Source organism: Capricornis sumatraensis, chromosome 10 (assembly GCF_032405125.1).
Source record: "Capricornis sumatraensis isolate serow.1 chromosome 10, serow.2, whole genome shotgun sequence".
Classification (NCBI taxonomy): domain Eukaryota; kingdom Metazoa; phylum Chordata; class Mammalia; order Artiodactyla; family Bovidae; genus Capricornis; species Capricornis sumatraensis.
The window spans coordinates 38,390,327-38,534,505 of record NC_091078.1 but is presented as its reverse complement, the minus strand read 5'-3'; the positions used below and the strand labels follow the sequence as shown (position 1 = coordinate 38,534,505).

At 42.3% G+C, this 144,179-nt stretch overlaps 1 protein-coding gene across 1 annotated transcript; it reads left to right on the top strand.

The window, feature by feature from the left end:
• Positions 1–38,054: 38,054 nt before the first annotated feature.
• KCNK1 (potassium two pore domain channel subfamily K member 1) lies at positions 38,055–108,868 on the top strand. The gene is made up of 3 exons (XM_068982408.1): positions 38,055–38,439; positions 103,403–103,798; positions 107,996–108,868. The coding sequence occupies exons 1-3, from the start codon at positions 38,085–38,087 to the stop codon at positions 108,253–108,255; spliced, it is 1,011 nt and encodes a 336-aa protein (XP_068838509.1). The 5' UTR covers positions 38,055–38,084; the 3' UTR covers positions 108,256–108,868.
• Positions 108,869–144,179: the final 35,311 nt, after the last annotated feature.

Here is a 144,179-nt window from a genome sequence, read left to right as displayed (position 1 = left end):
GTTTTCCACATCTGGTGACATATTGAGTGCAGCACTTTCACAGCATCATCCTTTAGGATTTGAAATAGCTCCACTGGAATTCCATTACCTCCACTAGCTTTGTTCGTAGTGATACTTCCTAAGGCCCACTTGACTTCACATTCCAGGATGTCTGGCTCTAGGTGAGTGATCACCTATCATGATTATCTGAGTCGTGAAGATCTTTTTTGTATAGTTCTCCTTGTATTCTTGCCACCTCTTCTTAATATCTTCTGCTTCTGTTAGGTCCATACCATTTCTGTCCTTTATTGAGCCATCTTTGCACGAAATGTTCCCTTGATATCTCTAATTTTCTTGAAGAGATCTCTATTCTTCCTATTCTATTGTTTTCCTCTATTTCTTTGCATTGATACCTGAGGAAGGCTTTCTTATCTCTCCTTGCCATTCTTTGGAACTCTGAATTCAAATGGGTATATCTTTCCTTTTCTGCTTTGCTTTTTGCTTTTCTTTTCACAGCTATTTGAAAGGCCTCCTAAGACAGCCATTTTGCTTTTTTGCATTTTTTTTCTTGGGGTTAGTCTTGATCCCTTCCTCCTGTACAATGTCACGAACCTCCATAGTTCATCAGGCACTCTGTCTATCAGATCTAGTCCCTTAAATCTATTTCTTACTTCCACTGTATAATCATAATGGATCTGATTTAGGTCATACCTGAATGGTCTAGTGGTTTTCCCTACTTTCTTCAATCTCAGTTTGGATTTGGCAATAAGGAGTTCATGATCTGGGCTATAGTCAGCACCTGGTCTCGTTTTTGCTGACTGTATAGAGCTTCTCTGTCTTTGGCTGCAAATAATATAATCAATCCGATTTCAGTGTTGACCATTCGGTGATGTCCATGTGTAGAGTCTTCTCTTGTGTTGTTGGCAAAGGGTGTTTGCTATGACCAGTGTGTTCTCTTGGCAAAACTCTATTAGCCTTTGCCCAGCTTCATTCTGTACTCCAAGGCCAAATTTGCCTGTTACTCCAGGTGTTTCTTGACTTCCTACTTTTGCATTCCAGTCCCCTATAATGAAAAGGACATCTTTTTTGGGTGTTAGTTCTAAAAGGTCTTGGTCTTCATAGAACCGTTCAACTTCAGCTTCTTCAGTGTTACTGGCCAGGGCATAGCCTTGGATTACAGTGATACTGAACAGTTTGCCTTGGAAATGAAGAGAGATCATTTTGTCGTTTTTGAGATTGCATCCAAGTACTGCATTTCGGACTCTTTTGTTGACTATGATGGCTAATCCATTTCTTCTAAGGGATTCCTGCCCACAATAGTAGATAAAATGGTAATCTGAGATAAATTCACCTGTTTCAGTCCATCTTAGTTTGCTGATTCCTAGAATGTAGACATTCACTCTTGCCATCTCCTGTTTGACCACTTCCAATTTGCTTTGATTCATTGAACTGACATTCCAGGTTCCTATGCAATATTGCTCTTTAAAGCATCAGACCTTGCTTCTATCACCAGTCACATCCATAACTGGGTGCTGTTTTTGCTTTGGCTCCACTCATTGCATTGAACCCACTCTTCACCAAACTGCCTCTTTGACCTTCCCCAACTGCCTCTTTGGAGCAGTTGCTTTCTCCCAAGCTGCAGTCCTCATTTTACCCCAAATAAGACATAACTCACAACTTTCACATTGCACATCTTTTTAGTTGACACCTCTCAGCCACTCAGAAGGAGCCAAGAATGGAAAAAGGCTTATTTCAGAAATATTTGTGTGAGTGGAATGAATTCCCATGAAATCAGTACAAGACACAAAATTCTTAAGAAAATTTTTTCAACAGAAATACTGCCAGTCTGAACAAAAAGGAGCAGAGAAAATATAAAATGAAAGAAGGGTGTAGGACCTTTAAAACTGGACTGACAGGAAACAGGCTGATAAAATGACTCAACTGTGAACACATTTCATGGATAAGGAAGGATGACTCAGTGGGAGGAGAAACATTTTTCTAGAGGACAGTGGGGAAATGAGAGGAAAGGTCCATGAATGAGCTCAGGAAGCAGAATTGAACCACCATATGACAGAGAAATGCAATTTTTTTGCTTAAGTCACTATGTAAATTGCACTATATGCAACCACAGGGACATCCTTGTCATACAGATTAGCTTTCACTTTTATGAAGGCAATGGCTGAGCACAAGTGGTTTACCTGAACTGTTGTCCCCAGTAGCAAGTCTTATGGAGAGATGGAACAAAATAAGGAGTGAAAACTGAGCCTTCCAGTGTAGATGGATGATGTCGGTTCTCCAAGTGAATTTTCTCCTGGCTGATTCCCTGTCTTCTTGCCCGCAAAGGAAACCAGTTGTTCTTTATAGCCAGGTGTAGTTCCCAGTCAATATTTTCCATCAAGGGAGAGACAGACTGGTGAACCTTGCTTACACAGCTTACAGTAGCTATCCCAGGTTTGTTTCCTTTCTCTAAGTAGATAACCAATGGACATCAAACATAAAGGAAGAGAATGAAGCATGAAAGAGAAAGAACAAGTAGGGATTAAAACAGATAATGCAGGGGGACACAAAAGCTCTTGTTTTGATACTTCAGTTCAGTTCAGTTCAGTCGCTCAGTCGTGTCGCACTCTTTGTGACCCCATGAATCGCAGCATGCCAGGCCTCTCTGTCCATCACCAACTCCCGGAGTTTACTCAAACTCACAGCCATCGCGTCAGTGATGCCATCCAGCCATCTCATCCTCTGATGTCACCTTCTCCTCCTGCCTCCAATCCCTCCAAGCATCAGAATCTTTCCCAGTGAGTCAACTCTTCGCATGAGGTGGCCAAAGTACTGGAGTTTCAGCTTTAACATCATTCCTTCCAAAGAAATCCCAGGGCTGATCTCCTTCAGAATGGACTGGTTGGATCTCCTTGCAGTCCAAGGGACTCTCAAGAGTCTACTCCAACACCACTGTTCAAAAGCATCAATTCTTCTGCACTCAGCCTTCTTCACAGTCCAACTCTCACATCCATACATGACCACAGGAAAAACCATAGCCTTGACTAGATGGACCTTAGTTAGCAAAGTAATGTCTCTGCTTTTGAATATTCTGTCTAGGTTGGTCATAACTTTTCTTCCAAGGAGTAAGCATCTTTTAATTTCCTGGCTGCAATCACCATCTGCAGTGATTTTGGAGCCCAGAAAAATAAAGTCTGACACTGTTTCCACTGTTTCCCCATCTATTTCCCATGAAGTGATGGGACCGGATGCCATGATCTTCATTTTCTGAATGTTGAGATTTAAGCCAACTTTTTCACTCTCCTCTTTCTCTTTCATCAAGAGGCTTTTTAGTTCCTCTTCACTTTCTGCCATAAGGGTGGTGTCATCTGCATATCTGAGGTGATTGATATTTCTCCTGGCAATCTTGATTCCAGCTTGTGTTTCTTTCAGTCCAGCGTTTCTCATGATGTACTCTGCATAGAAGTTAAATAAGCAGGGTGACAATATACAGCCTTGACGAACCAGTCTGTTGTTACATGTCCAGTTCTAACTGTGGCTTCCTGACCTGCATACAGATTTCTCAAGAGGCAGGTTAGGTGGTCTGGTATTCCCATCTCTTTCAGAATTTTCCACAGTTTATTGTGATCTACACAGTCAAAGGCTTTGGCATAGTCAAGAAAGCAGAAATAGATGTTTTTCTGGAACTCTCTTGCTTTTTCCATGATCCAGAGGATATTGGCAATTTGATCTCTTGTTCCTCTGCCTTTTCTAAAACCACCTTGAATGTCTGGAAGTTCATGGTTCACGTATTGCTGAAGCCTGGCTTGGAGAATTTTGTGCATTACTTTACTAGCATGTGAGATGAGTGCAATTGTGCGGTAGTTTGAGCATTCTTTGGCATTGTCTTTCTTTGCGATTGGAATGAAAACTGACCTATTCCAGTCCTGTGGCCACTGCCGAGTTTTCCAAATTTGCTGACATATTGAGTGCAGCACTTTCACACATTATCTTTCAGGATTTGAAATAGCTCAACTGGAATTCCATCACCTCCACTAGCTTTGTTTGTAGTGATGCTTTCTAAGGCCCACTTGACTTAACAGTCCAGGATGTCTGGCTCTAGATGAGTGATCACACCATCATGATTATCTGGGTTGTGAAGATCTTTTTTGTACAGTTCTTCCATGTATTCTTGCCCTCTCTTCTTAATATCTTCTGCTTCTGTTAGGTCCATACCATTTCGGTCCTTTATCGAGCCCATCTTTGCATGAAATGTTCCCTTGGTATCTCTAATTTTCTTGAAGACATCTCTAGTCTTTCCCATTCTGTTGTTTTCCTCTATTTCTTTGCATTGATCGCTGAAGAAGGCTTTCTTATCTCTTCTTGCTATTCTTTGGTACTCTGCATTCAAATGCTTATATCTTTCCTTTTTTCCTTAGCTTTTTGCCTCTCTTCTTTTCACAGCTATTTGTAAGGCCTCCCCAGACAGCCATTTTGCTTTTTTGCATTTCTTTTCGATGAGGATGGTTTGATCCCTGTCTCCTGTACAATGTCACGAACCTCATTCCATAGTTCATCAGGCACTCTATCTATCAGATCTAGGCCCTTAAATCTATTTCTCACTTCCACTGTATAATCATAAGGGATTTGATTTATGTCATACCTGAATGGTCTAGCAGTTTTCCCTACTTTCTTCAATTTGAGTCTGAATTTGGTAATAAGGAGTTCATGATCTGAGCCACAGTCAGCTCCTGGTCTTGTTTTTGTTGACTGTATAGAGCTTCTCCATCTTTGGCCGCAAAGAATATAATCAGTCTGATTTCGGTGTTGACCATCTGGTGATGTCCATGTGTAGAGTCTTCTCTTGTGTTGTTGGAAGAGGGTGTTTGCTATGACCAGTGCATTTTTTTGGCAAAACTCTATTAGTCTTTGCCCTGCTTCATTCTGCATTCCAAGGCCAAATTTGCCTGTTACTCCAGGTGTTTCTTGCCTTCCTACTTTTGCATTCCAGTCCTTCTCAATCCTTGCATCTCCTCATATCTAGAGAAGCCCTAAATCCCTTTGTGGTGATGTTAGATCTTCATGACTAACAAAAACCCTTTTTAAAAATGAGTGCTTCATGGTATTGACTCCCTCTTCACCAAAACCTTATATATTGACCTTCCCCTACTGCCTCTTTGGAGCAGTCTTTCAGAGCTATCTGAGATGCTGCTTCCTGGGCTACAGTCCTCATTTTGCCCCAAATAAAACTTAACTCATAACTCTCAAGCTGTACATCTTTTTTAGTCAACACAATAAATAAGTAAAAAAGAGCCAGAAGGAAAGCAATGTAAAATACTGAGTAAAAAGTAAAGAGCCCTAGATGACCAGTCCAGGAAACCCTGTATTTGATTATTAGGATTTCCAGGGATAATTTAGATAATGAAGAAGGAAATGATGATAGAAATCAAATAACTTTTATCAAAACTGAGGGGAAAAAAAACCTACTTCAAACAGATCCTATTAAGTGCCTAACAAGATGATTTATTTAAAAGGTATAAATATTGAGGACAAGAAGAAAATCTTGAAACTTCTCCAAAAGGAAAATAAGCCACTCAGAAGGACCAAGAATGAGCCCTAACATCACATTTCTGATCAATTTCACTGAGTACTGGAGAAGTGGAACAAGGCCTTCAAGTTGTGGGTGAAAATGGTTTTATCCAGTGGTGTATTTTTTAGCCAAACTATGAACTATGGTATGGACCTAACAGAAGCATAAGATATTAAGAAGAAGTGCCAAGAATACACAGAAGAACTGTACAAAAAGAGCTTCACGACCCAGATAATCATGATGGTGTGATCACTCACCAAAAGCCAGAAATCCTGGAATGCGAAGTCAAGTGGGCCTTAGAAAGCATCACTACAAACAAAGCTAGTGAAAGTGAGGGAATTCCAGTTGAGCTATTTCAAATCCTCAAGATGACGCTGTGAAAGTGCTGCACTCAATATGTCAGCAAATTTGGAAAACTCAGCAGTGGCCACAGGACTGGAAAAGGTCAGTTTCCATTCCAATTTCAAAGAAAGGCAATGCCAAAGAATGCTCAAACTACCTCTCAATTGCAATCATCTCACACGCTAGTAAAGTAATGCTCAAAATTCTCCAAGCCAGGCTTCAGCAACATGTGAACCATGAACTTCCAGACATTCAAGGTGGTTTTAGAAAAGGCAGAAGGACCAGAGATCAAATTGCCAACATCCTCTGGATCATGGAAAAAGCAAGAGAGTTCCAGAAAAACATCTATTTCTGCTTTATTGACTATGCCAAAGCCTTTGACTGTGTGGATCACAATAAACTGTGGAAAATTCTGAAAGAGATGGGGATACCAGACCACCTGACCTGCCTCTTAAGAAACCTGTATGCAGGTCAGGAAGCCACAGTTAGAACTAGACATGGAACAACAGACTGGTTCCAAATAGAAAAGGAGTACGTCAAGGCTGTATATTGTCACCTTGCTTATTTAACTTCTATGCACAGTACATCATGAGAAATGCTGGGCTGGATGAAGCACAAGCTGGAATCAAGATTGCTGGGAGAAACATCAATAACCTCAGATATGCAGATAACACCACCCTATGGCAGAAAGTAAAGAAGAACTAAAGAGCCTCTTGATGAAAGTGAAAGAGAGGGGTGAAAAAGTTGGCTTAAAGCTCAACATTCAGAAAACTAAGACTATGGATCTGGTCCCATGACTTCATGGCAAATAGATGGGGAAAGAGTGGAAACAGTTTCAGACTTTAATTTTTGGGCACCAAAATTACTGCAGATGGTGATTGCAGCCAGAAAATTAAAAGATGCTTACTCCTTAGAAGGAAAGTTACAACCAACCTAGATAGCATATTAAGAAGCAGAGACATTACTTTGTCAGTGAAGGTCCATCTAGTGAAGGCTATGGTTTTTCCAGTAGTCATGTATGGATGTGAGAGTTGGACTATGAAGAAAGCTGAGTGCAGAAGAATTGATGCTTTTTGAATTGTGGTGTTGGAGAAGACTCTGGAGAGTCCTTGGACTGTTCATCCTAAAGGAGGTTAGTCCTGGGTGTTCATTGGAAGGACTGATGTTGAAGCTGAAACTCCAATAGTTTGGCCACCTCATGTGAAGAGCTGACTCACTGGGAAAGACTCTCAAGCTAGGAGGGATTGGGGGCAGGAGAAGAGGATGACAGAAGGCTGGATGGCATCACCGACTTGATGGACATGAGTCTGAGTAGATTCCGGGAGTTCATGATGGACAGGGAAGCCTGGCGTGCTACAATTCATGGGGTTGCAAAGAGTCAGACATGACTGAGCGACTGAACTGAACTGAACTGAACTGAACTGATGAACTATGAGGCTAAACTAAGGATCTTTTTACTCAGATGAGTTTACTTCCCACCCTTTTCTCTCCAAGCTACTTGAAGGTATATTCCAGAGCCCAGGGAAATAAACCCCAAAAGTAGAAGATCTGGAGAACCAAAAGCAGTGGTTTCTGCCCAGGAGAGCAGTGAAATCTCAGAGTGAGTGCTATGCTGCAGAGCTAAAGATTAACCAGCCCAGTATGGAGTAAGAGAACCAGAGCTGAAGAAATACATTATTGCCAAAACAACATATAATTGAAAGAATGAGGAAACTCTTATAAAAAAATAATCTGATGCAAGAGACAAGGGCAATTTAAAGCTCCAAAATAAACTATAACCATAGGAGAAAAAAAAATCTTGGTCCATACAGAAAGCCAACCAAAGTGTGGCATGATTTTAAGCAGTCAATGGAGCATAAGAAAAGAAAACCCACTGTAAGAGTTGACATCCTTAACCCTCATGTTGTTCAGGGGCCAATGGTACAGACCAATCCTGTAAAAAAGTCTTCTTTAAAATATGAATAAATTGAATCCGGTATCATCAACAAATATCTTTCCCCACGAAGACAAAGACATTTCAGCATTAGAAAATCTATTAATGTAACTCACATTTTTAACAGATTAAAACTCTAGCTTTCATCTTAAAAGTTAGGAAGAAAAGATGACATTCTAACTTGAGAAACACTATCTAGCAAAATTTAAAAGTCATACTTGACACGTGAGAAAAATACTCTCATTTATGCCTAGAGCAAGTCAAAGTTTCCTGCTCTGCACCACTGTGTTAAAAGTTAACAACTGCAACCACAAAAGTATCAGAAATAAGAAGGATTCTGGTGAAAAAAGAATTGACAATCGCTGATTATAGATGGAATAATTATCACCTAAGATAAAGAAGATCTTCACGACCCAGATAATCACGATGGTGTGATCACTCACCTAAAGCCAAACATCCTGGAATGCAAAGTCAAGTGGGCCTTAGGAAGCATCACTATGAACATAGCTTGTGGAGGTGATGGAATTCCAGTTGAGCTATTTCAAATCCTCGAAGCCCTTGCTGTTAAAGTGCTGCACTCAATATGCCAGAAAATTTGGAAAACTCAGCAGTGGCCACAGGACTGGAAAAGGTCAGTTTCCATTCCAATCTCAAAGAAAGGCAATGCCAAAGAATGCTCAAATTACCACACAATTGCACTCATCTCACACGCTAGGACAGTAATGCTTAAAATTCTCCAAGCCAGGCCTCAGCAACACATGAACCGTGAACTTCCAGATGTTCACGCTGGTTTTAGAAAAGGCAGAGGAAGCAGAGATCAAATTGCCAACATCCACTGGATCATCAAAAAAGCAAGAGAGTTCCAGAAAAACATCTATTTCTACTGTATTGACTATGCCAAAACCTTCGACTGTGTGGAGCACAATAAACTATAGAATATTCTGAAAGAGATGGGGATACCATACCACCTGACCTGCCTCTTGAGAAACCTGTATGTAGGTCAGGAAGCCACAGTTAGAACTGTGCATGGATCAACAGACTGGTTCCAAATAGGAAAAGGAGTACATCAAGGCTGTATATTGTCACCCTGCTTATTTAACTTCTATGCAGAGGACATCATGAGAAACGCTGGGCTGGAAGAAGCACAAGCTGGAATCAAGATTGCCGGGAGAAATATCAATAACCTCAGATATGCAGATGACACCACCCTTATGGCAGAAAGTGAAGAGGAACTAAAAAGCCTCTTGATGAAATTAAAAGAGGAGAGTGAAAAAGTTGGCTTAAAGCTCAACATTCAGAAAATTAAGATCATGGTATCTGGTTCCATCACTTCATGGGAAATAGATGGAAAAACAGTGGAAACAGTGGCTGACTTTATTTTTCTGGGCTCCAAAATCACTGCAGATGGTGACTACAGCCATGAAATTAAAAGACGCTTACTCCTTGGAAGGAAAGTTATGACCAACCTAGACAGAATATTAAAAAGCAGAGACATTACTTTGTCAACAAAGGTCCATCTAGGCAAGGCTATGTTTTTTCCAGTGGTCATGTATGGATGTGAGAGTTGGACTATAAAGAAAGCTGAGCAGTGAAGAATTGATGCTTTTGAACTGTAGTGTTGGAGTAGACTCTTGAGGGTCCCTTGGACTGCTAGGAGATCCAACCAGACCATTCTAAAGGAGATCAGTCCTGGGTGTTCATTGGAAGGACTGATGCTAAAGCTGAAACTCCAGTACTTTGGCCATCTGATGCGAAGAGCTGACTCATTGGAAAAGACCCTGATTCTGGGAAAGATTGAGGGCAGGAGGAGAAGGGGACGACAGTGGATGAGATGGCCAGATGGCATCACTGACTCAATGGATATGGGTTTGGATGGACTCTGGGAGTTGGTGTTAGACAGGGAGGCCTGGTGTGCTGCAGTCCATGGGGTCACAAAGAGTCAGACACAACTGAGCAGCTGAACTGAACTGAAAATAAAATCCATTAAAACCCAAAATGAGAAAATGTGAGAACAAAGAATCGTAAGGAGACTGGATACAAAATCAACACTCAAAATTTTAGAACTGAGTAGGACCCTGTGGGGTTCCTGGGCAAGGCAGCCATTCCATGTCTCCCATTTCTTGTTTGTATGGAACAGACTCCTGCTTCTATGACCTTCCTGAGGGTGGATTGAGACAGTTGTTGATCAGAGAAAAGAGGGGATGCAGTGATAAGTGAAAAGCAGCCAAGAAACAATAGTGCAGCCTTGGGGCAGGATCCTGGTTCTGCCTCAATATGCATAGCAATATGTCTGAGCTCTTCTGCAGAACTAAAATCCCCCCAAAATGGAAAATGTTAGCATTCTTCATTCCAGTTTAAAGAAACTGGAGAAGCTCATTAGGAGACCACCTGGTGCCAAATTAAAGAAACCACAGAACTTCATTAGATCACCTGAGGCCAGATTAAAGGAGTGCAGGCCCTAACACACCCTAAACCTTGAACCTTGCTATGAAACTTCTCACCAAATTCCTCTAGATTGGGAACATATGGTTTTGAGAGGAATGAGCTTGTGCTCCCCTTTGCCTAGCAAAGCAATAAAGCAGTTCTTTTCCATTTCTTCCAATATCCTGTCTCCAAGATTCGATTTGGCAGATGCAAAGAGGCTGAGTTTCCAGCCTCACTGCTGCTGCTGCTAAGCCGCTTCAGTCATGTCCAACTCTGTGTGACCCCATAGACGGCAGCCCACCAGGCTCCCCTGTCCCTGGGATTCTCCAGGCAAGAACACTGGAGTGGGTTGCCATTTCCTTCTCCAATGCATGAAAGTGAAAAGTGAAAGTGAATTCACTCAGTCATGTTTGACTCTTCGTGACTCCATGGACTGCAGCTTACCAGGCTCCCCCGCCCATGGGATTTTCCAGGCACGAGTACTGGAGTGGGGTGCCATTGCCTTCTCCACCAGCCTCACTATGTATCAACAAAAACCTAACTGAAAGTACTATTGAAACAAGCTTCAATTCTTATTATCAATAAAAAGTGTTACAAACCTAAAGATGAATGGAATATCCATATGAAGAAAATCATAAAGTTTTAGAGAAGAATATTTTTTTAAATAGCCAAATAAATGGGAATGTATTTCATATCTCCAATGAGAAGAATGAATAGTACAAAGATATCACTTGTGAATATTACTGCTGCATTGACAGCCATGACTGATGTGGACACAACTTAAAGAGTCCTCAATAGAAGGATGGTTTGAATAAAAAGATTAACGTTAGGGTTGGTGTTTGGAATTGAGAGATAGCAAAATTACAAATGAAATGCAGGGAATGATATACACTAATTTCAAAATAGTGGTCAATTCTGAGGGAAGGCAAAGAAGGGACTATAGCTAACAGGGTACCTTGCCAGAGGAGTCAGTGCTCTTGTGAATGTTTTAGTTTTTAAGGTGGGTGGTCAGAACTGTTCTTCTGTGTCTAAAATAGAATAAGGAGGGAGAAATCAAGAGCCAGATGTAAGACCCATCTCCTACCACAGACACAATAAAACTACAGCTATATATGGAATAATTCCCTTGGACAGGGACCTGAAAACCAGATGAATAGAGCCTCTACGACAAAGTGTAAAAGGACAGAACTGATATAGCAGGAGAGGCAGAGATATAGTCTCACCAAGGAAAAACCCACCCCAGCCATGGTGACCCAAGATTGAGAGGGGTTACAAAGGTATGGATCTTTTCCCTGAGAAATAGAGTATTGCAATTCTACATTAGATACCTCAGCCCCTAGACCTACACAGGAGAAACAAATCCCCCAAACACCTAACTCTGTAAACCAGTGAGGAATATAACCTGAAAATCTATAGATAAAAAGGGAATGGAAAGCCCACTGATAAAAGGTCCCTGCACAGACTCTCCCAACCTCAAAACCAATGCAAAAGCACCATTATTACAGAATGAATTAAAATCATAGTTAGCCTGCATGGACTTTAATGCAATAGGTTGTGGTTGGTTGGCAAAAGTAATTCAGAAAAAGTAATCTGGGGGACTTCCTTGGTGGTCCAGTGGCTAAGGCTCTGAGCTGCCAATGCAGGAAGCCTGGGTTCAATCTCCAGTCACAGAACTAGATCCCACATGCCACAACTAAGAGTTTGCATGCCACAACTAAAGATCCCGTATAGTGTGACTAAGACCTGGTGTAGCCAAATTAAAAAAAAAATATATATATATACATATATATGTGTGTGTGTGTGTGTTTTGTCAATGTAATATAAAGGGACTTATCCCTTTATACACATATATTTTAAATTTATTTGTTATATGTATAGTCTGTAGATATAAAATTATCTTATGGAAAAAACTATAAATTATGTTAATAATATTTCTGTTATTGTTAATAATGCTAAAACATGTGGGGAAAATATTCTTATGATGTATCCTATTTAAGCTTCTTATAACAGAAGTAAAGTCTCTGTCAATAGGTTGGTTTGAAAGCCTGGCGTGTGAATGTCTGTAATAGTCAGCAGTGCTGATTAGAACATGGGGTGGTAAGATTTCTGCTTCAGATCTCTTCTCCTCGTTTCTTCACATCTCCAGTTAACTTTTATTAGAGAAAATCCCTAATCCATTATTAAAAGCTGAATGCCAAAACCTGACAGAAATCTTGAATATGCATTTTTTGGAGATGAAAGATGACTAAATACAACTACTGAAAGCATTATAAACACACTGAAGTCATGGTGATTTGCCAAATATTCGTGTTTCTGTATAAATTATCTCTGTTAACTCTGTAGGGAAATATACACATTGGGATGATTGCTATTGTCTCTTTATCGGCAATTAAAAATAGTATGTCAGCTCTAACTTATTATATTGATTTACTGAAAAAATTTTCCAGGGTTCACTACTTTTTCCCTTAGAAAATCTCTTGTAAGTGAAGCCAATGCATGTAGCAATGTGAATTTTAAGTATTTTCAATGATGCCTTGTTGGAATATGCCTAGGTTTGTTACACTGGCATAAAAAAAAAAAAAAAAAAAGGAGACTCACTGACAGTTGAAACTAATACTCAACACAGTTGATTCCTAAAAAGGGAAGATAATTCCTTGCTTTTGATGAAACTGTCTAACTTCATGTACAAAATGTTTTGCAACTATAATTTCACAAATGACAAATTTCCCCTTATAAACTCAACATCAAGTTTCCATGGCAATATTTCCTTGTATAATCACTAGTATAATCATTCTTCATTACATGGTCTAGCTGACCACAGGGTATATTCATAGCATTTCAAATTGTGCAAAAGGAATTCCCAAACTGGATATAATATAAAGAAAATGTGGGGGAATACTATCTTTGTTCTCCTTTAACTCTAGAAAGAGCTGCACCCAGCTTATTTAACTTATATGCAGAGTACATCACGAGAAACGCTGGGCTGGAAGAAGCACAAGCTGGAATCAAGATTGCCAGGAGAAATATCAATAACCTCAGATATGCAGATAACACCACCCTTATGGCAGAAAGTAAAGAAGAACTAAAGAGCCTCTTGATAAAAGTGAAAGAGGAGAGTGAAAAAGTTGGCTTAAATCTCAACATTCAGAAAACGAAGATCATGACATCCGGTCCCATCACTTCATGGCAAATAGATGGGGAAACAGTGGAAAACAGTTTCAGACTTTATTTATGGGGGCTCCAAAATCACTGCAGATGGTGATTGCAGCCATGAAATTAAAAGACGCTTACTCCTTGCAAGAAAAGTTATGACCAACCTAGATAGCATATTCAAAAGCAGAGACATTACTTTGTCACCAAAGGTCCGTCTAGTCAAGGCTATGGTTTTTCCAGTAGTCATGTATGGATGTGAGAGTTGGACTATGAAGAAAGCTGAGTGCAGAAGAATTGATGCTTTTTGAATTGTGGTGTTGGAGAAGACTCTTGAGAGTCCTTGAACTGCAAGGTGGTTCAATCAGTTCATCCTAAAGGAGGTTAGTCCTGGGTGTTCATTGGAAGGACTGATGTTGAAGCTGAAACTCCAATAGTTTGGCCACCTCATGTGAAGAGCTGACTCATTGGGAAAGACTTTGATGCTGTGAGGGATTGGGGGCAGGAGAAGAAGGGGACGACAGATGGCTGGATGGCATCACCAACTCAATATCCGACTCGATGGACATGAGTTTGAGTAAACTCTGGGAGTTGGTGATAGACAGGGAGGCCTGGCATGCTGCGATTCATGGGGTCGCAAAGAGTCAGATATGACTGAGCGACTGAACTGAACTGAACTGAAATGATGAACTATGAGGCTAAACTAAGGATCTTTTTACTCAGATGAGTTTACCTCCCACCCTTTTCTCTGAAAGCTACTTGAAGGTATATTCCAGAGCCCAGGGAAATAAGCCCCAAATGTAGAAGATCTGGAGAACCAAAAGCAGTGGTTTCTGCCCAGGAGAGCAGTGAAATCTCAGAGTGAGTGCTATGCTGCAGAGCTAAAGATTAACCAGCCCATTATAGAGTAAGAGCACCAGAGCTGAAGAAATACATTATTGCCAAAACAACATATAATTGAAAGAATGAGGAAGCTCTTATAAAAAAATAATAATCTGATGTGCTGGGGTCGAGCCCTGGTGGATCCAGGGAATCCAAAGAGGAGATGGAGTCAGCATCTTAGAAAAGAATTATTTAATTAGAAACATAAGATTAGATTAGGAAAGAATAGTGTAGTAGGAAAATTAGTGGAGAAAAGATGCTAAATAACTTGGTTTACGCAGAAAGCTAATAAAACCTCGAGACAAGAGGTTTACACCATCTACGTAGGCCACTGGCACCCACTTGAATAGTGGAGGGTGCCCTGCCTTGGGCTCCCTCTCGCGTGGGTCTTAGAAGCCCAGGCAAGTAAGTAGACGTGGTGAGCCTCCACGGTCCAGATGGGAATTCAGCCTGAAAAGGAGAGGGAGGGAGAGGGAGAAAGAGAGAGAGAGAGTCGACATGAGGGAAACCAGTCTTCCCAGAAACTGGCCCATCCTTTATTGTTCAGGAAAGCTTTTTATACTTTTGGTTGTACATGGAGATCAATGGATAATACAAAATTATGCAGTGTCAGCAGCCCTGACTCTTATCGAGACCAGGCTTTCTCTCTGCATACCTAGCTGTATACTCAAGTCTTCGGTGATTTACATCATCTTATGGCCAGAAGGCCTATTAGCATTTTACGGCCCTTTTCTGATAAGGGTCTGTCAACCAGAAAACTTATTTGCCTTAATAGTGTTGTTCTTTTCCAAAATCTGGTGCCACTCTCAGAAAGCACTAAATAAAGTTACATTCTTACATAGCAAGGACACAACAATTTATAACAAAGAAAGAGGAGTACAGTGATTTATAACAAAGAGAAAGTTTTACTAACTCAAAAGTCTAGTGTTGCTAACATCAAAACTACTATATTCCTTTTTGTATATCCCAATTACATTGATTAATATCCTTCAGGTGCCTAAAAGATAAAGAATATGGAGGCCTGGCAGCAGTCATTGACTCAACAGTGAAACCCATTACCAATATAATTTTTCTGCTTTTTAGAAAAGGGCTCTATATCTTTAAGATGCTTTAAGCTTTGTGCCTCTCGTGGTTGAGGGGCCGTAAACAATCACAAGTGTAGTTAAACCTGTCAGGCAAGTTAGAGAGCCATCAAAGGGGATTGAGCTGAAACACTCCTTTGATATGCAGGAGACTGTCAATTGGAGCTCTAGGTTAACTTTTTCCAGAGAAAGGTGGTGGGGAATAACCCCCTGTTAATGTCAGAAGCATAAGCAAAAAGCATGATGCAGTATGGCAGGCAAACTCTGGTTTTGGGGGTAGATGCTCGAGAAAATTCAGCGAGGCTCCCTTAAGGCCCGACTTGCCTTTGCCTGTTGGACCCCTTAACCTCATGACCTTTGCAATGGATAGGACTCCTCGTGCTGGCTCCCAGAATCGATTCAAGAGACAAGGGCAATTTAAAGATAAACTATAACCATAGGAAAAAAAAATCTTGGTCCATACAGAAAGCCAACCAAAGTGTGGCATGATTTTAGGCAGTCAATGGGGCATAAGAAAAGAAAATCTACTGTAAGTGTTGACATCCTTAACCCTCATATTGTTCAGGGGCCAACTGTACAGACTAATCCTGTAAAAAAATCTTCTATAAAATATGAATAAATTGAATCCGGTATCATCAACAAATATCTTTCCCCATGAAGACAAAGACATTTCAGCATTAGAAATATAGAAATATCTATTAGAAAATAGAAAATCTATTAATGTAACTCACACTTTTAACAGATTAAAACTCTAGCTTTCATCTTAAAAGTTAGGAAGAAAAGATGACATTCTAACTTGATAAACACTATCTAGCAAAATTTAAAAGTCATACTTGACACGTGAGAAAAATACTCTCATTTATGCCTAGAGCAAGTGAAGTTTTCCTGCTCTGCACCACTGTGTTAAAAGTTAACAACTGCAACCACAAAAGTATCAGAAATAAGAAGGATTCTGGTGAAAAAAGAATTGACAATCGCTGATTATAGATGGAATAATTATCACCTAAGATAAAGAAGATCTTCATGACCCAGATAATCACGATGGTGTGATCACTCACCTAAAGCCAAACATCCTGGAATGCAAAGTCAAGTGGGCCTTAGGAAGCATCACTACGAACAAAGCTAGTGGACATGATGGAATTCCAGTTGAGCTATTTCAAATCCTCGAAGCCCTTGCTGTTAAAGTGCTGCACTCAATATGCCAGAAAATTTGGAAAACTCAGCAGTGGCCACAAGACTGGAAAAGGTCAGTTTTCATTCCAATCCCAAAGAAAGGCAATGCCAAGAATGCTCAAATTACCACACAATTGCACTCATCTCACACGCTAGGACAGTAATGCTTAAAATTCTCCAAGCCAGGCTTTAGCAACATGTGAACCGGGAACTTCTACATGTTCAAGGTGGTTTTAGAAAATGCAGAGGAAGCAGAGATCAAATTGCCAACATTCACTGGATTATCAAAAAGCAAGAGAGTTCCAGAAAAACATCTATTTCTACTGTATTGACTAGGCCAAAACCTTTGACTGTGTAGATCACAATAAACTGTGGAAAATTCTGAAAGAGATGGGAATACCAGACCACCTGATCTGCCTCTTGAGAAACCTGTATGCAGGTCAGGAAGCCACATGGAACAACAGACTGGTTCCAAATAGGAAACGGAGTACGTCAAGCCTGTATATTGTCACCCTACTTATTTAACTTCTATGAAGAGTACATCATGAGAAACGCTGGGCTGGAGGAAGCACAAGCTGGAATCAAGATTCCCAGGAGAAATATCAGTAACCTCAGATATGCAGATGACACCACCCTTATGGCAGAAAGTGAAGAACTAAAGAGCCTCTTGATGCAAGTGAAAGAGGAGAGTGAAAAAGTTGGCTTAAAGCTCAACATTCAGAAAATGAAGATCACGGCATCTGGTCCCATCACTTCATGGGAAATCGATGGGGAAACAGTGGAAACAGTGTCAGACTTTTATTTTTTTTGAGCTCCAAAATCACTGCAGATGGTGACTGCAGCCGTGAAATTAAAAGACGCTTACTCCTTGGAAGGAAAGTTATGACCAACCAAGATAGCATATTCAAAAGCAGAGACATTACTTTGCCGACTAAGGTTCGTCTAGTCAAGGCTACGGTTTTTCCAGTGGTCATATATGGATGTGAGAGTTGGACTTTGAAGAAAGCTGAGCACTGAAGAATTGATGCTTTTGAACTGTGGTGTTGGAGAAGACTCCTGACAGTCCCTTGGACTGCAAGGAGATCCAACCAGTCCATTCTAAAGGAGATCAGTCCTGGGTGTTCTTTGGAAGGAATGATGCTGAAGCTGAAACTCCAGTACTTTGGCCACCTCATGGGAAGAGTTGACTCATTGGAAAAGACTCTGATGCTGGGAGGGATTGGGGTCAGGAGCAGAAGGAGACGACAGAGTATGAGATGGCTGGATGGCATCATCGACTCGATGGACGTGAGTTTGTGTGAACTGCGGGAGTTGGTGATGGACAGGGAGGCCTGGCTTGCTGCAATTCATAGGGTCACAAAGAGTTGGACAGGACTGAGCGAACTGAACTGAACTCTAGAAAAGCAAAGAAAGGAAAGGACTTAATATTTTTAAGTGAAATATAGTTGATTTACAATGTTTTGTTAATTTTTGCTACATTTTAAAATATATATTCTTTTCCATGGTTCATTATAAGATATTGAATGTACTTTATGCTACATGATAGGACCTTGTTGGTTATCCACATAATATATAAAAGCTTACATCCCCAAACTCCTGCTCCATCTCTACCCTCCCCACCTGCCCCCTGCAACCACAAGTCTGTTCTCTATGGAGAGGACAAAGTTTTTCATGCTTATTTACCTCTTAAATCACTATGGGTGATTAGCTGATACAGAACAATAAGGTATAAGTTAATCATAGTTGGGTCAAGAATTTCTTCAGGGAGGGACTTTGGCGTTTTAGGGTCATCTTTTCACTTCTGTCGCAGTCTCTTTCCTCTTGGAAACAGCTCAGATAGCATGAGCTGGGTGGGGATGAGTATCAGCCTGAAAAATTAAGAGCTGAAGTGCAGAGAAAGCTCTTGGGTTTTAGCGGTTACCTGCTTCAAAGAACGAAGAGACTGACCAAGGAGAAAAACCGAAGCTTTTATTTTTTTAAGGTTTCCGTAGGAGAGTGTGAATCACAATGTAGGTTCCAACCATCTGATATTTTAGATAAATATTACTTTGAACCATATAAAATTGCTTACATTTAACCATCATCTTATGCATAAAAACTGCAGTTTCCTATGATTCAATTGAATATCTTAAAGTGTAAAAAGCTTACCAGAAAACCCAAGTAAATATTTGGGGTCATTACATGTTTATAAGGATCTATATACCAAATTCTTCATCTTAACCTGTTTTGCTTGAAGGCATGGACATTTGGGGCATTTTTACTTCTTATCATTCTGGCCAAGTTTGTTTGCATAAGACTGAAAATCAGTTCAAAAACCTCTCCTTCCCTGATCTTCAAACACTTCAGTGTGGCATCCATTCTAAGAGTTGCTCATTCAGGAAGGTTTTGCCATTCTGAAATCTGGATTGAAAGGCAGTCTGTCAGAATGATAAAAATCTTAGAAGCACTGAGGTCTATCAATGCTTATTTTTTTCCCAGTGACTATTTTGTGCTAAGGAGACACCAAAACATGCTCATTGTTTCCAATGCAGCCACCGCCATTAATCATTCTCATTATTGATTATCTGTCACTTTCATCTGCATTTATGTGTTTTTCAGCAAAGAATAAATATATTTCTCAGCAATTTAAAAAGTCCTTGAAAGATGACAAAGTATAGTGACAGGAAACTATTATTACCAAGTCCTTGGGTTCCATTTTTAAATATATCACAAAGCACATCACCATCATTTTATAGGCATGTTTCGAGCAACCTTATAAACCATGCTCTATGGCATTGCAATTCAAAGGACAGGGCTCCTCTAGGACACTGCAAGAGCATTGACCAAAGATGCTCTTGAAAAAGCATTTTCCCTTATTCTTTATTTACTCATCAGTAAAAATTGGATAATAATGCCTTACGTACTTTTACAGATATTGTAATGAAATTCCTGTAATGAATGTATCTGATGAATGATCCATATGGAAATGATCTACAAACTTTATTTATTTATTTGCTCTTTGGCCATACCATGACATATGTGGAATCTCCCCTGACCAGGGATCGAACCCATGCCCCTTGCATTGGAAGTGTGGAGTCGACCACTGGACCACCAGGGAAAACTCTATCTACAAACTTTAAAGCAGGAAATAAAAGTGAAGTTATTTAGGGAAAAGTAAAAGTGAAAGGTGTTTAGAAACAAAAGTGCTCTGAAATTAAGTTAATGGCCAAGCGAGAATGAAAACACGTACTCTATTTTCAGAGAGTAGAACAAAGATGGGGCAAGGCTGGTGCTGGTTTCCTGTGACAATGTTTTCCAAGTTGACAGTGACAGACTTCCCTGGTGGTCCAGTGGTTAAGACTCCAAGAGGGCATAGGTTTGATTCCTGATCAGGGAACTAAGATCCCACATGCCCCTCAGCACAGCCAAAAACATTTTTTTAATATTAATAGTAATAAAAGAGTTGGACACGACTGAGCGACTTCACTTTCACTTTTCACTTGCATGCATTGGAGAAGGAAATGGCAACCCACTCCAGTGTTCTTGCCTGGAGAATCCCAGGGATGAGGGAGCCTGGTGGGCTGCCATCTATGGGGTTGCACAGAGTCAGACACGACTGAAGCGACTTAGCAGCAGCAGCAGTAGCAGCAGTAATAATAGAAAGTGACTGTGTTCGTGCATCGGCGAGCAGTGGGGGAGGGGCAGAGGGTAATGGGAAGGTGAGCAGAAGCAGAAAGCATTGCCTGGTGGCCAGGGTGACCACCAGCACAACCAGCCAACCTCTGAGATTCAGTTGCACCTTCCCCTGGGCTTCTTGGCACTAGTTTGGAAACCTTGAGATCAGTTAGTTCTCCTCTAACTGATTCTGTCAGGTGGAATAGATAGAATCCTCTAACTAGTTCTGTCAGATGCGGTTCTCTATCTTCTTCGTCACCTTGCCAGATGTAGGCTCCTCTGTGTGTCCTTCCTCTGTGCTGCTCTTACCTGCAGGAAGGCCTTCTTGCTGCGGGGAAGTCTGGACTTCCTCTCCTGTAACTGTGGTGTGCATTGCTACTCTCCGGTGCAAAGTCCCCCACCTGTCTTTTGGGATTTTCACTAAAGCCACGTTCCCTACTTCCTTATTCCAATCAGAGAACACCCTCTGCCTTCTTCCCTTCCTGAAGCCCGGAACTCTTGGTATATTCTTGACAGTCCGTGGCAGATGCTGCACGTTCTACTACATCTCAGGGCTGGAGATGGGATCGGTGTCATTCTTAAGTTCTTCAATCAATTTGTCTCTTCAGAAAGAGGAATGGCAGTTGGGGAGTCAGTCTTTATGGTGGTGCTTCTTCCTTTAATCATCATCTCTGCTATCTACTAACCTCCCACTCACTCCTGAAACTGAAGATTTCTGCTACTGGCACCCACTCTCTTTCTTGACCCCTGTCCTGGCATTGTCTTGTTTGTCTTCAATGTCAGCATACACAATCCTAGACTCAAGGCTCATCAGTGACTAAAAAAATTCTTTTTGGTCACACTGAATGGCATGTAGGATATTAGATTCCTAAGTAAAGACTGAACTTTTGCCCCCTGTATTGGAAGCATGGAATCTTAACCATTGGACCACCAGGGAAGTCCCTACTCCAGTGACTTTCTTCCCTTCACTTTATCAATGGCCCTTGGACAGCAAGAAGATCAACCAAGAAACCCTAAAGGAAATCAACCCTGTATATTCATTGAAAGGACTGATGCTAAATCTCCAATACTTTGGCCAGCTGATGCCAAGAGCCCACTCACTGAAAAACACCCTGATGCTGGGAAAGATTGAGGGCAATAGAAGAAGGGGGTGATAGGGAATGAGACGGTTGGTGGCATCATTGATTCTATGGGAATGAGTTTGAGCTAACTCCAGGAGTTAGTGAGGGACAGGGAGGCCTGGTATGCTGCAGTCCATGGGGTCACAGAGATTTGGACATGACTTAGCAACTAAAAAAACAAGTTCTACAAATTGTCATCACTCAGAGCTTACTGCACCCTTCTGAAATAAATACCCTTCTCTGTAATGACAATGTCCCCCTCCTTTCATTCCTCATCACCATGTTTCAACTATTTTCAGCGTTTTATCTTATGGAGACCACTAGTTGCTCAATTCTTCCATTTACATCGGATTTTTAGCACTCTAATACCTTCATTTCCTTCCCTGTGAAAGTAAAAGCAGCTCAGTCATGTCCAACTCTTTGCAACCCCATAGACTATACAGTCCATGGACGTCTCCAGGCCAGAATATTGGAGTGGGTAGCCTTTCTCTTCTCCAGGGTATCTTCCCATCCCAGGGATTGAACCCAGGTCTCCCACATTGCAGGTGGATTTTTTACCAGCTGAGCCACAAGGGAAGCCCATTTCCTTCCCACAGCAGCCTAGATTTCATGGTTCATCTTTTAAACTGATCTACTTATGATTCTACTTTTGATCCTCTTGTTTCTTTACCCTTTCCTACAACTGGCAAAATCCTACTTCCACATCACTCAGGAAACTGACTGTAGAAAAACACTGCTGTAAACAATGGCAAAACTGAGTGGATCACTGCCATTACTAACGAAAAATCTCTAATCTCAGTGGTATTCAAAAAAGGTCCAAATAGTCTCCTTGGCTGCTTCTTTTTTTTTTTTTTCCTTTTATGGATTTGAGACTTGTTTAATCATTATTTTGAAGGGCTTCTATAATTGATTGGCATGTCTTTATTTCTTCACATTCATTTTGTATTGGGGTATAGTTGATTAACAATGTTGTGTTAGTTCTGCTGTCATATACATTTATCTATTCTTTTTCTAATTCTTTCTTCCTTGGCTTCTGTAATCTGTTTTCCTTCCTGCTTATCTTTCCCCAAACTCACTGCTCATCATCTTCCAAATCACACATAACAAACTATCTCGCCTTCTATATGGCAGATAAAATAGAAGTCTCCTTCCACTTCCACTAGCTCTTTATGGTGGACATCACTTATCTTTGCTGCCTAGTATCCGTTTTTTATTCTTTTCATGAAAATATCTTGCCAGAGATCCTCAGCCATGGGGAAGGGACCAAGAGACAAAAAGGTTCTATACGAGGTAAGAATCACAGTGCTGAATGAATGACTGCCCAGAGCATTATATTATTCAGGGCAGAAACTTTAGACACCTAGAGATGCCCTCCTGCAGGAGCTTGTCCTTAGACGGGGGATGAGAGATGGGAAGGACAGTCGTTTCAGGTAGAGGGACGGATCTGAATTAAAAGAGGAAGAGTGGAAATGTGTGTGATGCTCCTGAAGGTAGTGAAACCATAGACAGGAAGAACTTGGCCAGGGGAAGAAAGGTGTCACAGCCAGAGGGGAAGACAAAGCAAAGTCAGCGTTCCCATTGATCAACCCAGCTCTGCCTTCCCTACCCATGGCCTCCTCCTGGAACCTCCACTCACTCATCCCACAAATGTTTCACACCTACTCCCTGACAGGCACTACGTAAAGTATGATTTTCAGGCCTTCAGCAGTGAAAGTGCAGAGTTCTAACAACTGGATCGCCAGGGAATTCCCTTTTTTAAATACCCAGAATATTGCCTTCTATCTGGAACAGGATAGATATTTAATACAGCTTTTTCTGTCACTTTTGAAAATCATTGCTGTGGCATAATTTACATTTCACCATTCATATTTTTTAAGTGAACAGATTATAACTTTTGCAGAGTACACACTTGTGTAACCACCAATCCAATCAGGACATCAAATATTTCCCTCTCCCCAGAAAATTTTTCTTGACACTTTTCAGTCAATCTGTCTCCTACCACAGGCCACTACCAAGCTGATTACTACTTTAGATTACTTTTGCCTGCTAGAATTTCATATTTATGAAATCATATGGTACATGGTATTTTGTGTCTGACTTCTCCACAGAACACATTGCTGTTAGATTCATCCCTATTGTGTGCATCAGGAATTGATTTATTTTCATTACTTTTATACATACATTGTATGAGTTTATACAATTTAAACAAGCTGAATAATGGATAAAGCTACAATAAACATTTGAAAACAAACATTGTGGTAATTGTTTTCTTTTTCTCCTTTTTGAAGCTCTTTCTTGTTTTTTTTTCAGTTTTATTAAGCTCTAATCAACATACATATTATAAGATTTAAGGTGTATAATATATGATTTGATAAACAAATATATTGTGAATGGCTTCCCCCATCCAGTTAATTAACACATTCATCAATCACCTCACATATTTACCCTTTTTCAGGGGAAAACATTTAAGTTCTGGTGTCTTAGAAAATTTCAACAATACAGTACAGTGTTATCAACTATAGCTGATGACCATTTTCATCTCTCTTAGATACACTTAGAAAATGAATTGCTAGGTCACATGATAATTTACACGATTAACTTAATGAGAAAATACCGTACTTTTGTCCAGCTATAAAGTTGTTTAGGTTAGGAAGGCTAGTCTGGTAGTTATGACATCAGGGCTGGAAGTAGAATAGACTTACTACATCTTTGTGAATAAATTAATGAGTGAGTAAAATAAAGGGAGGGTCTAAGAAAAGATAAGTCTCTTTTTTACAAGTTACCATATAGACACACAAGTAAGGTGAGTGTTGATGAGTTTTGGAGGAAGGTTATAGATATTCTGAGCATATAGTTAACAAAACTTTAATTTCTTCATTTTATATGTGAGAAAAATCAAGACCGAGAAGTTGAGCAATTTTTTCAGGTATTCAACGACCTGAGTCAATTAAGTCCAATTAGGCAGAGTAAGGACTGACACCTAGGATGATGGCGTTTTAGACCAGGTCTACTTCTGTACTAAGCTGTACTCAACTGTGAATGAGTCCTTTAACAGGTGGGACCTTCTGGAACACTGGGAGTCACTTTTATTTCAGTCTTAGCCCACTGGTTTGAAGTTCTGGAATATTACCAGTCACGATACGACTGAAAAGATTTTATAGCTCTCAGTGACACAAGCACCCTCAACGCCCACACTGTGAGCTGTTCAGAACATTTCCTGGGCAGTCTCTTCTTCCTGCCTAGATGTTCCAAATTGGAACTGTCTCAGCCAAACTGAGATATCCAGTCATTTATCTGATTCAAACTTGGTGGCTGTGCCTTGAATATAATATATAGAACAGGAATATATTCTATCAGGAAGCTGAAGAGTTCCTTAATATTGTATTTTGTTAGAAGTTCTGAGTTAGGTCTTGTGAAAGATACAAAGATTGGAAAGTTACCTTTTCTGCCAACCAGGAACTTGACAGTCAAAAAGAAGACAAATCGTAAAATCAGACTGAAGCCTACAAAACCACAAAATGTCGAAGTAATGTAATCAACTGTCCTTTAAAAACCAATACAAAATTAAGAACAGAAAGCAAAGAGTCCTTTGGATGAACACAATCAATACAAATATACCTTAGCTTTATGTTATAGCCTGTAAAGAGAAAGATCAGAGAGGAAAGAGGAGAGGGAAAATAGGTTGGAGAAGAATTAAACAGAAAATGTGAAAGAAAGAGGCACTAAGGGGAAAAAAAAATCTGTGTGTCTGGCTACACATAGTTGTGTGGGATTTTGTTTGTTTGTTTGGTTGGTTTTTGGCTGTGCTGGGTCTTCATGGGGGCACAGGGGTTCTCTAATTGCTGCGATGCATGTGGCATCTTGGGGCTTCCCAGGTGGTGCCAGTGGTAAAGAATCCCCCGGCTAGTGCAAGAGACGCAAGAGACACAGGGGTGTGGAAGATCCCCTGGAGTAGGAAATGGCAACCCACTCCAGTATTCTTGCCTGGAGAATCCCATGGACAGAGGAGCCTAGCTGAGCACGCACGCACACAAAAGGCATCTTAGTTCCCCAGCCAGGGATCAGATCAACCTTCCCTGCATTGACAGGCAGATTGTTAACAACTGGACCACCAGAGAAGTCCGTCCATTTGTTAAATAAAGCAATAGATCTCTTTTCCTGTGTCCAGCTTCTACGCTATTGATCATAGTCATGCATGCTTCCTCTGGAACCATTATTTATCAGTTGTCTCCCCTCTTTCCTCGTTTCTAATCCAGCTTCTCCACCAGTTCCTTCCCTGCCGTAAACAATCATGTTCAAGTCTCAAACACACATGTCCACACCCATAACCACACACCCACACACACCCCTTCTACTCTATATGCCCATCAGTGGCATATAGAGTCACAGAGTCACTTGAACGAATGTTCTGGGCTTATGGATTTCACATCTGTCTCTTCTCCTTAACTGGGCTAAATCTTGCACCCTTCAAAACTGCACTAGGTAAGGTTCTCAGCAGCTTCTTGGTTAAAACTCTTTAAATTTTACTGAAGAATAGTTGATTATAATGTTTCAGGTATACAATAAAGTGATTGTTTTATATGTATATATACATATATGTGTGTGTGTATATGTCTGTGTATACTTTTTCAGATTCTTTTCCTTAGCACAGTCTTGCTTTTTCTAGAATATGTAAAACGGTATTTTGCTTTGTTTTTCAAGGTTATGGGAGCAGAGAACTTTACTCAATATTTTGTAATAATCTATATAGAAAAAGAATTTGAAAAAGAATTGATATATGTATACATATGACTGAATCACTTTGCTGTATGCCTGAAACTAACACAATATTGCTTTGTTGATTTGCAAACAAAATATACCCCAATATAAAATTAAAAACTTAAGCTTAAAAAAATGATTAACTTGATGGGTAGGACAGATATTCAAAATTAAAAGTCTAGTAGAGTATCTTTGCCTTCCATGGTAAAATAGCACCTGAAAAGTCTTCTTTATATAAGGAAAAATCCTAGAATCCAATAGAACAAATTTACTCTCAAATAAATCACTGTCTAGGGCCCCTGGGGCAGGTCCTTGTGCTGAGAACCAGTTTCCTCACATTGAAAGCAATAACAGATATTTATTGTATAAACAAAGGGTGGTTGACCATCATTCTAAAAATATTTCACTCTAAATAATTTGCTGCCACCTGGGGAAAGTATAATCACTGAATTTATTCATTAATCAAACAATCAAAGATGTTTACTGTACATATATCATGTGAGAGAATAATCCTGAGTACTAGCGAGGGTACAAAGAAGTAAGAGACACAGGGATCCCTCCAAGAAGGTACAGTCCTGCAGGGAGACAGAGTGTACTCATAAAATGAATGACACTAGGGGGTAAACATTAGGAACCAGTGACTCATACAGCTAATGTCTGCAGCGTGAATTCAGAGAGAGAGGGAGAGATAGGCTTTTGTGTGTTTTGTTAAGGAAAGAGACCTGAAAGGAGGATTTGCATGAGGTGTTGAAATAGAGGAAGGTTTATGAGGAAGTGGCCTGTGATATGCAGGAAACTAAAGATTCTAGGATCTAGGGGAGGTCTGGACACAGCAAACTCAGCAGTGTACCAGGTGAACATTTGTAGACTTCACCTGGAGTCCTAGCCCTAGCTTTCAGTGGGAGTAGGCAGGGAATCTCAGTGTGCCCAGACCTGAAATTTTTCTGAGTAGATGAGTTCTTGAAAAGGTAAAGCATGAAGCTTCAGCATGAAGCCACTCTGTGTGGGGAGCTTCCTGGATGCCAGTTGGCATCTGTGTCTCTGATGCTGACTTGCTGATTTGTGTCACATGTGAACACAATGGTTTATGAGGGTATTGCCCTGGGCTATCAAGGAGCTTGCAGTTCGAGTGTCTCACCTTGGTAGAAATGGGACACAGCAGCCCCAGTGATGGCCAGCAACCTGGCCTGGACACTCCAGGAGGCAAAAAAGTTATTGTCCTGCTCTTTTTTCTCTCTCTTTCTTACACTAGGGCCATAACCCCCACATGGTGTAAAGGTCTGAAATCATGGACTAACTCAGCTTAAGGGAGTCCATTTCAAGCTGCTGAGACAAATGACCTGATTTTGGGAGGAGTGAATGAGGTGGCTACAGGCTATTTCCAGCTCACCTGCATGTGTGCACTCTGGGACCCTGGGTGGAAAGTAAGGGGAGTCACTGCCTTCCATGCAGGTGGGACCCGCTTCCAACCTCATTTGGCAGCCAGATTCTTGGACGTCATTAGAATTTTTGTGTTGCTCTGTTCATTTTTAAAATTTTTCAAACTTCACCTTCACCTTGTTTTACTTTCTTACTTTTAAGAAAGTTCTTTCTTCTGGTCCTTTCCCTACTTATCTTTTGTACTTCTGGAAATGAAGTGAAAGTGCTAGTTGCAACCGGCCTTTGGTGACCCCATGGACTGTAGCCAGTCAAGCTCTTATGTCCATGGAATTCTCTAGCCAAGTATACCAGAGTGGGTTGCCAGTCCCTTCTCAAGGGGATCATCCAGACCCAGGGATCAAACCTGGGTCTCTTGCATTGCAGGTGGATTCTTTACTCTCTAAGCCACTAGGAAAGCCCTGTACTCCTGTAGTGCATGTTGAATAAGAGGTGAGCAGAGAACCACTCCAGGGTTCTTGCCTGGAGAATCCCAGGGACTGGGGAGCCTGGTGAGCTGCCGTCTATGGGGTCACACAGAGTCGGACATGACTGAAGTGACTTAGCAGCAGCAGCAGAGATTTGGAGGCACTGTTAGAAGACTGAGGGGAGGGCAGGAAAATTAGGAGCATCCCCTCACCACAGGTGGACAGACTCTCACAGGCTTGTGTGACCAGAAGGACCCTAACAGGAGTCATCTGTCACTTGCTACCCTTCCAGCAGATGCTGAGCCCTATCTGCTCTCTTCTCAGGATGGACGTCTCCACCACAATGGGGGAGGGTGCAGGGAATGGCAATACCTTTTGCCAAAGATGACAGAGAAGCTCCCTGACACCTGGGCATGGCCCCACCTGGAGTTAGGTGCTCCAGGGTTGGAGTACTGTGGGCATCCCTGGTTAGGAATCCAGCAATTTTCAAGCTGCTCCTCAGGGCATCTTTGTGCTTCATTCGCTTCACCACTTTCTCCCCATGCCCTTGACCTTATAAATGCTGCAACCATAAATCTCAAACTTGGAAAGTGCCTTAAATGATACAAGGCTCCCCATTTTTCCTTTCAAATCTGTAACTGTTTGCTTTCTGCTTGAACAGTCATGGCAGGGACATTTCTAGAAGTGTCTCATACCATTGATAGTCTCGTTATATGATTAGAATGTTCTCTCTTGCAGATGACATTACCGTTATGGCAGAAAGTGAAGAGGAACTAAAAAGCCTCTTGATGAAAGTGAAAGAGGAGAGTGAAAAAGTTGGCTTAAAGCTCAACTGCCAGGGTCCAGCCCCGGTGGATCCAGGAAATTTGAAGGGTGGACGGAGACAGCAAGGAAAAAGTTACTTATTTAGAAATATAAAGAGAGATTAGGAAAGAATAGTATAGTAGGAAAATTAGTGGAGAAAAGATGCTGAATAACTTGGTTTACGTGGAAAGCTAATAAAACCTCAAGACAAGAGGTTTGCACCGTCTACATTAGGCCACAGGCACCCGCTTGAATAGCGGAGGGTGCCCTGCCTTGGGCTCCCTCTCACATGAGTCTTAGAAGCCCGGGCAAGTAAGTAGACTCGGAGAGCCTCTGCGCTCCAAGGGATCAGCCTGAAAAGGAGAGGGAGGGAAAGGGAGAAAGAGAGAGAGAGAGTCGACACGGGGGAACCAGTCTTCCCAGAAACTGGCCCATTCTTTATTGTTCAGGAAAGCTTTTTATACTTTTGGTTGTACATGGAGATCAATGGATAATACAAAATTATGCAGTGTCAGCAGCCTTGACTCTTATCGAGACCAGGCTTTCTCTCTGCACACCTAGCTGTATACACAAGTCTTAGGTGATTTACATCATCTTATGGCCAGAAGGCCTATTAGCATTTTACGGCCCTTTTCTGATAAGGGTCTGTCAACCAGAAAACTTATTTGCCTGAATAGTGTTGTTCTTTTCCAAAATCTGGTGCCACTCTCAGAAAGCACTAAATAAAGTTACATTTTTACATAGCAAGGACACTACAATTTATAACAAAGAAAGAGGAGTACAGTGATTTATAACAAAGAGAAAGTTAATTAACTGAAAAGTCTAGTGTTGCTAACATCAAAACCATTATATTTCTTTTTCTATATCCCAATTACATTGATTAATATCCTTCAGGTGCCTAAAAGATAAAGAATATGGAGGCTGGGCAGCAAACATTAACTCAACAATGAAACCCTTCACCAAACTAATTCTTAGCTCTAAAAGGCTCTATATCTTTAAGATGTTTTAAGCTTCATGCCTCTCTTGGTTGGGGGGCTGTAAACAATCACAAGTTGTAAAAGTCTCCAACTCTCAGGCAAGTTAGAGAGCCATCAGAGGGATTTGAGCTGAGACACTCCTTTCATATGCAGGAGACCAGTTGGAGCTCTGTTAACTTTTTCCAGAGAAAGGTGGTCGGGGATAGCCCCCTGTGATGTCAGAAGAGTATAGTGTAGCAGACAGTAAACAGACAGATTTTGGTTTCTGGGTAGATGCTCAGGCAGAGGACCCCTTGAGACCTAACTCGCCTTGCCCCGTCAGGTCTCTCCACATGACCTTGTCATGGGTGGGATCTCCCGTGCTGGTTCGCAGCACTCAACACTCAGAAAACTAAGATCATGGCATCTGGTCCCATCACTTCATGGCAAATAGGTGGGGAAACAGTGGAAACAGTGTCAGACTTTATTTTGGGGGACTCCAAAATCACTGCAGATGCTGATTGCAGCCATGAAATTAAAAGACGCTTACTCCTTGGAAGGAAAGTTACAACCAACCTGGACAGCATATTCAAAAGCAGAGACATTACTTTGCCAACAAAGGTCTGTCTAGTCAAGACTATGGTTTTTCCAGTGGTCATGTATGGATGTGAGAGTTGGACTGTGAAGAAAGCTGAGTGCCAAAGAATTGATGCGTTTGAACTGTGGTGATGGAGAAGACTGTTGAGAGTCCCTTGGACTGCAAGGAGATCCAACCAGTCCATCCTAAAGGAGATCAGCCCTGGGATTTCTTTGGAAGGACTGATGCTAAAGCTGAAACTCCAATATTTTGGCCACCTCATGTGAAGAGTTGACTCATTGGAAAAGACTCTGATGCTGGGAGGGATTGGGGGCAGGAGGAGAAGGGGACAACAGAGGATGAGATGACTGGATAGCATCACCGACTTGTTGGACGTGGGTTTGGGTGAACGTCGGGAGTTGGTGATGGACAGGGAAGCCTGGTGTGCTGTGGTTCATGGGGTCGCAATGAGTCGGACACAACTGAGTGACTGAACTGAACCGAACTCTTGCAATGATTTTTAAATCTTATGCCCTAAATCTTCCACCTGGTAGTCCTAGCTCTGCCCTGTGAAGATTTACAAAATAAATTCACATACTGTTTTTTCTCTGCAGGCAGCTATCAGATCATCTTCAATTGTCTTTCCTCTGGGCAAATGCCTGGAATATTCCTGCCATTTCTCCAAGCTGAGTTTCCAAACCTGTCACTAGTCAGGCAGTCTCACCTGTCTATGTGCCAGGTCACTGAGGTCCTTGTCCTTTGTCCCACCTGGACTGTCCAACACCCTCCAGAAGTGAAGGATGTCTACTTCTTCAAGGGCCCACATCAGCAATACAGCCTGGAGCTGGTTGGAGGATGGGGAAGCTTCAACTCATTCTTAAGGCCTGTACCCGGCTGTCAACTCAAATGGGGATTTTTTTTTTTTTTTTAATTGTGATAAAATACACATAACACAAAATTGACCATCTTAGCCAATTTTTTTTTTGGCTGCACCAGAAGGCATGCAAGATCCTAGTTCCCCATCAGGGATCACACCTGCACCCCCTGCATTTGGAAGTGCGGAGTCTTAACCATTGGACTGCCAGGATAGTTCCCATCTTAGCCATTTTTGAGTGCAGAGTTCAGTGGCATTAAGTACATTCATATGGCTGTGCAACCGTCACCACCAGCCATCTCCAGAACTTTTTCATCTTGCAAAACTGAGACTCTGAACACATCAAACAATAACTCTCCATTTCCCTCTCCCACCCCACCTCCCTCCAGGCCCTGACAACTATGAGATTCATCCTGCTTTCTGTCTCTATGAATTTAACTAGCCTAGGTACCTCATGTAAGTGGGATCATATGTTATTTGCCCTTGTGTGATTGATTTATTCTTTTGTATTATACTGTGTGTATAATATAAAGAATTTCATCCCTTTTTAAGGCTGAAAAATATTCTGTTGCCTGTACATACTATATTTTGCTTATCTGTTCATTCATTGATGAATTCTGGAGTTGCTTTCATCCCTTGGCTATTGTTGACAATGCTAGGAACATGGGTGTACCTCTTTGAGTTTCTGCTTTTAACTCTTTTGGGTATAAACCCAAAGGTGGAATTGCAAATATTAACATTTTGTGTTTTTTGCTACTGATTTATTGGTTTTTCCCAACCCTGTGTTTGTGAATTTCACTTTTTGATCCCCTGGTGAAAGACTTTCCTATAGAACTCCTGTCTCTACAAATGGTTCACATCATCTCAACCTGCTGAGATAATTAAATCCATTTACATGAACTATTTGCCACTTATACCTAATTATCATACAGTACAATGATCTTTTGCATCATTTGCTCCTTGTAAGATTGACTTGCAAGCTCTGTGCCAAGTGCCAAGTCAAGTTGGTCTCTCACAAAGCTTGGTCACCTGTTTCAAAATTATGTCAATTAATGAGAACACTGATGTAGAAAGCAACCTTGATATTGTGAGATACTGCCTCTCTCATTTCCCACCCACTTCACCCTGCCCCCCTGCCCACTTCCCTTTCTACTTTTGCTTCCTTCTTGGGAATCTGCACTCTTTTCTGATGTTTCTTCCACATTCCCCCCACCTCCCTCTTTTTTCCTGAGAAATACTTGGGAGGGCCTCTGGCAGGCTGGGTGAGGGTAGCTCCAGCTTGTATGGTCCCAGGAGGCCAGAAGGGAAAAGGCTTCTCAGCAGTGTGGTACTTAGAAATCATGTGGAGTAGAGGTTTAACAGAAGGAAAAATCCTAACATCACTAAGATCATTAACTAGCTCATCCCCTCCCCCACCCCCAGTTCCAGGCTCCACCCAACAGATCTCATCCTTCAGGGAAGGTGTCAGACCACATGTATGGCAATTTCATTTCTATATGTAGTGTGAAGGCAACAGGTAATTTTATTTTTTTGGTTTTTTAATTTAACACTTATGTTATTTTAGAATATAGTGGATTTACAATGGGGAGAAGGCAATGGCAACCCACTCCAGTACTCTTGCCTGCAAAATCCTATGGACAGAGGAGGCTGGTAGGCTGCAGTCCATGGGGTCACTAAGAGTCTGACACGACTGAGCAACTTCACTTTCACTTTTCACTTTCATGCATTGGAGAAGGAAATGGCAACCCACTCCCATGTTCTTGCCTGGAGAATCCCAGGGACGGGGGAGCCTGGTGGGCTGCCATCTCTGGGGTCGCACAGAATCGGACATGACTGAAGTGACTTAGCAGTAGAGAAGACTCTTGAGAGTCTCTTGGGCTGCAAGAAGATCAAACCAGTCAATCCTAAAGGAAATCAACCCTGAATGTTCATTGGAAGGACTGATGCTGAAACTGAAGCTCCAATACTTTGGCCACCTGATGCAAAGAGCCAACTCATTGGAAAAGACCTTGATACTGGGAAAGATTGAGGGCAGGAGAAGGGGGCAACAGAGAATGAGATGGTTGGATAGCATCACTGATTTAATGAACATAAGTTTGAGCAAACTTCAGGAGATAGTGAAGGACAGGGAAGCCTGGTGTGCTGCAGTCCATGAGGTTGCAAAGAGTCTGACATTACTTAGCAATTGAGCAATTCTTTTTCAGATTCTTTTCCCACATATGTTATTACATAATGTTAAGTAGAGTTCTCTGTGCAGTAAGTCCTTGCTCTTTATCTGTTTTATATATGTAATAGTGTGTATCTGTTAACCCCTAAACTCCAGAAAAAAACATAATCTGAAAAGATACATGCACCCCAGTGTTCACTGCAGTGAAGACATGGAAGCAATCTAAATGTTCATCGATGGAGAAAAGGATAAAGAAGATGTACATATATACAATGGAATATTAATCATAAAACAGGTGGCTTTAAAAATTTTTTGTTGTTGCTGAAGATTTCTTTTTGATATAGATCATTTTTAAAGTCTTTATTGCATTTGTTACAACATCGCTTCTGTTTCATGCTTTGCTTTTTGGCCACAGGGATGTCGGATCTTAGCTCCTGGACCAGGGATTGCACCCACACCCCATGCACTGGAAGGAGAAGTCCCCACCACTGGACGGCCAGGGAAGTCCCCAAAGAGATGATTTTAAAGTATCAATATTTGGTATCCCTGGTCTGGTTGTTATATGAAACTGGCAAGAGTCTCAGCCAGATTAGTGAAATATGTGAAAAGAACAGCCAACACATTGGAAGAAAACATCTCATGACAAGTTTTAAAGTTTGGTATAGTCCAGATGCATGCTGTCCAGGGTTTTCTATCATTACCTGAAAAGCTCCCCCAAAACTTCATGGCTGAAAACAACACCCACTTCATTACAGCTCATGATTGAAACCAAGTTCAGCTGGGGGATTTTTCTGTTGGGGGGGGGCGCTGACTCCCTGGGTGGTGTTCAGGCAGATGACCAGATCTGGAGGGCTGAGCCTGGCTGCACTCATGTCCCACGCCTCAGTGAGGATGGTGGAAAAGCTCGTTTAGCTCCAACTGTCTCCTGGAACACCTCCATGTGGCTTCTCCAGCTTGGCAGTTTACCTTGACTAACCTCAAGGAAACAAGAGACCTTAAGTGGTGGCTTCAGGCTCTGAGAGAGGAGTGTTCCAGTGAATGATGCCCGAAGCTGGGGGCTTTTATGTGCCAACCTTGAAATCACCGAGCGTCATCTTTGTTGACTGAGTCACAAGCCCACGCAATTTCAAGAGTAGGAAACATAAAACCCTACCCTTTGATGAGAAAAGGGTCCAAGAATTTGCAACCATGTGTCAAAGCAGGCATACATGCGTACGTATATTGGAGTGTGCAGTGATCAAACCACACTTGTGTTATGCAATTGTTAACCCCATGTATGCCACAAAATGTGGTGTTCAAAGGGTCCTAGGGACTTCCCTGGTGGTCCAGCTGCCCAGAAACTCCCAATGCAGGGGGCCTGGGTTCAATCCTTGGTCAGGGAACTAGATCCCACATGCCGCAACTAGGAGTTTGCATGCTGCAACTAAAGATCCCACATGTTGAAAGTAGGACTGAAGATCCCATGCACAGCAACTAAGACCTGGTGTGGCCAAATAAATATTTAACAACAAAAAAAGGATTCTGTGGATTGAGTTGTTGTTCACTCAGTTGTGTCCAACTCTTTGTGACCCCATGGATTGAGGCACACCAGGCTTCGCTGTCCATCACCATCCCCTAGAACTTGCTCAAACTCACATCCATTGAGTCAGTGATGCCATGCAACCATCTCATCCTCTGTTGTCCCCTTCTCCACCTGCTTTCCGTCTTTCCCAGCGTCAGGGGCTTTTCTAATGAGTCAGCTCTTCACATAAGGTGGCCAAAGTATTGAAGCTTTAGCTTTAGCATCAGGCCTTCCAATGAATATTCAGAATTGATTTCCTTTAGGAGTGACTGGTTTGACTTCCTTGCCGTCCAAGGGACTCTCAAAAGTCTTCTCCAACACCACAATTCAAAAGCATGAATTCTCTGGTGCTCAGCCTTCTTTATGAGCAGGAAGAAATCACATCCCCTCAGGGCACTGGCAGTGTTGAGGATGAGGTATGGCATTTAAGCTGGGCACTGAAGGACAGGTACATGCAGTACGTTACAGGTTGGGGCAGGGACTGTCTGAAATACATGATCAGAGACATCGAGGCCAAACAAGACAAAGAAACAAAAACCAAGAAAATAATGACACTGGGAGAAAAGCCATCATGATACACAGAAGGACAACAAGTGTGCTGCAGGAGAAGGTGACCTCAGGAGCAAGGAGGTCCCCTGATATGTCACACTGGCAGTGATCAAGAAGAATGGGGCAGGAAGAGCAAGCATTGCAAAGCAAGTTGGAAAGCATGTTGCAAGATAGTGTAGGCTGGAGGTGATATTTTGCAGAGAAAGGAGCTAGTAGACCAGGAGGGAATCAGGTTCTAAAAGAGCAGGGGACTGACCGGGGAGATCACGGTTCCTGGAGACTGAGGAGCTCAGAGTGGTGGGTTAAAGACGTCACCTTGAAAATAAGCAGGAGCTGTTTTCCTCAGGGGTAAGAGGACAGAGGAGCCTGGAGGGCTACACTCCATGGGGCCACGAAGAGTCAGACATGACTTAGTTTTCAAACAAGAGGAAAGAAAAGAAGTGGATTACTGATTAAGACATTTTGAAGTGCAAAGAAGTAAAGGGGAGAGATCTTTTCAATCCTCTGAGTAAAGTAGGAGGTAAAGCTCATTTATTGAAAGCAAAAAAACAACAATAATAACAATTTAAAAAAACTGACGAGGATGTTAAAGATTTCCATGAAAATTTCTAAGTAAGTGAACACAAAGTGTTTTTCATTTTTTCATTTTTTAAAATTTCTTAAAATAGGCAGATAGGAATTCTAAATTATTTTGTTTATTTTTAATGTTTCTTTGAATTATAAAAATAGGTCCACTGTCAGGAATTCCCTGGTGGTCCAGTGGTTAGGACTCTGTGCTTTCATTGTTAAGGATGCAAGTTCAATCCCTGGTCAAGGAACTAAGATCCCAAAAGTCACGTAGCACATAGCTTAAAAAAAAAAAAAAAAGTTCATTCTAGAAAATTTGAAAAATAAAAAAATGTCAAAGAAATAAATATCACCTATATACTCCACTGTCATACAAAGACAACTATTAGGGGATGGTTTGATTTATCTATTATACAGATAGTTCTGTTTCATAATATAAAATATAACTATTTTACATATTTGATATTCTATACGTAAGACTGTATACACTCTCTATATGAGATTGTTTACGTTTCAATAATCTTCATGCTGTAGAGATACCATAATTTATTTACTTTATTTTATTGAAGTATAGCTGACTTACAACGTTGTGTTAGTTCCTGGTATAGTAAAGTGATTCAGTTATGCGTATATATACTCTTTTTCATATTCTTTTCCACTATGGTTTAAGCACAGGATATTGAATGGAGTTCCCTGTGCCACACAGTAGGACCTTATTTGTCCGTCCTATATATAACAGTTTGCATCTGCTAATCCCAAACTCAGAGTCTAACCCTCCCTCACACCCTCTCCTCCCTGGCAACCACAAGTCTGTTCTCTGTGAGTCTGTTTCTGTTTCTAGATAAATTCATTGGTGCCATATTTTAGATTCCACATGTACGGGATATCACATGGTATTTGTCTTTCTCTGACACGTCATTTAGTATGATAATCTCTAGTTGCATCCATGTCGCTGCAAAGAGCATTACTTCATTCTTTTTTTAGAGACACCATAATGTATTTAACCATTCCTCTATTTTGGAATAGTTCAATTGTTCCCGACTCTTCATTATTTCATATATAATATAGATACACATTGTTTATATATCTATATGTAGCCTTGTCTATAAATCTTTGCCTGCCAGGTTATTGTTTTCTTAGGACACATCATGGAGTCAGAGCACAGAAACTCTTTCAAAGCTCCTGAAACCTATCTTCAAAGGGCGTTTGTCAAAACGATACGCGGACTTTGACTCTCACCCACAGTAAGGGCGTTCCCGTGAAAAGAAATGCCACTTGGGAAAGCTCGGTTGCTTCTGGTAGTTGGCATACTGGGACCTTTCTTCACTCTTCATGTTTTAAAGAATTAGGATTCAGAAGTGTGACGTCCAAAAGTCTGACTTAACTCTTCAGGTTCAAGGTGCCTGCCAACCTTGAGATTCCAGGATTCCGGTATTTTCACCGTCATCAGATTGCTCAATCCTTAGGCCAGTAAAAGAAGATGGAAAGTATCCCAGCACTTGCTTTGTTGTAACTGTGGCTTTGGTTAAGAATAGGTGGGAAACTGTGTAGCTGGGGACAAGGGGCTTGGGTCCACAGCGCACAGCCCAGAGGTGTACACGCACCCACACACACACCCACACACACACCCACACTGGCCTTCAGCGCATAGCCTATGAATGTACCCCACGCACACTCCCTCCCTTCGTTGCTCCCACCCCGCCGGGTGCACTCTGGTGCCCCGGGTGGGTGAACCCCGGCGGGTAGCTGGAGGAGCCCGGGGGCGGGGCGAGAAAGGGCGGGGCTCCTAGAGGCCCGGGGGGCGGAGCCCAGGGCGGACGCTGCCAGGCAGCGCGCGCAGCCCCCAGCTCAGCCTCCAAGTTTGCCCGGCGGTTTGGGGCGACTCTGGTTACCTGAGCCAGTCACCACGTCAGCGCCACATCATCTGGGCCCTTTCTGTTAGAAAGGAAACAGGAAAAGAAGGGAGCAAAACCTCTCCGGAGCGGCAAGCCAATCGCAGGCAGCAGGCGCTGCGGGCGGAGCGCGCGCGCGGGCAGCGAGGCGGGCCCGAGGGGGCGGCGGGCATCCGGCGAGCGGCGGGCCGGTGTGCGGCGCGGGCCTTGCGGCCGGGCGGCGGGGAAGATGCTGCAGTCCCTGGCCGGCAGCTCGTGCGTGCGCCTGGTGGAGCGGCACCGCTCGGCCTGGTGCTTCGGCTTCCTGGTGCTCGGCTACCTGCTGTACCTGGTCTTCGGCGCCGTGGTCTTCTCGTCGGTAGAGCTGCCCTATGAGGACCTGCTGCGCCAGGAGCTGCGCAAGCTGAAGCGGCGCTTCTTGGAGGAGCACGAGTGCCTGTCGGAGCCGCAGCTCGAGCAGTTCCTGGGCCGGGTGCTGGAGGCCAGCAACTACGGCGTGTCGGTGCTCAGCAACGCCTCGGGGAACTGGAACTGGGACTTCACCTCCGCGCTCTTCTTCGCCAGCACCGTGCTCTCCACCACAGGTAGGAGGCCCGCCCCGCGCCCTCGACCCCCTATCGGCCTTTCGATCCGCCCGCCCCCTTCCGCCCTCTGTCCCTGTGCCCCTCCGGCGCTGCTCGCGAGGGACCGGCTCCGCGGCGCAGGAAGCCGGCGAGGTGGCCTTAGAGCTTGGGAGTGGCCTCCCGGAGCTCTTGGATCGTGGTCCCTAAACCTTCGGCCTGGGCAGCAGCAGGGGTCCCCCTCCCTGGGCTGCCTTCTTTGGTTCGCGACACTCTACCTCGAACTGCCCTCTTGGAGTCGTGCAGTCCTGGCGGCCGCGCGGTGAGGCCCGGGCTGATGGAAACTCTCGGGTGCTCCGAGGGCGCTCACCTTCCTCCCGCTCGCGTCTTGGCGGGGGAGGGCTGCCGAACCTTTAACGCACTGAAGGGTCACTTTCCGGAGGGAGCCTGTCTTTTCATGATACGGTGGTGTTTCGGCTCTTTTCTATGTGGGGGACCTTTCGGGGTAAGCCGAGTGACATCATTATGCTCTTCGCAGGTGACCTTTGAGCGCAAAGGCGGATCCGATTGCTTTTCGGAGCGGGAGGAGGGGTGAGGGAAAGGAGCATCCGATCGCCCGTGAGCAGGCAAAATGGGGGCACCCTGATTCAGCAGTTTTTGGTTTTCGCAACTTTTCGTGTCCGAGGCCACCCTTCAGCTTCCAAGCACCACTTGGCTCGCACGGCTCACCTGGCAGCACATTCGCTAAAGGCGGGTGTCCTGGGGGCGGGCGAAGGCCGTCCCTGCGCCTCAGGGCGTCGTAACTGTGCCACGTTGGGTGGCGAAGGCTGAGTTGTCCCAGCCATGGCTAACTGGTGCACAGACACCTGAGGGGAGTTGTTATCCATTGGAATTTGGACCCCGGAAAGTGGCCTCGAGCATCCAGCGCAGATCAGTTCTCTGAACAGTCCGTCTCGGCTTCCACAAGGTCACCGGCTTCCTAGTTGCCAGCGACGTCCTGGAACCTAAGCCTTGTGATTTCCCTGCCAGGGGCGTGTGGCACCCCACCCCCACCTTTACAGGTGAATCAGCTTTCTGTTTCTCGGACTCTTCCTTCTCCCCACCCCCTCTCTGCCTCTCGCGGTTTATTTCTTTATAATCCCCTTGGGCTAAACCCAGTTGATTGTTCTGGTAATTATTTGGTAATGAGTAATGGTAAGCCATCCAGGTATCCTGTGAAACAGTGATTCGCAAGTGTGGGGTGAATTACTAAACTGACTTGAATTTGCCCTGCAATAAAAAGAAGTAGAATTCTAGTTTGCATTGAGACACTTTTTAAAAGTAGCCTTAAGGCAGACCTGTTATTTTACTTTTTAACTTTTCCAACACTCCTCTTGAGCTTTTTTTTCTCCCTCCGCTCCTCGACCAGTTCTGCTTTCTTTGTCTTTCCTGGCTCTGTTCCCCAGAACTCAGGGTGCCTTTCCTTGGAGTATGTGCTAAATTGGGAATCGTTTTTTTTTCCTGCAAAAGCAAGTGGTTTCACAGAGCTGCAGAAGATCCACAACTGGGTCACAATGTTGGGTAAATATTATGGAGAATGATGGTAACTTTTAGTACTTTCTAAGTAACAGAGTAAGGACAGTGTTATGAGGGAAAGGACAGGTTTGCTGCTCCTGGGCAGCACACTTCCATCACTGACAGCCCATATACAATCTCAACATCACGGGCACGTAGTTAAATGTCAAATATATTAGTTTACATCTTGAACAGACTATTATTCCCCAGATTCCCTGCTGTCCCTTTTTGCAGTTACAAAAATCCACAGTTCTTGTTAAAAAAAAAAAAAGATGGGGAAAGATGTCTTATTATATTGGTATTCAAATTGCATTGTAGTTCCTAAGAAAGTGTGTATTCAGGCAAAACAAGAGTTCATTTAGGAAATCAGTGCAAGGAGCACTTAAGGATAAACTAGATGAAAAAGGATTGCCTCTTGGTTTGTAAAATTAGCAAAGCAATGAATTCTTGTTACTGATAAAATAGAAATGATTGATTCAAATAGAATTCTATTACAATGTAGAACTGTATTCTGAATCAAGGATACTCTTCTCTTGGTTTTGTATTGACCCATCCCCTGGTTTTGTATTGACTCATCCTCTGCCATGTTTGCTGTTCCATGTGTTTATTGGTTTTGTAGCAGAGGATCAGGTGATTTTTGGTCAATACATTATACTTCCTTACCAGCAAAGTGTTATCCAGAAAAGTACCAGGCAACTCAAATCAACTGGAATTGTGGTTTATGCTTTTCTTCAGGTAGATTTTTTTTAATTTTAATTTTAAAAATTTATTTTTTATTTTTGCTGTGCTAGGTCTTTTTTAAGGCACTTGGGCTTGGTTGCCTCATGCCGTGTGGGATCTTAGTTCCCTAACCAGGGATTGAACCTGCATCCCCTGCGTTGGAAGGCAGATTCTTAATGACTTGTCCATCCACTAGACATGCTGTAATTTTTTTTTTTTTAACTCTTCCACCATAGTGGATGGCAACTCACAGAGATTATCATTGCCCAGTCAATCAGTGTGGTCAGCTCTTGGCCTGGCCAGAATGATAACAATTCCTGTTACAAAAATGTGGGTCTTGGTAGTCATCGTCATAATATGGAACATGAACATTTTATGGCAGAACCTTCTCATCCCAGAAAGCACAAACTTGCATTTATGGAAATAAGTGGGTAAAGTCTTCATGGTCTGTTTATAAGAAGCCTTGAATTGATAATTCAGTCATATTCTTTTCATTCTCTCCTCTGCCAAAGACTCTGAATAATTTCCAGAAAATCATGTCACATCTCTTTACTTTTTGATTAAAAAAAAAAAAAAGATATAGCAACGTCCACATAGAAATCATGAGGATGGAAGAAAGTACAGTTTCACTTTTTCAAAGGGAAAGAGATGTGGGCTTAAGAAATATTCACAATCCAAAAGTTGAGACTTATGTTTCACTTGGTGGGAATTTTTAAGACTTCAAGCCCAGGAGACGGCATCTCAAGCGACTGTGAGAGAACTGCTCTGAGGAGGCGAGAGGGGGAGCCAGGTTATGTAGAAGTTTTGCAACCAAGGGCCTTGAACATCAAAAGATTAACGCTGAGAATTAAAGGAAACCCAGATGATATCTCAGGTTAAAGAATTTAGTGCTTGTCTAGGTATGGGAAGATGGAAGAGTCTGGGCTCACGGAAATCATTGCTTTGATATGTGCCTCATCTGTCTCGGGCCAGTACCCTGTACCCCCGTCCTGAGTTTCCTCATCAGCTCACGCTCCATGGCGGCTGCAGTGGCTGATGATGTCCTTGTTTACTGTTATGGCAGGAAAAATTCCATTTCTCACAGGTTATTTTAGACTCAGCTATTTCCCACTTAGAACTTCCCAGGTGGTACAGCGTTAAAGAATCTGCCTGCCAGTGGAGGAGATGCAACAGACAGAGGTTCCATTCTTGGGTCAGGAAGATCCCCAGGAATAGGAAATGGCAGTATTCTTGCCTGGGAAATTCCATGGACAGAGGAGCCTGGCAAGCTACAGTCCATGGGATCGCAAAGAGTTTAACATGACTGAGTGTGTGCATGCATGTGTTGAGGTGCACACACCTTGAGGTGATGCTTGGAGAGTGAGAAGTCACTTTATTAAAGTTGTCTTTAGTAGCCAGATAAAATGATGATTGATCTTATTCATTCTTAAGAAGAGTTTGTCATGTCAGTTACTATGATTTGCTTCTTTTTCTAAAAATTTTATTTGTCTGTTTATTTATTTGGATAATAGGGTCTTAGCAGCACGTGTGATCTTCTTTTCATCATGCAGGATCTTTCCCTGCTTCCCATGGACTCTCTAGTTGTGGCACGTGGGCTCAGTAGTGTGGTATTTGGGTTTAGTTGCTCCTCATGTGGAATCTTAGTTCTTTGACCAGGGATCGAACCCCAGTCTCCTGCAATGCAAGGCAACTTCTTACCCACTGGACCATCAGGGAAGTCCCACATTTGTTTCTTTATTCATTCCCCTAAACAGGGGTCTATCATGATGGTGGGTGATGCAAATGCAGTTTACGACCTTTGCTGCTTTGTGAGCATGAGGCTCACACGATTGCTGAGTCCCCCTTTCTGCCATTGGGAGCATGCTGCCTTATCAGTGTTTATGAAGAGATGTTTTGAAACTTGTATTTAAAGAACTCAGAAAAGGAACTTAATTTACCTTGTTTTACAGTGGCCTTTGTTTTAGCCAGGTTGGTAGCATTGGTATTTTTCAAAAAGAGAAAGAGGGAAAAGGAAATAGGAGATACCTGACGGATCCTTAGTCTTCAGATTATTTTCAGAAGGAGAAATGTATTATCACTAACAGCAAATACTTAGTTGAGCTTTTAGAATAGAATCAGTTCAGTTCAGTTCAGTCACTCAGTCGTGTCCGACTCTTTGCGACCCCATGATGCTGGGGTCTTTGATGCTGGGAGGGATTGGGGGCAGGCGGAGAAGGGGACGACAGAGGATGAGATGGCTGGATGGCATCACCGACTCGATGGAGGTGAGCCTGAGTGAGCTCCGGGAGTTGGTGATGGACAGGGAGGCCTGGCGTGCTGCGATTCATGGGGTCACAAAGAGTCAGACAAGACTGAGCGACTGAACTGAAGAATGGTTTTTACATTTTCAAATAGCTTTCTAAAAAGTCAAAAGGAAAAAAGTACTTCCTGATCTGTTAAAGTTCTATGAAAACCACATCTCAGCATCCATAAGCAAATTTTATTGATGCACAGACACACACCTGTTTTCTTCTGAATTACAGTTGTTTTCCACCATGAGTAGTTGTGACAGAAACCAGAGGGCTGCGGGACCTGAAATATTTACTGTCCAACCTTTTGTAGAAAGTTTGCTGCTGCTGCTAAGTCGCTTCAGTCATGTCTGACTCTGTGCGACCCCATAAGACAGCAGCCCACCAGGCTCCCCTGTCCCTGGGATTCTCCAGGCAAGAACACTGGAGTGGGCTGCCATTTCCTTCTCCAATGCATGGAAGTGAAAAGTGGAAGTGGAGTCGCTCAGTCGTGTCTGACTCTTAGCGACCCCATGGACTGCAGCCCACTAGGCTCCTCCGTCCATGGGATTTCCCAGGCAAGAGTGCTGGAGTGAGGTGCCATTGCCGAAAGTTTGCTAATATCTGCTTAAGATAATGCTTGGAAGAAACCGTTCAGTCAGAGGAGTTCTAAGTGCCTGACTAATTTTTAGAAAACTTTCTAGAAGACAGTTTAGCTCTTCAGGTTTCTTTGTGGTTTTTTAAAGTGGTTTGCAACATTTAAATTAGGTACTGCCACCCACAGCTGCTTCTAGAACACATGATTATTATAGGATGTCTCTAGTTTTGGTCAAATTTGTGACACTTTTTTTTAATGGTAACAAAGTTACACTTCACATTGGGATTACTTTATTTAAAATGTGTTCAGTTCAGTTCAGTTCAGTTGCTCAGTAGTGTCTGACTCTTTGCAACCCCATGAATCGCAGCACGCCAGGCCTCCTTGTCCATCATCAAATCCCGGAGTTCACTCAGACTCACCTCCATCGAGTCGGTGATGCCATCCAGCCATCTCATCCTCTGTCGTCCCCTTCTCCTCCTGCCCCCAATCCCTCCCAGCATCAGAGTCTTTTCCAATGAGTCAACTCTTCACATGAGGTGGCCAAAGTACTGGAGTTTCAGCTTCAGCATCATTCCCTCCAAAGAATACCCAGGGCTGATCTCCTTCAGAATGGACTGGTTGGATCTCCTTGCAGTGGTGAATCCATATATTGTGTCTAGAGAAGGAATGACAACAATGAAGGGAATTCCACCAGAAACAAGCAAGTAAACTCGTCAGAAGAGAGATCCGACATCCCACACGCAGAAGTTTCCATTCTTTCTTTGCAGGAAAGGCTTTGGCCTTGCTTCTGAGCCTTTATACTAATTCTAACAAATTAAATGATCTGGTTTTCAAGCCTATAACAGCTAAAGAAAGGAAAGGCACAGCTCTAGGCAAACCTAAGTGAAAGGTCATGAAAAGGCATATACCTTAAAAACCAGGAAAATAAAAGGATCCTATGTGCCAGGCAGTGTTTCCACGTATTACCTTCTGTGTGCTGTCAGGAAGTGATGAGGTGTAGTCATTATCCTCACTTTACAGAGGCTGAGGCAGAAGTTTTGCTTGAGTGACTTCTCTAACTAGATCACAGAGCTAGAAGTGATTGGCCTTGATTTGAATCTAGTGTCCCACTCTTTGGACCCCATGGACTGTAGCCCACCAAGCTCCTCTGTCCATGGAATTCTCTAGGCAAGAATAAAGCTCACATTGCAGGCAGATTCTTTATCATCTGAGCCACCAGGGAGGCCCGTTGAATCCAGACATGTCTGAATTAAGAACTTGAGTTGCACCTAGTATCTGAGCATAGGAGGTTGTTTCTAGATGCATCTGATTTCCCCAGATTTGGAAGTCGAAGTCATCACTGCCATAGTTCAATATGTATGTTTAGAGGTAGGGCCTTTAAAGAGGTAATGAAGTTAAAATGAGGAGCCAGTGAGAAGATGGCTGTCTATAAGCCGAGGGAAGAGGCCTCAGAAGAAACCAACTTTGTAGACCCTTTGATCTTGCACTTCCAGCCCCCAGAAAAAGTGAAAGTGAAGTCGCTCAGTCGTGTCCTACTCTTAGCGACAACCCGATGGACGGTAGCCTACCAGGCTCCGCGGTCCATGGGATTTTCCAGGCAAGAATACTGGAGTGGGCTGCCATTTCCTTCTCCAGGGGATCTTCCCAACCCAGGGATTGAACCCAGGTCTCCTGCATTGCAGATAGACGATTTACCGTCTGAGACACTAGGGACAGAACCGGGAGCAAATACATTTCTTGGTTTAAATCACCCTGTCTGTGGTACTTTGTTGTGGAGGCCTGAGCAAACTAATATAGAATTACTCAGGTAATTATTGTTTAGTTGCATAAACAGAAATAACACCCCTCCCATGAGGAAATCAACCTTGAATATTCGCTGGGAGGACTAAAGGTGAAGCTCCAATACTTTGGCCACCTGTTGTGAAGAGCTGACTCATTGGAAAAGACCCTGATGCTGGGAAAGGTCAAGGGCAGGAGGAGAAGGGGACGACAGAGGATGAGATGGTTGGATCACATCACCAGCTCAATGGACATGAGTTTGAGCAAACTCTGGGAGATAGTGAAGGACAGGGAAGCCTGCAGTGCTACAGTCTATGGGATTGCAATGTGTTGGACATGACTTAGTGACTGAACAGTACATATACATGAGTACAAAGATAATTTTTTTTAACTTATTTTTTTATTGAAGGATAATTGCTCTACAGAATTTTGTTGTTTTCTGTCAAACCTCAACATGAATCAGCCATAGGTATACATACACCCACTCCCTTTTGAACTTCCCTCCCAATCCTACTCCTCTAGCTTGATACAGAGCCCCTGTTTGAGTTTCCTGAGCCATACAGCAAATTCCCGTTGGCTCTCTATTTTCCAGATGGTAATGTAAATTTCCAGGTTACTTTTTCCATACATCTCACACTCTCCTCCCCTCTCCCCAAGTCCACAAGTCTATTCTCTTTGTCTGTTTCTCCACTGCTGCCCTGTAAGTTAATTCTTTAGAACCATTTTTCTAGATTCTGTATATATGCATTAGAATATGATATTTATCTTTCTCTTTCTGACTCACTTCACTCTGTATAATAGGTTCTATGTTCATCCACCTCACTAGAACTGACTCAAATGTGTTTCTTAAATGTACCACAACTTTTTTACCCATTCATCTGTTGATGGACATCTAGGTTGCTTCCATGTTCTAGCTGTTGGAAATAGTGCTGCAATGAATAGTGGGATACATGTGTCTTTTTCAATTTTGGTTTCCTCAGGGTATATGCCTAGGAGTGGGATTGCTGGGTCATACGGTGGTTTTATCCCTAGTTTTTTAAGGAATCTCTATAACGTCTTCCATAGTGGCTGTATCAATTTTCACTCCCACCAACAGTGCAAGAGCTTTCCCTTTTCTCCACACCCTGTCCAGTATTTACTGTTTGTAGACTTTTTGATGAGGGCCATGCTGACCAGGGTGAGGTGATATCACATTGTGGTTTTGATTTGCATTTCTCTAATAATGAGCAGTGTTGAGCATCTTTTCATGTGTTTGTTAGCCATCTGTGTGTCTTCTTTGGAGAAGTGTCTGTTTAGGTCTTTTTCCCACTTTGTGATTGGGTTGTTTGTTTTTCTGTCATTGAGTTGTATAAACTGCTTGTATATTTTGGAAATTAATCCTTTGTCAGCTGTTTCATTTGCTATTATTTTCTCCCATTCTGAGGGTTATTTCGCCTTGCATATAGTTCCCTTTGTTATGCAAAAGCTTTTAGTTTAATCAGGTCCCACTTGTTTACTTTTGTTTTTATTTACATTACTCTAGGAGGTGGATCTTAGAGGATCTTGCTTTGATTTGTGTCAGCGAGTGTTCTGCCTGTGTATTCCTCTGAGAGTTTTATAGTTTCTGGTCTTACATTTAGGTCTTTAATCCATTTTGAGTTTATCTTTGTGTATGGTGTTAGGAAGTGTTCTAATTTCATTCTTTTACATGTAGCTGTTCAGTTTTTCCAGCACCATTTATTGAAGAGGCTGTCTTTGCCCAAGAGGTTGCTCTTGCCTCCTTTGTCAAAAATAAGGTACCCATAGGTGCATGGGTTTATTTCTGGGCTTTCTATCTTGTTCCATTGGTCTATGTTTCTGTTTTTGTGCCAGTACCATACTGTCTTGATGACTGTAGCTTTGTAGTATAATCTGAAATCAGGAAGGATGATTCCTCCAGCTCCATTCTTTTTTCTCAATACTGCTTTGGCTATTCAGGGTCTTCTGTGTTTCCATATGAATTGTGAAATTTTTTGTTCTAGTTCTGTGAAAAATGTCATTGGTAATTTGATAGGTGTCACATTGAATCTATAGATTGTGTTTGGTAGTATAGTCATTTTCACCATATTGATTCTTTCTACCCAGGGATGTGGAATATGTCTCCATCTGTTTATGTTGTCTTAGATTTTTTTTTTCATTAGCATCTTATAATTTTCTGTGTACAGTTCTTTTGTCTCCGGAGGTAAGTTTATTCCTATATATTTAATTATTTTCGTTGCAGTGGTGAATGGGATTGAGTCTTTAATTTTCTTAAAATCTTTCTGGTATTTCTTTCTTAGTATATAGAAATGCAAGTGATTTCTGTGTATTGATTTTGCATCCTGTAACTTTTTAAAATTCACTGATTAGCTCTAGTAATTTCCTGATACTATCTTTAGGGTTTTCTATGTACAGTATCATGTCATCTGCAAATACTGAGAGCTTTACTTCTTCTTGTCCAATCTGGATTCCTTTTATTTCTTTTTCTTCTCTGATTGCTGTAGCTAGGACTTCCAGAACTATGTTGAATAATAGTAATAAAATAATAATAAAAGTGGAAACCTTTGTCTTCTTCCTGATCTTAGGGGGAATGTGTTCAGTTTTTCACCATTGAGAATAATTGCTGTAGGCTTATCATCTGTGGCTTTTATTATGTTGAGGTAGATTCCTTCTATGCCCATTTTTTTTGAAGAGTTTTAATCATAAATGGGTGCTGAATTTTGTCAAAGGCTTTTTCTGCATCTGTTGAGATGATCATATGGTTTTTATCTTTCAATTTGTTAATATGGTGTATCACATTGATCGATTTGCATATGTTGAATAATCCTTGCATCCCTGGAATAAACCCAACTTGATCATGATGTATGAGCTTTTTGAAGTGTTGCTGAATTCTGTTTGCTAAAATTTTATTCAGGATTTTTGCATCTATGTTCAACATTGATATTGGCCTGCAGTTTTCTTTGCTTGTGTTGTCTTTGGTTTTGGTATCAGGGTGATGGTGGCCTCGTAGAATGAGTTTGGAAATGTTCCTTCCTCTGTAATTTTTTGAAAGAGTTTTAGAAGGATAGGCATTCGCTCTTCTCTGAATCTTTGATATAATTCTCCTGTGAAGCCATCTGATCCTGGGCTTTTGCTCTTTGGGAGATTTTTTAAAATCACAGCTTCAATTTCAGTGCTTGTAATTAGGTTTTTCATAGTTTCTGTTTCTTCCTGATTCAGCCTTGGAAGATTGAATTTTTCTAAGCATCTGTCCATTTCTTCCAGGTTATCTGTTTTATTGCCATACAGTTGTCCATAACAGTCTCTCATCATCCTTTGTATTTCTGCATTGTCTGTTGTAACCTCGCCTTTTTCATTTCTAATTTTGTTGATTTGGTTCTTCTCTCTTTTGTTCCTGATGACTCTGGTTAAAGGTTTGCCAATTTTGTTTATCTTCTTAAAGAACCAGCTCTTAGTTTTATTAATCTTTACTATTGTTTCTTTCATTTCTTTTCCTTTTATTTCTGCTAGGATCTTCATGATTTCTTTCCTTCTACTAATTTTGGGGCTTTCTGTTCTTCCAGTTGTTTTAGGTGTAAAGTTAGGTTGTCTGTTCAATGTTTTTCTTGTTTCTTGAGGTAGGATTGTATTGCTGTAAACTTCCTAGAACTGCTTTTGCTGCATCCCATAGGTTTTGAGTTATCGTGTTTTCTTTGTCATTTGTTTCTAGAAATTTTTTGATTCCCCTTTTGATTTCTTCAGTAACCTGTTGGTTATTTAGAAACGTATTGTTTAATCTCCATGAGTTTGTGTTTCTTACAGTCTTTTCTTGTAATTGATATCTAGTCTCAAAGCGTTGTGGTTGGAGAAGATGCTTGATATGATTTCAACTTTCTTAAATTTACTGAGGTTTGATTTGTGATCTAGGATGTGGTCTTTGAGAAAGTTCCATGTGCATTTGAGAAGGTGTATTCTGCATTTGGGAGGAATGTCCTGAAGATATCAATGAGATCCATCTCATCTAATGTATCATTTAAGACTTGTGTTTCCTTATTCATTTTCTGTTTTGATGATCTGTCCGTTAGTGTGAGTGGGGTGTTAATGTCACCTACTATTTTTGTGTTACTTTCAATTTCTCCCTTTATATCTCTTAGTGTTTGTCTTATGTATTGAGGTGCTCCTGTGTTGGGTGCATAGATATTTACAATTGTTATGCCTTCCTCTTGGATTGATCCCTTGACCATTATGTAGTGTCCTTCCTTATCTCTGGTAATCTTTTTTAAGGTCTATTTTGTCTGATACAAGGATTGCTACTCCAACTTTCTTTTGCTTCCCATTTGCATGGAATATATTTTTCCATCCTCTCACTTTCAGTCTATATGTATCTTTAGGTCTGAAGTGGGTTTCTTGTAGACAGCATATATATGGATCTTTTTTGTTTGTATCCATTCAGCCAGTCTGTGTCTTTTGGTTGGTGCATTTAATCCATTTACATTTAAAGTAATTATTGATATATGTGTTCCTGTTGCCGTTTTCTAATTGTTTGGGGTTGATTTTGTAGATCTTTTTCCTTCTCTTGTATTTCTTGGCTATATAAGTCCCTTTAACATTTGTTGTAAAGCTGGTTTAGTGGTACTGAGTTCTCTTAACGTTTGCTTGTCTGGCAAGCTTTTGATTTCTCCATCAATTTCGAATGAGATCCTTGACGGGTACAGTAATCTTAGTTGTAGATTATTCTCTTTCAGTGCTTTAAATATATCCTGCCATTCCCTTCTGGCCTGCAGTGTTTCTGCTGAAAGATCAGCTGTTACACGTATGGAGTTTCCCTTATATGTTACTTGTTGCTTTTCCCTTCTGCCTTTAGTATTCTTTCTTTGTATTTAGTCTTTGTTAGTTTGATTAGTATGTACCTTGGCGTGTTTCTCCTTGTTCTTACCCTGTATGGGAGCTTTTGCACCTCTTGGACTTGATTGGGGAAATTTTCAACTATAATCTAATACCCTTTTTTTTTTCTCATACCCTTTTCTCATACCCCAGAATTTTCTCATATGTAATTCGAAGGTTGGTGCATTTGATATTGTCCCAGAGGTCTCTGAGACTATCCTCAGTTCTTTTCATTCTTTTTACTTTATTCTGCTCTTCAGAAGTTATTTCCACCATTTTATTTCCAGATCACTGATTTGTTTTTCTGCTTCAGATATTCTGCTATTAATTCCTTCCAGAGTATTTTTAATTTCAGTAATTGTGTTGTTTGTCCCTGTATGTTTATTCTTTAATTCTTCTTGGTCTTTGTTAATTGATTCTTGTATATTCTCCATTTTGTTTTTGATCATCTTTAGTACCATGATTCTGAATTCTTTTTCAGGTAATTTCCCTATTTCCTCTTCATTTATTTGGACTTCTGTGTTTCTAGTTTGTTCCTTCATTTGTGTAATATTTCTCTGCCTTTTCATTATATATATATATATATATTTTTTTTTTTTTTTTAACTTATTGTGTTTGAGGTCTCCTTTTCCCGGGCTTCTAGGTTGAATTCTTACTTTCTTTTGGTTTTTGCCCTCCTAAAGTTGGTCCAGTGGTTTATGTAAGCTTCCTATAACGTGAGATTTGTGCTGAGTTTGTTTGTTTGCTTTTCCTCTGTGGGCAAGGCTGAGTGAGGTGGTAATCCTGTCTGCTGATGGTTGGGTCTGTATTTTTGTTTTGTTTGTTGTTTAGATGAGGCATCCTGCCTGGGTGCTACTGGTGGTTGGGTGATGCTGGGTCTCGTATTCACGTGGTTTCCTTTGTCTGAGTTCTCACTATTTGATACTCCCTAGGGTTAGTTCTCTGGCAGTCTAGGATCTTGGAGTCAGTGCTCCCAGTCCAAAGGCTCAGGACTTGATCTCTGGTCAGGATTGAAGATTCCACAAGTGGTTTATTATGGCATTAAGTGAGATTAAAACAAATACCCCAAAATGAGAAACTAAAGATGAATCTCAGACAAATGGCAGTTACAAAATCAGGCAAATAGTAATTAAAATAATGGAATATACGCATATACACCCATAAGCAAAGTCAAAACAGTCCAACAAAAATAAAGTACAGTAGATTGATGCATCGAACAGAGAAATCAAAAATTAAATCTACCAGTTAAGAACAAAACTAACTAAAGCACAAATCAGAAAACAAAAATAAACCAAAGTGCCAAGTGGGGAATAAAGCAGTGAAAACAAAACTAACAAATATGTTGAGAGGAAAGGAAAGAATGAAAAGAGAGAAAGAATACATATGCAAAGTTAAATAGAGGTAGAAGAAGATTTATATACATTAAAGGTTAACTGCAAGGGGAAAAGTACAGTAGGAAAGGTAAACAAAGGAATAAATGTAGAAAAAATATAATAGACTTTTAAAAATTAAAAATTAAAATTAAAAAATGGAAAACTCCACAGAACTGCAAAAGCCCAACACAGAGGCAGATGTTTATAACAACAATAAAAACTGTATCTGAATATACACATATACATGTACACCCATAAGCAAAATCAAAACAGTCCAACAAAAATAAAGTATAATAGATTGACCCAGCAAACAAGGGAAACCAAAAATTATATCTACCAGTTAAGAACAAAACTAACTAAAGCACAAAGTGGAAAACAAAACTAAAGCAAGGTGCCAAGTGGGGAATAAAATCATGAAAATAAAACTGACAAATATGTTAAGAGGAAAGCAAAGAAAGAAAAGAAAGAATATATGTGCACAGTTAAACAGAAGTAGATAAAGAAAGTTTATATACATTAAATGTTAACTGCAAGTGGAAAAGAATAGTAGGAAAAGCAAACAAAGGAATAACTATAGAAAAAATAATAAGAGGTTTAAAACTTAAGAAAAGAGAAAGAAAAGAAAAAAAAAAATAGGAAAACTCCACAGAGCTGCAAAAGCCCAACACAGAGGCAGAGTTTTATAACTACAATAAAAAGATGTGGGGGGAAAAAAAGCGCAAAAGTTTAATTAGATTTCATAGTGCCAAGAAAATTGACAACTACAACAGAGGGGGAAAAAAGGAGAAAAAAAAAGAAAAAATCCAAAAGAATCTGCAGAGCAAGTACAAACATAAGAATAATAAATATTTTTCTTGAGTCACTGCTATCAGGGTCCTTCGCCTCGCTGGGAGTCACAGTCCACCTCACCTCCCTAGGATGCCCTCCAAAACTGCTGATCTCTGGACTTGCTGTGGGGGCAGCTCAGATTCTAGTCTTGTCCTACTCCTGCGTGTTCTTGCCTCCAATGTCCACAGCTATCAGAACTAGTGCATTTTCTTTTGTGGGAGCTCTCAATGGCCTTTTATATATTCCATAGACACAGAGTCTGCCTAGTTGATTGTGTGGATTTAATCTGCAGCTTGTACAGCTGGTGGGAGGGTTTTGGGTCTTCTTCCTTAGCCACACTGCGCCTGGGTTTCAATTGTGGTTTCATTTCCACCTCTACATGTGGGTCATCCACTGGAGTTTGTGCTTGAGGCTGCCTTGGAGGGCTTGGATTTGCCCCTGTGAGGGCCAGGTGTGGAGGTGGCGCAGCTGCTTGGGTTGCAGGGGTTCTGGCAGCACCAGGTACTCAGGGGTGTTGGCAGCTATGGCAGCAGGAAATAATAGTGTTCTAGAAGGGTATGGCAACAAGTATTGGCCAATGCACTCCAGTATTCTTGCCTGGAGAAAACCCCTGACAGAGAAGCCTGGCAGGCCACAGTCTACAGGGTTGGAAAGAGTTGGACACGACTGTAGCAACCCTGGGAGCATAGACACAAGGTTTTTCTTTGTTGCCTGTGGCAGCTCTGCATGAAGGTGGTGCAGCTGCTTGGCCTGCAGGGACCCTGGCGGTGCGAAGTGTGCAGGGACATGGACTGCCTCCGCCGCAGGAGTTATGACCCTTTTTTTGATCCTCTTGTAGCTGGCGATCAGAAGGCCTCTTTGGCCAGTCTTTCTCTGTAGCTCCCCCCTATTCAGACACTTAGGGGGCTCCCTTGCCTGAGGTCCTTCTCTGTTGTTCGGCGCATCAGGCACTTAAAGGGGCAGCCTGGGTGGGGTCCTACTTTGCAGTTCAGTGCTGGCATGTGGTGAGAGAGAGGCTATGGTGGTAGCTCGTGACTCAGCAGTATCGCCTGGCTTCCATGGCTGCCTGGCTTTCCTCCACAGGCATTTCCCACCACAGTCTCCTCCCTCACATCCCCTCCATCCGTCTCTCTGCAGTCAACAGCAGCGCTCGCCCTGGGATTGCTCCACAATCCCTAAACTCCAGCTCCCAGCCCTTGTGCCTTCCAGGGGACCTGCATCCCTGTCCGGTATATGTATGGCTGCGGAGGACTGTATGATTCTCATTCCACTTAGGTTGCCACAGATCAGCTGTTTCACTCTCAGCCTTAAATGTTCCTCCTCTGACTCAGACAGTTGCCCCGCTGTGGGGGTCAGACCCCTGCTTCCGTTCCCCCACCCGCCGAGGGCAGGTCCGGTCCTCCTAACACTCCTGTTTCTCCCCCAGTTCCTTCCTCCTACTGAGTTTTGCGTGGTTCTATATATTCTTTCCTCTGGTCAGGTACTCCTGTCCGCTCTCAGCTGGTGTTCTGCATGCACTTCTGTGTCTGAAGGTGTCTTCCTGATGTTTCCGTGGAGATAGATGTATTCCACATCCACCTACTCCGCCACCATCTTGTTCTCCCTCAGAAATAACTTTTAGTGTCCTTAGTATTATGGCCAACATTTTCATATGCTTGGTTTGGACATCCTTGTTGTACTATAGAACACAGTCTCGTAATTGATAGAACTGAAATATATTGAATTGATTATTGAAATCTCAAGAGCAATACTACAACGTGCTTAAGAAAGCAGAGATGCGTGTGATAAATTTTAGAAATATTTCCCAGTGATGATCAAAGAGTAGATACTAGTGTTTAATGTGTAAACTCAGACCTGTCTATAAAACATCAGTCCTTTAGTATTTTTTTTCAAGACTATAAATATGCTGTTATCTGTACCTATTTTATGACACCTGTGACATACTGTTATGGTTATAAATGACAGTATCTTCAAAGAAATGATGTGTTGCTTTTATGACATAACTGTATATCTTGTGAAGAATACAATCTTCAGTTTTCTCAGGAGCCTCAGCAGAAGTCTGATGCATGTTAGGGCAAGTAGTTTTATGGAGCCACTTTTCAAATGACAGCTGGGGCAGTGTGCCTGTTGTGTGTGGAGGAGGAGTGTGCTGGAAGGTTGAAGCAAGTGGAGTTGCTGATGCTGAACTGTTTGGACCCATAACAACTTCCACTTCACATAGGTCGACTCACTACAATGTGGTTTCAAGCATAGAAACGAATTATCCACGCTGTACTCTCCCCTTGGCTGAGTGTCTCTCCCCGAGTGTCCCAGGCTAGATTTTGTCCTCAAGAGACATCATCTGATCCCAGCTGTGGCCAAATCCATGAAATACTGAGCCGCTTTGCTTCTCCGTTGACTGCTGTGTCATCACACTGCCTGTTACTGGCGGGAGACAAAGGCTCTCTCTCTTTTGGAAAGCAGGCAACTGTGAAGGTGTCTTCTTCACCCTATGATGTTTCTTTTCCTCTCTGGGACTCAGCTGGTGCTCTGACTTTCTTTGTTTCTTTGGGATGGACTCCTTGTCCTTAGAGTTGGTGGCTACTCTGTGTCAGGGCAGGGCTATCTATGCTCCTAACCTGAGGTTAAAATGGAGAAGGGGGGGAGGTTGTCAGATTACCTGTTCCACATTTTCAACAAATAAAAACTGTAGTTTTCCAAAAAGATGCCATATTTTTGCTTTACTCTCCTGGGTTTCTACTTGCTCTTTTCCGATAAATTTCTTTAATCATTTAAGTCAGGATCAGTTCAGTTCAGTTGCTCAGCCGTGTCCGACTCATTGCGACCCCATGAATCTCAGCACGCCAGGCCTCCCTGTCCATCACCAACTCCCGGAGTTCACTCAGACTCACGTCCATCGAGTCAGTGATGCCATCCAGCCATCTCATCCTCTGTCGTCCCCTTCTCCTTCTGTCCCCAATCCCTCCCAGCATCAGAGTCTTTTCCAATGAGTCAACTCTTCTCATGAGGTGGCCAAAGTACTGAAGTTTCAGCTTTAGGAACATTCCTTCCAAAGAAATCCCAGGGCTGATCTCCTTCAGAATGGACTGGTTGGATCTCCTTGCAGTCCAAGGGACCCTCAAGAGTCTTCTCCAACACCACAGTTCAAAAGCATCAATTCTTCGGTGCTCAGCCTTCTTCACAGTCCAACTCTCACATCCATACATGACCACAGGAAAAACCATAGCCTTGACTAGACGGACCTTAGTCGGCAAAGTAATGTCTCTGCTTTTGAATATGCTATCTAGGTTAGTGGAGGTATAATTTACATATGGGAAAATATATCCTTTTTTAAAAACTGGAGTATAACTGCCTTACAATGTTGTGTTAATTTCTGCTGTACAGCCAAGTGAATCAGCTGTATGTATACATATATCCCCTCCCCCTTGGACCTCCATGCTGTCCCCTTAGGTCATCACAGAGCACCCAGCTGAGCTTCCTGCGCTGCATATATATAGCAGCTTCCCGCTAGCTATCTGAACCTTCCATTCTTCTATTACAGCGCTTACCACCTGGTACTGACATCATTTGTTTTCCTATCTGACCTCCCCCAAGAGCCGTCTTGAGGATAAGCACATTCTCAGTCTTCTTTGCATCCGAGCCTCAGTAGGTCCTGAGAAGCCTGCTCCAGTATTTTTGCCTGGGGACTCCCATGGACAGAGGAGCCTGGCAGGCTACAGTGACTTAGCAGAAGCATGCGCAATTTAAGGCACACTTCCTCACGCATCAGACCCTGTTTCCTCTTCTGGAAAATGAGGAAGGTTCTGAAGATGTTTTAAGAGACCTTAGATATAATCTTGTTGCCTTAATGGGGAAACAGAGTCCCAAAGTGCTTTAATAACTTTTGAAGTTATTCATATTGTTGACTGAAAAGTTTTACACCATCTAAAAATTGAGAGTTGTGTTTTATTCTACGGTCATATTGAGGACTTCAAACCTGGGGCAAACATCTCAGATAACTTTGAGAGACCACCCTGAAGGAGGAAGAATATAAGGGAGTTTTTGGAACAAAGACCAGGTGGTCAGCACATCAAGAAGTTGCCATTAATTAAGGAAAACCAGACATCTCAGGTTAAGGAATTTAGCGCTTTTCTATGTATGGGAAGATGCGCAAGTCTGGGCTCATTGAAATCATTCCTTTGATTATGATCTCAGTTCTCTGGGGCCAGCATCCTGTGCTTCTTTCAAATCCTGAATAACCTCCAGGGTGCACGGTTGGGCGGCTGTAATTGATGGCTTGATGGCTGCAACAACCTTGTTTATTGATATATAGCAGGCAACATTTTTTACCCACAATATAAAAGCAGTTGTATTATAATACTGTACCTATTATAATACTGTATCTTATGTCTACTCAGTGCCCTGCGGAGGGCCTTAGCTTATCTATAGGAAAGACAAGGGGATTCTTCACCCAGAGTCTTTTGTTTCTTGGGTTTTTTTGTTTTTTTGTTTTTTTGTTTTTTTTTTTGGCTGTGCTAGGTCTTTGTTGCAGCTCTCAAGCTTACTCTAGTTGGAACACGGGCTTAGTTGCCCCGCTGCGTGTGGGATCTTAGTTCTCCGACCAGGGATCAAATCCACATCTCCTGCATTGGGGAACTTACCTTCCTAGATGTGTCTGTCTAGCAGGGGGAGAAATGCAGGAAACAAGATAACTAAAATACATAGCACTTCCTGTGGGGAAATCCGAGGAGAGCCACCCTGCCGCAGAGGAGACCAGGGTGCAGGGAGAGTGCATTAGTGCATGCTCGAGGCGGACTGGGGTCTAGGAAAGGGGGTCTTGTTTGTGAGGAAGCCAAACAAAGCCTTACTGAGGAGATAGCATTTGAGTAAAGAGCTGAAGGAGGTGGGAGGGCATTATACAGCTATTTGGCGAACTGTGTTCCAGGACCAGGTCCCCATGTTGGAGACTACTGTGACTGGAGCCCAGCGCGCAGGGAGTGATGGGCACATGGTGAAGGATGTCATGTTAATGTTTAATTGCCAAGTTGTGTCCAACTCTTCTGTGTCCCCAGGGACTGTAGTCTGCCAGGCTCCTCTGTCCGTGGGATTTCCCAGGCAAGAATACTGGAGTGAGTTGCCATTTCCTTCTCCAGGGGATCTTCCCAACCCAGGAATCGGAACCATGCCTTCTGCATTGGCAGGTGGATTCTTGACCCCTGAGCCACCACGGCAGCCCTGCAGGATGTCACAGGCCACTGCCCAGCCTTGGGCTGTTCTCTCAGCGAGGTGGAGAGCCCTGGGAGGTTTTGAGCGAAGGACAGTGGAAGTTGGTGGTGAGACTGGTTGGATTTCGTGTACCTATTGATAATAGAACCAAGAGGATTTGCTGATGGATTGGACATGATTTGTGAGATAGAGTAGTCAAGAGGGACCCTAGGGTTTTTGGTCTTAGCCGCTGACCATATGGAGATGGAAGGAAAGCTGGGGAAGGATCAGGTGTTGGGTAGAGCTCAGATGTTGGCCTGCTGAACTTGAAATCTCTCCTGGGTGTCCAGGGGTCCCCAGGAAGCATGCTCCCACCCTAGCGTGGTGGTCCTGGGGAGACTGTAACTGTGTTTGCTCAGTGGGCCGAGATTTTAAGTTACGTCGATTTATCTGATGGCAAGAGGTTGTAGACTTGCATGGGGCGATATCTGAACTTGTCCTCGAAGGAGAGAGTATCCTTAAACAGGAAAGAGGGAAAATAACTCAGATTGAAAATGTGAATTCTTTGGGCTGAGTTGTCCTTTGATGATTGCATTTAACCTTAGTTTAAACTCTGTACTTCAACCTCCAGGTTAGGAAAGAGCATCTAAATTATCATATTGTTTTCTTTTTTTTAAAATTTATTTATTTCCTACTTTAGTATTGCATGTGGAAAACTGAGGGGGAAAGGGCAGAAGGATTTGCTTCATATTTTCTTAAGTTTAACAATAGTATATTTAGTACTTGATAATAGTTCAATGTAAAATTTATGTTATATATTTTCAAAGAAACAACACATACAATGTACAATCTTTAGTACATTTTTTTTTCTTTTAGGAGCAGCTAACATCAAAGTTAGATGATGTTAACTAACAGTGAGCTCCCGGTCTTGTTTTTGCTAGTCAAGGCAATGGTTTTTCCAGTAGTCATGTATGGATGTGAGAGTTGGACTATAAAGAAAGCTGAGCATCAAAGAATTGATGCTTTTGAACTGTGGTGTTGGAGAAGACTCTTGAGAGTCCCTTGGACTGCAAGAAGACCCAACCAGTCCATCCTAAAGGAAATCAGTCCTGAATATTCATTGGAAGAACTGATGTTGAAGCTGAAACTCCAATACTTTGGCCACCTGATGCAAAGAGCTGCTCATTTGAAAAGACCCTGATGCTGGGAAAGATTGAAGGCAGGAGGAGAAGGGGACAACAGAGGATGAGATGGTTGGATAGCATCACCGACTCAATGGACATGAATTTGAGTAAACTCCAGGAGTTGGTTATGGGCAGGGAGGCCTGGAGTGCTGCAGTCCATGGGGTCACAAAGAGTCCGACACGACTGAGCTGAACTGAACTGAACATCAAAATTACTGTTCTGCCAAAGTTACTAGGTCATTTCTGTTTTTAGGAAGTAAATTAAAAAACGTGAGGTTTTTTTTCCCCCACAAGGGATATAGACATTTTAGGAGTCTATCAGCTTCAAATAAACACATTTACAGTTTGTAACAAATGGGAAAATTATCATGTGACTCTGAAAACCACTTAAGTAATTTTCACTTCTTGAGAGTATTTTGTTTTTTATGTTTACTGAATTACCACTCAAAATGATCAAGTATCCTTTTCTTTTTCTAAAAAAAAAAAAAAAAAAAAAAATTTTTTTTTGGATGTCTCCTTCACTTGTGCATAGCAGGAAGGGAAGTGGAAAGTTTGAAACTAGAATTAAAAGGTGAAAACAGTCTTGTAACTAAAATTCTTCAAATATTTGAATACCAGTTGCCAAGGCATTCAATTATTTAAAGACTGGTTAGGTGGATTACGTTAATTAAAGCAGCAGGAGAGGGCTGCCTGGGTGTCTGACGCCCCACTGAGAAGTTCTGGAGCCACCAGTCACAACCTACCTGCCCCTAGTGCTGTGACATGAGTCACAGCCGGTGACTCATGCAGTGCCCAGCGGGGTATGTAGAGCCCGACCTCACCCACACCAAGGGGACCGGCAGTCTGCCACCTCCTGTGCTCCACCTCCATGATGCATCTCGTGTTTAAAGATGGAGAAAAAGGACAAAACTGAAATTAACAACAGCGACAAAAATGCAAACTCCTGTTAGTAGTTTATGGAACACAATCTAAATCTGCATTTGTTCTCGCGGCTCTGGCTAAACACCTGTGACTTGAAAAAATCATCTGAAAGAGGCTAAAAAGACACATTTGCCACCTGAATTTCCTCTCTTACTTCAGTCACAACTGTGTTTTGTGTGTTGATCGTTGCTGGCCATCCCCTGCCCTCTCAGGGCTGTTTCATGCCACGTAGGGCTGGTGGCGGGAGTATGTGTCCAGGAGTTTTTCTTGCTGACCCTGTGTGGCCCTCTGCAGTGTCCACATGGCCAGCTGAGGGCGGGGGCACCTCTGGGCAGGGTGATGAACAGCCTGGTCTGCAGACTGGCTTACAATGCGGGAAGCTAGATGTGGGGACCATGGCTCTGAGGCTTCTGCAGACATTCAGACACAGGTAGGTTGCACTAAAGCAGAGACAGAAGTGTCCAAAGGACCACCAGAGCATGGAGAGTTGCAGGCATGTGGTATCTTCCTGGACCACGGATCGAACTGATGTCCCCTGCATTGGCAGGTGAATTGTGAACCCCTGGACCACTGTGGAAGTCCGCTCATAAATGCTTGGAGGCAAATGCACCCCTTAGTATACGACTTTAAATTCATGATCTTACTCTGTTTTCTTCCTCATCAGATGTGATATATATACATATGTGATACATATATTTTTTAACCACACACATGATCACATTTGCTGAATCTGCTTTTCCTTACTGCTGCCTTATTGGAAAGCTGTGAACTCAAGAAATGAGTTCCATGTTGAACTCACAGTTGTTCTTGTAGCCAAGATACTTCCACAGTTCCTAGGTGAGTCTGAGAGAGATTTCCATACATGGAAATGTTAAAAAGTAAAGCAAAGTTTATCACATTTTTTTATTCTCTTAAAAGTCTGCCAAGACAAAGTTATGGTTACTAAGGGGGAAAGGGATGGATGGGGGGAGGATAAACTGAGAGTCTGGGATCAACCTATGCATGCTACTACATATAAAATAGATAAACAGCAAGGACCTACTGTCTAGCACAGGGACTTCTACTCAGCACTCTGTAATGACCTATATGGGAACAGAATCTAAAAAAGAGAGGACATATGTATATGTATAAACAATTCACTTTGTCATACAGCAGAAGCTAATACAACATTGTAAACCAACTATACTCCAATAAAAATTAATTTTAAAAAACAATCTGCCATTTAACCCCTGAGGATCCACTCTGTGCATTTCAGGGTTAGACACCACTTCAGCTGCACCTCCCCACCCCACCCCACCCCCAGCCCCACCAGCTCTCCTTTCTCAGATGTGCTCTCAGGGCAGTAAGAGCCCAATAGGAAGTCCATAGAGAGCTCTCCTGGGACTTCTTTGGTGGTCCAGTGGCTACAACTCCATGCTGCCAACACAGAGGGTTCGGGTTGGATCCCTGGTTGAGGAACTAAGATCCCACATGCCACACAGCGTGGCCAAAGCACACACACAGAAATAAAAGTCCAGAGCTCTCGTGCAGCAAGTGAGAGGCAGGGCTTGCTCGTTTCCAGGAGACTAAATTAGCATAGGTTAAATATTATTCTTACAATGATGTCACCCTTACTTCCATTCTAATATGCTTTTTTTTTACCATAATCATTTTTATTTCCATATAAAGTTTCTTATATTTAAAGAAAAGAAAACTAGGATTGCAAAGACAAGGCCTTATGGGAGGGGGGTTCAGGACTGAATAGGAAAAAAAAAAGTGTTACCTCTGGCCCGGAGAATTTGCACCACCCGCAGTCTGTTTTGTTTATACCAGTGTTGAGAATTCGAAATTCTAAAAGACACAATGGTTACTGTTTCCTTCCCTGTGTCACCAATTGGATATCACGTCAGGATGTATGCCCATGAGAGTATGCTGCTCATTGGGTAGCTGATGTCTGTTTAGCTGTAGGGGGAAAGGAGAAGAATCATTGCTGGAAGACATGCAGTTTAATTAGCCCCACCTCATTATGTTTCTTCTTAATGCATAGGCTTTTAAACCCAAAAGGTATCAGCTCAAAAGCCGAAAATATTAACTCTAGCTTGTGCCCTGTTACCTTAAAGAGGGTATGCAATGTGTTAACTCAGTGTGAATGTAATTGAATTCCCCCTTGCTTGTACACATGATGGTTTTCAGAGCTACTTTCTCTTTTACCAAAAAGTGCAATAAAGCCACCCATCTCCATCTACCCACTTGGCATGTTTTAGAAGGTGAGCACATTCAGGAACCCAGTGAGACGATTCCTTTGTTTTTGAGTATTTCCAGCCTCCTGTCTTTCCCGCTCACCTGTGCAATGAGTCTGGGCTGGGATCTAGTGATGTGTTCCTACAGAAGCATCCTCACCCTTCTCACACAGCGTGCTCATTCCTATGTGTGGTCTCATCAAAGGCTGATGTTGTTCAGTTGCTAAGTTGTGTCCAACTCTTTGTGAGCCCATGGACTGCAGCACACCAGGCTCCTCATCCTCCACTGTCTCCTAGAGTTTGTTCGAATTCATGTCCATTGAGTCGGTGATACCATCCAACCACCTCATCCTCTGCCACCCCCTTCTCCTGCCCTCAAACTTTCCCAGCATCAGGGTCTTTTCCAACGAGCTGGCTCTTTGCATCAAGTGGCCAAAGTGTTGGACCTTCAGCTTTAGCATCAGTCCTTCCAGTGAATATTCAGGGTTGATTTCTTTTAGGATGACTGATTTGATCTCCCTACAGTCCAAGGGACTCTCGAGTCTTTTCCAGCACCACAGTTTGAAAGCATCACTTCTTTGGCATGCAGCCTTTATGGTCCAACTCTTATATCCATACATGACTACAGGAAAAACCATGGCTTGGACTACACAGGTTTCATAAAAGGCTGATAGGTTCAGCCTTTTCCCTAGCAGGTAATCTGCATTTCCCCTTCAATGCAGAGGTAGTGAGAGTGTGTCTTCCAGAAGCTTCAGTGACTAGTACTGTTTTCTGGTTTGATGATCCCCTCAGATTCAGGCAGAGCCCTGTCCTGGACCCTGGAGAGGGATTGTAGCTCAGCTTGGCTCTGCACCTGAAGCCCACTCTGACTTCCAGTCCCATAGACCAGTGTCTGCCCAAGATGCCAGGACCCTCGAATCCTGGCTCTGTTTGTGTGCTGCTGAGCTCATTGCAGGAGGAAAGTATAGCTTTGTGGACTAAGTAGGAACCAGACATTTTGCTGACAAACTTGAAACAGTTGACATGTGTTTTGTCTCCTTAGTTCAGGCAAGGTTCTTTTCATTCCCGTCAGGCCTCCTGCCAAAGTTAATGATTCCTCTCATGATATGTTCTGCATGAAGTCACTTTTACATGGACATACTTGACCTGTTTCCTACTTTTTTCCCCTAAAAATACTAACTCTAACTTGAAGCTAATGAGTTTTGACATGCATACAACCCAATCAGGATGATATTAGGAGAATGTTTTATTAGTGCTATTGACCATGTAGGATGAGAAGGTCAATTCATAGACGAGAAGCCTGAAGGGTCCATTTTTTCATAATCCTACAGTACTGGCACTCATCTTTTTTTTTCTTTTAATTGCCTGTAGTCCCTGTTGAGATCCATCGGCGACATTGCTGTGGGCCCTCCTGGCAATGATTTGTCCTCTGTTTGCTGCTTGGACTTCACCAGCGGATCTGGTTTGATGGTCCCAGTAACTACTACTGCTTGTTGACCACATTCTGCAGACCGTACACAGAATGTGGCTTGTCTTACCCTTAATTGGGTCCTTCTGCTGTTCTACTTGGTGGTCTTGGTCACCTTTCCTGATTATCCTGGGTTTGTACCTCATCCCAGAAGCAACTCACTGTTTCACTGTCCTGACCTGCCTGCCAGCTGCTCTCACTGTCCTCCAGGTTTTCTTCCATATCAGGTTCTTTTGCAGTTCAGCTCTCAGAACTTAGCTTTTGAAAGCTTCTCATCTCTTAAAGGCAGTGGCACCCCACTCCAGTACTCTTGCCTGGGAAATCCCATGGATGGAGGAGCCTGGTATGCTGCAGTCCATGGGATCGCTAAGACTCAGACACGACTGAGCGACTTCTCTTTCACTTTTCACTTTCATGCATTGGAGAAGGAAATGGCAACCCACTCCAGTGTTCTTGCCTGGAGAATCCCAGGGATGGGGGAGCCTGATGGGCTGCCGTCTATGGGGTCGCACAGAGTTGGACGTGACTGAAGCGACTTAGCAGCAGCAGCAGCATCTCTTAAAACAGTCTTTGCATTTGAAGATAAGAGCTGGGAGACCATACTGTCTATTCTTAGAGATATTTTGAAACCTATCTTTCCAGGGTCCAGTGTCTGCCTGTAGCTCAGTGTCAGAGCTTCCTCCTTGACCTTTACAGAGTTAGCTCTTTCTAACTTTGGTTTAATTCCATGTGTCATTTCAGTGGAAACTCTGTTCCTTGCCAGTGAGTGAATTGTATGAAAATAGTTGTGGGATCCTTGAGACACGGGGGTGCAGGGTTAGGGGGTGGGAGGTAGAGAGAAGGTTGTAAGCAATTCAGGTTCATTTTGTGACTCTTAGAAATCTGCCCTGTGGTAGAGGGACTTGTCATTTGCATCCTCTGTCAAGTATGAAACAGTAAAAGTACTGTAATGAAAATTAACATTTTAAGAGGAAAACTCCATTTAGAGTATGTATTTTAGAGCTCTTCCCCAGGGCATTCTCATGTAGGTCAGTACATTTTAAAAAACCAGATTAACATAATGTACTTGGGAAATGTTGATGGCTCATTAAACCTACTGTTTGGTTTTCTGAGGAATTCAGAAATATTCTTGAATCTAAGAATATTTACTGCTTTCCTTAAGCTGCCAATTTTATAAGACAGTTTGGATGCCCATTTGATCCTTCTCTATAGAAGAACAAAAGTGTGCTGCCAATTTGTCTAAAATCTTGAATAATACCCAGTAAAATATTAAATTTACTTAGTGTTTAGGGACAGTCTGAGAAGGAGACACATTTTGGTAGTTTCTAGTGTCTAAAATTCTGTGTTTTGTTTTTTGGGGCATACATTTTTTGTTTGTTTTCGTTTGAGAGTGGGAAAGACGATTTGAAATGAGATGATATCAGATGCACACAATTTACAAAGAAAACACCCAGCCTCATTAATGGTAGGTGCCAAGGGAGAATCATTATAGCTTTTTGTACCCAGAAGGAGTTTTAGAATAGTCCAGTACACAGCAAAACAATAGTTCCCTTTATTCATTCATTTACTGAGTGTTTGCTGGTACAAGAAATTGTAAAGACCAGTGTTCAGCAGTGACAATGAATTAAATCTGGAGACAGCAAGAAACACAAACACTCAATAAGGATATTTACATTTTTTCCTTTGCAATTTGTATATCGTTTTGCAGTTTTTAGAATTGTTCTCACTGTGTTGCCTCCTTAAGCCCGGGTCCTGTAGACTTAAAGATGTGAATGTAAATATCCTGTTTAACTGGAAGCAGTTGGGAATGGAGTATGGGACTCAAAACCCAGTGCCCAGACAGTCCTGGGGGCTCTTTGAGAGAGTGAGGTGTGAGCGCCTGAGTGTCCAGAAGCAGGACTCATGGGATTGTTACGGCCATGCAGTACCTTGCGTATAGTGACTTTAAGTTCCTCCAGTTCTTCTTAGGAAACTTCTGCTAAAGATCCCGTGTTTACCCTTCCTTCAAATCACAGGCTTCCCTAGTGGCTCAGCTGGTAAAGAATCCACCTGCAGTGCAGGGGACCCCGGTTCAGTTCTTGGGTTGGGAAAATCTTCTGGAGAAGGGAAGGGCTACCCACTCCAGTATTCTTGGGCTTCCTTGATGGCTCAGCTGATAAAGAATTCGTCCGTAATTCGGGAGACCTGGGTTCGATGCCTGGGTTGGGAAGATCCCCTGGAGAAGGGAAAGGCTACCCACTCCATTATTCTGGCCTGGAGAATTCCATGGGCTGTATAGTCCCTGGAGTCACAAAGAGTTGGACACAACTGAGCAACTTTCACTTTCACGCTTTCACTTTGGAATCACTTAATGCAAAGCTGAAAGAAAATCCAGACCATCTCTTGAGCATCTGAGTCTGAAGTGGTCACTTTGTCCAGATGGGACACTTTAAATATTGATAGAGAGAAAGAATTGTTTCTTCCCAAAGTTAAATTGATGTTTCATAACCCTTATTAGTACTTAAAGCTTCTACCCTTTGTTCTAATGCCGAAGGAAGAATGTTTAAATGGAAATGGTTCTCCGGTTCAACCTATCCATTGTTTAGGCCAAGTCTTTAGAATGGAACTGTCTTTTGGTAGGGGGAGGGGTGAATGCAGCAAAGCACAGAGGCTTTTTAGGACAAGTAAACTACTCTGTGTGGCCCTCTAATGATGGACGCGTGCCCACAGAATGTACAGCGCCAAGAGTGAGCCCTAGCGTAAACCGTGGGCCCGGGGTGGTGGTTTTATGTGAGGGATGATGATGCTTGGGGGGGGGCTGTGCATGTGTGTCAGGGCAGGGGGCATGTGAGAATCTTTGTACCTTATGCTCAATGTTTGCTGTGAATCAGAAGCGAACAGCTTTTTCTAAAAATTTTTTTTAAAAAATGGAATTCTCAACATCTGAAGTAAGTAAACACCCATATTTTATTATTTTTCAGGGACCACTTTAATATTCTGTTAATAGCAGTTATCAATTTGTGAATGGAAAAATAATCACCTTTTTCATATAAATGGTTTGCATATATACCTACTGGGGTGAGAGTACCCCTGAGGTTGTATTCACCCTGACAGAGCTCAATAAATAATGACACTGTATTGTAAAATAAAAGCCTTAATTATTGTTCATCCAGGCCACAGATACCTTTTGAGTTCCTGCTGTGAGCCATCCTCTTCTAGGCTTGAAATATGGGGGAGAAACAGAGTAAATACAATCCTTGCCCAAAGGGAACCCGGAGTCTGTCTCCAGGACCGTTACATTTTGTTGCTGTTCATATTTTTGAGTGGTTGAATAAAAATGGAAAATCTAAGCCAGTAGAACATCACAGCTATGTGTTTTTTACTTGACATTTTGAAACGTCACATATGATCTAGTTAATAACGAACTAAGGAGCCAACAAAACCAGTACTTTGGGTTTTTGTTAAAGATTAATCTATAAATTTGCTTCTGCCAAGTGAAGTATTATTTCATTCACTCATTTATTCATATTGAATAAATTATTCATATTGAGCGAAATACCTTTTGGTACCTGCCATGTCCCAGGAACATTTTTAGGTGCTGAAGGAACGTCAGGGAACAATGTAGACTGAAATTCCTACTGTAGGGTGTACAGTCCAGAGAGGAATGATAATAATTAATATAAGTGACTTACAAAATTATAAGATATTTTACATAAAATAAGTAAGAAGCAAAAATAGAGCAGAGAAGGATGATACAAGGTTTTCATTGAGGAGAAGATTGATATTTTATTTTTTAAATATTCATTTAATTTATTTATTATGGCTGCACTGGGTGTTGGTTGCGGCCTGCAGGATCTGGTTCCTTAACCAGGGATTGAACTCAGGCCCCCTACATTGGAAACATGGAGTCTTAGCTACTGGACCACCAGAGAATTCCCAGCATTATTTTATATATGGTGCTTTGCTGAGGGTCCTCGAATAGGCCACTTTTGAATAAAGACCTGAAGTTGGTGACCACGCCAGCCAAATGGATACTAGAGGAAAGACCATCCAGGCAGCCGGGACAGCATATGCAAAAGCCCTGAGCCCGGACTGAGCCTGTCATGGAGCTAGGCGGCTGGTCTGGCTGGAGCTAAGTAAAAGTAGCAGATGAAATTGGAGCGATATGGGAGTCATATCAGGCAGGACCATATGGGCCACAATAAAGACTTGGGTTTTATTGTGAGAGAATGAGGCAAAGCACTGCTGGAGGATTGGAAGCAGGAAAAAACACCATGTGACTCGTTTCCCAGGGTCACTGTACTGCTGTTTGAAGAGCAGAGTGTATGAGGCTGGACAGAGCAGGGAGTCCAGTTGGTGGACCATTACTGTGATCATCAGGAAGATTTTGGTGACTTGGACCATAGTAGTAGAGTGGAGAATGGTGAGACGTGGTCCAGTATGGACATGCTTTAATGAAGAGACATATGTAAGATTTGCTGTTAGATTGGATGCATGTGAAAGGGAACAAGAAGAGATGAGCATGACTGTAGGGCTTTTGGCCTGGAGACAGGGAAGTAGAGTTGCAGCTGCCACCAACAGAGGGGGTAAACCCATGTAGAAGCAAGATGGAGCTCAGCTATGGAAGTGTTAAGTTTGGTTGCCTGTGTAATGGCCAAGTGGAGATAATGAGTAGGTGGCTGGATGTATGAGTCTGGGCTGTTCCACATGAGAGGTCAGAAAGAGGAGGAATCGAATGAAAGACTCAGAGGTGGTCAGTGATGTCATAGGTGATTGCCATGGCCTGGAGGTCAAGTGATCAGTGATAGAGTTGTTGTGAGGAGGTGAAGGCTGAGACTGGCTGTCATATTTAGCAATGGCAAGGTCAGTGAGTCAGTGTGGAGCCCAACCTGAGTAAGATTGGAAAGAAAGTGAAAGCGTGTCCTTCAGTGGGTGAATGGATAAATCGTGGAACCTCCAGACAATGGAACATGGTTCAGTACTAAGAAGAAATGAGCTATCGAGGCATGGAGAGACATAGAAGAACCTTAACTACATATTGCTGAGTGAAAGAAGCTAATCTGAAAAGGCTACATACTGTATGATTCCAGCTATAGGACATTCTGGAAAAGATGAAACTATGGAGACAGCAAAAAGTAGTGTCCAGGGGATGGGAAAGAGGTGAATAGGTGAAACACAGGAGTTTTAGGGCAAGGAGCAGCTATTCTGTATGGTACTATAATGATGGATACATTTGTCAAACCCATAGAATGCACAACACCAAGAGTGAACCCCAAGGTAAACTGTGGACGTCTGGTCATAATGATATGTTGGCGTAGGTCCATCAGTTGTAATAAATACATCACTCTGATAAGGGATGCTGATCACGGGGGAGCTGTGTGGAGTCAGGGCGTCTATGGGGACTCTCTGTACCTTCTGCTCAAATTTGCTGTGAATGGTCCTGCTCTACAAAGTAAAGTCTATTAAACAGAGAGAGAGGATAGGAATTGGAGGTAGGCGGTGGATAACGGTTTATGGTTTTGCTACAGAGAGGAGCAGGAAACTGAGCAGTAGCTGGCAGGGAGGTGGAGAATCAGGGGAATGGTTACCTGCTTCTTTAAGATGAGAGAGCAGCACTGTCTGTGGAAAGAAGGTAAACCTGCTGCGGTGGGTACTGGTAGGTGCATGGGGCTGCGACCTCCTACCTGGGTGCAAAGCTAGCCTCAAAAACAGAAACGTTGGCAGTCATTTTCCAGGTGGGGAAATATGCTTCTGGGTTTTTGTGGGAAGTCTTTTCTGTTGGCTTATGTTTGCTCAGTGGGATGAAAATGTAAGGAGAATATGAAACAAAAGAACTTAAAAACCCATACTTAACCAGTGTTTCTGCCTATCAGTTTTCACCAAGCTAGCCCCCTCAGGTCATTCAAATTAAAATTTCCATTTGGCATTGTTTGTTTATCTTTTCATAAGCACAGAATTACCAAGCTTGCAACGGGACCTCTGTGACTGTGGTGTATCCCAGGGCTGACCAGCGATGAGATTTCACCTTTACAAAACCTGCACAGTAGGAATTCTGCTGTATTAGTTAGTTAGGAATAGTTAGAATGTAATATTGCTTTGGGAAAATCTGGATTAAAAGTAAATCAACTCAGGACTTCCTTGGTGGTCCAGTGGTTAAGACTCCTCCTGCCAATGCAGAGGACATGGGTTCAATCCCTGCTTCAGGAAGATTCCACATGCTGTGGGACAACCAAGCCCATGTGCCACAACTGCAGAGCCTGTGCTGTACAGCCCGTGAGCCGCAACTACTAAAGCTCATGAGCCCTTGAGCTGGTGCTCTGCAAGAAGAGAAGTAACCGCAGTGAAAAGCCTGTGCACCGCAACTAGAGAATAGCCTCCAGTCACCACAACTAGAAAAAGCCATACGCAGCAAAGACCCAGTGCAGGCAAAAAGAAAAAATATATATACACAAATACATAAATTCAGTTCAGTCATTTGGGGAGCAAGAAATTCATTTTGCATTTTAAATGGTTCTATTTATTGGAAACAACATTTAAGGACTTTAAGAGCAGAGATTCTCAGTGGCTACATTGGGAGAGGGAGATACAGTTTGAATACTATTATATTTTATAATTATTATTTATCATGCTGTTCACCAACTCAAAGCTCATTCTACTCACCACACAACAATGCATTAAATTGAGAGAGAAGTTGTTGGGACAAGGAACACTGACTTTATTCGGAAAGTCAGCAGACTGAGAAGACGGTCGACTAGTGTCCCAAAGAGATGTTGATTAAGTTGATTAAGTTAGAATTCAGGCTTCTTTTATACCAAAAGGGAGTGGGATGGCTGGTTGGTGCAAACTTCTTGGTGTGGGAATCCTTTGTTCTTGCAGCAATCCACATAGGTCAGGTCAGAATGTTCCTGTAAACCTCCAACAAGGCAAATGTTGTGTTTTTCAACTTTTCATCTCTTTAGAAATGGGAAAGTATTAGCTTTTAAGGGTCAGATCCTTGGGTTGTCCTGTGTACTTCAGGGTATGAGACAATATTCTTTAACTTGTAGCAAAAGCAATAGGAGACAAAGGTGAAAGTAAAAAACAAAAACAAAAACAAAACACCCAGGTCCAAATGGAGTCAGATTTGTTCTTCCCTGTTACAATACAGATTACAGAAATTAATGTTTGAGGGAATATTCTGGGCTGTGGAAAAACACAGAGTTATCCCTTCCCTCCCCACTCCATGATGGAAATTACTCTAGTTTTGTTTATCCAAAGAGGGCATTGATTTTTAAAATTAATAAAACCCTGATTTGGATATTCACTCTTACTGTCTTAAACAGTAAAACAAAGCCAAGTTAGCATCAGATTTGAGGTGCTTAAAAGGCGGGGGAGGGGACTGCACATGCCCTCACTTTCCCGCAGACTACAGTGAATGTGCCCACCCTAAACAGGAGGCTCTCTGCTTCTCTTTAATGAGGTCATACCAAGATGTGGGTTAGGAAAACAAAGTGACTCTTTCTCTCTTTGTGTTTTATTTAATGGTGTTTCCAAAAAAGAAATCCGTTGAGGAAATGATGGCTTAGTAGAAGTGAGAATGTTTGCTAAGACAGATGGGCGGAAGCACCGCAGAAGGAACTCTGTTGCGCAGTGCTGTGAAGCGCTGACAGATTCTGGAGGCCGCTGTGCAGCGGGGCACCGAGACCCCAGCCTCCACCCGCTCCTGGCCTCCCAGCCTCCTCTCCACCAGGCGCTCTGTGCTCTTTCTGGCTGAGCCGCCCTACTGCGCAGGTGCAGGCTGTGGGGACCCAGCTGGTGGGAAGCAGGACATGACGACTATCCCAGCTCTGCTCCGTCGGCTCCATGACTAAGCTGAACCACACTCGGGAAAGTGTTTTATGCCAGAAACTAATATTTTTAGAAAGGGAAGAATTCATGTGATTCTATCAAGCAGCTTGTCCTTCCTACGTCTGGCTCTGTGCGGTAGCATGTGTCCACAGAAATGGCAGATACATCTTCCTGCTCCCTCAGGGTAATTGCCCATAAAACAAATGATGCCAGTCTCTTTTTGGGAAAATAAAATAGAAACCCAGTGATGATTAGTTTCCTCTGACCAAAGTCTTCCAAAGTCTTTATATATTTCACCCTGGTATATATTTACTCAAGACCATTGACTCTGGGATTGGGCTTCAGTCCTGAGGCACCAAAAGAAGAGGCAAATGTATAGGATTTGAGCTTTTCAGCCACATAACCCTAAATCGAGTTTCCCAGGTGGCACAGTGGGAAAGAATCCTCCTGCCAGTTCACGAGACGCAGGAGTTGAGGGTTCAGTTCCTGGGTCAAGCAGATCCTCTGGAGGAGGAAATGGCAACCCACTCCAGTATTCTTACCTGGAAAGTCCCATGGACAGAGCATCCTGGTGGGCTACAGTCCATTGGGTTGCAGAGTCGGACACAACTGAGCGACTGAGCATGTCATTGGCTTCACATGCCTACCTCTTTTTTTTCTTATATAGAGCATTTCTAACCACTCACTTTTCCCCTAATAATAATTTTTCATTTTAAATGGTCTCTTTTGTTTCAATAACTATATCTTTCATAAGACAAGAAGAGCGTAGAGTCGGTCCTGTGTCTCTTTGAACAACCTGCAGCTTCTCTGTGTGTTTGGCATATAATAGGTGTGTCATATTTTGAGCCATTTATAAGAAGGGTTGATTTTCCACCTTTTATGTTGCTTGGTTGAATTGCTCTCTCCCATTGCATAGATATACCTTGTATTTTAACATTAAATTGCCTTCTCATTTATCTCCCAATAATATTTAAAGTAGGAGAATCTGACAGATTATAAACATTCCCTGTGTGTTTGTGTTGAACACTTGATCCTTTTCCCGATAATATCTAGGGGGAGAATCAGTGCTTTTTAGACTGTCCAGTGTTTAAAAGAACAGAGGCAGTCAACTCATGGACTTGGTATTGTGCTCATGACACAACTGACAGGGGTCTTGGCCTCCTTAATCAATAGAAATTGATCAGAGACCAGAAAAATTCAGGCAAGGCTTTATTGGGGCCCCTGCTGAAGCCGGTGGAGTGGGGAGCAAGAAGAGACAACATGTTCTCTTGTTTGCTCACTCCCCAAAGGACGATGAGGGTAGGGGTCTCCAGGAGTGTCCAGTGTGCAGTGTCCAGGGGTTGAGCTGGAGGGCTGACTTAGATTGTTTGCCCACCTTTAGGTGGTGGTGTGTGCAGGGGGCGTGAGAGGTACCCTGCTTTTGCTCTCAACCCCCGGCTTTTGCTCCTGGCTCCTCAGAAGTGGCAGTTGGGGTTTTGGTCTTTTTGTATCTTGTTGTCCCTAATTTGCCCTTACTCTGCAGGGTGCAGGCAGCTATTTTTATTCACTTACAGTTTCTTTGTATTCTGTCTCTCGGGGAGCCCAGGAGACATCTGTCCAGATGCAAGCACTGCAGCAAAGCATCCCAGGTCCCAGCCAGTCTCAGTTTGTTCGTGTTCACTACTAGGTCGTGGTTTGGGTTTAGTTTTAGTACTCCTAACTTTTATCCTGAAAAATCCTTCCTGAAAAGTACTGAATGCTGGTTCCTTCCTCTAGTTCGCACTCCTCTGCCCAGATCCTCTGTGCCACACTCCCTCTGCCTCATTCTTGCCCTCTGCAGCTGCTGACCTGGGATTTCAGGGTGAATGGGAAAAAACGGATTAGAAATTGAGCTCTGGCTGGGGAGGAGTTGGTGATGGATGAGTCCTGCTATTTTTTCACCAGTCTCATTTTTTCAAGGAGGATTTGCAAACAGGACTGTAAGCTCTCTTTCCAAAGAGAGATCTGAGATAAGAATTCTTTTGTCCTAACAGAAAAACCAGTCTCCCAGGTTCGTGGAAAGCAATAGAGAGAGAAAACCATATGATACTGGTCAGAAGAGGTTTTGGTAACATTGGAAATATGCTCCTCTGATAACATAGAACTTTTTTGGCACCATGAATAGTTTTGAAAAGGTGAGAAAACACGTAAAAGAACTAGCTGCTGTGCAGTATTGTCAGTGTGGGCTGAACTCTGAGCCTGATTTATTGTAGGTGAGCAGATAAAGGTGAGGAACAAAGGAGCAGTTGAAGTTCTCAGTGCTGAACTCTCAGGAACGGTGTGGAAGTCCAGCTTGGCTTCTGACCTAGTAGACTCATTCTAGTTCTAATTTCTTCTCCATGGAAAGACAGAACAGACTTGGAAGTCATTAATTAGAGTTAATGAATTGGCTCCAAAAGTTGTTTTCTTATCCAGTGAACTAATATCCCTATGATGGAAATTTGGTAGTAGTTTACATACATATTTTTAAAATTTATTTTGTTGAAGTATAATTGATTTACAATGTTGTGTTAATTTCTATTGCAGCAAAGTGGCCCAGTTATACATATGCATTCTTATTCTCTTCCATTACGCTTTATCACAGGATATTGAGTATAACGTGTGCTGTATAGTAGGACCTGGTTGTTTATCCATCTTATATATAATAGTTTGCATCTGCTCACCCTAAAGTCCCAATTCATCCCTCCCCTACTTCCCTCCTCCCTTTTGGCAACCACAAGTCTGTTGTCTGCATATGAATTTTTAATCTCTGAAAGTACTCTTGGAAATTGCTCTGAAAGAGGTGATTTTCTGGAAAAATGTTGAGAATAAGTGTCAGTTCTGTCTCGTGTCTGCCTGGAACAGCCTCTTCTAACTGCTTTCCCCGTAAGCAACACCTCTGAGGTTAAAGCCTTCATTAGCTTGCCTTATGCAAGGCCCTGTGCTAAGATTTCAGAATTAGAAGAAATCAAACATATCTTAGAGAAACATGTAGACAGATTATTATAATACAGGTGACTATCAATTAAGATTGCTTTCAGCTTCAGTAAATAAAAATCCCAGTTTATAGTGGCTTAAATTGGTGTGTTGGTTCGGGGGGGGAGATTTTTCTCCTAGCATCTGGCAGTGAGCAGTTGGTCTAGCTGGCACTGGTCTAAGCTGTTCAGCGTGGCAGATCCTTCCTGCCAGTCTCCCATCACCCTCGGGCCAGGCCCTCAGCATCACAGGATGGCTACCAACTATTGGTGATAAAGCAGGAGCAAAGGTCACCCAGATAACTTCCCTCCAGCACATTTCCATGTAGATCTGATTATCCAGAACTATGCTATGAGGTCACTCCTGGCTTGCAGGGTGATGAGGACAAGAACTGGGTGCCTCTGCCAGCCTCTGGTAGGGACGGTAGTGGGGGAAGGGCTGTGTGCCTTGGGGATTGTCACAGCAATGCTGCGGGCACAGAGCAGAGACAGGGAGTATGGGGACAGTTCAGAAAGACAAAAGGGAGCAGCCACGTGAAACTGGGCAAGCATGAAGGGCAGGAGATGTTCTGGGAGCATCTCCAGATTCCCTTTGATCAGCCCTGAGCAGGCAGTGAGGCTGACTGACGGGCCCCAAGCATTCATCTTGGGGTCTGAGCCTTCGCCTTTTGCAGTGAGAAATGGCAGCAAGAGGGGTGCAGAGCGGGAGGAAAGCCGCTGAGGGCCCTGAGCACAGAGCAGGGATGATGAACCCTCAACCTGATGACGACAGAAAAAGCAAGGAGCCGGAGCAGTTCTCCCAAAGCCAGGGGCTCTGGGTGCCCCCTGCATGGCAGTGGCAGGCTATGAGTTGGGGATTATTCTCAGGCAGCTGGTGGGTAGACAGTGAAGCCGTCCCCAAGCTGGTTTGAGGGGTGAGCTTTCTGGTTCATTCGTACATTGGCTGGGTCAGAGGTAGTCCCAATCTATTTGCCCCTGGGTGGTTGGGAACCGGCGACTGGGTCTGATGGGGGATATGTTGGGGTGGAATATATACAGAAATGAGGGACTTTGTGGGGCATGGGTGGGTGGGGAGTAGGTACTCGTTGAAATAAAATATCTTGTTGGAGTCCAGGGTGACAGGGTGCTGCACTCACTTAACCCCATTGTTGTTCAGTCGCTCAGTCGTGTGTGACCCTTTGCAAGCACATGGACTGCAGCACACACGCAGGCTTCCCTGTCCTTCACCATCTCCCGGGGCTTGCTTAAACTCATGTCCTTGCAGTTGGTGATGCCATCCAACCATCTCAACCTCTGTCATCCCCTTCTCCTCCTGCCTTCAGTCTTTCCCAGCATCAGGGTTTTATTTTAATGAGTCGGCTCTTCCCATTAGGTGGCCAAGGTTTGGAACTTAAGCTTCATCATTAGTCCTTCCAATGAATATTCATCATCAGTCCTCCCAATGAATATTCAAAATTTATTTCCTTTGGGATGGACTGGTTTGATCTCCTTGCAGTCCAAGGGACTCTCAAGAGTCTTCTCCAACACCACAGTTCAAAAGCATCAATTCTTCAGTGCTCAGCTTTCTTCACAGTCCAACTCTCACACCCATACATGACCACTGGAAAAACCATAGCCTTCACTAGATGGACCTTTGTCGGCAAAGTAATGTCTCTGCTTTTCAATATGCTGTCTAGGTTGGTCATAGCTTTTCTTCCAAGAAGGAGGCGTCTTTTAACTTCATGGCTGTGGTCACCATCTGCGGTGATTTTGGAGCCCAAGAAATATAAGGTCTGTCACTGTTTCCATTGTTTCCCCATCTATTTGCCATGAAGTGATGGGACTGGATGCCCTGATCTTCAGTTTTTGAATGTTGAGTTTTAAGCCAGCCTTTTCACTCTCCTGTTTCACCTTCATCAAGATTTGTACATTGATGGAATTCATGTCAACCTTAGTTCATAGTTTGACATTGCACTCTAGAGTATAAGGTCTTCTGATGTACCCCTGTTAGCAAACACTTTCCCCAGAGTGGGTTCCCTTTAAGCACTGCGCCTCCGCCCTAGCCGTGCTTCTCTTTCCTTACTGAGTACTCGGGCTGTGATACCTGTCACTCCTTGTTTGCAGAATTCCTCTTTTACAGAGGAGGAGGCATGGAGACCTGGACTTCATAGCTGGGTTCCGGCTGCTGATGGGGTGTTGGACCGGCATGGCAGGAACCGTCATGATTCCTCCACACCCCTCCCCTTTGCGTGATGTGATGTCAAATTCATATACATCACAGCTCAGTGTCAAACCACTCCAGTATTCTTGCCTGGAGAATTCCATGGACAGAGGATCCTGGAGGGCTACAGGCCATAAGATCACAAAGAGTTGGACACAACTGAGCAACTAACACACACACATAGCTCACATCATCATCTGAGTTCACCTGCTCTCCCCAGCCACTCTCAGTGTAGACTGTTTAGACTGCGGAGGGAAGGAATAAGACAACAGAATCATCTGTGCTGTCCCAATCCCAATGGAGCTTTCGCAGTTCACATGCCTTGACAATAAAACTGCCGGCCGTATCAGGGACATTCATGGTGCTTTTTAAGCAGATACGCTGTGAACTCTTATATATAGTCCACAAACAGTTATTCAGTGCTCCCTACTGATCAAGTGCTCTCCTAGGCACTTAGGCTTGAAACAGTCGATAAGACATCTTGGTTAGGATGTAATTAAGTAAGGTGATATTTGGTGTGACGGGAAACTGAGATGGGGTAGTGGCATCAGAGCATTGAGAGGGGATGGGACCGTGTTAGCGAGGGTGCCCTGAAGCCCTTTCTTAAGGCAGTGGTATCGGTCTGAGACCTGAGTGAAGAAAAGGAGTCACTCCTGTGATAGACCTTGGACTTTTTGAAGAGGAGACAAAGGCTGGTGTGTCTAGAGGGTAGTGTGTTAGGGAAGTATAGGAGGAAGTTTGCTCAGAGAAGTACTCGAGGTTCACGTCCCATACAGTCCTATGAAAGTGAAAGCGTTGGTCGTTCAGTCGTGTCTCTTTGTGACCCCATGGACCATACAGCCTGCCAGGCTCCTCTGTCTGTGGATTTCTCCAGGCAAGAATACTGGAGTGGGTTGCCATTTCCTCTCCAGGGGATCTTCATGACCCAAAGATCTAACCCAGGTCTCCTGCATTGCAGGTGGACTCTACCATCTGAACCACCAGGGAAGTCCGTGCGGTCCTATATATCATGGCCATGAATTTAAGATTGTGCTATGTTTCCAATATTTGCACTGAATCATGACGGTTTCTGCCATGCCGGTCCAACACCCCATCAGCAGCCGGAACCCAGCTATGAAGTCCAGGTCTCCATGCCTCCTCCTCTGTAAAAGAGGAATTCTGCAAACAAGGAGTGACAGGTATCACAGCCCAAGTACTCAGTAAGGAAAGAGAAGCACGGCTAGGGCGGAGGCACAGTGCTTAAAGGGAACCCACTCTGGGGAAAGTGTTTGCTAACAGGGGTACATCAGAAGACCTTATACTCTAGAGTGCAATGTCAAACTATGAACTAAGGTTGACATGAATTCCATCAATGTACAAATCTTGATGAAGGTGAAACAGGAGAGTGAAAAGGCTGGCTTAAAACTCAACATTCAAAAACTGAAGATCAGGGCATCCAGTCCCATCACTTCATGGCAAATAGATGGGGAAACAATGGAAACAGTGACAGACCTTATATTTCTTGGGCTCCAAAATCACCGCAGATGGTGACCACAGCCATGAAGTTAAATTTGAAGGATTTTAATCTGAGGAAAGATGGGATTTGGTTTTCATTATAGAAAAGTAACCTTGGGACTTCCCTCATGATCCAGGGGCCAAGGCGCTGCACTCCCAATGCAGGGAGCCCCGGTTTGGTCCCTGGTCAGGGAACTAGGTCGCACGTGTAGAAACAAAAAGATCCTGTGTGCCACAACTAAGACCCAGCACAGCCAAGTAAATAGTCAATACTTGAAAAAGACAGCCTTAGAGTACTGAAGTGGGATGAATGGTGGTCCCCAAGTCGATGTCAGTGTCTTAACCCTGGATCCTATCACCTTATTTGGAAAGAGTCCTTGCAGATGTCACTGGGTTACACGTCTCACAGTGAGATCACCCGGATGGGCCCTAACTGCCATGACAGGTGCCCTGATAACGAGACAGAAGAGGGGATGCGGAGATGATGCTGAGGGAAGGCCCGATGGAGCTGTAGGCAGACACTGGGGTGACATGGCCACAAACCTCCAGGAAGCTACCTTCCTGGAGGCCTGGGGCCACCAGAATCTGGGAGAGCAAGGAGGGAGCCTTCCCTGGAGCCTTCGGAGGCTGTACAACCCTGGCAGCATCTTGGTTTCAGACTTCTGGCTCCCAGAAGAAAAGTACTTTTCTGCCGTTTTAAGCCACTAGGTTGGTGGGAACATGTGAAGGCAGCTACAGGAAAGTAACCCAAGTGTCTCACAGCCTGGGCATACATCCGGGGCTGGAGCAGTGGAAGTGTGGGGAGGAGTGGGAGGTGGGTAAAAAGGGCTCCAGGAGAGTAACCACGTGGCGTGGATCAGCAGCAGGGAGGATGATGAAGAGTGCTCTGATGTAGAACCTATTTGGGAAGTAGAACCAATCAGATTTGCTGATCGATTAGAGGCTGGGGACACAGGAAAAAAAAATTTTTTTTTAAAGATCTCCATGGTGTTTGGGCTGAAGAACCAGATGTCAGTACTGTTCCTGCAACCAGGAAGACTAGACTAGGGGAGCGCCTCCCAGGTGGCATTAGTGGTAAAGAACCCACCTGCAAATGCAAGAGACGTAAGAGACACAGGTTTCGTCCCTGGGTTGGGAAGATCCCCTGGAGGGGGGTGTGGCAACCCACTCTGGTATTCTTCCCTGGGGAATCCAACCCCATGGACAGAGGAGCCCGGCGGGCTACAGTTCATAGGGTCACAAAGAGTTGGACACGACTGGAGCAACTTGGCATGCGTGCAAACTAGGGGAGGGGCCAATGTGGGCTGAGTTTTTCAGAGAGAGAAGTGATGGTCGGGGCAGAGATGGTTCTGAGTATGACATAATGGAGACACCTTTTCGGATATATTAACTGAGACACCTGTGTCACACCTCTAAAGATGGGACTTCGAATAGGACGTTAGGCATGAATTTAAAAGCTCAGAATAGATGGGCTAAGTCTCTTCAGTTGTGTCTGACTCTTTGTGACCCCATGGACTGTAGCCCGCCAGGCTCCTCTGTCTATGGGGTTCTCCAGGCAAGAATAACTGGAGTGGGTTGACATGCCCTTCTCCAGGGGATCTTCCCAATCCAGGGATTGAACCCACGTCTCTTATGTCTCCTACATTAGCAGGTGAGTTTTTTACCACTAGCGCCACCTGGGAAGTGACCAGAATAGAGGGGAGGACAAGTAAACTTGGGAGTCATAACAATAGTGAAAAAACATATACCAACATCTGCACTCCATCCCAGACCAACTGAAATGAAGTCTCTAAGGCATTTAAGAGTTCCCCAGGTGAAGCTAATGTGGAGCCCGGTCGAAGAGCCGTAGGTGTAAAGATGGAACTTACAGCCTTGTGTCTGGATGAGCTCATCCAAAACAGAACTGCCTCAAAGATGAGATGCTGCTGATGAGTCATACGCAGACTTGGCTTATGGCTCTTGGGTGGCCATAGTCTGGGGTTGGTAGTGAGTATAGTTGAGGGGTAAGTCCTGGAGGTCTCAAGTCAGGCAGGCTCACCACAGAGAAGGACCCTGAGGAGGGTCTGTGAGCTGGGAGACACTGAATGGAAGGGAGAAGCCGAGAGAAGAGAGTGTTTCAGGAGGGGTTAGTCAGGGGGTGGGGGAGGGGACTGTCAGCTTGATCCAGTGATGGTTAGAGGTTGAGAAGCGTGAGAATGAAGCTACTTGGGGATTTTCACAAAATGAAAGCCACTGGCGACCTAAAGGAGACGGACTCATTTGAACACAATGGTTTGGTTGGAGCTCATGTTGAATCACAGTTCAAAAGCATCAATTCTTTGGCATTCTGCCTTCTTTATGGTCCAAATCTTACATCCATATGTGACTAATTGGAAAGAACTGATGCTTTCTAACTGTGGTGCTGGAGAAGACTCTTGAGAGTCCCTTGAACAGCAAGGAGATCAAACCAGTCCATCCTAAAGGAAATCAGTCCTGAATATTCATTGGAAGGACTAACGCTGATGCTGAAGTTCCAATACTTCGGTTACCTGATGGGAAGAGCTAACTCATTGGAAAAGACCGTGATGCTGGGACAGATTGAAGACAGAAGGAGAAGAGGCTGACAGAGGATGAGACGGTTGGATGGTATCACTGGTTCGATGGACATGAACTTGTGCAAACTCCAGGAGATGATGAGAGACAGGGAGGCCTAGAGTGCTACAGTCCATGGCATCACAAAGAGTCAGATACAACTTGGCAACTGAACAACAACATATTGAACCAGTGGAAAGAAGTGCATTTTGTTTGTTTGTTTGTTTCTTTGTTTGCTTCCATGTTTATTTGGCTGCACCGGGTCTCAGTTGCAGCATGTGAGATATAGTTCCCTGACCAGGGATCGAACCCTGGCCCCCTGCATTGGGAGCATGGAGTCTTAGCGACTGGACCACCAGGGAAGTCCCGGAGATCTTAGATTGGGCCCATAGATCTTCCCACTAAACCTGGAGGGAGTGAGGGAGCCTCTGATAGGCTTGTTCCTTCTGCTTTTCCCTCCTAAAATCCAGCATATTATCTGTGAGCTAGAAAATTCTATTCAAGATGAGTCTATTGAGCCAAGTATTTCATCTTTGAGAATGTGGCACCTGAATCCCCTTATGAAGACGTCATCTTTATAAATGGTATGTCATCTGTTTCCGTTCATTTATTTATATCTTTTTCTTTTCCATCTGCCTGAGCTACAGAGGGAGCCTCTTTTGGGGCTGAGGGATTGGTGAGCTTTGAGTGATTTCTTTTGAGTGAGATGGTTTGAGCTGAATGAATTCATACCTGAATGTAAATGGAGTTGTCAAACCTCACTGCCTGGAACACAGTCGGAGCTCAGCAAACATTAGTTGAAACTTAGAGCTAAAGTCACCTTAAAGGCCATCACATCTGCCCCAGGGACAGCCAGTGCACGCCTACGGGTGCCCTGGGGGGAGGGCCTCCAAGATGCCATGGTGGGTGGGGGAGGCTGACCCTTCATTTGCCTTCTACTCCCAACGCCCTCACCCCTCCTCTCCTCTGCTCTGCCCTCAGGGGTCCCACTCCCCTTGATGATGAGTTGGGAGGGCTGCCGTGCCTTTGGTTTCCGGCTTCAACTCCTTGTTTCCTTCTGGCACTCAGCGCCCCAAGACTCTGTTCTGTCTCCTCCCCGCACTCTGGTAGTCTCACAGGATGATGAAGTCAGGCCCAGCATGTGTGTTGGAGCGGATTGCGCTTCCTCCAGCCTCAAGGAAATAGCATTTTCCGGAACACTGCTCATCAGTGACAGGTTGGCAGGACCAGGAGATGCTCCCTGGGCTGTGATCCACCCCCACCCCCAACCTGGCAGATGGACCTGGGAATTGTGTCCCCACATGTAGGAGCAGACAGCGGATGTACATGGACCCCTGGAAGCTCACCTAAGGGAGCCCTGGAATTGAACACTCCTCCTCATTTCAGCCCCTGCACATCTGAGTTGCCTACGGCCTGGGATTCTGTGCTCTCGAAGAACAATTGGAGGTGTTAACCCCTTTATCTGAGGATATTAAGGAATTGTTGTTTAGTTGCTAAGTGGTGTCTGACTCTTTGCAAAGCTATGGAGTGTAACCCACCAGGCTCCTTTGTCCATGAGATTCTTCAGGCAAGAATACTGGACTGGGTTGCCATTTTCTTCTCCAGGAGACCTTCCCGACCCAGGGATCGAACCTTCATCTCCTGCCTTGTGGGCAGATTCTTTACCACTGCACCACCGGGGAAGCCCAAGAAACTGTTACAGATCTGTTAGCAATTTAAAAAGTACATGTGACTGTGTCTTAATGTTTGTGAGTGCCACACCTTGGTGTCGTAATTGATCTTCTGGTTCATGTGCTAACTTTCTGCAGTGTCCTGTACCAAAGCAGGATTTCAAGGAGTAAAGAAAGATCTAGAATGTCCTTCTTCATGTTGTGTAGCTGGAAAACAGTTCTCACACCCACAAGTCAAAGCCCTAACTTTTAAGTGTGTTCGTTGCAGGTTATTTTCAACTATTGACAGAATTAGAGTTGCATAATGCATCCTCCATGTGCCCACAAGCCAGCTGTCAGCACACTGACTCTTCCCATTCTTGTCTCCTCCATCCCACATGCCTCCCTCGCCTGCTTTTGAGTTTTCCCAGGCATATTGTGAATTAGTAAATTTTGGCCAAGCAATGTTGTGGTGATGTGACTCCAATCTCTGTGGCTTCCAGTAACCAAGGCACGTGTTCCTAGTGATCACACGTGGCTTTACTCTGCAGCCAAAGCAGCAAGATGAGCCTCACCCTGTGGAAGAGTTCCTGAGGCAGATCCCACACCCACTGGGCCATGACCCAGAGCTGAGAGAAGCGAAATTTCCTAGAAGGAAAAGTCAGTCACGTTGTCAGACCCTAAGAGGAGTAAAAAGATGTTTTTGTATTCCCACATCATGGTGTGGTAGTGTTCCTATAAATTAATCTGTAGTCCAATGGCAGAGAGTTACCATATAAAGTTCCCTGGTTAGGAATGAAAGAAAACTTTGACAAACCTAGACAGCATATTAAAAAGTGAAGACATCACTTTGCCGACAAAGGTCCATGTAATCAAAGCTATGGTTTTTCCAGTAGTCATGTGCAGATATGAGAGTCAGACCATAAAGAATTCCTTGACTGAGCACCAAAGAATTGATGCTTTCAAATTGTGGTGTTGGAGAAGACTCTTGAAGAGTCTCTTGGACTGCAAGGAGATCAAATCAGTCTATCCTGGAGAAAATCAGCCCTGAGTATTCATTGGAAGGACTGATTTTGAAGCTGAAGCGCCAGTATTTTGGCCACCTGATGCTAAGAGCCGACTCATTGGAAAAGACCCTGATGCTGGGAAAGATTGAAGGAGAAGGGGACAACAGAGAATGAGATGGTTGAATGGCATCACTAACTCAGTGGACATGAATGAATTTGGGGAGACTTTAGGAGATAGTGAAGGACAAAGGAACCTGTCATGCTTCAATCCATGGGGTCACAAAGAGTCAGACACCACTTTAGCAACCAAACAACAGCAATAACAACTCCAGGGGAAGTTAGCATTTGAAAGACTCTAGCCTGGTGGGAGGCCAGAAATGGGGTCACACAGAGTCGGACACGACTGAAGCGACTTAGCAGCAGCAGCAGTTTGGAATTCCTTCTCCTGAAGAGGTAGCGGCAAGGGCCTAAATATAGACTAGAGTCCATCAGTCAGCATAAGGGAGACTAGATGTATTTTCAGGGATCGGATGGATGGTTCTTCATTCCAGTTATGAAGATTGACAAGATGTTTTTCTGCTCTTGCATGAACAGGTATAAACATTTTTGTGAATCCAGCAAATGGATATCCTTCACTAAGGCATTCCAGCTCAAGGATTCTGTCACCTGATTGGACCAGAAAGTGCTTGATATCTGGCTTCTAAAAAACTGTGGCATCTAGCTCCATGCAACCTTTCAACCTTACTGCTTGTTGCAGTACCTATAGGAAAGAGAACTTAAACTTCCCTAAGCTTGTAACAGGTTGTGTGACTATTTTGTGCCTCGTTTCGTTGTAATATACCACCTAGTAGAGAAATTTTATGGGACCTACAGTTCTCTCCAACCTTCTTTTAAATTAATTTTTATTGGGATGTATTAGATGCTTTACAATGTTGTGTTAGTTTCTACTGAACAGCAAAATGAATCAGCTGTACATATAACCCCTCTTTTAGGATTTCCTTCCCATTTTGGTCACTACAGAGAAGTAAGAGTTCATTGTGCTATACAGTAGGTTCTCATCAGTGATCTGTTTCATGAGTAGTATCTTTAGTGTGTATGTATATATATACATCAATCCCAATCTCCCAATTCATCCCACCCCCTTTCTCCCTTAGTATCCATATGTTTGTCTTCCATGTTTGTGTCTGTATTTTTGCTTTGCAAATAAGATCATCCGCTGGATCATGGAAAAAGCAAGAGAGTTCCAGAAAAACATCTATTTCTGCTTTATTGACTATACCAAAGCCTTTGACTGTGTGGATCACAAGAAACTGTGGAAAATTCTGAGAGAGATGGGAATACCAGACCACCTAACCTGCCTCTTGAGAAATCTGTATGAAGGTCACGAAGCCACAGTTAGAACTGGACATGGAACAACAGACTGGTTCAAAATAGGAAATGGAGTACATCAAGGCTGTATATTGTCCCCTGCTTATTTAACTTCTATGCAGAGTACATCATGAGAAACGCAGGACTGGAAGAAACAGAAGCTGGAATCAAGATTGCCGGGAGAAATATCAATCACCTCAGATATGCAGATGACACCACCCTTTTGGCAGAAAGTGAAGAGGAACTAAAAAGCCTCTTGATGAAAGTAAAAGAGGAGAGTGAAAAAGTTGGCTTAAAGCTCAACATTCAGAAAACGAAGATCATGGCATCCAGTCCCATCACTTCGTGGGAAATAGATGGGGAAACAGTGCAAACAGTGTCAGACTTTATTTTTCTGGGCTCCAAAATCACTGCAGATGGTGACTGCAGCCATGACATTAAAAGACGCTTACTCCTTGGAAGAAAAGTTATGATCAACCTAGATAGCATATTCAAAAGCAGAGACATTACTTTGCCAACAAAGGTCTGTCTAGTCAAGGTTATAGTTTTTCCAGTGATCATGTATGGATGTGAGAGTTAGACTGTGAAGAAGGCTGAGTGCCGAAGTATTGATGCTTTTGAACTGTGGTGTTGGAGAAGACTCTTGAGAGTCCCTTGGACTGCAAGGAGATCCAACCAGTCCATTCTGAAGGAGATCAGCCCTGGGATTTCTTTGGAAGGAATGATGCTAAAGCTGAAACTCCAGTACTTTGGCCACCTCATGCGAAGAGTTGACTCATTGGAAAAGACTCTGATGCTGGGAGGGATTGGGGGCAGGAGGAGAAGGGGACGACCCAGGATGAGATGGCTGGATGGCATCACTGACTCGATGGACGTGAGTCTGAGTGAACTCCGGGAGTTGGTGATGGACAGGGAGGCCTGGTGTGCTGCAGTTCATGGGGTCACAGAGTCAGACACAACTTAGCGACTGAACTGAACTGAACTGATACTATATTTTGGGTTTCCCTGGTGGTTCAGACAGTAAAGAATCTGCCCGTGGTGCTGGAGATGTAGGTCAGGAAGATCCCCTGGAGAAAGCAATGGCAATCCACTCCAGTATTCTCACCTGGAAAATTCCATAGACAGAGGAGCCTGGTGGGCTACAGTCCATGGGGTCACAAAAGAGTTGGACACAACTTGGTGACTTAAGCAACAATACTGTTCGCTAGATTCCATACATATACATTAATATATAATATTTGTTTTTTTGACTTACTTTACTCTGTAGGACAGTTTTTAGGTCCATCCACGACTCTACAAATGACCCAATTTCATTCCTTTTAATGGCTGAATAGGATTCCATTATATATATGTACCACCCCTCTTTATCCATCTCTCGGCTGATAGACATTTAGGTTGCTTCCATGTCCTGGCTGTTGTGAATCACGTAATTTTAATCATGGAAATCCGGTAAGATCTACCCATAGGAATGCGACTGTTGTGAGTGGCCACCTTATTGGATCTCTGCAATGAAGGGACTGAGAAATTGCGAGGGGCCCTTTGGATTTTTCTGTGGTGTTGGGGTAATCAGTGTTCTCCCCAACCACAGAGAGGCCACAAAGTTCCTGAGTATCAGTTTGTTCCCTGAGTGCTCTTGTTAGGTCTTTGGATGTTACCCAGAACTGCTTTAACCACCAGTTTGGAAGCTACCTTGAATGATAGAGGGAAGATTAAAATGTGTGCAGAAGACAGAGGAGAGAATACTCATCTTCTAACTAGGATGCCTGGTGGCCGGTCTGGAAGAGTGTACACATTGACAAGATAATTCAGCTAGTTCCTTCAACATGCATAGGAGAGTTTACTCTCTCTGCTTCTTATATACCGGCAACTTTACTTTGATGTAACCCTCACAACACCTCCTAGAGGTAGGAAGTGTTTTTCATATTTGACAAATAAGGAAATGAAGGCATACAGTTTTGTAGGGCCAGACAACTAGTAAGAAGCAAAACCAGCAAGAATTTCACAGTGTAAAAAAGATATTTTTATTGTGACTCAAAGAAAATCTCAGGAAATTTAACTATATTAAAATAATTTACCCAGCTTACTTAGCTTAACTTAAATATGACATGGTTCGACTCCTTGCGACCCTGTAGACTAACCTGCTAGGCTCTTCTGTCCACGGGATTTCCCAGGCAAGAATAATTGAAGTGGGTTGCCATTTCCTTCTCCAGGGGATCTTCTGACCCAGGGAGTAACCTGCGTCTCCTGCATTGCAGGTGGATTCTTCACAATCTGAGCCACCTGGGAAGCCCAACTATTAAATGGTGTATTTGTCCAGTTTATTTTATGATTGGATTCTGCATAAGGTGCAAAACATAGGGTACAAATAAAATTAATACTAAACTCCAATATTCTTTTATTTTTTTTTTTTTAAGTAGAACCAGGATTCAACTTTAGGACATCATATTCCTTGGCCCATTCCCCTAAGCCTCACCTTTAGTTTCAGTTCAGTTCCGTCGCTCAGTCAGTCCTACTCTTTGCGACCCCATGGTCTGCAGCACACCAGACTTCCCTGTCCATCACCAACTCCCAGAACTTGCTCAAACTCATACCCATTGAGTCGGTCATGCCATCCAGCCATCTCATCCTCTGTCATCCCCTTCTCCTCCTGCCTTCAATCTTTCCCAGCATCAGGGTCTTTTCCAATGAGTCAGTTCTTTGCATCAGGTGGTCAAAGTATTGGAGTTTAAGCTTCAGCATCAGTCCTTCCAAAGAATATTCAGGACTGATTTCCTTTAGGATTGACTGGTTTGATCTCCTTGCTGTCCAAGGGACTCTCAAGAGTCTTCTTCATGAACACCACAGTTCCAAAGCATCAATTCTTCGGCGCTCAGCTTTCTTTATGATCCAGCTCTCACATCTATACATGACTACTGAAAAAACCATGGCCTTTAGTTTACATGTGTGAGACTGTAAAGGACTTTTTTGTTTGCACTTTCCTCCCTGTGTTCTCAATGTTCGAGAGCCTCTAAGTCTTAAAAGTCTGATGGAAGAGAAAAAGAAGTTTGTTCCAGGAACCTCTGCCTTTCAGAAGTACAGAGATTTTCCTATTAAGGGGAAGTGGACACCTGTGTTTTCCTTACATAAAACCTTAGGACATCACTGCTTAGTTGGATACGACTGAGTGATTAACACTTTTTAGTTCTTCACTGGTAGCTCAGATGATAAAGAATCTGCCTGCAATGCAGGAGACCCTGGCTTGATCCCTGGGGATCCCCTGAAGAAGAGAATGGTTACCCTGTCCAGTATTTTTGCCTGGCGAATTCCATGGACAGAGGAGTCTAGTGAGCTACAGTCCATGGGGTTGCAAGCAGTTGGACATGACTTAGGAATTAACACTTTCACACTTTTTTCAAAGGGAAGAGTGGTTTAGTCCAGCAGGTGCCCACAGCTCCTACACCTTTATACCATACAACAGTTTAGAACCACTGATAGTCTGGAGTCAAAGTGAAAGTGAAAGTGACTCAGCTGTGTCCGACTCTTTGCAACCCCATGGACTGGGGCCTGCCAGGCTCCTCTGTCCATGAATTCTCCAGGCAAGAATATTGAAGTAGGTAGCCATTTCCTTCTCCGCGGGATCTTCCCAACTCAAGCATCGAACCCAGGTCTCCCGATTGCAGGCAGATTCTTTACTGAGCCACAGTCTGGAGTCAAGCTTGGGATCAAGTAAGACCAGTACTGATTACCTGCAGGGCTAGGGGTTGGAAATTCAGAGCCAGGTAAATGGTGTGTTGTCTCCTTGTCATCCAGCACTTTTCCCGTTACCTTTTGAGCCTGCCTTCCACAGGGCAAGGTACCCACTTGCCCTGTGGGTAAAAGAAACTGAAATCTGGATGTCTGCACAGCATCCATGCCCGGGGGAAATGCCTACAGCACAGATTTTCAAACCCTGTTGTAAAGGGACATGACTGGGAAGCCTTTACAGTCTAAGAATTTTAAACCTCAGGGAAGTGATGGCCGCAAGATAATTATGTCAAACCTGAAGGCACACTTGAAGGAAGTGGCAGGTGGAAAAATCAATGCTTTGGTGAACAGATCAGAAAGCCTTCTTTAACATATTAGAACTTTTGGAAGAACCAGACTCTTGTTCTGATGCTTTCTTTGGTTTTTCTTCATCTTATTGTCTCATTGTCACAAATTTCTAAGACATGGTCAAAATGAGGGAGAGAGGAAACAGTAATAAAAAAGACTAACTAGGGACTTCCCTTGTGGTCTAGTGGTTAAGAAGCCACCTTCCAGTGAAGGGGACACACGTTGATTCCCTGGCGTAGGAAGATTCCACATGCCAAGGGGCAACTAAGCTCATGTGCCACAACTATGGAAACCCAGTCCCCCAGAGCCTGTGTGCCTCAAAAAAGAAGCTTCCACAATGAGAAGCCTGAGCACATGGCTAGAGAGGAGCCCCTGCTTGCTGCAACTGGAGAAGGCCCTCATGCAGCAACAAAGATTCAGTGTAGCCAAAAATAAACAAGTAAATAATTGAAATAAATAAATAAAATATCAGTAAACACATAGTTCAAATCCTGCCTCCCTTTTGCACTTACTGTTAGGACTTTGGTAAACAATTTAATCTCAGAGTTTCTTTTTCTGTTAAAAAAGTATTAGTCACTCAGTCGTGTCTGACTCTTTGCGACCCCATGGACTGTAACCCTCTAGGCCCCTCTGTCCATGGAATTCTCCAGGCAAACATACTGGAGTTGGTAGCCATTCCCTTCTCCAGGAGATCTTCCTGACCTAGGGATCTTCCTGACCTGGGTCTCCTGCACTGTAGGTGGATTCTGTACCATATAATCCGCCAGGGAAGCCCTAGGTAAAATAGAAACTTACATGCTTATCTCAAAATCTGATATAAAGATGAAAGAAGATGATGCTTGTAAAGCAAATGCCTGGGTCAGAACATCCCAAATGTTTTGCATTCATTTTCTCTTTGGAACACTCTTCCCAGGACTGCAGGGGAGATGAGAGTTAACGAGGAACAAAAATGAGGGCATTTTAAAGATTCTGTAATTGTGTGTATTCCCTGACTCTTTCTACAGATTCCCAAGCTCATCTAGATTCTTCCTGGTTTGGTTGCTAGAATAAGTTCAAACTTACTACTGCTTGTAAGTTAGCCCAATGGGCATGCTTTCCCAGAGCTAAGCTCTGGTTTTGTTCTCCTCCTGCAGGAAGTGTCCTTTTATTGTGCTGCTCTGGTATCTTGGGGCCATGCTGACCCTGCAGAAACTGCCCCTCTGAGGCTTAGCCAATTCCTAGATGGTAAAAGGCCCACCTGTTAGCGTGCTTTCAGATTCCAACTAGCCAATCCAGAACCTCTGTTATCAGGCTGTTGCTCTGAGATCCTGTCTCTCTGCCCTAGTGCCAGGAGATTACTTAAGAGCTGGACGCCAGACAGCTGGGCCCCCTGAAAGTATGTCAACTAGCCAGTCCTAAGCCTGTTTCCCCTGCCTTGTCTGCTCCCTCCTATCAGAACTCACAGTACAGGGAGCTGCTTGGAATTCTGGGAAAGCCATACTAAAAGCCCAGACTAGTCTGGTGATGATCTCATATCGGATAATGGCCCATGTGCTCCCTTCTTCTGCCTCTGGTAACCTAACGAGGGCATGGAGTGACAGTGTTCAGTGGATGGCCACTTGAGCAAGCTGGTGTTGGGAAACATGTAGAGAGATTATGACCTGATGCTTTTTCACAGGAAACAGGTAGAACTATGATGGTTAGTGAAAAAATTGCCCTTGGCCACTGTTTCCTGGGCAGCACTACTATAGCATGTATTTAACGTGTTCCTGCAAGTTTACTGAATGATGGCTGACCAGTGGAGCAGACCTGCTAGCATCTTGACCAAGTAAGGCTCAAGCTGAGCACCAGGTGGGGCAGAAGCTAGGCCACAGCCGGGTATCCACCAACTCAGCGAGAATAGTGGAAAGGAGGAGGAACAGTTGCAAAAGTGTCTGCAGCGTATTTATCCCTCTGAGAAATTCATTTTCATGAAGCAGGGCTTCATAAGGTGATCTTGGCTGGTGAGGATGTGCAGAGGCATATGGGAGAAGACATTGTAAGGATCGGTGTCTTAAAAATAGATTGAGGAACAAATCTGAAAATATGAAAAAGGGAATATGGAAAAGATCATTGTAATGTGAACTTTAGAGCTAAAAAGACCATTCAAGAAATTTAAAAATTAAAATAAGCAGTACAAGGGAAAAGAAATGAAACGGTTGTCATCTTAGATAGAATCCATATCTAAGCAGCTCCCATATTACTAGTGTGAGGGTAAAATGAATAAGCACTTGCTTATTTTTTATGTTTAAAAATTTCATCAGCATGTAGTTGATTTGCTGTGTTGTTGTGTTAGTTTCAGGCATGTCTGACTCTTTGCAACCCCGCGGACTGTAGCACACCAGTCTTCCCTGTCCTTCACTATCTCCCAGAGTTTGCTCAAACTCATGTTCATTGAGTCAGTGATGCCATCCAACCATCTCCTCCTCTGTCACCCCTTTCTCCTCCTACCCTCAATTTTTCCCAGAATCAGGGACTTTTCCAGTGAGTCAGCTCCTCACATCAGGTGGCCAAAGTATAAGCTTCAAGCCTCACTCCTTCCAGTGAATGTTCAGAGTTGATTTCCTTTAGGATTGACTGAAAGTTGTTAATGCTTAGAAAAGAAAGCATTCATAATAGGAATCCCTAAATTGGCCAGGTAGCTCAATAAAAAATTTAAATTGGAAAATTAAACATTTTTGATTGGACAGTTCAGAACAAATGGTCAATAAGCGGGTAGTAAACAGTGAAAAATTGCTTGTTGAAGCAGAGTCACCAGAAAGAAAACAATAGATCAACCATACATGCAATATACTGTTTATGACAGAAACCAGCTCAGACTGTTTTTCTGGAAGTCTATATCTATGAAGCTAAAGGCTTAGAAAAATTTCAGGAACTGTTGGCTGCAAACTCGTAATAATAATCCTCTGGAGACCTAGAGCTGAAGAGATGGTGGGTGGTTGAAAAGACCTTGGCTTCATTGGTATTCTTTAAAGTTTCCTAGTATACTTTTTACAATGTACAATTTTGATTGAAATGTTCAGCTGACATTTATATTAGCCTCTTAGGAACCGAACTCATCCTCTGGGCCAGTGGACAGCCTGTCTTATTTGACCAGTGCCTCTGCCATTGTGTGTTTATTTGCAGACAGAATGCCAGATGGCGTTACCCACATCTAACAGTTAAGGGACTTCCTGGTGGTCCAGGGGTTAAAAATCCACCTTCTGATACAGAGGATGTGGGTCTCATCCTGGTTGGGGAGCTAAGATCCCACAGGCTGGGAAGCGGAAAAAAATAAAAAGTTTTAGCAATTAAGTAGGAATATAGGAGTTCTATTGGACCTTATTCTGTGTTTGTGTCACCACTTGTTTGTTATGATTTCATGTTTCCATGTCCTATTCTTCATTGATGACCATTTATCATAATGGTTCACCCATATGGCTTCGAAGTTGAGTTCAAGAATCTGGGGCTCGTGTGGCTTGTACTCACATTCTCCAGGCCTTAATGGTTTATGTGCTGACCTGCCTCTTGACTCTAGTGAACCCCTGCCATTTTGTGTGTGGATCACACAGTCCTTTGTCTGTCTCCCTCCTTCCAGAGTCTCATCTCATGTTCAGGTCCACAGAATCACTGGGAAAAACCCAGTGAGCTCAGGCGGCTCACAGTCTAGTGGGAAAGAGATGTGAATAAGCTAAAGTCCAGGATTGCAAATGAAAGTCTTTTTAGGAAACATTGAGACCTACTTCAGTCTCTCTACCGGGGATGACTTCAGAGGTGGATATTCTTCTTGCGTAGTTTTCTTTTTTTAAAAGCATGTGTCAAGCTAACTTAATGGGAAATGAATATGTTGCATCATAGTAAATAATGTGACTAAATGACAGTATTTTTTTTTTGTTTTGGCCACGCCACATGGCTTGTGGGAGTTGAAGCCTGGCCCTGGGCAGTGAGAACTTGGGAGTCCTAACTACTGGATCGAGAGAAAAGTCCTAAGGCTATTTTTTATTTGGGCAGGTTAATGGTGAGCATTACTTCTCTCAAAAGTATCAGATACACGTGACAAAATTGCACATTTGTGACTTGCTGTAGTGAACAAAATAGGAGCCCACAGAGAGCCCTGATTCAGGAGGATGTAAATACAAGAACAGCCAGCAGGCCCTCTCTCCAGCACAGTGGGCCCCAGACTGGATGCTAGCTAGCCTCCTGTCAGGGCTATCTAGTGAAAGTGACCGAAGCCAATAGAAAGCCCAGAGATAAGTCCACGCACCTATGGACACCGTACCTTTGACAAAGGAGGCAAGAATATACAGTGGACTAAAGACAATCTCTTCAACAAGTGGTGCTGGGAAAACTGGTCAACCATTTGTAAAAGAATGAAACTAGAACCCTTTATAACACCATACACAAAAACAAACTCAAAATGGATTAAACATCTAAACATAAGACCAGACACTATAAAACTCCTAGAGGAGAACATAGGCAAAACACTCTCTGATGTAAATCACAGCAGGATCCTCTATAACCCACCTCCCAGAGTAATGGAAGTAAAAGTAAAAATAAACAAGTGGGACCTAATTAAACTTAAAAGCTTTTGCACAAAAAGGAAATTATAAGCAAGGTGAAAAGACAGCCTTCAGAATGGGAGAAAATAATAGCAAATGAAGCAACTGACAAAGAATTGATCTAAAAAATATACAAGCAACTCCTGCAGCTCATTTCCAGAAAAACAAATGACCCAGTCAAAAAAGGGCCAAAGAACTAAACAGACATTTCTCCAAAGAAGACATAGAGATGGCTAACAAATACATGAAAAGATGCTCAACATCACACTCATTATCAGAGAAATGCAAATCAAAACCAAAATGAGGTATGATCTCATGCCAGTCAGAATGGCTGCTATCCAAAAGTCTACAAGCAGTAAATGCTGGAGAGGGTATGGAGAAAACAGAACTCTCTTACACTGTTCGTGGAAATGCAAGCTAGTACTGCCACTATGGAGAACAGTGTGGAGATTCCTTAAAAAACTGGAAATAGAACTGCCATACGACCCAGCAATCCCACTTCTGGGCATACACACCGAGGAAACCAGAATTGAAAGAGACATGTATACCCCAGTGTTCATCGCAGCACTGTTTATAATAGCCAGGACATGGAAGCAACCTAGATGTCTATCAGCAGATGAATGGATAAGAAAGCTGTGGTACATATACACAGTGGAGTATTAGCCATTAAAAAGAATACATTTGAATCAGTTCTAATGAGGTGGATGAAACTGGAGCCTATTATATACAGAGTGAAGTAAGCCAGAAAGAAAAACAGCACAGTATACTAACGCATATATATGAAATGTAGAAAGATGATAAAAATGACCCTATATGCGAGACAGCAAAAGAGACACAGATGTAAAGAATAGACTTTTGGACTATCTGGGAGAAGGAGAGGGTGGGATGATTTGAGAGAATAGCACTGAAACATGTATATTATCATGTGTGAAATAGATCACCAGTCCAGGTTCGATGCATGAGAAGGGTGCTCAGGGCTGGTACACTGGGATAACCCAGAGGGATGGGATGGGGAGGGAGGTGGGAAGGGGGGTTCGTGATGGGGAACACATGTACACCCATGGCTGATTCATGTCAATGTATGGCAGAAAACACACAATATTGTAAAGTAATTAGACTCCAATTAAAATAAATAAATAAAGTGACAGAAGCCAATCTGGGAAACTGTCATCAATTTTACCCCTACATCCTACCCTCCCCTACAGGAACAGAATCATAACAGGAAACCCAGACATCAGAATTTCATTCCAGAACCCTGTTTTTCTTTTTTTTTTTTTAATTAAAAAAAAATTATTGGCATATACTTGATTTATTATACTATGTTAGTTTCTGCTATATAGCGAAGAAAATCAGTTATCAGTTCAGTTCAGTCGCTCAGTTGTGTCCGACTCTTTGCGACCCCATGAATTGCAGCACGCCAGGCCTCCCTGTCCATCACCAACTCCCGGAGTTCACTCAGACTCACGTCCATCGAGTAGTGATGCCATCCAGCCATCTCATCCTCTGTCGTCCCCTTCTCCTCCTGCCCCCAATCCCTCCCAGCATCAGAGTCTTTTCCAATGGGTCAACTCTTCACATGAGGTGGCCAAAGTACTGGAGTTTCAGCTTTAGCATCATTCCTTCCAAAGAAATCCCAGGGCTGATCTCCTTCAAAATGGACTGGTTGGATCTCCTTGCAGTCCAAGGGACTCTCAAGAGTCTTCTCCAACACCACAGTTCAAAAGCATCAATTCTTCGGCACTCAGCCTTCTTCACAGTCCAACTCTCACATCCATACATGACCACAGGAAAAACCATAGCCTTGACTAGATGGACCTTAGTCAGCAAAATAATGTCTCTGCTTTTGAATATGCTATCTTGGTTGGTCATAACTTGCCTTCCAAGGAGTAAGCATCTTTTAATGTCATGGCTGCAGTCACCATGTGCAGTGATTTTGGAGCCCCCCAAAATAAGGTCTGACACTGTTCCCACTGTTTCCCCACCTATTTCCCATGAAGTGATGGGATCGGATGCCATGATCTTCGTTTTCTGAGTGTTGAGCTTTAAGCCAACTTTTTCACTCTCCTCTTTCACTTTCATCAGGAGGCTTTTTAGTTCCTCTTCACTTTCTGCCATAAGGGTGGTGTCATCTGCATATCTGAGGTTCTTTTTTTTTTTTTTTTTATTGTCGTGAAAACTTAGGAGTTCTCTTAATCTTTATTCTCTTAATCATTTACATGTACAAAATATAGCAGCATTAATTATATTTATCATGCCATATATTATATCCCTGGTAGTTATTTATCTCATGACTGAAAGTTTGTAGTTTTGACCACCTTCATCAAATTCCTCCTCTCCCCATCCCCATCTCTCGTAACCACAAATCTCTTTCCCTATGAGTGAATTTGTTGAAGTATAATTAATCTATAACACTATGTTAGTTCCTGGTACACAACATAGTGATTCAATATTTCTATACATTACAAAATATCCCCACCATAAGTCTAGTTAGCATTTGTCACCATACAAAGACATCAGATTATTACTGATTATATCCGCCATGCGTAGAGTTCATCCTCATGACTCATTTATTTTATAACTGGAATTTTGCACTAACTTAAAACTGAGATTTAAAAATTTTAAAGTGACAGAAAGAAATGAAGAGTGAACTCTGAAACAAGAAAGAAATTAAGCATGTTAGAGTAGAAAAGAGAGTGTAAACAGAACTAGTGAGGTGGGTTAGGGTATTCAAGGTACTAAAGGAACTCTCCATGCTAGGTACTACTAAATCTCTCCATGCTAGCGATTTTCCAGAACTAGAAATGAGGACTATTGCTGTTTTGTCTTTGCCTTAGTCGTTCAGGGTGATTCCCTCTGTGTTCTTATGGAGTATGCCACTCGTTTTAGATCACGTTCACTTGGTACAGATTCTGAAATGGAGAACAGATGGTTTGTTGTAGAGTGCTCTTTGCAGGTACAAATCAGATCCAATTCTCCCACCAAAACTGCTGGGCACATGCAGACTCCATAGGGAGGCTCCCACACACGGAAACCATTTCAATACTGGGATAGGTAACTGTTTCACCAGCGTCAACTCTTCTGGATCTCTCTAGTGCCCAGTCGATAAGGGAAGGTAAAATTTCATTGTTTCTTAATGTTTATCTATCCTTTTCTCTTCAAGTGCCAGCTGTTGTCTTCTTGTTTGTCCCATTTTGTGTCCCAAGAACTTGACTTGGCTTTCAGTCTGTCTGCAGCATATAGGTTGTTGATTCTTTGACACGCTGGTGGTTCAACTATCAGATTGGGAGGCCCCAAAATGTAACCAAACAGAAATGTGGATTCCCATCTCTCTATGGCTAGGGTTTGTCAAATGATGAACAAGCAGCGGGAATGCTGTTCTACGGGATCTGGGGCAAGACTGAGTTTTACAGAACTTAGAAGAGGCAACAGCGAAACTGGGCTTGATTGGCTAGCAGGTCAATTGATATCTGAGGTTCTTGATACTTCTCCCGGCAATCTTGATTCCAGCTTCTGTTTCTTCCAGTCCAGCGTTTCTCATGAGGTGCTCTGCATAGAAGTTAAATAAGCAGGGTGACAATATACAGCCTTGACGTACTCCTTTTCCTATTTGGAACCAGTCTGTTGTTCCATGTCCAGTTCTAACCGTGGCTTCATGACCTGCATACAGATTTCTCAAGAGGCAGGTCAGGTGGTCTGGTATTCCCATCTCTCTCAGAATTTTCCACAGTTTCTTGTGATCCACACAGTCAAAGGCTTTGGTATAGTCAATAAAGCAGAAATAGATGTTTTTCTGGAACTCTCTTGGTTTCTCCATGATCCAGTGGATGTTGGCAATTTGATCTCTTGTTCCTCTGCCTTTTCTAAAACCAGCTTGAACATCAGGAAGTTCATGGTTCACATATTGTTGAAGCCTGGCTTGGAGAATTTTGAGCATTACTTTACTAGCGTGTGAGATGAGTGCAATTGTGCAGTAGTTTGAGCATTCTTTGGCATTGCCTTTCTTTGAGATTGGAATGAAAACTGACCTTTTCCAGTCCTGTGGCCACGGCTGAGTTTTCCAAATTTGCTGGCATATTGAGTGCAGCACTTTCACAGCATCATCTTTCAGGATTTGAAATAGCTCCACTAGAATTCCATCACCTCCATACATATATCCACTCTGTTTTAGATTCTTTTCCCATATAGGGGGGACTCTGTTTTTTAAGTTCTTTTTTAAGTAGACCTAGCCATGCTCAATCCTTTGTGCCCCAAAATTACATGAAAAATTTAAGGAACACTAAACACGTAAGGTATTGACATTTTGCTAATTACCTCCTAGTTTGTAAAAAATTTTAATATGGTTCCAAGATTTTAAAATATGAGCATTGATTAATGATTTATCTGGGGAGTCAACTGACATAACTTGAGTAAACTATTCACCATTTCATTACAGTTCACTGGGACTGAAGGTTTCCATCTGGTGCATTCAACTGTCTATCCCCCCAAAATTGCTGTGTGCTTAGTAGAGCATTGCAAGTGTAGAGACTGCAGATGAGATGTAAATTTTACATTATACTGTCCATTAACAAAAATTATTTGTATATTATTTATTTTAAAATATATTGTTTATTCATTTGGACGTGCTGGGTCGTAGTTGCAGCATGAGGGATCTTTAATTGCTGCATGTGGGATCTAGTCCCCTGACCAGGGATTGAACCCGGGCCCTCCACACTCTCAATTGTGGAGTCTTAGCCACTGGACCACCAGGGAGGTCCCAACAAAAATTATTTATGCAAACAGAAGGAGAAACTGGCTTTCAAGAAGCATTACACTTCAAAAGAATAAAATACTTAAGAATATTTCTACCTAAAGAAACTAAAGACCTATATATGGAAAATTATAAAACACTGATGAAAGAAATCAAAGAGGACACTAATAGATGGAGAAATATACCATGTTCATGGATCAGAAGAATCAATATAGTGAGAATGAGTATACTACCCAAAGCAATCTACAGATTCAGTGCAATCCCTATCAAGCTACCAGCGGTATTTTTACAGAACTAGAACAAATAATTTCAAGATTTGTATAGAAATACAAAAAACCTCGAATAGCCAAAGCAGTCCTGAGAAAGAAGAATGGAACTGGAGGAATCAACTTGCCTCACTTCAGGCTCTACTACAAAGCCACAGTCATTAAGACAGTATGGTTCTGGCACAAAGACAAATATAGATCAATGGAACAAAATAGAAACCCCAGAGATAAATCCATACACCTATGGACACCTTATCTTTGACAAAGGAGGCAAGAATATACAATGGAGAAAAGACAATCTCTTTAACAAGTGGTGCTGGGAAAACTGGTCAACCACTTGTAAAAGAATGAAACTAGATCACTTTCTAACACCACACACAAAAACAAACTCAAAATGGATTAAAGATCTAAACTAAGACCAGAAACTATAAAACTCCTAGAGGAAAACATAGGCAAAACACTCTCTGACATAAATCAGAGCAGGATCCTCTATGACCCACCTCCCAGGATATTGGAAGTAAAAGCAAAAATAAACAAATGGGATCTAATTAAACTTAAAAGCTTCTGGACAACAAAAAAAATTTTAAGCAAGGTGAAAAGACAGCCTTCCGAATGGGAGAAAATAATAGCAAATGAAGCAACTGACAAACAACTAATCTCAAAAATATACAAGCAACTTATGCAGCTCAAGTCCAGAAAAATAAACGGCCCAATCAAAAAATGGGCCAAAGAACTAAATAAACATTTCTCCAAAGAAGACATACAGATGGATAACAAACACTTGAAAAGATGCTCAACATCACTCATTATCAGAGAAATGAAAATCAAGACCACAATGAGGTACCACTTCACACCAGATCCAAAAGTCTACAAGCAATAAATGCTGGAGAGGGTGTGGAGAAAAGGGAACCCTCTTACACTGTTGGTGGGAATGCAAACTAGTATAGCCACTATGGAGAACAGTGTGGAGATTCCTTAAAATATTGCAAATAGAACTGCCTTATGACCCAGCAATCCCACTGCTGGGCATACACACTGAGGAAACCAGAATAGAAAGAGGCGCATGTACCCCAATGTTCATCGCAGCACTGTTTATAATAGCCAGGACATGGAAACAACCTAGATGTCCATCAGCAGATGAATGGATAAGAAAGCTGTGGTACATATACACAATGGAGTATTACTCAGCCATTAAAAAGAATACATTTGAATCAGTTCTAATGAGATGGATGAAACTGGAGCTGATTATACAGAGTGAAGTAAGCCAGAAAGAAAAACACTAATACAGTATACTAACACATATATATGGAATTTAGAAAGATGGTAATGATGACCCTGTATGTGAGACAGCAAAAGAGACACAGATGTGTAGAGCGGACTTTTGGACTCTGTGGGAGAGGGAGAGGGTGGGATGATTTGGGAGAATGGCATTGAAACATGTATACTATCATGTAAGAAATGAATCGCCAGTCTATGTTCGATGCAGGATACAGGATGCTTGGGGCTGGTGCACGGGGATGATCCAGAGAGATGATATAGGGTGGGAGGTGGGAGGGGGGTTCATGTTTGGGAACTCATGTACACCCGTGGCGGATTCATGTCAATGTATGGCAAAACCAATACAGTATTGTAAAGTAAAATAAAGTAAAAATTAAAAATAAAAAAAAGAAGAGGTGGCAAGAATACACGGAAGAACTGTACAAAAAAGATCTTCATGACCCAGATAATCATGATTAAAAAAAAAAAAAGAAGCATTACACTTCAGTGATATTTAATCTCTTAGTGGGAACATACTACCGACCAAGAAAAGGCATTACCAAAGAGAGCCATCCTAAAGTCTTGGAATGATTATCTCAATTGCTTGGAGATGACATTTTAGTAAATTTAGTAAGATTCTAATAAATAAGATTCTAATTCTGTTGTCATTTAGGAATAAAAATGATAGCCTAAAGTATTTTAAAGCTGGAAATTATTTTTCCCCCCTACTGTTACTGAAATCATGTAGTTTATTGAAACAAATGGTATACAGAAGAGGTGGGCTGTGTGATATGGGAATGTTACACTTTTGGTGAAGATAATTCATAACAATGCCACCAAACAGTAATAAAATCATGGGCTTCATAACTTTTTGCTAGGATAACAGATTTAGCCAATCTTACATTTCCTCTGCAAAAATGCTACCAAAGTAATCCATCCCTTACGGTTTGTGCTTGGTTCCCATTGTCTCCTGGTACTTTCAGTCAGAGATTCACTACCAAATTTGTGAATCACTTTCCAGTTGTCTTTGTTATGTTAACCACAATTTCATTATCCTATTCTATTTCCAGATCTCTGACCATTAAAATATTCTTCCTCATTAATGCCTTGCCTGGCTCCAGTCGGCCCCAATCTTCTGTGATGTGAACTGCTTTACTCACAAACTCTTAATTCCTCTAATTTTTTTCCTCAAAAGTAAAGCTTTCACATTTCTCATGCTTCTTTCTTTTGCATGAATATTAGTCAGCAAGCTTTCTCCATCCTCCATACTACTGTCTGGAAACCCTAACTGGCTTATCTCCCTCTTTAACCGTGCCTAGAATCAACCGAAGCATTCCAGGAGCAGCTGCGTGTTCGAGGACCAGATGGATTCGGGAACTAATGCTCAGAACAGTGGTTCTCAATCCTTCTGAATGCCTGAGCTTTGGCATCTCTTTACAGAAAAAATGCACGTATGTGGAGATGTTCAGTTCAGTCGCTCAGTCATGTCTGTCTCTTTGCGATCCCAGGGACTGCAGCATGCTAGGCTTCCCTGTCCATCACCAACTCCCAGAGCTTGCTCAAACTCATATCCATCACGTCGGTGATGCCATCTAACCATCTCCTCCTCTGTTGTCCCCTTCTCCTCCTACCTTCAATCTTTGCATCAGGTGGCCAAAGTATTGGAGCTGCAGCTTCATCGTTAGTCCTTCCAATGAATATTCAGGATTGATTTCCTTTAGGATAGACTGGTTGGATCTCCTTGCAGTCCAAGGGACTCTCAAGAGTCTTCTCCAACACCACAGTTCCAAAGCATCAGTTCTTCAACAGTCAGCTTTCTTTATGGTCCAACTCTCACATGCATACATGACTGCTGCAAAAACCATAGTTTTGACTATATGGACCTTTGTCAGCAAAGTAATATCTCTGCTTTTTAAAATGCTGTCTAAGTTTGTCATAGCTTTTCTTGCAAAAGGAGCAAGCATCTTTTAATGTCATGGCTGCAGTCACCATCTGCAGTGATTTTGGAGCCTAAGAAAATAGTCTCTCACTGTTTCCATTGTTTCCCCATCTATTTGCCATAAAGTGATGGGACCAGATGCCATGATCGTAGTATTTTGAATGCTGAGTTTTAAGCCAGCATTTTCCCTCTTCTCTTTCACTTTCATCAAGAGGCTGTTTAGTTCCTCTTCACTTTCTGCCACAGGGGTGGTAGAGATGTTCAAACTGATGCAAATTCAGTAGTTCCTCAGACTCCCTATTCATCCATAACCTTCTAGGATTAACCACCATGACTATTGTGCTGAGGTTGTGCATGGGAATAACCAGAGCAATCTCTTAGGGGCCACATAGACCAGGGACTCACCTGGAAATTGATAGAAAGCAGACAACCAGGAGATCTGAAGCTGAAGGTTTTTATGAGTTCTCTCTAAGCAGGATATATTTTAGAAATCAGATTTGAAAACCACTTTTCAATTATAACCCCATGAGTGGCATTTTGTTTTTGTTTTTTTCCCCAGAAGCCTATTTCACAAAAAAGAAAATGCATTTAGTTGGCTTTTTCCTGAACTGACTTGTCAGACATGTTAGTCCTTTCAGGATGAAGACCTTGTGAGATTTTAAAAACAGCTCACTGGCTTCTCTTTTGCTAGCATTTATCAGATGAAGTGTCTCTTGACTGGTTTGATTTGGGAATGTCTCAATTCTAGTAGAAAATAAAAGAGAACTATGTTGTGACCACTGGTCCTAATATGTGGGTTTTGGGGACTCTATGGTGTCTTAGAACCTACAGAAATGACAAGGGGGAGACACAGCACAGTTTCTAAATGTGCCATTTAACCAGATAATTGAACGAAATATTTGGGAAGAAGTGCTTAGCCCTGTGACCCAGCATCCTTTGATGTTCATTTATCTTCCTCTTTCTCTTTCTTTTTTAAAAGTATTGTTTATTTATGGCTGCGCTGGGTCTTTGTTGCACACGGGCTTTCTCTAGCCTTGGTGGGTGGGGCTACTCTCGAGTTGCGGTGCAGGGCTTCTCATTGTGGTGCCGTCTCTTGCTGTGGAGCACGGGCCGTAGCATGCGTTGGCTTTAGTACTTGGAGCATGGGGGCTCAGGAGTTGTGGCTCTTGGGCTGTAGGGCACGAGCTCAGTAGTTGTGGCCCACGGGTTTAGCTGCTCCACAGCATATGGCATCTTTGACCAGGGATCAGAGTTGTGTCCTCTGCATTGGCAGGTGGATTCTTAACCACTGGCCCACCAGGGAAGTCCTGTCTTTCTCTTTTTCCATGTCTGTATCCTCCTCGAGTCTTCCCTATCTTCCCACTGCCCCCTCGTCTGCCTGGTACTAGTGTTTTGGAAGCAAGTGTGTACTGGCTTTGGATCCTAAATGAGGCTCCTTGGGTGGGGGAATAGAAGGGGAGCAGGCTGGGGAGGGGAACATCCTCCTGGCAAAGTAGGTACCCCTGTCATGAATTTTCCCTGATGGCCCAAGACAGGGAGGAGTTAGCTCCTTCACACACAGCTTCTGCTTCAGCCTGGCAGTGAACTCAAAACAAGGCTTGATGCGTCAGGAAGAGCTGGGAAGATTTGATCCAGGTCAAATGTATGGCACCCGTTGTTGAATTGTACTGCAGTGACAGGATAGAACCTTTGTGTTTGCTTGTTGTTTTGGGCTGTGCTGGATGTTCATTGTGTGCACAGACTTCTCTAGCTGAGGCACACAGGTTTAGTTGCCTCACGGCATGTGGAATCTTAGTTACTGATGCAGGGATTGGTCCCCTGCATTGGAACGTGCATTCTTTACCACTGGACTTTCAGGGAAGTCCCAACAGGATAGAGCCTTTGAAGCACCAATCTGAATTTTATCTGGCTTTTCTCTTGGGTGTGAGGGCCAGAGGAGTGAACGAGAGGCATGTGTTTTGTTTTTCTATTTTGGGCCATGCCATGGAGCATGCGAGGTCTTGGTTCCCCAACCAGGGATCGAACCCTTGCCCCCTGCAGTGGAAGCTTGATGTCTTAACCACTGGACTGCCAGGGAATCCCAGGTGTGTGTTATTTACGAAGGTGTTTTCTACCTCCTCTCCTTGCAGGTTACGGCCACACCGTGCCCCTGTCCGATGGGGGCAAGGCCTTCTGCATCATCTACTCCGTCATCGGCATACCTTTCACCCTTCTGTTCCTGACGGCAGTGGTCCAGCGTGTCACCATCCATGTCACCCGCAGGCCAGTCCTCTACTTCCACGTCCGCTGGGGTTTCTCCAAGCAGGCAGTGGCCATCGTCCACGCGGTCCTCCTCGGTGTGGTCACTGTGTCCTGCTTCTTCTTCATCCCGGCCGCGGTGTTCTCTGTCCTGGAGGAAGACTGGAACTTCCTGGAGTCCTTTTACTTTTGTTTCATCTCCCTGAGCACCATTGGCCTCGGAGATTATGTTCCTGGGGAGGGCTACAATCAAAAATTCAGAGAGCTCTACAAGATCGGGATCACATGTGAGTATCTGAGTTCACGGACTCTGTCCCAGGGCTCTGTACTTCCACGCTTTGCCTCACCCACTCAGTGATAAGAGTCACTCGTCAGAGCCCTGACTGCTTTCCATGGATGAATTTTCCATTTTGCCACCTTCCCATAACTTTCGTTTCATCATGATTTCCTTCAGAATTCTGTATGAAAACGTCTTGTTATTATTGAGAGTTACTTTTCCCAGACACAGAAAAGTACTGATCAGTTTCTTACTAGTAATGTAATAGTCATTTTAAATGACAGTAGAGGACTGCACCTAAGCACACAAGTAAGAATGCACCACACAAAGTAAGTTGCTGCTGAACTTTTTAACAAAGTTGCTCTACTTTATTAAATATTTTCAGCTCAAGGACACCAGAGCTAGGATAGCCTGTTAACAATCCATTACGTTCTTTCATTAACCAGGAAAATCATAAAGCAGTTGCTTATCTCGTTCGTCCATCTGGTTCTTTTTTGAAGTTAGAATACGTTTGCTGCTTTCAGAATTTTTATATGTGTAGGAACAAAACGGTGAATTCATTGTTCAATGAAGTTCTTGGTGAAAATGAAAAAGAAAAAAGAATTTTATACATGGAAAATAGGCATTGAAATTCAGATGTCCAATGACATTAAACTTTGAAGCAATTTTTTTAACTTCAATATAATACCATGGAAAACTTATAAATCCATTCATAGAAAAATATTTATTTTTGTGTGTTCCTTTCCTGTCTTTTCACAATGCATAAAATTACATCATACTGTACATACAGTTTCCATTTCTGCCTTCCTAAGTATTTTTCAAGACTCCGCTCGTGGCCATATCTTCTAGGAAATTAGAGTACATAACGCAGGCAGTCAGATGTTCTGTCCTGGCCCCATCCTGTGGTCTTAATGACAACAAAATGTGTAGTTGAACTACGTGTATTTTTAGCATTTCCATTAAACCATGCTCACTTAGGACACAGCCTTCACTCATAAGTGCCCAGTGCTTTCAGTAATGCCTGGCTACCATGCAAGTTCAATAAATATTTACCGAATGGTTACCAGGGTGATTTTGAATTTCTTCTAGTTACCATATTTATCTTTACTATCCACATATTATTTTACCAGGTGACTGTACCATCATCTGGGGCTTCCCAGGTGGTGCTAGTGGTAAAGAATCTTCATGCCAGTGTAGGAAACGTAAGAGACGTGGATTTGATCCCTGGGTCAGGAAGATAGCCTAGAGGAGGGCATCACTCCAGTATTCTGCCTGGAGAATTTCATGGACAGAGGACCCTGGCAGGCTGCAGTCCATGGGGTCACACAGAGTTGGATACGACTGAAGCAACTTAGCGTGCACGCATCCATACTATCATCTAGTCCTACTTCTGTTGTCAAATATTTAGATTGCTCCCAATCTAAATATTGGCATTGTAAATTACACTGCAGTAAATACTTTTGTGTGTTTAACTCGTTTTTCTAGTTTATTATCTTTCCAAGAAGTGGACCAGCTGACCCAAAGTGAACATGCCCTTTGATGACTCACAGATCGAGCTGACCTAGTGTTTTCCAAATGGCATCATGAGTTTACGGTGTCATCAGAATTACCTAATGCAAGTCTTTCTTGTCTTGCATTAGGGTAAAATGTTACCTCCTTATGTGAATTGTTTTTTTATGACTTGAGGCTTTCTTGATGGCTCAAATGATACAGTCTGCCTAGTATATGAGACCTGGGTTTGATTCCTGGGTTGAGAAGATCCCCTGGAAAAGTAAATGGCAACCCAGTCCAGTACCATTACCTGGAGATTTCCATGGACAGAGGAGCCTAGTGGACTGCAGTCCATGGGGTCTCAAAGAGTCAGACACAACTGAGCATGTGCGTACAGCACATAAACTTACCTAAAACACATTTTCTCATTCTGCATCACCACATATACCTTCACAGTGATCTGAAGACCAGGCTGGTCCTGAGGATGCTTGGTGTCCTGGGCTAGATGATGGGGCAGGAAAAACTGGCCCCATCCTGCACCTTTCTCTTCCTACCTTCGTTCCACACAGCCTACAAGGTCCCTACATGGATGTGTGGACACACTGCCTCAGTAATACAGCCATGTTCCATCAATGTCCTCTTACAAACATTTGCCCCTGGGCCTGGGTGCATGTAGGGGAACACACCAGTGATGCAATGCCCTTTTGGGATGGTGGACCCAGGATAGAGACCCTTGCAGGTACCATCACCCCTATGAGGTGGGGACATTATACAGAGAATTTCCAAGTTTTAAATACATGGAACATAATCTGGGGTGGGGGTTGGCATGGGGTCCCAGAGGGCAAGCCCCACTGGCCCTGCAGACTCCTCATTCCGTAGAAGAGGCATGATCAGAGTGAAAGGCCCAGTTTAAGTCCATCTGCATTGGAAGGCAGATTCTTAACCACTGGACCACCAGGGAAGTCTGGGAAAATAGTAATTTTAAGTTGGTTCCAACATGTTTAAAATCAGTTTTCAGAAAAAAAAATTCATCAGAGACAGGAACAAAAAAGTGAAAGTGAAAACTCTAAGAATAACAGAAGTCCCAATTTCATGTCCCAGTGGTAAAATGTTTGAAGAAGATTTTCAGAAAATAAATGAACTTGGGAAGCCAGAATTGGTAGCAAAATAGGAACAAGGAAGTCATTCATGGATGCAAAGTGGCAGGTTTCTTAGGCTTTAATAATAATATAGCGTATTAGAAATAGCAGTGACATTGTTAGCTGAACTAATCCACAAATCTCCTTTTCCTTTATTCATTATTTAGTCAAACTCTTCAGTGCTGACAAAAATATCCATGGGATTTCAGACAAAAGCTGTGGAATTCTAGCCTATCCACAAACTAACATACCTTTGAAACATTTATTTGTTCCACCCAGTACATCCCCTATGTAGAAATCCTTAAAAAAACACACACACAGCAAAGTGGTCTTTTACATACATGCATGTATGTGCTAAGTCACTTCAGTAGTGTCAGATTCTTTGTGACCCTATTGATTGTAGCCTGCTAGGCTCCTCTGTGCATGGGATTTCCCAGGTAAGAATACTGGCGTGAGTTGCCTTTCCCTCCTCCAGAGTATCTTCCCAACCCAGGGATCAAACTTACGTCTCCTGCATTGGTAGGCAGGTTCTTTACCACTAGCACCACCTACATATATATACGTGTGTATACACACACATACACACATTCATTTCTATTGTGGTTTATCACAGGATATTGAATATAGTTCCCTGTGCTGTACAGTAGGACCTTGTTGTATATACTAGTTTGCATCTGCGAATCCCAAACTCCCAATCCATCCCTCCCCCAAACCCCCTCCCCCAACCTCCCCCCCCCCCCCCCCCCGCCCCTTGGCAACAAGTCTGTTCTCTATATGGGTCTGTCTGTTTTGCAGATAAATTCATTTGTGCCCTATTTTAGATTCCATGTATAAGCGATATATGGCATTTTTTGTTCTGATTTACTTCAGTTTGCGTGACAATCTCTAGGTCCATCTGTGAAATGGATCTGTGGAACTGCAGATGAGAGTTTCATTCTCTTTGACGGCTGAGTGGTATCCCATTGTGTGTATGTACCACATCTGCTTTATCCATTCATCTGTTGATGAGCATTTAGCTTGTTTCCATGTCTTGGCTATTGTGAACAGCGCTACTATGAACACTGGAGCGCATGCAACTTTTCAAATTATAGTTTTCTCTAGACCATAAGCCCAAGAGTGGGATTGCAGGGTTATATGGTAGCTCTGTTTTTAGTTATTTGAGGAACCCCCATACCGTTTTCCAGTTGTACCAATTTACATGTTCTCAAACACTGTAGGAGGGTTGCCTTTTCCCCTCACCCTCTCCAGCATTTGTTATCTGTAGATGTTTTAATGATGATGATTCTGACTGGTGTGAGGTGGTACCTCATTGTAGTTTAAATTTGCATTTCTCTAATAATTAGCAATGAGACACATCTTTTTATGTGCCTGTTGGCTCTCTGTGTGTCGTCTTTGGAGATATGTCTCTTTAGGTCTAGAAGGTTAAGTCCATCTTCATTTTCCTCTGGATCATCCCTCTTTGAGCCATGGAATTCAAAACATGCCCAGAAACCAGAGGAGGCAATGGCTTGACTCATCAGCAGAGAGGTTGTGTCTTGACTGGATCTCACTGAATCACTGTCATTTCTCTCACTCAGGTTACCTGCTCCTTGGTCTTATCGCCATGTTGGTGGTTCTGGAAACCTTCTGTGAGCTCCACGAACTGAAGAAGTTCAGAAAAATGTTCTACGTGAAGAAGGACAAGGAAGAGGATCAAATGCACATCATAGAACACGACCAGCTGTCCTTCTCCTCCATCATGGACCAAGCGGCTGGGGTAAAGGAGGATCAGAAGCAGAACGAGCCCTTTGTGTCCCCCCAGCCACCCGCCTTGGCCGATGGAGCCGCAGACCACTAGAATAGGGCTTTGCTGGACCGTGCCAGGGCACAGGCTCAGGGCGGTGCGAGAAGCTTCGCTTGTTCATTTTGATGAGGATGTAAAAGCAGTACTTTTTGTAAAATGGAACAAAAGAAGCTTTTATTCCAGAAGACTGTCTAAAATATGAGAAAATGGCATCTGTACTTGTAATTCATCTGTGACAAAATTATCTCGACTTTACTAATAGTAGAAGAAGAATACTTGAAGCAGGTTGCCGTTGTGGATAGAAACAGATTTTATACTTTTCATTGGGAACTTCGGGATTTGCATTTGAATTGTTTAGCTGATAGTTAAATAGTGACATTTATATTTAAAGCAAAAAAAGGCATAGAGATGTGTTTTATAAATAAGTTTATGTATGCTGGTTTTGCATGTACCCATCTGAAAATCATTATTTTTGTAGACTCTTAAGTTAAACCTACTATTTATAATGACTAGATAACCATTAAGTGTACATACAGATATAAATATGTTTATATTCTGTACATACGGTTTAGGTCACCAGTTCTGGTATACTTCTTAACCCAAGATTGTAGAGATTTTCCCTTTTGATTTCTCTTTATACTGAAGAATCAGAAGTTGCTGCAATAAAATAAGTGGATTAACACATTGATGAGTGAATTACTTTAGCATTCTGTTACAATAAATATTTCTGCTCACTTGGAATAGCGTGATCTCAAATGTCTACAATGTTTGTAAACGTTTCTCTGGAGGTAAACAGGTAACAAAGCATATGATTTTGTTAAAAAGTTAGGATACTTTATTTTGAAAGTACGTGATGATTTGCAGTCAGCTAACACTAAAGCATAGGACCCAAACACAGAAGCCCCAAATGAACATATTCTGTCAGATTAGTCTGAGAGGTTTTTTTAGTTTACGAGCTGAAATAAGTAAAATTGTAGCTGGTTGCAATCTTACGCTTTAATATATCAAGGAAAGGTTCCCCCCACATAGATAATATGTATGCACTCCTTTGTAGAAACCATAAAGGCAGCATTCAAATTGGGATTTTTTTTTTCCTCATCTTTTGGCTGAGGCATGCAGGCATGTTAGTTCCCTTACCTGGGACGGAACTCATGCCCCCTGCAGTGAAATCATGGTGTCTTAACCACTGGACCACTAGGGAAGACCCTGCTAGGAATTTTAGAAGAGAAAATTAGGCCTTGTATGATAATGAATGCTCAGTGACCCGCTAACCCTGTCCCGTCTCCCGTTGGAGCTGCCCAGGAGGTGGTACTTGAAGTGTTGGTAAAATTCAGCATCCTGCAGGTGAACAACTGAGCAGAGCATCATTGCCTTGGGGCTACTTTGGCAACCTCTCTACTGCCTCCTTAGCCATCAAACATCGTATCCCCTGACTCAGAACCAGGGCCTTCTTTATAGTATAAAATCCCGTCTGAGAGCAACAAAACCACAAGAAGGAATGACATCCCCTCTGTAGTGCCTGGGACCCCAGCTCCTGTGATGGAGAGCTGTCCTCAGTGGATCCTTTCTAGTGTTTAATTCAAAACATGTCCTCCTGTCCCTCTGACCTGGGTTGTGCTGCCTGTTAGCATATTTTGCCTATGTTCCTGGCTGACTCCACAGTGGGAGACTGCTCACACTGGGTAGGTAATTGGTAAAGGGAGGAACTAGAGACTCCTTAGAGGATACATACTTCATGGGCAGGCCTGAATTTGAGAAGTTCATGGGATCAGAAGTTCATTTGGTACCGTGCAAAGATGCTGAAGAATAAAACTGGGGGAAAAAAAGGTAGATTATACCCACGGAATGTCATTACATTTTAGTCCAAGCAGGAAACTGATGGGCCACCACTGCTTGACTCTCATCTGAGAGGGGAGTGCACAATACAAAAAACAAGGAAGAGCCTGAAGGGAACATTCTGAGTCAGGGTGTCAATAAGCAGTGTAATACTTCACTTTGAAAGCTTCTGTGAATCTGCAAAGAACATACTTACTAGGCCTTAATACCCTTCACATTGTTTTTGTTTTTTAGTATTTGTTTGCTTCCCTGGTGGCTCAGAATCTGCCTGCAATGTGGGAGACCTGGGTTCAATCCCTGGGTCAGGAAGGTCCCTGGAGAAGGGCATGGCAACACACTCCAGTATTCTTCCATGGACAGAGGAGCCCAGCAGTCTACAGTTCGTGGAGTCTCCGAGTTGAACACAGCTGAGCGACTCACAGGCAGTATTTCTTTTTCTGGCTGTGTCACGTCTTAGTTGCAGCACACAGGATCTTGGCTGCATCACGTGGGATCTTGCAGTGCAGACTCTAGTTGTGGCTCACGAGCTCAGGAATTGTGCATGGGCTTAGTTGCTTCCTTGCATGGGGGAATCTTAGTTGCCTAACTAGGGATTGAATCCACGTCGCCTGCATTGCACGGTGGGCTCTTAACCACTGGACCACCAGGGAAGCTTCCTGTTTTTGTTGTTTTTAATGTGAAACATAAGGTTTAAAAATGGAGCAGGTTTTGCCTCCCTGTCAGATATGAAATGTAAGGGGAAGTGCATTCCCCAGACTTTATTTCTGTCACTGGCTGGGGGACAGATGATGCACTGAGTGGGCTTCTGAGGGAGGGGGAAGCTGTGTCCTGGAGAACAGAAGCAGGATCCCCTGGGCATGGGGTAAGGAAGTGGGAGGCTGGGCAGAGAGGCTCCGTCAGAACTATCATTGGATCCTTCTGGTTGGAGATGAGCCACTGTGAAGTCGAAGGTCAAAGAAGGTGGATTCTGAAAAAAAGAAAAGAATCGAAGCATGAAAGAGTATAACCTGAAGGACTGAAGTCCTGGCAGTATTTGAGGCTGAGTTCTTAAGAATCCCACAGAACACCTTGAGGATAGAGATATGGCAGGAATCATTGTCCTTTCTTGTGTGAATTTAACTTGTGTGTGCATTTAAAGTCACATGTGTCCAGTAGGTATGTTGATTTTGGAGCAGCAGATACACTGAACATGAGGAGAGAACTGTGTCTCAGAAAAATAGCTGCCCAGAAATCAAAAGGACTAGAGACCAAAGCTTCTCCTGTGGCTCAGTGGTAAAGAATCAGCTTGCAACGCAGGAGACACAGGAGACTTGGGTTCGATCCCCGGGTGAGGAAGATCTCCTGGAGAAGGGAATGGCAACCCACTCCTATATTCTTATCTGGAGAATCCATGCACAGAGGAGGCTGGTGGGCTACAGTCCATGGGATCAAAATGAAACAGACACAATTGAAGCGACTTTGCACTCACATAGACCAAGGCATTAGAGTCTCCAAAAGAATCTCCCCCCCGCCCCCCGCCATGAATAAAAGTATTTTTTGCTGTTGTTGCTGTATTTCTCTTTATTTATTTTTTAAATAAATAAATTGGAGGCTAATTACTTTACAATATTTTATTGGTTTTGCCATACATATTGACATGAATCTGCCACGGGTGTACATGTGTTCCCCATCCTGAATCCCCCTCCCACCTCCCTCCCCATACCATCCCTCAGGGCCATCCCAGTGCACCAGCCGCGAGCATCCTGTATCATGCATTGAACCTGGACTGGCAATTCGTTTCACATATGATAATATACATGTTTCAATGCCATTCTCCCAAATCATCCTACCCTCTCCCTCTCCCACAGAGTCCAAAAGACCGTTCTATACATCTGTGTCTCTTTTGCTGTCTTGCATACAGGGTTTTCGTTACCATCTTTCTAAATTCCATATATATGTGCTAGTATACTGTATTGGTGTTTTTCTTTCTGGTTTACTTCACTCTGTATAATAGGTTCCAGTTTCATCCACCTCATTAGAACTGACTCAAATGTATTCTTTTTAATGGCTAATACTCCACTGTGTATATGTACCACAGCTTTCTTATCCATTTGTCTGCTGATGGACATCTAGGCTGCTTCCATGTCCTGGCTATTGTAAACAGTGCTGCAATGAACATTGAGGTATACGTGTCTCTTTCAATTCTGGCTTCCTCTGTATGCATGCCCAGAAGTGAGATTGCTGGGTCATATGGCAGTTCTATTTCCAGTTTTTTAAGGAATCTCCACACTGTTTTCCATAGTGGCTATACTAGTTTGCATTCCCACCAACAGTGTAAGAGGGTTCCCTTTTCTCCACGCCCTCTCTAGCATTTATTGCTTGTAGACTTTTGGATAGCAGCCATTCGGACTGGTGTGAAATGGTACCTCATTGTGGATTTGATTTTCATTTCTCTGATAATGAGTGATATTGAGCATCTTTCAGTGTGTTTGTTAGCCATCTCTATGTCTTCTTTGGAGAAATGTCTATTTAGTTCTTTGGTCCATTTTTTGATTAGGTCATTTATTTTTCTGAAATTGAGCTGCAGGAGTTGCTTGTGTATTTTTTAGATTAATTCTTTGTCAGTTGCTTCATTTGCTATTGCTTTCTCCCATTCTGAAGGTTGTCTTTTCATCTTGCTTATAGTTTCCTTTGTTATGCAGAAGCTTTTAATTTTAATTAGGTCCCATTTGTTTATTTTTGCTTTTATTTCCAATATTCTGGGAGGTGGGTCATAGAGGATCCTGCTGTGATTTATGTTGGAGAGTGTTTTGCCTACGTTCTCTAAGAGTTTTATATTTTCTGGTCTTACATTTAGTCTTTAATCCATTTTGAGTTTATTTTTGTGTCTGGTGTTAGAAAGTGTTCTGGTTTCATTCTTTTACAAGTGGTTGACCAGTTTTCCCAGCACCACTTGTTAAAGAGATTTTCTTTTCTCCTCTGTATATTCTTGCCTCCTTGTCAAAGATAAGGTGTCCATAGGTGCATGGATTTATCTCTAGGCTTTCTATTTTGTTCCAGTGATCTATATTTCTGTCATTGTGCCAGTACCATACTGTCTTGATGACTGTGGCTTTGTAGTAGAGCCTGAATTCTGGCAGGTTGATTCCTACAGTTCCATTCTTCTTTCTCAAGATTGCTTTGGCTATTCGAGGTTTTTTGTATTTCTATACAAATTGTGAAATTATTTGTTCTAGCTCTGTGAAAAATACCGTTGGTAGCTTGATAGGGATTGCATTGAATCTATACATTGCTTTTGGTAGTATACTCATTTTCACTATATTGATTCTTCCGATCCATGAACATGGTATATTTCTCCATCTATTAGTGTCCTCTTTGATTTCTTTCACCAGTGTTTTATAATTTTCTATATATAGGTCTTTAGTTTCTTTAGGTAGATATATTCCTAAGTATTTTATTATTTTCATTGCAATGGTATAATGGAATTGTTTCCTCAGTTTCTCTATTTTCTCATTATTAGTGTATAGGAATGCAAGGGATTTCTGTGTTGATTTTATATCCTGCTACTTTACTATATTCATTGATTAGCTCTAGTAATTTTCTGGTGGAGTCTTTAGGGTTTTCTATGTAGAGGATCATGTCATCTGCAAACAGTGAGAGTTTTACTTCTTCTTTTCCAATTTGGATTCCTTTTATTTCTTTTTCTGTTGTGATTGCTATGGCCAAAACTTCCAAAACTATGTTGAATAGTAGTAGTGAGAGTGGGCATCCTTGTCTTGTTACTGACTTTAGGGGAAATGCTTTCCACTTTTCACCATTGAGGATAATGTTTGTTGTGGGTTGTCATATATAGCTTTTATTATGTTGAGGTATGTCCCTTCTATTCCTGCTTTCTGGAGAGTTTTTATTATAAATGGATGGTGAATTTTGTCAAAGGCTTTCTCTGCATCTATTGAGATAATCATATGGCTTTTATTTTTCAATTTGTTAATGTGGTGTATTACCTTGATTGATTTGTGGATACTGAAGAATCCTTGCATCCCTGGGATAAAGCCCACTTGGTCATCATGTATGATCTTTTAAATATGTTGTTGGATTCTGATTGCTATAATTTTGTTAAGGATTTTTGCATCTATGTTCATCAGTGATATTGGCCTGTAGTTTTCTCTTATTTTGTGACATCTTTTTCAGGTTTTGGTATTAGGATGATGGTGGCCTCATAGAATGAGTTTGGAAGTTTACCTTCCTCTGCAATTTTCTGGAAGAGTTTGAGTAGGATAAGTATTAGCTCTTCTCTCAATTTTTGGTAGAATTCAGCTGTGAAGCCGTCTGGACCTGGGCTTTTGTTTGCTGGAAGATTTCTGATTACAGTTTCAATTTCCATGCTTGTGATGGGTCTGTTAAGATTTTCGCTTTCTTCCTGGTTCAGTTTTGGAAAGTTGTACTTTTCCAAGAATTTTAAAAAGAAACCCATGGGACAGATGAAGTTTGGCCCAGATGACTGCATTGATGAGTGGCTTCAGGGAAAAAATGCTTGCAAATGCCTGGAAAACAGTCAGTCATGCTCACACTTCCTACAGACAAGCCTTACATGCCTTTTGGGGAATGAATGAGGAGATATTTACAAATCTGGTCAAGAAATGGTAACTGAAACAGTCCATGCAAAACATTTTTAACCTTTTACAACTATCAATAGCCCACTGGTTTCTTACTAAAAGCAGCTATCATTTGCTCCAAATAGGAATTCATTCTAAATTGGCACAAGTGTGCATTGGAGGGTGATCTCTTACTCTGAATTCGGTGAGTAGAGTTTCCCACTTGTGTGGCATGGTACATCCACTTGGAAATCTGCTGCTAAATCTTCCATGCTGAGGAGAGCTGTGATGTCCTGATATCCTCAATTCAGGAAGGCAATCTTTTAGGGGTGTACTTTCAGAAATATGTACATAGTCAAGCAGATTTAAAAACAACCCTTCCTTAGGAAGCTGAAACTGAAATAATACAATAGTTACTATTTACTTTATTCAACTGTACCCAGTAAGGTTGCAGATCTGTCTCTTTAAAACATTTAAATTTTTCCCTCTAAGTGATGTATTATTTTCCAAGAATTTTATTTATGAATATTTGGTACATCAAAGGCTTCTCAGTGAGGTGAAACATGAGGTTGTTTGCTAAAGACTATATTCCAGTATCTCACTTGTACTCCAGTATCTAACTGGTACTGTCAGATGTATCCCAACTGTAATATGTCGGGAGCTGCATTAGGCATTACTGACAAAATGGAGGCACGGCCCCCAGCCCCCTCTCCTCATTCTGCAGGCATGGACCCAGGATGAAGGAGTTAGGCCTTGTAATTTTGACTTGTCTTTTCCTTTCCTCAGCTGAGTTGACTGAAAAGGAATATTAAGGTGCTTATTCTTCTTGAGAGGAGCATGAGAAGGCACAAAGCCTTCTGCAGCTGTGCTCAGATAATAATTAATAAAGTTAATCATTGACATTTGTTTAAGGACTTTTACAAAAGAGTGTTCCAGGATGAGCACATAGGCCGCAGCTTGAGGCCATGGGAGGGATTGCTATCTGAAGCTTATTTATGAGGAAAATGTTTATGGCAAAGGAGTTTACTGAATTCAGGGCTTAGAAATAATTAAAACAGTTAGAAGTTAAAGATTTAAGGAATGTTGTAAAGTTAGCATATTTTACTATAACTTATAGAAGTTAGGAATTTTTAGAGACACCATAGCTAGAAGCCTTTTTAAGAGATAGTGAGCTCAGGATGTTAGAGGCAAACAGGATTTAGGAAGATAAGTAGTAAACTGAGGCATGTAGCATGAGTTACAATGTAATCACAAGTTAACCATAGGACACTCAGAAGAGGTAGATAATAGATGATAAGGCTGATTCTGAGAGAATCATTGAAGCAAGAACTCTGAAGAGCAACAGTGATTTATGGAGATAATAAATCTGAGAGAGGGGGAACTGAAAATGTCAAACCTCTGGCCTAATGTTTTTTGTAAAAGTATAAAAGAGAATCTTAAACTTGAAATAAACAGGCAGTCCAAAGAAAATGGAGAGGCTGTCTCATTCACCAGCACCATTCACCACTTCAGGTTGAATCCCTGGCTGCTGGAGCTGGACTCTGGCAGTAATATGTACTGTCAGGCAATCTCAGCTTTCTAAAATGCAGTAATGAACCCAGAAGCAAAAATGATTTTAAATATTTTCCCAGCCTGGCAGTCAAGTACACTTACTAAGTTCCCTCTTCACTTCCCTCCAAGTGTATACTTACTTTACACACAGGTCTGGTAAAATTACTTCACTCTTTTCCCAACCAGCTGAAAATAAAGCAACATCTTGCTTCCCAATAGTTCACTGATTTTGTGTTAGCATACTTCCCATGTTATAATTTTTGCTGGTTCACTACAAAAAAAAAAAATTAAAATTAAAACTCTCAAGATGCAAAAAAAAAAAAAAAAACTCTCAAGATGCAAGTTGGCAATAATGACCATGTAATGGCTTGGGCAGCCTTAAATTAGCAGTTTCTCTGGTCCTATAAAAGCATTTTTAGTCCTTGGTCTCCCATGCGCTATGCCTGGGAAGAAGCATTTACTTCCTGGTGGTTCAATGGTAAAGAATCTGCCTACCACTGTAGGAGACTCACAGTCAACCCCTGGCCTGAAAAAATCCCCTGAAGAAGGGAATGGCTACCCACTCCAGTATTCTTGTCATGGACAGAGGGGGCTGGTGGGCACTGTCCATGGGGTCACAAAGAGATGGACACAACTGAGTGAACAACAACTGCTCTTAGGAGGGCCACTTAGCAGGAAAAATGGTCAGACGTTCCAGAAATTCGACAGTTTCTCTGCTGTTAATAGTAAGTTGTATTAATAAAAATCTGCTTGGTGCTTATGTGAGGTTTGTGGCTCTGAGTGCATTACCACTCCAGCTGAGAACCTCGTGTTAATTGCTGGTAAGACAACCAAAGAGAGCAGGCCGCTGGGAGCTCGACACCAGGAACAGACCTGGATTAAGAAGAAAAGGCCTGCCTTCACAGGCTGAGGCAAATAGCTCCCGGGATGGTACAATATTTTTTATTGATGTTATTTCAATCACACAATTCTCATAACAATATTAACTGTGTTTAATATGCTCTGTTTAAGGAGATAAAGGAAAATGTATTCCATACAAAATGATTAGAATGAGTTTTTAAGAGGCTTGTTTTTCAAGTGATTATTTCCACTATCTAGGAAATCCACTTAGACTAAGGATCCAACATGAAATATGAAAGTGAGCATGGTAACAAATGTATAGCTTTGCTGTCATTGACATGTGAAGATGAGATCACTGCTAACATCTTCTGTAAGTAAATTATGTATCTGGGTTCGATCCCTAGGTTGGGAAGATCCCCTGGAGGAGGGCATGGCAACCCACTCCAGTGTTCTTGCCTACAGAATCCCATGGACAGAGGAGCCTGGCAGGCTACAGTGCTTGGGGCGGGGGTTGGGGGGAGGTGGGGGCAGAGTCAGACATGACTGAGTGACTCATATACATAATACATCATTTATTCTAGTCATTTCCCTTTGTGAACTCTGTGTACCAACCACTACTGGGACACGAAGGCACACTGGGAGCCAGATGGCGTCCCAGGGAGAAGACACACCTCCCTGGTGAGGGGCTGCCTGCCCTCTGACATCCCACACTGGTTCATTGCCAAGTTCACCCTGGCTTTGGATGGTTTCCCAGCTGCCTCCTTGCTGAGAGGTTCTCAAATGATCTTCCTTGCCAGGACAATGCTCAGGCATGTCCAGCCCAAGTGTACATCCCCAGGAGTTAATGGGAGCTGAAGGTATGTACAGCAGATTCAAGTCTGTTAAAGCACTTTCAGCCTGAAACTAACAGTGTGAGAGCCCCTACCTCAGATCCATCCCCTCTGCAGGCTCAGTTACTGGGGATGTTCCTCAAATACTCACAGTTTTCAAAAACACACTAAGGTCACTCCTCCAGGAAAACAGAAACCCCTGCCGGAAGGGTGTAGGAATTAAGTGAAAAGAGAGGCATGGGTGAAGAAAAAAATGTTCCTGCTCTTGCAGTAAATAGCAAATGATGCCCTCCATCAAGCCATCGACCACTGCAGCTGTCCCCAGCGGTGACCCTGAGAGGATTCAGGATAGAGAGAAACAGGATACTGGCCCTAGATAGTTAAGATGCCACACCATTATATTTAAAATAGATAGCCAACAGCACAGGGAACTCTGCTCAATATTCTGTAACAACTTAAATAGGAAAAGAATATAGGAAAGAACAGATACATGTAATGTATAACTGAATCACTCTGCTGTACACCTGTAACTAACACAACGCTATAAATTAACTCTTGATACCTTCCAATATAAAGTAAAAGTTTTTAAAAAATCAAAGGAGTAATTTCAATGAGCCCAGGCTTACATATTCCCATAAGTAGAGAAGTACTAAAATCATTACCTTGAGATGTCTGTCTTTTGTGACTAACAGTAATCTTTTTTAAATTAATTTTTATTGGAGTATAGTGAGCCACTGAGCAAGCTTAGAGTTGCTTTACAGTGCTGCGTTAGTTTCTGCTGTATGGCAAAGTGGATTGGCCGTATGTATTAGCAGCAATCTTTTGGTGTTTGACTTTATGCTTTGTTTATTTTCAGTAAAAACTATGTATCCTGACTCCTCTCATCTCTCTTTGGATATATAGTTTTTGCTGGTTCCTCAAAGCAATCTAAGAGACTGACTCCAGGCTATAGTCCTCAGTAAGGTCCCCAAATATAACAGAACCTGCAATTTTCAGCTTGGGTGTTTTTCTTTAGTCGACACAGTTTAAGTCTGTAATTGAGCTGAGTAGTTTTCATAGAGATGAGTGGATTTGACACTCTGTGAAGGGAAAGAGCTAGGAACATTTACCCTTCCAGGTCTGGAAAGATCTTAGCTTTCATAAGGTAAGGGAGGTATGTCTGATTGGGACACAGGTGTCAGGAAGGTGCAGCCATAGGAAGAAATGCAGGAGCAAGGGAAGATAAGGTTTTTAAAAAATGAAGCTTTGTTTGTTTGTTTTCTGGGCACAGTCAGTATTGAATTGTCCTCATTCTGATATTGCACTTTTTAAAAAATAATTATTTTCTGGGCACTACCACAAGATCTTGAAACAATTCATAAATATTCAATTTTTAGGTATAAAATAATTATAATTTAGGAAGGAAAAAACAAAAGCAAAAAAGCAATGTGTAGTATAAGTACAATTAATGACATCAACAAAGAGAGCCAAGTTTTCTGATTGACATCAAGATCTCCCTCCCTATGGAACTTGACTTGCCCTCAGCTGATGAAAAACACAGTAAGTGAAGAACTGTGTGTTTGTTGCCCAAATCACAATTGAAATTAGAATCTTATCCGAGTGAGCACTTCACATACCTTTTATTATAATTAATGCCCACAATATTTCCATGAGATAAGTCAGTGTACTTAGCTGTACAGGTAAAGATGTCCCCTGCCCCTCTCAAAAAACAAAAACAAAAACAAAAAAAACCCAACAAGATAATGTAATCAGTAGAGACAGAATATGTGTGGTCTTGGCTTGGGCTGGTGGTTTAGAAGCAGCAGCATTTTGCCTAAGAGCTGTTTCCATCTGTATCACTGATGAAGTGGCACTCTCAAAGCTGAAGAAGTAGAATGTGAACTTCTTAGATCTTCCAGCTCAACTATCTCCTGGAAATTGAATGAAAAAAAAGCTGTCACCTTTTTTTTTTCCTCCAAGTGAGGCATTATTCACTTTTTCCAAGCAGCTGTCTCAGTTCTGTACCATTCATTCCTCTCCTTACAGTAAAATTCTTTCCAGAAAATAAAATATCATGGAATATCCTTAGAGTAGGTATATTAGCCTATTTTAATGTAAGCCTTCCTTTGGTAAAAGCAAGAAACTCATGCTTTGGTGGGGTTTTTTTTTTTTTTGGTGTAACAAGAAGGTGTGAGTGGCTGTAATAAATAGAGAGTAAGATTGCTTCCAACCACAGAGGCCTCTGTAGGATCCATACCCCTAGCCTCTATCCGTCACCACCACCATGCTCTGCTTCTCTCCCCAGAGTGCTGAGACACTATTCCATAAGGCACTCAAGGAAAGTTTATTGTCACTGTCTTGTATTTCAAAAAAGAACTCCAGATGTAGTAGAAAGTAAGGCTTAGATTTCTATCTGTCAGCTCCCCAAACCACATCATATCCTTTCTAGAAAAATAACTTGGAATGACTGGGGCATCTGCCAAAGGGTGTTTGATGCAGTCAGTTTGTAACCTCTGCTCCTTGTGCTCCTGGAAACCTGGGGACCTGGGTGCTGTGATCCCACTTTGTTGGCCAATAGAGGGGACTCCAAACACTGTCTGGTCACTGCAGGCTATCTGTACAGCTCAGAGATTTAAAGACAGGGCTGTCAGACCACCTTCCCTTAACTCTGCTCCTGACTCAAGCCAAAGGGCTTAAAGCGGGAGAAGATCTCATTAGAATTATTAAAACCCACAGAGGCCATAGGGCTTCACAGGTGGCACAGTGGTAAAGAATCCACCTGCCGATGCAGGAGATGCAAGAGACCTGGGTTCAATCCCTGGGTCAGGAAGATCCCCTAGAGTAGGATGGCAACCCACTCCAGTATTCTTGCCTAGAAAATTCCATGGACTGAGGAGACTGGTGGGCTATAATCCATAGGGTTGCAAAGAGTTGGACATGACTGAGAATGCATACACACAAAAAAGAGAGGCCTTTTAGGGAAAATGTGCAGAAAAAGACTGCTTGTGCCATGGACATAAGTAAGTTGAAAGGTTAAAGGTAGGGGAGACACTAAAGGCAGTCTGAGTGCTTTGCTATGATGGCTGACAATGGCTCAAGTCCTGTCCTGTGCTGTCTTCTGATTAAATAGAGCATTAACCATGTGCTTGCTTTCTTAAACATGGATGAAATCTGTTTAGCAGCTTGGATCCTCAAAACCTTTGATATGACTTTCTTTCCTCAATTTTAGGCTGTCTAACCATCTACTAGGAAACTGAAATGTTAGGTCCATGAATCAAGGTAAATTGGAAGTGGTCAAACAGGAGATGACAAGAGTGAACATTGACGTTTTAGGAATCAATGAACTAAAATGGACTGGAATGGGTGAATTTAATTCAGATGACCATTATATCTACTACTGTGGGCAAGAGTCCCTTAGAAGAAATGGAGTAGCCCTCAAAGTCAACAAAAGAGTCCAAAATGCAATACTTGGACGCAATCTCAAAAATGACAGAATGATCTCTGTTTGTTTCCAAGGCAAACCATTCAATATCAGAGTAATCCAAGTCTATACCCCAACCACTAATGCCAAAGAAGCTGAAGTTGAATGGTCCTATGATGACATACAAGTCCTTCTAAAACTAACACCAAAAAAAATGTCCTCTTCATCATAGGGGACTGGAATGCAAAAGTACGAAGTCAAGAGATACCTGGAGTAACAGGCAATATGATCTTGTACGAAATGAAGCAGAGCAAAGGCTAACAGAGTTTTACCAAGAGAACGCACTGGTCATAGCAAACACTCTTTTCCAATAATATAAGAGATGACTCTACACATAGACATCACCAGATGGTCAACATTGAAATAAGATTGATTATATTCTTTGCAGCCAAAGATAGAGAAGCTCTATATACAGTCAGCAAAAATAAGACTGGGAGCTGACTGTGGCTCAGATCATGAATTCATTACTGCAAAATTCAGACTTAAATTGAAGAAAGTAGGGAAAACCACTAGACCATTCAGGTATGACCTAAATCAAATCCCTTGTGATTATACGTGGAAGTCACACATAGATTCAAGGGATTAGATCTGATAGACAGAGTGCCTGAAGAACTATGGACAAGTTTGTGACATCATACAGGAATATAGGAGGTGGTGATTAAAACCATCCTCAAGACAAAGAAATGCAAAAAGGCAAAATGGTTCCTTACAAATAGCTGAAAAAAGAAGAGAAACAAAAGGCAAAGGAGAAAAGGAAAGATATATCCATCTGAATGCAGAGTTCTGAAGAATACCAAGGAGAGATAAGAAAGCCTTCCTCAGTGATCAATGCAAAGAAATAGAGGAAAACAATAGAATGGGAAAGACTAGAGATCTCTTCAAGAAAATTAGAAATGTCAAAGGAATATTTCATGCAAAGTTGGGCACAATAAAGGACAGAAATGGTATGGATCTAAGAGAAGCAAAAGATATTAAGAAGAGGTGACAAGAATACACAGAAGAACTATACAGAAAAGATCTTCATGACCCAGATAATCACGACGGTGTGATCACTCACCTAGAGCCAGACATCCTGGAATTTGAAGTCAAGTGGGCCTTAGGAAGCATCACTACAAACAAAGCTAGTGGAGGTGATGGAATTCCAGTTGACCTATTTCAAATCCTAAAAGATGATGCTATGAAAGTGCTGCACTCAATATGCCAGCAAATTTAGAAAACTCAGTAGTGGCCACAGGACTGGAAAAGGTCAGTTTTCATTCCAATCCCAAAGAAAGGCAATGCCAAAGAATCCTCAAACTACCACACAATTGCACTCATCTCACACGGTAGCAAAGTAATGATCAAAATTCTCCAAGACAGTCTTCAGCAGTATGTGAACCATGAACTTCCAGATGTTCAAGCTGGATTTAGAAAAGGCAGAGGAACCAGAGATCAAATTACCAACATCCATTGGATCATTGAAAAAGCAAGTGAATTCCAGAAAAACATCTACTTCTGCTTTATTGACTAAGCCAAAGCCTTTGACTGTGTAGATCACAATAAACTGTGGAAAATTCTGAAAGAGATGGGAATACCAGACCACCTGACCTGCCTCCTGAGAAATCTGTATGTGGGTCAAAAGCACCAGTCAGAACCAGACATGGAAAATGGACTGGTTCCAAATTGGGAAAGGAGTACGTCAAGGCTGTATATTGTCACCCTGCTTATTTAACTTAGGCGTAGAGTAAATCATGAGAAATGCTGGCCTGGAGGAAGCACAAGCTGGAATCAAGATTGCTGGGAGAAACATCAATAACCTCAGATATGAAAATGACACCACCCTTATGGCAGAAAGTGAAGAGGAACTAAAGCGCCTCCTGATGAAAGTGAAAGAGGAGAGTGAAAAAGCTGACTTAAAACTCAGTATTCAAAAAATTATGATCATGGCATCCAGTGCCATCACTTCATGGCAAATAGATGGAGATGGAAATAGTGAAAGACTTTATTTTGGGAGGCTCCAAAATCACTGCAGATGGTGACTGCAGCCATGAAATTAAAAGATATTTGCCCCTGAGAAGAAAAGTCGTGACCAACCTAGACAGCATGTTAAAAAGCAGAGATGTTACTTTGCCAACAAAGTCCATCTAGTCAAAGCTATGGTTTTTCCAGTAGTCATGTATGGATGTGAGAGTTGGACCATAAAGAAAGTTGAGGGCCAAAGAATTGATGCTTTTGAACTGTGGTGTTGGAGAAAACTCTTGAGAGTCCCTTGGACTGCAAGGAGATAAACCTGTCAATCCTGAAGGAAATCAGTCTTGAATATTCATTGGAAGGACTGATGCTGAAGCTGAAGCTCCAATACTTTGGCCACCTGATGTGAAGAACTGACTCATTGGCAAAGACCCTGATGCTGGGAAAGATTGAAGGCAGGAAGAGAAGGTTATGACAGAGGTTGAGATGGTTGGATGGCATCACCGACTCAATGGGCATGTGTTTGAGCAAGCTCTGGGAGTTGGTGATGGACAGGGAATCCTGGTGTGCTGCAGTTCATGGAGTTGCAAAGAGTCGGGCAAAACTGAGTGACTGAACTGAGCCTCTTCATAGTGATAGTGAAGTCGTTCAGCCATGTCCGACTCTTTGCGACCCCACAGACAGTAGTCAACCAAGCTCCTCCATCCATGGGATTTTCCAAGCAAGAATACTGGAGTGGGTTGCCATTTCCTTCATAACTCCAGACAAAATTAGAACTTTAAAAGATATATGCACCCCTATGTTCATAGCAGCACTACTTAAAACAACCAAGGTATGGAAACAACCTAAATGTCCATCAATAGATGAAGGCATGGTACATATATGCAGTAGAATATTACTTGGTTATAAAAAGTAATGAAATAATGCCATGTGCATAAATATGGGTGGACCTGGAGATTATCATATTAAGTGAAATAAACCAGACAGAGAAAGACAAATACTACATAGTATCACTTACATATGGAATCTAAAATACAACACAAATGAACTTATCTGTGAAATAGAAACAGACTCATAGACACAGAGAACAGACCTGGGGTTGCCAAGGAGTAGGAGGGAGAGGGGAGGGGAGGATTGGGAGTTTGGGATTAGCAGATGCAAACTACTATATACGGGATGGATAAACAACAATATCCCATTGTATAACAGAGGAAGATATATTCAGTTCCACAACAGAAAACAATATGAAAAACAATGTATGTGTATAACTGAATCACTTTGCTTGTCATCAGAAATTAATGCAACATTGCAAGTCAACTATACTTTAATAAAATTTAATAATAATACTTTAATAAAATTTAAACAACTCCTTGGAAGAAAAGTTATGACCAACCTAGACAGCATATCCAAAAGCAGAGACATTACTTTGCCAACTAAGGTCCGTCTAGTCAAGGCTATGGTTTTTACAGTAGTCATGTATGGATGTGAGAATTGGACTGTGAAGAAAGCTGAGCGCTGAAGAATTGATGCTTTTGAACTGTGGTGTTGGGTTAGACTCTTGAGAGTCCCTTTGACTGCAAGGAGATCCAACCAGTCCATTTTGAAGGAGATCAGCCCTGGGATTTCTTTGGAAGGAATGATGCTAAAGCTGAAACTCCAGTACTTTGGCCACCTCATGCGAAGAGTTGACTCATTGGAAAAGACTCTGATGCTGGGAGGGATTGAGGGCAGGAGGGAAAGGGGATGACAGAGGATGAGATGGCTGGATGGCATCACTGACTACATGGACGTGAGTCTGAGTGAACTCCGGGAGATGGTGATGGACAGGGAGGCCTGGTGTGCTGCGATTCATGGGGTTGCAAAGAGTCGGACACGACTGAGCAACTGAACTGAACCGAACTGAAACAATCTACTGTCTTGGCAAGTCAAAATAACTTAGAATTCTGTGTCCAGAAAAATGAAATAGAGGTACTTTTCCCCACTCTGCCCATTAATTCAACCCTGCACATAACGTATAAAATACACACAAGAAGATTCTGAGCATTGGAGCCTGCTATGGAACTTCACCAACCAAATACCATAGGAAAAAAAAAAAAAAAATATATATATATATATATATATATATATATATATATATATATATGTAAACTGTGGTCCCACCTCTACCATGCCATACATGCCAGCAAAGGCAGAGTGGGGAGCCTAAACTTCTACCCTCACCAGGCTATAACAAGGCACCCCATGCCCTCACTCAGGTATTGTCAGAAAAGGCCAAGCAGGGGCTACAGACTGCTCACCAAACAGAAACGAGCCTCCATTTCTGCCCAGTCGCCCTGCCACACACACAGGATTGGCAGACTTAAGACACATCAGTTCTTCAGTGTCAGGAAGTAGCACTCCACAGACATTTTCAGATTTGTACACAGTATGAGCCTTCTGAGAAAAACCTACTGGCAACGTGAGTCATGTTGCTAGAACGGCAAACATGCTTTGAAACTGAGAGCTTATGTATTGCTCTGTGCTTAGTCACTCTGTCGTGAGTACAGAAGTGGGTTGCCATGTGCTCCTCCAGGGGGTTTTCCCAACTCAGGGATCAAGCCCAGGACTCCCACACTGCAGGCGGATTCTTTTCCGTCTGAGGTACCAGGGAAGCCCAAGAATACTGGAGTAGGGAGCCTATCCCTTACTCCAAGGGAACTTTCCGACCCAGGAATCAAACTGGGTTTCTCCTGCACTGCAGCTGGATTCTTTACCAGCTGAGCTACCAGGGAAGCCAAACAAAGAGCTGAACCCTTCATTGAAGTCCCCTCCACAAAAGTATCTGTGAGTAGAGCCTTAGGAAGGGACTGGACCCACAAATCACAAGACTGGGCTGTGAAGCAAGATGGTTCAGCCCAGAGATGCTACAAGGGGGAGGAATTTAAAGTCTTCTCTTATCAGGAGACATTTGAAAAGTGAGTGTTAGTTGCTCAGTTGTGTCAGACTTTTTGCTACCCCATAGATTGCAGCCCACCAGGCTCCTCTGTCCATGGAGTTTTCCAGGCAAGAATACTAGAGTGGGTTGCCATTTCCTTCTCCAGGGGATCTTCCTGACCCAGGGATCGAACCCAGGTCTCCTGCATTATAGGTAGAATCTTTATTGTCTGTGCCACCAGGAAAGCCCTGGAATGCATAGCTATTCCCTTCTCCAGGATATCTTCTTGATCCAGGGATGGAACCTGCATCTCCTGCATTGTAGGCAGACTCTTTACTGTGTCTGAACCAATAAACTAAGAGGAGCAGGTATCAAGCACACATCCTGTAGCTCATAACGCCTTGCATAACCACACCCCCACGGGAGACAGCAGTGACAAAAATTAAGCCATAAACGAAAGTTTGACTAAGCCATGTTGACTAGGGTTGGTAAATCTCGTGCCAGCCACCGCGGTCATACGATTAACCCAAGCTTACAGGAACATGGCGTAAAACGTGTTAAAGCGCCACATCAAATAGAGTTAAATTCTAATTAAACTGTAAAAAGCCATAATTACAACAAAAATAAATGAGGAAAGTAACCCTATAGCAGCTGATACACTATAGCTAAGACCCAAACTGGGATTAGATACCCCACTATGCTTAGCCCTAAACACAAATAATTATAAAAACAAAATTATTCGCCAGAGTACTACTGGCAACAGCCCAAAACTCAAAGGACTTGGCGGTGCTTTATACCCTTCTAGAGGAGCTTGTTCTATAATCGATAAACCCCGATAAACCTCACCAATCCTTGCTAATTCAGTCTATATACCGCCATCTTCAGCAAACCCTAAAAAGGAATAAAAGTAAGCTCAATCATATTACATAAAGATGTTAGGTCAAGGTGTAACCTATGGAATGGAAAGAAATGGGCTACATTTTCTATCTCTAGAAAATTCATATACGAAAGCCATTATGAAACTAATGACCAAAGGAGGATTTAGCAGTAAACTAAGAACAGAGTGCTTAGTTGAACCAGGCCATGAAGCACGCACACACCGCCCGTCACCCTCCTCAAGTAAATACGATGCACTCAAACCTATTCACACGCACCAGATATATGAGAGGAGACAAGTCGTAACAAGGTAAGCATACTGGAAAGTGTGCTTGGACAAACCAAGATATAGCTTAACTAAAGCATCTAGTTTACACCTAGAAGATTTCACATGTTATGAATATCTTGAACTATATCTAGCCCAAAACCCCACCCCTAAATTAAACAACCAAAACAAACTAAAACAAAACATTTACCCTAATTAAAAGTATAGGAGATAGAAATTTTTAACACGGCGCTATAAAGAAAGTACCGTAAGGGAACGATGAAAGAAAAAATCAAAGTACAAAAAAGCAAAGATTAACCCTTGTACCTTTTGCATAATGAGTTAACAAGCAAAAACTTAGCAAAACGAATTTCAGCTAAGTACCCCGAAACCAGACGAGCTACTCACGAACAGTTTATTAGAACCAACTCATCTATGTGGCAAAATAGTGAGAAGATTCATGAGTAGAGGTGACACGCCTAACGAGCCTGGTGATAGCTGGTTGTCCAGGAAATGAATCTTAGTTCAGCTTTAAAGATACCAAAAATATAAACAAATTTACTGTATCTTTAAAAGTTAGTCTAAAAAGGTACAGCCTTTTAGAAACGGATACAACCTTAACTAGAGAGTAAGATCTAACAGCACCATAGTAGGCCTAAAAGCAGCCACCAATTAAGAAAGCGTTAAAGCTCAACAATAAAAATAATATTAATCCAAAAATAAACAAGCCAACACCATAGCCATTATGTCTCTCTCAATAAACGAGATGTTAGTAAAACATTACATAACCTTGTCAAGATTAAATTACAGGTGAAAATCCCGTACATCTCATATGGCATATCCCATACAGCTAGGCTTTCAAGATGCAGCATCACCCATCATAGAAGAACTGCTACATTTTCACGACCATACACTAATAATCGTTTTTCTAATCAGCTCATTAGTTCTTTACATCATTGCACTGATACTAACAATGAAATTAACCCATGTCAGCACCATAGACGCACAAGAAGTAGAGACAATCTGAACCATCATACCAGCCATCATTCTGATCACAATTGCTCTACCATCTCTACGGATCCTGTACATAATAGACGAAATCAACAATCCATCTCTCACAGTAAAAACCATGGGACATCAGTGATACTGAAGCTATGAATATACAGACTATGAAGACCTAACCTTTGACTCCTATATAATTCCAACATCAGAATTAAAGCCAGGAGAACTTCGACTACTGGAGGTAGACAACCGAGTTGTATTACCTATAGAGATAACAATTCGAATATTAATTTCTTCTGAAGACGTCCTTCACTCATGAGCAGTACCTTCCCTAGGACTAAAAACAGACACAATCCCAGGTCGTTTAAATCAAACAACTCTCATGTCAACTCGTCCAGGCCTATTCTATGGTCAATGCTCAGAAATCTGTGGATCAAATCACAGTTTTATACCGATTGTTCTCGAACTAGTCCCGCTGAAATATTTTGAAAAATGATCTGCATCAATACTATAAAATCATCAAGAAGCTATACCAGCGTTAACCTTTTAAGTTAAAGACTGAGAGCATAATTCTCTCCTTGATGACATGCCACAACTAGATACATCAACGTGACTTATAATAATTCTATCAATATTCCTAGCTCTCTTTATTATTTTTCAATTAAAAATCTCAAAACACAATTTCTACTATAACCCAGAATTGACAGCAACAAAAACACCAAAACAAAGCACCCCTTGAGAAACAACATGAACGAAAATTTATTTGCCTCTTTCATTACCCCTATAATATTAGGCCTTCCCCTTGTTACCCTTATTGTTCTATTTCCTAGCTTACTATTCCCTACATCAAACCGATTGATTAATAACCGCCTCATCTCCCTCCAACAATGAGTACTTCAACTCGTATCAAAACAAATAATAAGTATCCACAACATCAAGGGACCAACATGAACATTAATATTAATGTCCCTGATTTTATTTATTGGATCTACAAATTTATTAGGTCTATTATCCCACTCATTTACACCAACAACACAATTATCAATAAATTTAGGCATGGCTATTCCCCTATGAGCAGGGGCCGTAATTACAGGCTTTTGCAACAAAACTAAAGCATCACTTGCCCATTTTCTACCACAAGGAACACCAACCCCACTAATCCCAATGCTAGTAATTATTGAAACCATCCGCCTCTTCATCCAACCAATGGCCCTCGCCGTACGATTAACAGCCAATATCACGGCAGGACATTTATTAATTCACTTAATTGGAGGAGCCACTCTTGCATTAATAAGCATCAGTGCCACAACAGCATTTATTACATTTATTATTCTAGTTCTACTAACAATTCTAGAATTCACGGTAGCTATAATTCAAGCCTACGTATTCACCCTCCTAGTTAGCCTATACCTGCATGATAACACATAATGACACACCAAACCCATGCTTATCACATAGTAAACCCAAGCCCCTGACCCCTCACAGGAGCATTATCCGCCCTCCTAATAACATCCGGCCTTACCATATGATTTCACTTTAACTCAATAGTTCTACTGGCCCTAGGTCTAACAACAAATATACTTACAATATACCAATGATGACGAGATATTATCCGAGAAAGTACTTTCCAAGGCCACCATAGCCCAACTGTCCAAAAAGGCCTTCGCTACAGAATAATCCTCTTCATTGTCTCTGAAGTCCTATTCTTTACCGGGTTCTTCTGAGCTTTCTACCACTCAAGCCTTGCTCCCACACCTGAACTAGGTGGCTGCTGACCCCCAACAGGCATCCACCCACTTAACCCCCTAGAAGTCCCACTACTCAACACCTCCGTTCTTCTAGCCTCAGGAGTCTCTATCACTTGAGCCCACCATAGCCTTATAGAAGGAAACCGCAACCACATATTACAAGCCCTGTTTATCACCATCACACTGGGTGTATACTTTACACTACTACAAGCCTCAGAATATTATGAAGCACCCTTTACCATCTCAGACGGAGTTTACGGCTCAACCTTCTTTGTAGCCACAGGATTCCATGGCCTCCACGTCATTATGGGATCTACTTTCCTAATTGTTTGTTTCTTCTGCCAACTAAAATTTCACTTCACCTCTAGCCACCATTTCGGTTTCGAGGCCGCTGCCTGATACTGACACTTCGTAGACGTAGTATGGCTTTTCCTCTATATTTCCATCTACTGATGAGGCTCATGTTCTTTTAGTATTAATCAGTACAACTGACTTCCAATCAGTTAGTTTCGGTCCAGCCCGAAAAAGAACAATAAACCTTATAATTACTCTTCTAACTAATTTTACACTAGCTACGTTACTCGTAACTATTGCATTCTGACTTCCTCAACTGAACGTATACTCAGAAAAAACAAGCCCATATGAATGCGGATTTGACCCCATAGGATCCGCTCGCCTCCCCTTCTCCATGAAATTTTTCCTAGTGGCCATCACATTTCTCCTCTTCGACCTAGAAATTGCACTACTTCTACCACTACCATGAGCCTCACAAACAACTAATCTAAGCATTATGCTCACTATAGCCCTTCTCCTAATCTTCCTACTAGCTGTAAGCCTAGCCTACGAATGAACCCAAAAAGGACTAGAATGAACCGAATATGGTATTTAGTTTAAAACAAAATAAATGATTTTAACTCATTAGATTATGATTAAACTCATAATTACCAAATGTCCCTCATATACATAAATATCATAATAGCATTTGCAATATCTCTTATAGGACTATTAATATACCGATCCCATCTAATATCCTCTCTCCTATGCCTAGAGGGAATAATATTATCTCTGTTTGTTATAGCCACCCTAATAATCCTAAATTCACACTTCACCTTAGCCAGTATAATACCTATTATCTTACTGGTTTTCGCAGCCTGTGAAGCAGCACTGGGCCTATCTTTGCTAGTAATGGTATCAAACACATACGGTACCGACTATGTACAAAATCTTAACCTACTACAATGCTAAAATACATTATCCCCACAATAATACTTATACCCCTAACCTGACTATCAAAAAATAACATAATCTGAATTAACTCCACGCTTCATAGTTTATTAATTAGCCTTACAAGCCTACTCCTCATAAATCAATTCGGCGATAACAGTCTTAACTTTTCATTAACTTTCTTCTCCGACTCATTATCCACTCCACTACTAATTCTAACTATATGACTTCTTCCCTTAATACTTATAGCCAGTCAATACCACCTATCAAAAGAAAGCCTAGCTCGAAAAAAACTATTTATCTCAATACTAATTTTACTACAACTATTTCTGATTATAACGTTCACTGCTACAGAACTAATTTTCTTCTATATCCTATTTGAGGCAACACTAATCCCTACCCTTATTATTATCACTCGATGAGGAAACCAAACAGAACACCTAAATGCCGGCCTCTATTTCCTGTTTTACACACTAGCAGGATCCCTGCCCTTACTAATCGCACTAATTCATATTCAAAACATAATAGGATCCCTAAACTTCCTAATCCTTCAATACTGAGTACAACCAATATCTAACTCCTGATCCAACACTTTCATATGGCTAGCGTGCATAATAGCCTTTATAGTAAAAATACCACTATACGGACTTCACCTCTGACTACCCAAAGCCCATGTAGAAGCCCCCATTGCAGGCTCCATAGTCCTTGCAGCAATCCTGCTAAAACTAGGAGGATATGGCATGCTACAAATTACACTACTCCTAAACCCAGTAACTGACTTCATATCATACCCATTCATTATACTATCATTATGAGGCATAATCATAACCAGCTCAATTTGCCTCCGCCAAACGGACCTGAAATCACTTATCGCATACTCTTCTGTTAGCCACATAGCACTTGTTATCGTAGCCATCCTCATTCAAACACCCTGAAGCTACATAGGAGCCACCGCCCTGATAATCGCCCATGGTCTTACATCCTCCATACTTTTCTGCCTAGCAAACTCCAACTACGAACGAATCCACAGCCATACAATAATCTTAGCCCGTGGCCTACAAACGCTCCTTCCACTAATAGCTACCTGATGACTCTTAGCAAGCCTAACTAACCTAGCTCTACCCCCCACAATCAATCTAATTGGAGAACTGTTCGTGATAATATCAACCTTCTCATGATCTAACATCACAATTATCCTAATAGGACTTAACATAGTAATTACTGCTTTATACTCCCTCTACATACTAATCACAACACAACGGGGCAAATATACCCATCACATCAATAACATCTCACCCTCTTTCACACGAGAAAACGCACTCATAGCACTACATATACTACCACTACTACTTCTCTCCCTAAACCCAAAAATCATCCTAGGTCCCCTATACTGTAAATATAGTTTAAAAAAACATTAGACTGTGACTCTAATAATAGAAGCCTACTACCTTCTTATTTACCGAAAAAGTATGCAAGAACTGCTAATTCTATGCCCCCATGTCTAACAACATGGCTTTTTCAAACTTTTAAAGGATAGTAGTTATCCACTGGTCTTAGGAACCAAAAAATTGGTGCAACTCCAAATAAAAGTAATAAACCTATTCTCTTCCTTCACATTAATAACCTTAATTCTACTGACCGCACCTATCATAACAACTAACCTCAACACCTATAAATCTTCCAATTACCCACTCTACGTAAAAACAACCATCTCATGTGCATTTATGACTAGCATAATTCCCACAATAATATTTATCCACACAGGACAAGAAACAGTTATCTCAAACTGACACTGACTAACTATTCAAACCCTTAAACTATCTCTCAGCTTCAAAATAGACTATTTCTCAATAATGTTTGTCCCAGTAGCACTATTCGTCACATGATCCATCATAGAATTTTCAATATGGTATATACACTCAGACCCCAATATCAACCAATTTTTCAAATACTTACTCCTATTTCTTATCACAATACTTATCCTCGTCACTGCAAACAACCTCTTCCAGCTATTTATCGGCTGAGAAGGAGTAGGAATCATATCATTCTTACTAATCGGATGATGATATGGACGAACAGACGCAAACACAGCAGCCCTACAAGCAATTCTGTACAACCGCATTGGCGACATCGGATTTATCCTAGCAATAGCATGGTTCCTAGCTAATCTTAACAGTTGGGATCTCCAACAGATCTTTATGCTAAAACCAGACAACTCAAATTTACCCCTAATAGGCTTAATATTAGCCGCAACCGGAAAATCCGCACAATTTGGCCTGCACCCATGACTACCCTCCGCAATAGAAGGTCCAACTCCTGTCTCCACTCAAGTACAATAGTAGTAGCAGGCATTTTTCTACTAATTTGCTTCTACCCATTAACAGAAAATAACAAATTTGCCCAGTCTATTATACTATGCCTAGGGGCTATTACCACACTATTCACGGCAATATGTGCCCTTACCCAAAATGATATTAAAAAAATCGTCGCCTTCTCTACATCTAGTCAACTTGGCCTTATAATGGTAACAATCGGGATTAATCAACCCTATCTAGCATTTCTCCACATCTGCACCCACGCCTTTTTCAAAGCCATATTATTCATATGCTCCGGTTCCATCATCCATAACCTAAATGACGAGCAAGACATCCGAAAAATAGGAGGCCTACTCAAAGCAATACCATTTACCACAACAGCCCTTATTATTGGCAGTCTAGCACTAACAGGAATACCTTTCCTCACCGGATTCTATTCTAAAGACCTAATTATTGAATCCGCCAATACGTCATATACCAACGCCTGAGCCCTTTTAATAACACTCATCGCCACCTCCTTCACAGCCATCTACAGCACCCGTATTATCTTTTTTACACTCCTAGGACAACCCCGATTCCCAACTCTTATTACTATTAATGAAAATAACCCACTCCTAATCAACTCAATCAAACGCTTACTAATCGGAAGTCTTTTCGCAGGATTTATTATCTCCAACAACATCCCCCCAACAACAATTCCCCAAATAACTATACCCCACTATCTAAAAATAACGGCCCTAGCAATCACAGCCCTAGGCTTTATTCTAGCACTAGAAATTAGCAACATAACCCACAACCTAAAATTTAACTACCCATCAAACATCTTCAAATTCTCTAATCTACTAGGGTATTACCCCACAATTATACACCGCTTAACCCCCTACACAAACCTAACAATAAGCCAAAAATCAGCATCCTCACTTCTAGATCTTATTTGACTAGAAACTATTTTACCAAAGACCATTTCAACAATCCAAATAAAAATATCCACTATAGTCACAAACCAAAAAGGCCTAATTAAACTATATTTCCTCTCCTTCCTAGTTACAATTCTCATCAGTATAATTTTATTTAATTTCCACGAGTAATCTCTATAATTACTACAACACCAATCAATAAAGACCAACCAGTAACAATAACCAATCAAGTACCATAACTGTATAAAGCAGCAATCCCTATAGCTTCCTCACTAAAAAACCCAGAATCCCCTGTATCATAGATAACCCAATCCCCTATTCCATTAAATTTGAACACAATCTCCACCTCCTTGTCCTTCAATACATAATAAACTATAAGAAATTCCATTAACAAACCAGTAATAAATGCCCCTAAAACGACCTTACTAGAAACTCAAATCTCAGGGTATTGTTCAGTAGCCATAGCAGTTGTATAACCAAAAACTACCATTATACCCCCTAAATAAATTTAAAAAACCATTAAACCTAAAAAAGACCCACCAAAATTTAACACAATACCACATCCAACTCCACCACTCACAATTAACCCTAACCCCCCATAAATAGGCGAAGGTTTTGAAGAAAACCCTACAAAACCAAGCACAAAAATGATACTTAAAATAAATACAATATATGTTATCATTATTCTCACATGGAATCTAACCATGACCAATGATATGAAAAACCATCGTTGTTATTCAACTACAAGAACATTAATGACCAACATTCGAAAAACTCACCCACTGATAAAAATTGTAAATAACACATTTATTGACCTCCCAACCCCATCAAACATCTCATCATGATGAATGTGCTTACATTCAAAAAGGTGAAAGAAAAAAAAAGCTGGGGGAATCTCTCCTCTCCCCAGAGAGTATTTGTTTGCAATGCAAAGCAAAGACTTTTCTAGCTCTTTCCCTCTCTTCCTCCTCTCCCAGCTTTCTTACTTTGCCCAGAGAAAAAAAGGACTGATGCTCCAGCCACCATGCCACCACACAGATGCTCTGAGTTTCATAGTTTGGAGGTTCCTCTCCTGTGGTTTAATCCTTCATGTGCAGGTGCATCATGGGAAGCTGGTCCTGCTACCATGCTCTGTGAGCAACAATCTGTCCTGTGACCCATAGACCTCGTGTTTCCTGTTCTGATAAATAAAGATATAAAAACTTAACAGACTGGTTCTTTTGCAAGGCAAGTCTCACCTTCTGACAGCAATGCTTTTTCTAATGTCTTACTTTCTTTTTTCCAAAGTTGAGGGTTAGTAATCCAATTCTCTAGCAGGTGGCATGTTCTCATTGATCACACCCTGTAGACTTCCTCCTTCCTTCCATTTCTTTGAAGCTCTGACACACTTTGTGATTCATCCCCTAGAGATCTGCCCCTAGAGAGTTCTGTTATGGATACAGAGACATCCTATTAGGGGGTCCTGCTGTTCCTACAGAAACAACTTAGTATTTGACATCTCCCTCAAAACTGTCATTTCTTATTTTGTTTACTTCTTTTAGATATTTAGGGGAAATATATGCCTGCTGTTGAGAGAGAAAGAACATGCCACGTAAACCCTTCGACTCTATCTTTTTAAAGAATTATTTTATTTGTTCATTTTGGCTGTGCTGGGTCTTTGTTGCTGTGCATGCGCTTCCCTTATGTGGAGCACAGGCCCTCGGGAGCTGGGGCTTCAGTAGGTGAGATTCCCAGGACCTAGAGCTCTGGCTCAGTAGTTATGCCTAGTAGGCTTAGTTGCTCTGAGGCATGTGGAATCTCCTTGAACCAGAGATCAAACCCATCCATTGGCAGGTGGATTTTTAACCATTAGACCACCAGGGAAGTCCTCAACTCTATGGATTATCAATAAAGTTCCAGATCCCCTGCAGGACGTGCCGCCATATTACTATTGAATATGCACCTGTATGCACGAATGGGTCTTAGGCTTCACATTCAGCCCTCTAACTTTACTTTTACTGCCACTTCAAGTTCTCCTTGTTTCCTGTTTTATTTACTGACATTGTAGGCACCAGCTCGGTGCCCATTTGTCTTGACTGCAGTCAGCTGCTGTTCTAACAGCCCCATTCTGCTAAAGCACCAGCCTTCACCCCAGTGCTTGTGCTGGTGCCAGGCATAACTCTGTCCCTGCTGTTTCTAATTTTCTCTTCCTTCCTCCTTTTTTCTGCCTGCCACCTGCTACATACCAATATGGCATTCACTTCTAGACTCTTCTGTTGTTTCAAAACCGCTCCCATGAGTCACACTATTCCATCACAACTTTTTCTCTTGTCTTCTTTCCCTCCATGGCTTGGCAACATCTCACACTCTGTCTTCCTTTTTATCCCAGATGGATTTTTATATTTTGCTATTAAGTGATTTTGTCAGGCCGTTGAACAGGAGCCGTGGCTAATCCTCCCTTATTTCTAATGTCTGGCAGAAGTGAGTTGAATATATGCCCAAGACAGGTGAGCTACGTGGGGAGTAGAAACTTTTTATTTTATTTATTGATTGCTGAGTCTTTGTTGCCGCACATGGGCTTTCTCTAGTTTCAGTGAGAGGGGGCCGTGCCGTAGTTGCGGTGCACATGTTCTCATTGCGGTGGCGGAGCGCAGGCTCTAGGCGTGCAGGCTTCAGTGGTTGCAGCACATGGGCTCAGAAACTGTGGTTCACAGACTTAGTTGCTCCATGGGATCATCCCAGATCAGGGATCATACACATGTCCTCTCATCGGAAGGTGGATTCTTAACCACTGGAACACCAGGGAACTCCCAGAAACTTCTTAATGCTTTGTTTATAGTGAGTAAAAATGTGGAAGTGAGGTTAGGGAACTAACATTTATTTTACAACACATCGTGTCTTGAGTTCTTACAATGCAGCAGGCACAAGTCTAGGCATCTGGGACATATCAATGAACAGAAGACAAAAATACCAATACTTGCCCCTCAGAGAGCTTACTTTAAGAGGATGCTTACTCTGCACCAGGTCCCATTTAGAGAATTACATACATTATCTCATTTTATCCTCTCAGCAACCCCATAAGCCAGGTACCAAGCCCAAAATGGCATTGGGAGTGTTCTTTGATTGTCTGAGTCTTTGTTCTCTCATCTTTGGGAAGTGGTTCATGCCTGTCTCATAATGTAAATATTAGGTGAGGACACTAACAATCATTGAGCACCTACTGTGTGCTTGGCATTTTTTTCTAGCTACTTTGTAAGCTTTTCCTCACTAACTCTACATCAAGTTTTAGGTTTAAAAAAAATCTCAATTTTCAGAATAATAGAATAAGCTGTCTAAAGTCACATAGCTACTAAGTGGCAGAGATGAACTCAATGCAACTCCTGTCAGATCTGTACACTTACTCAGAAATAATTCAGGGGTAGAGGTGGAGGAGGAGGGATAAATTAGGAATTTGCTAGAGCAGTGAGATATAGTAGTGTGTACTATATCTTATACATACCATACTATATTGTGTGTACTACATAAAATATATAAACAAAAAGGTCCTACTGGGCAGCACAGGGAAATATATTCAACACACTGTAATAAATCATAATGGAAAGGAATACAAAAATTCCTTTCCCATGAAAATATACGTGTGTGGGTGCTCAGTCACTTCAGTCACGTCCAACTCTTTGCAACGCATGGACTGCAGCCCACCAGGTTCCTCTGTCCATGGTGCTTTCCAGGCAAGAATACAAGAGTGGGTTGCCATTCCCTTCTTCAGGGGATCTTCCCAACCCAGGGATCAAACCTGAGTCTCCTGCATTACAGGTGGATTTTTTACTGCTGAGTCACAGGGGAAACATATATATATATATGTAACAAAATCATTTTGCTATACAGCAGAAATTAACATACCATTGTTAATCAAGTATACTTTAAAAAAGCACACCATTCAGGTGGGAAGTTATTGGTTTATCAAGTATCTTTTGTATAAAAAGTAACAATGCAGTGCAAGGTAGATTTGTTGCTGTTCAGTTGCTCACTGGTGTCCCATTCTTTGCAACCCCATGGACTGCAGCACACCAGGCTTCCCTGTCCATCACCAACTCCTGGAGTTCACTCAAACTCATGTCCATTGAGTCAGTGATGCCATCCAACCATCTCATGCTCTGTTGTTGCCTTCTCTTCCTGCCTTCAATTTTCCCCAGCATCAGGGTCTTTTCCGACGAGTTGCCTCTTCGCATCAAGTGGCCAAGGTATTGGAGCTTCCACTTCAGCATCAATCCTTCCAGTGAATATTCAGGACTGATTTCCTTTAGGATGGACTGGTTGGATCTCCTTGCAGTCCAAGGGACTCTCAAGAGTCTTCTCCAACACCACAGTTCAAAAGCATCAATTCTTCAGCGCTCAACTTTATTTATGGCCCAACTCTCACACCCATACATGACTATTGGAAAGACCATAGCTTTGACTAGATGGACCTTTGTCAGCAAAGTAATGTCTCTGCTTTTTAATATGCTGTCTAGATTGTTCATGGCGTTTCTTCCCAGGAGCAAGAGTCTTTTAATTTCATGGCTGCAATCACCATCTGCAGTGATTTTGATTTTGGAACCCAAGAAAATAAAGTCTCTCACTGTTTCCATTGTTTCTCCATCTATTTGCCATGAAGTGATGGAACCAGATGCCATGATTGTAGCTTTTTGAATGTTGAGTTTTAAGCGGCCTTTTTCCACTTTCCTCTTTCTCTTTCATTAAGAGGCTCTTTAGTTGCTCTTTGCTTTCTGCCATAAGAGGGTGGTATCATCTGCATATCTGAGGTTATTCATATTTCTCCCAGCAATCTTGATTCCAGCTTGTGCTACATCCAGTCCGGCATTTCCCATGATGTACTCTGCATAGAAGTTAAATAAGCAGGGTGACAATATACAGCCTTGATGTACTTATTTCCCAATTTGGAACCAGTCCGTTGTTCCATGTCTGGTTCTGACTGTGGCTTCTTGACCTGCATACAGATTTCTCAGGAGGCAGGTAAGGTGGTCTGGTATTCCCATCTCCTGAAGAATGTTCAACAGTTTGTTGTGATCCACACAGACAAAGGTTTTAGCATAGTCAACGAAGCAGAAATAGATGTTTTTCTGGAATTCTCTTGCTTTATCGATGATCAATGGATACTGCCAATTTGATCTCTGGTTCCTTTGCCTTTTCTAAATCCGGCTTGAACATCTAGAAGTTCTCAGTTCATGTACTGTTGAAGCCTAACTAGCATTACTTTGCTAGCATGTGAAATGAGTTCAATTGTGCAGCAGCTTGCAGAAATAAAGTTCCTGCCATAAATAACTTTACAACCTATTGGGGAGATAAATTTCATCCAACTGTTACAATTAAAGCAAATTTTGAGACTATGGAAAGTAAGATAGAATCCAGATAAGTTGATTGGGGACACATGGAGATTTGTCTTCCATTCTGGGACGGATGCATCTCGGTTTTAGGGACCCTTGAGACATTTAATAGTTGACGGCCACAGGGCAATTAGACATGTGGTTGTAGATTTCAGACAGGAGAACCAGGCAGAGCTGTGGCTATGGGCATTGGAGCTGTGAGGTGGGTGGAATGGTCCCAGACAATTCTGTAAAGTAGTAAGAAAAGGTCCTGGCCAGGACAGGAGAATCCAAGGGACAGCAGCATTCAAGGCAGCAGTCTTCAAACTTGATTGTGCACAAAAATTACTTCAGGTATTGCTTCCCAAACTCTCTTACCTCTTGGCATCCAGAGAAATGATCCTACTGATAAGAAACTGGGATCAATGAATGAAGCCATTCTTGTAGGAGGACAACCAGCCCAGAGCCTGTGATTTCCTTTGCCACTAGCCCTAGAAAGCTGGGGGGGAGGCGGAACTACATCTCATTTAATTCATCTGTGGTTCACTGGTTGGGAAGTTCTGATGGACAATGTATGCTAAAAACTCAGATTCTCAATCTGTTTCCCCTGCAATTCTGGTTTAGTAGATCCAGGGCTCTAGATTTTCCATTAGCACCTGCCAGGAGTCTGATTCAGGTAGGCTGATGATCTTCCTTTAAGAGATATAATTCTCAGGATCAGAAGGAAGAGGGATGGCCACTTCTCTGAGAAGCAGTGTCAAAAAAAAGGGGGGAAAAACAGATAGAGGGATGTGGCATTGTGAGCCAAGCAAGGAGTGTTCCAAAATAGAAGGAGAAGCCAAGAGTTATGACGCTGCCAAGAAGCCTGGGAAGGTATGAGCTGAAAGGATGCACTCAGTTAAGAGTAAAGGGTAGGGATTGTGAGCTTGGAGAGCCTGGAGGAGCAGAACACAGAATAAAGAAATAGAAACAGGGATTTCCCTGGCGGTCCAGTGGTTAAGACTCCGTCTTCCAATGCAGATGATGTAGGTTCCAACCCTGGTCAGGGAATTAAGGTCCCACATGCCTTAGGCTGTGGCCAAAGAAAACAGTAGACAGTGGAGAGAGGTATAAGTTTGAAGAAAGATTTTTTAAACTGCTTTTAAAAGATGCAAGACACTTAAACACCTTCAATATTTGAGAAGGAACCAGTAAAAGGGAGGAGGTTATCACTTATGAGAATGATGGGATAATTTGATCTCTCACAGTCTCTGAGAGAGATGAGAGGTGGGGAAGGTTGAAGAGCATAATTTCAGAGAACAGCTGTAATCATTTCAAGAGAGCTGTTCAAACTTGTACTTTTCCCCAAATGTATAATCATCAGAATTACTAAGGAATCTAGAAAAAAATTAAAATTTTCTCATTCTCCCTTCTCCTGGAGAGTCTAATTTAATAAATATGAAGGTTTCAATATAATAAAAACATAATAACCATATTCTTTAAAAGCCCTGTAAGGAAGTCTGATAAATAGTCAGGCTCTAAAACTACTGACAATGTTCATTAACTCATGAAAAATCACTTTACCTTAGTCCTTCCCAGAAAATAAAGACTGGAACACTTTATTCAGATGAAAACAAAATATTCTGGGTTTGAGTATTTGGAGGTTGAGAGTAGGTTCAGTTAGTCTTTGTCCAAACAGCTTGCAAAGTGACCAAGGCTCATGTCTTTTCAAAACTTGGTAACAGCTTTTCATTATCTGAGATGCTGCTGACCTTGAGTATGCTTGTATTTTGTCATTTATAGTGGTGGGAATATAAGAGATTAGAAAAGTCTATTTCAGAAAGTAGAGGATGCAGATGAACTTACCCTTAATTTCACTTTAGAAACACAAATAGGGCATAGGGGTTGGACAGTGACAATACAGAAATCAGAGTCAAGGGCGTGAACAACTGGGACAAAGAACCAGGACTGAGATAGCAGATATCTGGTTCAATTTACAGTTCTGGAGTATCTGCATGTGTCATTAGGAGCCAGACATCAGTTTTCTGATCTATATAATTGTAGGTAATAGTTCCAGTCCCTAAATGCCTTTTGGAAAGGTCCTAGCATTAAAATGACATAATAGATGCAATGGCATTTGGTATAAACATATCATATAGGCACAATTATTGCACTGGCCAATGACCTCAATGAAAAATGTATCACCATAGATAGTTTGTCTGAAAAATTGGGCTATAAATCGTGAAGGAACTTGGCTTCCTACGTGACACTCCAATTCCATTTACTTCCCATTAGAATGAAAATAATGGAGCAGTATTTTCTGGCACTTTAGAATCAGTTTACTGATTATGGTGACATGATACATGGATGACATAAAAATATGTGTAAAACAGCAATGTTAACCTTACTCAATGTTTTAAGCTATCAATTTCAGAGATCCCTAGTTTCCCAATACACATGGAACAAAAGCCTTTTTTTATAAGCCTTGAGTTTTTAATGAGTATTAAATCCCCGTTTACCCTCCTCCTCTTAGTTGCCACTTAAAATTTATGAGAGGTCTAAAATGGACATCTTGTCAACCCCAAAGCCTCTCTTATCTCAGCAGAGGGCACCATTATCATCCCTTGCTGCTTAAACCCCAAACCCAAGATTTATTCTTTTACCTCCTGAAATCTTATACCTTTCTGTCCTTCAATTCGCTAGCTACAAACATATCAGATTCTTTTCAGGTGCTCAAACAAGACAAACCTTTTTTCATGCCTAGGCTTTTGAATTGACACGTTACATTGATGCCAAGGCATATATTTTAACACATTTTAATATCTCTGGAATCAAAATGTGTTTTACATCAATGAGGATTTACAATGAAAATTACACTGTCACTTTTCTTTCTTAGAGGTGCAATGCATGCATGTGCGCTCCATCGCTTCTGTTGTGTCTGACTCTTTGCGACCCTATGGACTGTACCCTGCCAGGCTCCTCTGTCCGTGGGATTCTCCAGGCAAGAACTCTGGAGTGGGTTGCCATGCCCTCCTCCAGGGGATCTCCCCAGTCTAGGGACTGAACCCACGTCTCTTATGTCTTCTGCATTGGTAGGCACTTTCTTTACCCCTATTCCCCCCTGGGAAGCCAAAGGTACTATAGTGGTGTTTTAAAATCCAATAGAAAAACAAAAGCACCAGTGTCCTCCCCTTCCCCTAGATTCTGCGCTCTAGCTCAGTCCTAGCCTCTTGTTACAACTCCAGCTAACTCACCTCCTGCTCAGGCAGATGCTCTGGAGCCATTTTCCCTGAAATCCCCCTCTACCTCCCATCTCATCACAAGTTCAATTCCATTGCAGAGGGCCCAGGTTTCATCCCTGGTCAGGGAAATAAATGCCATGTGCCGCAACTAAGACCTGGCACTGCCAAATAAGATTTATTTTTAATTTACTATTTGAAATACCTCTATCTTTAAACCCATCATTGGGATGAAGGGCAAGGGAGTCTCAATTCCAAGGCTTGGGTAGCAGCATGGGTGAGAATAAATTTCCTCCTCTAATTTTGTGGTATTGTGACAGAGAAGAACAAACCTGACTCCACATTGAATCCAGTCCTTTAGCTCTAACCCTTCTGCTCTGTTGCCTATACTTAGTCATGCTGGCTCTGCACGTTCGTAAAAGAATGTTGCCTATAGCCTGAAATATACCTAATAGCTCTTTTTCAACTGCTCTGCCTCCCAAGTTTGACCTTTAAAGGTAGCAAAAATACTTTTCCATTCAATAGAGATAAAACGTTCAATAGAGATCAGAAAATAACAGCCTTGAAGGTATACAGGAACTTCCTGACCAGAGGTACATGGACAGCTGCAAGAACAAAGGATTCAGCACCAAGAAGTCTGCAGTGAACAGTCATACCTCCTTCCCTTTAGTATAAAAGAAACCTGCATTCTAACTCAGGTCAGATGGTGCTTTGGGACAGCTCTCTGCCGTCTTCTCTGTCTTCTGGCTCTCCGAGTATAGTCACTATTTCTGGCCTCAGCCACCTGTCTCTCAGTGGGTTCACAGCTGTACTAGAAATACTAGCTTGAACTCAGTAACAGTGTGTCAGTGTAAAGAAAAAATGTTGCTCACCATTCCAGTTCTACAACGATCAAGCCGTTACAGCTGCCCACTGACACTGCACCCTGGGGGGAATTCAAGATAGAAAAAACAGGAAACTCTCTGCTTTGGATAAATGGGCCCCTGGTACTTAAGATGCATATTTAAGGAAGAATTTCAATGGCCTTAGATCCTTGCATCTTTCTACGTGTAGAAAAGACTAAAATCATTAAGCTGATGTATCTGTTCTCTGTTTTAGCAGTAATCTTATATACAT

What these genes read in the sequence shown, in the direction of transcription:
- KCNK1 (XM_068982408.1), top strand. Translation starts at nt 38,085, where the DNA reads ATGCTGCAGTCCCTGGCCGGCAGCTCGTGCGTGCGCCTGGTGGAGCGG. An exon ending in CACCGTGCTCTCCACCACAG is followed by an intron (nt 38,440 to 103,402) that starts GTAGGAGGCCCG and finishes CTCTCCTTGCAG; the next exon opens with GTTACGGCCACACCGTGCCC. An exon ending in CTACAAGATCGGGATCACAT is followed by an intron (nt 103,799 to 107,995) that starts GTGAGTATCTGA and finishes TCTCTCACTCAG; the next exon opens with GTTACCTGCTCCTTGGTCTT.